At 46.9% G+C, this 125,000-nt stretch overlaps 3 protein-coding genes across 6 annotated transcripts in view; all 3 read left to right on the top strand.

The window, feature by feature from the left end:
• The first annotated feature begins 15,188 nt into the window (after window positions 1–15,188).
• smg6 (SMG6 nonsense mediated mRNA decay factor) lies at window positions 15,189–73,362 on the top strand. 2 transcript variants are annotated; one of them, XM_071339792.1, is made up of 20 exons: window positions 15,189–15,312; window positions 15,642–15,743; window positions 20,272–22,966; window positions 23,610–23,802; window positions 28,317–28,427; window positions 31,925–32,031; window positions 32,202–32,280; window positions 32,518–32,628; window positions 32,900–33,115; window positions 38,258–38,319; window positions 38,658–38,803; window positions 39,361–39,474; window positions 46,190–46,349; window positions 46,523–46,742; window positions 47,161–47,340; window positions 47,579–47,722; window positions 48,614–48,758; window positions 56,361–56,614; window positions 56,802–56,883; window positions 67,651–73,362. In XM_071339792.1, the coding sequence occupies exons 2-20, from the start codon at window positions 15,650–15,652 to the stop codon at window positions 67,779–67,781; spliced, it is 5,244 nt and encodes a 1,747-aa protein (XP_071195893.1). In that variant the 5' UTR covers window positions 15,189–15,312; window positions 15,642–15,649; the 3' UTR covers window positions 67,782–73,362. The 2 variants fall into 2 exon arrangements, with proteins under 2 accessions (XP_071195893.1, XP_071195894.1); XM_071339793.1 differs by having other exon boundaries at window positions 15,213–15,743; window positions 38,267–38,319.
• An 8,446-nt stretch (window positions 73,363–81,808) lies between these two features.
• LOC139537911 (zinc finger protein 271-like) lies at window positions 81,809–94,817 on the top strand. The gene is made up of 2 exons (XM_071339797.1): window positions 81,809–82,136; window positions 91,287–94,817. Exons 1-2 carry the CDS (start codon window positions 81,920–81,922, stop codon window positions 94,052–94,054), a joined length of 2,985 nt encoding a protein of 994 aa, XP_071195898.1. The 5' UTR covers window positions 81,809–81,919; the 3' UTR covers window positions 94,055–94,817.
• Window positions 94,818–114,880: 20,063 nt separating this feature from the next.
• Window positions 114,881–125,000, top strand: part of LOC139537913 (zinc finger protein 11-like) — a 24,452-nt gene continuing 14,332 nt past the window's right edge. For 2 of the 3 annotated variants that reach the window (XR_011667619.1, XM_071339801.1), the window contains exon 1: window positions 114,881–115,268. Coding sequence is in view for 2 of the 3 variants with exons in the window: in XM_071339801.1 (XP_071195902.1) it covers window positions 115,052–115,268 (217 nt within the window). In the remaining variant the exon portion in view is untranslated. The remainder of the gene's footprint in view (window positions 115,269–125,000) is intronic. The other variant, XM_071339802.1, reaches the window with a different exon arrangement.

The following is a 125,000-nucleotide window of genomic DNA, read 5'->3' as shown; positions in this document are numbered from 1 at the left end:
ATAGATAGTGAAGGATACAGTATATACATGTGAGATGAGTAATGTAAGATATGTAAACATTATTGAAGTGACTAGTGATACATTTATTAAAGTGGCCAATGATTTCGAGTCTGTATGTAGGCACCTCTCTGTGCTAGTGGTGGCTGTTTAACAATCTGATGGCCTTACATTTACATTTACATTTAAGTCATTTAGCAGACGCTCTTATCCAGAGCGACTTACAAATTGGAAAGTTCATACATATTCATCCTGGTCCCCCCGTGGGGAATGAACCCACAACCCTGGCGTTGCAAGCGCCATGCTCTACCAACTGAGCCACACGGAAGGCTTCTATCTCAAGGCTTCTATGCCTTGAGATAGAAGCTGCTTTTCAATCTGTCTCAGCTTTGATGCAGCTGTACTGACCTCGCCTTCTGGATGGTAGCGGGGTGAACAGGTAATGGCTCGGGTGGTTGATGTCCTTGATGATCTTTTTGGCCTTCCTGTGACATCGGGTGGTGTAGGTGTCCTGGAGGACAGGTAGTTTGCCCCCGGTGATGCGTTGTGCAGACCGCACCACCCTCTGGAGAGCCCTGCGGTTGTCACCACACTGTCTGTGTGCGTGGACCATTTCAGTTTGTCCGTGATGTGTACACCGAGGAACTTAAAACTTTCCACCTTCTCCACTGCCGTCTGGTCGATGTCGACAGGGGAATGCTCCCTCTGCTGTTTCCTGAAGTCCACGATCATCTCTTTTGTTTTGTTGACGTTGAGTGTGAGGTTATTTTCCTGACACCACGCTCCGAGGGCCCTCACCTCCTCCCTGTAGGCCGTCTCACCATTGTTGGTAATCAGGCCTACCACTGTTGTGTCGTCTACAAACTTGATGATTGAGTTGGAGGCGTGCATGGCCACACAGTCGTGAGTGAACAGGGAGTACAGGAGGGGTCTGAGTGTTGAGGATCAGCGGAGTGGAGATGTTGTTTCCTACCTTCACCATCTGGGGGCGGCCCGTCAGGAAGTCCAGGACCCAGTTGCACAGGGTGGAGTTGAGTTTGGAAGGTACTATGATATTTAATGCTGAGCTGTAGTCAATAAACAGCATTCTTACATAGGTATTCCTCTTGTCCAGATGGGATAGGGCAGTGTGCAGTGTGATGGCGAGTGCATCATCTGTGGACCTATTGGGGCGGCAAGCAAATTGAAGTGGGTCAAGGGTAACAGGTAGGGTGGAGGTGATATGGTCCTTGACTAGTCTCTCAAAGCACTTCATGATGACAGAAGTGAGTGCTACGGGGCGGTAGTCGTTTAGCTCAGTTACCTTAGCTTTCTTGGGAACAGGAACACTGGTGGCCCTCTTGAAGCATGTGGGGACAGCAAACTGGGATAAGGATTGATTGAAAATGTCCGTAAACACACCAGCCAGCTGGTCTGCGCATGCTCTGAGGACGCGGCTGGGGATGCTGTCTGGGCCGGCAGCCTCGCGAGGGTTAACCCGTTTAAATGTTTTACTCACGTAGAAGGAGAGTCCACAGTATTTGGTAGCGGGCCGTGTCAGTGGCACTGTATTGTCCTCAAAGCCGTGCGGAGAGAATAGCTTCACTGTTTGTATTCGGTCATGTTTCCGGTCACCTTGCCCTGATTAAAAGCAGTGGTTTGCGCTTTCAGTTTTGCGTGAAATGCTGCCATCAATCCACGGTTTCTGGTTAGGGAAGGTTTTAATAGTCACAGTGGGTACGACATTTCCGATGCACTTCAGCGTATACGTCAATGTTATTGTCTGAGGCTACCTGGAACATATCCCAGTCCACGTGATCGAAGCAATCTTGAAGCGTGGAATCCGATTGGTCAGACCAGCATTGGATAGACCTAAGCACGGGCACTTCCTGTTTTAGTTTCTGCCTATAGGAGGGGAGCAACAAGATGGAGTCATGGTCAGATTTGCCAAATGGAGGGCGGCGGAGGGCCTTGTACACATCGCGGAAGTTAGAGTAGCAATGGTCGAGGGTGTTACTCGCTCATGTACTGCAATCAATATGCTGATAGAATTTAGGAAGTCTTGTTCTCAGATTAGCTTTGTTAAAATCCCCAGCTACAATAAAGGCAGCCAGTGAAGTTCCTTGATGGCCGTCTTGTTATCCGCTTGCGGGGGGATATACACGACTGTGACGATAACCGAGGACTGTTCCTTTGGGAGATAATACGGTCGGCATTTGATTGTGAGGAATTCTAGGTCATGTGAACAAAAGGACTTGAGTTCCTGTATGTTGTTACAATTACACCATGAGTCGTTAATCATGAAACATACAGCCCTGTCCTTCTTCTTACCAGAGAGATGTTTGTTCCTGTCGGCGCGGTGCACTGAAAATCCCGTTGGCTGTACGGACTCCGACAGCATGTCCCCAGCTAGCCATGTTTCCGTGAAACAGAGTATGTTACAATCCAGGATATCTCTTTGGAAAGCAACTCTTGCCCTGATTTCGTTGACTTTGTTAACTAGGGACTGGACATTAGCGACTAATATACTGGGAAACGGTAGGTGGTGTGTGCTCATCCGAAGCCTCACTAGGAGACCGCTCCGGCACCCTCTCCTCCGGCGGTGTTGTTTAGGGTCGGCCTCTGGAATCAGTTCAAATGCCCTGGGAGGTGCAGACAAAGGATCCACTTTGGGAAAGTCGTATCTTTGTATTGCTGGCTGTGCTGGTAAGTTGACGTCTCTCTGATATCCAATAGTTCTTCCCGGCTGTATGAAATAACACAAAGTTTTCTGGGCTAACAATGTAAGAAATTATACATAAAAAAAACAAATATTGCAGAGTTTCCTAAGGACTTGAAGCGAAGCTGCCATCTCTATTGGCGCCAGAGAGCTGTGGGTAGTAAGCCCACTACATTGCTGCTTGGCATAAAATGAGGGACAGTGTCTGACAGACCAAACAACCTGCACATGTCCTCTACATCATTGTTATTGTTATTGTTCAATGTATGGTTATTTTTACCATTGAGTAATGTTGATAGCGATTGTCCTGTTGACAATTTTAGTTACTATTATTATTTAAATTATGTTAATATTGTAAATTAATAACTTAATACGCTTTGGCAGTATGTACATTGTTACATCATGCCAATAAAGCAATATGAATTTAATTGAAATTTAGAGAGAGGAGAGAGAGAAGGCGAGAAAGAGGGAGTGATGAGGAGAGAGAAAGAGAGAGAAGGAGAGAAAGAGAGATGAGGAGAGAGAGTGAGACAGAGAGTGAGACAGAGAGAGAGAGAGAAGTAGAGAAAGAGAGATGAGGAGAGAGAGTGAGACAGAGAGAGAGAGAGAAGGAGAGAAAGAGAGATGAGGAGAGAGAGTGAGACAGAGAGTGAGACAGAGAGAGAGAGAGGAGAGAAAGAGAGATGAGGAGAGAGAGTGAGACAGAGAGAGAGAGAGAAGGAGAGAAAGAGAGATGAGGAGAGAGAGTGAGACAGAGAGAGAGAGAGAAGGAGAGAAAGAGAGATGAGGAGAGAGAGTGAGACAGAGAGAGCGAGTGAGAGAGATGAGGGGGCAGTGGAAACCACCCTGGTGTTAAGAATTCACCTGCAAAAAAACTCCCTCATCTGTATTCTCTTATCTGTATTCAGTCTCTCCTCTTTCTCTCTCTCCTCATCTCTCTTTCTCTCTCTCCTCATCTCTCTCTCCCTCTCTTGTGCTCTGCCTCCTCCCAATCTCCTCTCATTCTGCATTGCTCTACCTGCACCAAAGCCCTGCACTGACCATCAGAACCCTGCACACACAGACACAGACACACCCTTCACTTCCGGCTCCCTCTCATAGACACGATTCCCCTGCAGAAACGACACATTCTCCACAACAGCACTGAGTCACAGCATATTCATAATCAACACTGTGTTGTACCACAACTAAATCCATGTATAACCCCGATATTAATGCTAAAATGTGTGAATATTTGAATTAAAACGATAATAAAAGCAATGTATTGATATTCTTTGTTATAATAGATAATAAGTTCCGTTAATAAGCATAAAATCAATCGTGAAACCGTCGGTATTATTCTATATATCGGGTCTAACCGCTCCTCTTTTTGTCCTCTGTCTCTCGGTGTGACCGTGCTTCCCAAGAAGAAGAAGAAGGAGGAGGAGAGGGAAAAGGCAAAGAAGAAGAACTTCTTTGATTTTGGTATTTGATTGGCAGTGCTGAAACTAAGAAGAAGAGACCCTGTTAAAAATGCTGTATGCTGATATTTACCAGGTAAAAATACAACGAAACACCTACTGACTACCATCTGATAGACAACCAGGTCCTTCTTCCAAGTAGGCCCCAGAGAGTAGCCATCTGCACTATTTCTCGGTCAATAAATACCAGGCAAATACCAGCTGGACTTTATAAATAAAGCGTTAAACCTCAATTAAAGTGTCTTCTACTGTGTCTACATGATGTACAGTTCATATGTTAGGTTACAGAGTTAACATGATGTACAGTTCATATGTTAGGTTACAGAGTTAACATGTTGTACAGTTCATACGTTAGGTTACAGAGTTAACTGTTAACATGATGTACAGTAAGCTTTTAGTAAATACAGCTCTCCATGTAAAACATCAAACTCTTCTGGAACCTGTCTGTTATAGACCACCCTCTGTCTCCTGCCTGTGCTCTGATTGGTCCTTACACTTCCTCAGGTCTGTTATAGACCACCCTCTGTCTCCTGCCTGTGCTCTGATTGGTCCTTACACCTCCTCAGGTCTGTTATAGACCACCCCCTGTCTCCTGCCGGTGCTCTGATTGGTCCTTACACTTCCTCAGGTCTGTTATAGACCACCCTCTGTCTCCTGCCGGTGCTCTGATTGGTCCTTACACCTCCTCAGGTCTGTTATAGACCACCCCCTGTTCCTGACTGTGCTCTGATTGGTCCTTACACTTCCTCAGGTCTGTTATAGACCACCCCCTGTCTCCTGCCTGTGCTCTGATTGGTCCTTACACTTCCTCAGGTCTGTTATAGACCACCCTCTGTTCCTGCCTGTGCTCTGATTGGTCCTTACACCTCCTCAGGTCTGTTATAGACCACCCCCTGTCTCCTGCCGGTGCTCTGATTGGTCCTTACACCTCCCCAGGTCTGTTATAGACCACCCTCTGTCTCCTGCCGGTGCTCTGATTGGTCCTTACACCTCGTCAGGTCTGTTATAGACCACCCCCTGTCTCCTGCCGGTGCTCTGATTGGTCCTTACACTTCCTCAGGTCTGTTATAGACCACCCTCTGTCTCCTGCCGGTGCTCTGATTGGTCCTTACACCTCGTCAGGTCTGTTATAGACCACCCTCTGTTCCTGCCTGTGCTCTGACTGCTATAAGGGAACTGATTGGTCCTTACACCTCCTCAGAGATTGATGACCTGCACTGGGACATGCTCAGCCCTCCCATCAGCCGGATGCTTTAATAAACCTCTCCCTGATTGGCTCCATCAGGATGCATTAAACCTCTCCCTGATTGGCTCCATCAGGATGCTTTAAACCTCTCCCTGATTGGCTCCATCAGGATGCTTTAAACCTCTCCCTGATTGGCTCCATCAGGATGCTTTAAACCTCTCCCTGATTGGCTCCCACCAGATACAACCAAGTCTATGGTTATTTTCACTCATATGCCTGCTGAGTACACCTCTGCCGTTTTCTGCCAAGGCCTTAAAGACCGCTGTTGTATTACCTGTGTCAGCAACAGAACCACTGTTTAATGTCTCCCTTTGACTATTAATAACATCTATTAAAGCACTTCAATGGGCAGGCCTTCCTACACAACCTGGGGAAAGGGGGGGATACCTGGTCAGTCGTACAACTGAATGCATTCAACCTAAATGTGTCTTCCGCGTTTAACCCAATGTGAGGGGTGCCTTAATCAATGTCATTCGTTAACTGCCTTGCTGAAGGGCAGAACAGCAGATTTCTTCCCACCTTGCCTGAATCGGGGATTCGAACCAGCAACCTTTTGGTTACTGGCCTAACGCTCTTAACCGCTACACTACCTGCCATCTGTACACTGGCCCAGAATCGACTGATCCCCCTCGGTTGAGGACGCTTGATCCTATTCCTCACAGTCCTTAATGCCCTGCTTCAAAAAAGTTACAGCCTCTGGTTTAGCACAGAACTGTCAAGGAGATGATTGTGGACTACAGGAAAAGGAGGACCGAGCACGCTCCCATTCTCACCGACGGGGCTGCAGTGGAGCAGGTTGAGAGCTTCAAGTTCATTGATGTACACATCACCAACAAACTAACATGGTCCAAACACACCAAGACAGTCGTGAAGAGGACACAACAAAGCCTATTCCCCCTCAGGAAAATAAAAAGATTTGGCATGAGTCCTCAGATCCTCAAAAGGTTCCACAGCTGCAACATCGAGAGCATCCTGACTGGTTGCATCACTGCCTGGTACGGCAATTGCTCGGCCTCCGACCGCAAGGCACTACAGAGGGTAGTGCGTACGGCCCAGTACATCACTGGGGCCAAGCTTCCTGCCATCCAGGACCTCTACACCAGGCGGTGTCAGAGGAAGGCCCAAAAATTGTCAAAGACCCCAGCCATCCCAGTCATTGACTGTTCTCTCTACTACCACACGGCAAGCGGTACCGGAGCGCCAAGTCTAGGACAAAAAGGCTTCTCAACAGTTTTTACCCCCAAGCCATAAGACTCCTGAACAGGTAACCAAATTGCTACCCAGACTATTTGCATTGTGTGCCCCCCCCAACCCCTCTTTTTACGCTGCTGCTACTCTCTGTTTATCATATATGCATAGTCACTTTAACTCTACATTCATGTCCATACTACCTCAATTGGCCCGACCAACCAGTGCTCCCGCACATTGGCTAACCCGGGCTATCTGCATTGTGTCCCGCCACCCGCCACCCACCACCCGCCAACCCCTCTTTTACGCTTCTGCTACTCTCTGTTCATCATATATGCATAGTCACTTTAACCATATCTACATGTACATACTACCTCAATCAGACAGACTAACCGGTGTCTGTATGTAGCCTGGCTACTTTTATAGACTCGCTACTTTTATAGACTCGCTACTGTATATTTCTTTACTTACCTATTGTTCACCTAATACCTTTTTTGCACTGTTGGTTAGAGCCTGTAAGTAAGCATTTCACTGTAAGGTCTACTACACCTGTTGTATTCAGCATTTCACTGTAAGGTCTACCTACACCTGTTGTATTCGTCGCACGTGACAAATAAACTTTGATTTGATCTTCCACGAACCCCTCTGATTGGCTACTCTTTAGAGAAGCAAGGAACAAGTGCACTCAGTCCCTCCCTGAACACTGTGCTGACCACCCTACAACCTAGCTGACCACCCTACAACCTAGCTGACCACCCTACAACCTAGCTGACCACCCTACAACCTAGCTGACCACCCTACAACCTAGCTGACCACCCTACAACCTAGCTGACCACCCTACAACCTAGCTGACCACCCTACAACCTAGCTGACCACCCTACAACATAGCTGACCACCCTACAACATAGCTGACCACCCTACAACATAGCTGTAACAACATCCAGCCTGCCTTCAACAGGAACCTGCCTTCAACAGGAACCTGCCTTCAACAGGAACCTGCCTTCAACAGGAACCTGCCTCAACCTGCCTGCCCCCCCCCCCCCCCATACTCTTTCCTTGAACGACTCAGGGCTGGAGTATGTCGACACCTATAAATATCTTGGTATATGGCTGCTCACTCTCATTCCATAACCACATCACCCACCTTGAGTCTAAAGTCACAAACCAGAAACGGTTTATTGTACCACAACAAAGCTTCCTTCACCCAGTCTGCCAAGCACACCCTCCTGCCAAGCCTCCTGCTCATCCTGGACTATGGAGAGGTAGTTTACAGGCTCGCCTAACCTCAATAAACTAGATGTCATTTACCACACTGCCATCCACTTTGTTACCACTGCCCCTTTCAACACTCATCACTGTGACCTTTACACCCTGGTTAACTGGCCCTCGTTACATACACAACGCCAGATTTACTGGTGTCCCCTCCTCTACCTCAGTTAACTCCTCATCATCTCCTCTACCAATAGGCAAGTCCCTTCTCTACCTCAGTTGACTCCTCATCATCTCCTCTACCAATAGGCAAGTCCCTTCTCTACCTCAGTTGACTCCTCATCATCTCCTCTACCAATAGGCAAGTCCCTTCTCTACCTCAGTTAACTCCTCATCATCTCCTCAACCAATAGGCAAGTCCCTTCTCTACCTCAGTTAACTCCTCATCATCTCCTCTACCAATAGGCAAGTCCCTCCTCTACCTCAGTTAACTCCTCATCATCTCCTCTACCAATAGGCAAGTCCCTTCTCTACCTCAGTTAACTCCTCATCATCTCCTCTACCAATAGGCAAGTCCCTCCTCTACCTCAGTTGACTCCTCATCATCTCCTCTACCAATAGGCAAGTCCCTCCTCTACCTCAGTTAACTCCTCATCATCTCCTCTACCAATAGGCAAGTCCCTCCTCTACCTCAGTTAACTCCTCATCATCTCCTCTACCAATAGGCAAGTCCCTCCTCTACCTCAGTTAACTCCTCATCATCTCCTCTACCAATAGGCAAGTCCCTCCTCTACCTCAGTTAACTCCTCATCATCTCCTCTACCAATAGGCAAGTCCCTCCTCTACCTCAGTTGACTCCTCATCATCTCCTCTACCAATAGGCAAGTCCCTCCTCTACCTCAGTTAACTCCTCATCATCTCCTCTACCAATAGGCAAGTCCCTCCTCTACCTCAGTTAACTCCTCATCATCTCCTCTACCAATAGGCAAGTCCCTCCTCTACCTCAGTTAACTCCTCATCATCTCCTCTACCAATAGGCAAGTCCCTCCTCTACCTCAGTTAACTCCTCATCATCTCCTCTACCAATAGGCAAGTCCCTCCTCTACCTCAGTTGACTCCTCATCATCTCCTCTACCAATAGGCAAGTCCCTCCTCTACCTCAGTTAACTCCTCATCATCTCCTCTACCAATAGGCAAGTCCCTCCTCTACCTCAGTTAACTCCTCATCATCTCCTCTACCAATAGGCAAGTCCCTCCTCTACCTCAGTTAACTCCTCATCATCTCCTCTACCAATAGGCAAGTCCCTCCTCTACCTCAGTTAACTCCTCATCATCTCCTCTACCAATAGGCAAGTCCCTCCTCTACCTCAGTTAACTCCTCATCATCTCCTCTACCAATAGGCAAGTCCCTCCTCTACCTCAGTTAACTCCTCATCATCTCCTCTACCAATAGGCAAGTCCCTCCTCTACCTCAGTTAACTCCTCATCATCTCCTCTACCAATAGGCAAGTCCCTCCTCTACCTCAGTTGACTCCTCATCATCTCCTCTACCAATAGGCAAGTCCCTCCTCTACCTCAGTTAACTCCTCATCATCTCCTCTACCAATAGGCAAGTCCCTCCTCTACCTCAGTTAACTCCTCATCATCTCCTCTACCAATAGGCAAGTCCCTCCTCTACCTCAGTTAACTCCTCATCATCTCCTCTACCAATAGGCTAGTCCCTCCTCTACCTCAGTTAACTCCTCATCATCTCCTCTACCAATAGGCAAGTCCCTCCTCTACCTCAGTTAACTCCTCATCATCTCCTCTACCAATAGGCAAGTCCCTCCTCTACCTCAGCTCTCTCCTCATCATCTCCTCTACCAATAGGCAAGTCCCTCCTCTACCTCAGTTAACTCCTCATCATCTCCTCTACCAATAGGCAAGTCCCTCCTCTACCTCAGTTAACTCCTCATCATCTCCTCTACCAATAGGCAAGTCCCTCCTCTACCTCAGTTAACTCCTCATCATCTCCTCTACCAATAGGCAAGTCCCTCCTCTACATCAGTTAACTCCTCATCATCTCCTCTACCAATAGGCAAGTCCCTCCTCTACCTCAGTTGACTCCTCATCATCTCCTCTACCAATAGGCAAGTCCCTCCTCTACCTCAGTTAACTCCTCATCATCTCCTCTACCAATAGGCAAGTCCCTCCTCTACCTCAGTTAACTCCTCATCATCTCCTCTACCAATAGGCAAGTCCCTCCTCTACCTCAGTTAACTCCTCATCATCTCCTCTACCAATAGGCAAGTCCCTCCTCTACCTCAGTTAACTCCTCATCATCTCCTCTACCAATAGGCAAGTCCCTCCTCTACCTCAGTTAACTCCTCATCATCTCCTCTACCAATAGGCAAGTCCCTCCTCTACCTCAGTTAACTCCTCATCATCTCCTCTACCAATAGGCAAGTCCCTCCTCTACCTCAGTTAACTCCTCATCATCTCCTCTACCAATAGGCAAGTCCCTCCTCTACCTCAGTTGACTCCTCATCATCTCCTCTACCAATAGGCAAGTCCCTCCTCTACCTCAGTTAACTCCTCATCATCTCCTCTACCAATAGGCAAGTCCCTCCTCTACCTCAGTTAACTCCTCATCATCTCCTCTACCAATAGGCAAGTCCCTCCTCTACCTCAGTTAACTCCTCATCATCTCCTCTACCAATAGGCAAGTCCCTCCTCTACCTCAGTTAACTCCTCATCATCTCCTCTACCAATAGGCAAGTCCCTCCTCTACCTCAGCTCTCTACTCATCATCTCCTCTGGTAGATGTATCACACGGGTCATTCCAAAGCCATTTATTTGTGTGTGTGTGTGTGTGTGTGTGTGTGTGTGTGTGTGTGTGTGTGTGTGTGTGTGTGTGTGTGTGTGTGTGTGTGTGTGTGTGTGTGTGTGTGTGTGTGTAAGGCACTGGTCTTTAATTCCGTAGTGAATCGGTGTTGCTAGGGAAATGAGGATGTTTACTCTACTGTCAAGTAGAGCAGACTGCTGCTATGGTTACAACGCCTCATCTCTCTGCACTGTTGCTGCTACTGTGTCCCCCCCATGTGCTCTCTCTCCTATCTGTCCCTCTCTATATATATCTCCCTCTCTTTCTCTCTCCCTCCCTCTCTCTCTCTATACCTCCCTCCCTCTGTATACCGCTCTCTCTCTCTCTCTCTCTCTATACTTCCCACCCTCCCTCCCTCTTTCTATACCTCCCACTCTCTCTCTATACCTCTTTCTCTCTATACCTCTCTCCCTCTCTATACCTCCCTCTCTCTCCTCCCTATCTATACCTCTCTCTCTCTAAACCTCCCTCTCTCCTCCCTATCTATACTTCCCTCTCTATACCTCTCTCTCTCTATGCCTCCCTCCCTCCCTCTATACCTCCCTCCCTCCCTCTCTCTCTCTATACCTCCCTCTCTATACCTCCCTCCACTTCTCTATACCTCCCTCCCTCCCTCTCTCTCTCTATACCTCCCTCTCTATACCTCCCTCCACTTCTCTCTCCCTCTCTCTCTCTATGCCTCCCTCCCTCTCTATACCTCCCTCCCTCCCTCTCTCTCTCTATACCTCCCTCCACTTCTCTATACCTCTCTCTCTCTATACCTCCCTCTCTCTCTATACTTCCCTCTCTCTCTCTATACCTCCCTCTCTCTCTATACCTCCCTCCACTTCTCTATACCTCCCTCTCTCTATCTTGCCATCATGCTCTCTTCGCTGTATGTTTCCCTCTCTATCACTCCTATTCGGTCTGTTTCAGATAGGAAATACAAAGGGAGTGTTCAACAGAAAGAAAGACATAATGATAGAGAGATGGAGGGTGACAAACAACCAAAGGGGGCTGGTGGGAGGAACTATAGGAGAACAGGCTCATTTGTGATTGGCTGGAATGGAATAAATGGAATGGTATCCAACATATAGAAACCACATGATTGACTCCGCTCCATTCCAGACATTACATTGAGCCCGTCATCCTATAGCTCCTCCCACCAGCCCCCTCTGCAAACAACACACACACTGCTAGCTATCAATTTGGTTGGACACATTCTAAATATTCCTATTTAAGTTCCTGTAGTTGTGTGATTGTCTTTCGTCCAGAGATCGCAATGGGAGAAGAGGATGCTGGAAGCTGCAGTGTGTTTGAGCATTGCCAGCCAGGACTTAATCATATCCAATCGATACTGACACCTGCTGGTCAATGTCTGTAATTGCATATTAAAGATGAAAAAGGGCCATAAGCAAAATATGCCATTCTGCGCACGCACTCGCTCACTCTAGCATTGCCAACAAAGCCATTACAGAAGTGTGTGTGTTTTGTTTGTTATTGTTGTATGCCCATATTTAATCCCTGTCTTTTCCTGTGTCATCCTTAACACACCGCATGACTCATTGGATGACTCACAGGCCCCCTTCCCTCTCCGTTCACACATCTTTGTAATATCTCCCTGGGCAGACAGAGAGAGAGAGAGAGAGAAAGAGAAAGAGGAGAGAGAGAGAGAGGCAGAGAGAGAGAGAGAGAGAGAGAGAGAGAGAGAGAGAGAGAGAGAGAGAGAGAGAGAGAGAGAGAGAGAGAGAGAGAGAGAGAGAGAGAGGCAGAGAGACAGAGAGAGAGAGAGGCAGAGAGACAGAGAGAGAGAGAGGCAGAAAGAGAGAGAGGGAGGCAGAAAGAGAGAGAGAGAGAGAGAGAGAGAGAGAGAGGGAGGCAGAGACAGAGAGAGAGAGAGGCAGAAAGAGAGAGAGGGAGGCAGAGACAGAGAGAGAAAGAAAGAGGCAGAAAGAGAGAGAGAGAAAGAAAGAGGCAGAAAGAGAGAGAGAGAGAGAGAGAGAGAGAGACAGAGACAGAGAGAGACAGAGAGAGACAGAGAACCAAATAAGGGTGAGTAACAGAGAGGAGTAACAAGAGAAGGAGGTTAAAGAGATGGAGATGGCCTCTCGAGTAGTGCAGTGGTCTAAGGCACTGCATCACAGTGCTAGCTGTGCCACTACAGATCCTGGTTCAAATCCAGGCTGTGTCGCAGCCAGCCGCGACCGGGAGACCCATGGGGAAGCGCACAATTGACCCAGCGTCGTCCGGGTTAGGGGAGGGTTTGGCCGGCAGGGATGTTGTTGTCCCATCACGCTCTAGCGACTCCTGCGGCGGGCCAGGGTGCAGTGCACGCTGACACGGTCGCCAGGTGTACGGTGTTTCCTCCGACACATTGGTGCGGCTGTCTTCCGGGTTAAGCGAGCATTGTGTCAAGAAGCAGTGTGGCCTGGCTGGGTTGTGTCTCGGAGGATGCACGTCTCTCCGGTGTCCGTATGGGAGTTGCAGCGATGGGACAAGACTAACTACAAATTGGATACCACAAAATTGGGGAGAAAAGGGGTAGAAAAATGTAAGAGATGGAGAGAAATCAAGGAAGAGAGCGCTGAGAGAAAAAGATGAGAAGAGAACAATGAAAAATATATACAATGGGAGGAAAATAAAACAGAAGAACGACAGTGTGTGGGAGAGATAAAATGCATGATGTAAAAAGAGGTATAGAGAATGAGAAAATATGACTTATAATTTGTACTAAAACAGAGCTTATTTTACATATAAAAACAAATACTCGCATTTCAGTATCTAAAATGGCTCCTGTAGACAAAGTCAACCTCACTTCACTTACCACCCTTGTCGGCAAGAAGCCGAACAAGAAGCCAACAAGTTTCACACTTGACTTCACCAAAGCCATCAGGTTCTATCTATAGGGGTAATGGTTAGCACTCTGGTCTCTACATTTTCTCTGTTAGCATTTTGGCATCTGAGAGTAAATAGAGATGAATATATTGATAAAAGTCACTTTGTCGGAGAGATTTACACGGTTATCAAAACGTCACGCCAGGTTAAGCCTACATGAAACACAGCCCTTATTTGAACTGTTTCTAAAATCCCATATGGGGAAAATGAGTGGTGGGAAAAAACGATTGGAACCATTTCCCTGTTTGACCGCAAGGTTTTATGGGTATTATCACACCTCCACTGTGGGGCTCTATATGGCCCAGTGGTTCCTTTGAAGCCTCTCATCGGCAAATACACTATATATACAGCAATATGTGGACGGCTATTTCAGCCACACCTGTTTCTGACAGGTGTATAAAAATCGAGCACACAGCCATGCAATCTCCATAGACAAACATTGGCAGTAGAATAGCCTTACTGGCAAGCTCAGTGACTTTCAATGTGGCACCGTCATAGGATGCCACCTTTCCAACAAGTCAGTTCGTCAAAGTTCTGCCCTGCTAGAGCAGCCCCGGTGCTGTTATGGTGAAGTGGAAATGTCTAGGAGCAACAACAGTTTAGTCGCAAAGTGGCAGGCACACAAGCTAACAGAACAGGAGCGCCGAGTGCTGATGGTGTAAAAATCGCCTGTCCTCGTTAAAAACTGCCTCTGGAAGCAACGTCGGCACAATAACTATTCGTTGGGAGCTTCATGAAATGGGTTTCCATGGCCGAGCAGCCGCACACAAGCCTAAGATTATAAATGCAAACGTTATGACATTATTAACAGTATTACTTATCAGTTGCTACAGACCTGCCTAATTATTGCCAAAGATGATGGTTACACATTCTTCCACTGCAAATCTACCATTCCAGTGTTTTACTTGCTATATTGTATTTACTTCCCCACCATGGCCTTTTTTTTTGCCTTTTACCTCCCTTATCTCACCTCATTTGCTCACATTGTATATAGACTTATTTTTTTCTACTGTACGTTTGTTTACCTCCATGTGTAACTCTGTGTTGTGTTATGTGTCGAACTGCTTTGCTTTATCTTGGCCAGGTCGCAATTGTAAATGAGAACTTGTTCTCAACTTGCCTACCTGGTTAAATCAAGGTGAAATAAAAAATAAAAATACTGACAAGATACATGTCTCTTCGCCCTAACAATGGGAGTCATTGTACACAAAGCGGCACGTGGGGCTGTCTAGCTCCCACCGATCTTTCTTTGGATTGGTGGATACATATTATTATTGTAATCAAAAAATATATATATTCGATGAGTGTTGTTGACGTCGACGTCTTCTCGAGAAAACTTCAGATATAAAGTGTTTTTTCCTCAAAGTTGCCGGGATGTCACCTGTACTGCTTATATCAGTACACTCGTAAGAACTTAAGCATTACGAAACTTCAATTCGATCAAATAAACCTTACGTAGCAAAACAGCCATTACATTTTTGGGGTTGACCAAATTCGACACTTATTGACCATATAAAAACTCCTTGCTTGGTGCGCGAAACAACGCCAACTGCTGGAGGGAGTTGGGCCTCTCGCTTCGCTCTCCGGTGCGTTCGTAAATGCGCTCTGGCGGCCGACTCCGATTTCAGAGGACTCTCGTCTGAGTGTACCAGAGCGCTGAATAATTGGTGAATTTACGAACGCACCCTCTGTTATTGCTTCGTCTGACTAGCTGTTTGGCCACTGCTAACTATAGTAGGCTAAATAGCCTATTGATCTCACAAGAAGTAGAACTAAAGTAAACGTTTATTTTATTTTTGAAATAGGGGGATTATATAATCTCAACATTTTCCAAAATCGTTTAAAAAGGATTGCAAGTCAGATCACTTTGGGCAATGGCCTGATTTGTTTAGTAGGCTAGTACAAGTTGTAGTTTATTTTGTAGGCCTACCTATGCCGTGTTTCGGCATCTTAACTAAACATTTCAATTAATATTTAGCCAAATTCACTTCATTTGTTAAAACAAACGCTATGTGACAGTTCCAGCTTGGCTACTGGCACTGTAGGCGACCCAGAAAAGGACACAGGTGTTTTTCTAAACGCGTTACTCTTGTGTGTGTTGGATAGAGACGAAGATGGCGGACGAACTAGACCGAGTACGGATTTCAGCTGCGGAGCTACGAGCTGAAGCGTCGAGTTTTACCAACCACCACGACGATTGTCACAGAGGTGAGAGCGATCACCGAAAGTTATCGTTATAAACCATGAAAGAGAACTCACAACAACAAAAAAACGGGAGTAATACAACGTATAAACGGAAACTAAGTAGTTAGCTTGCTAGCTAACGTTAGCTATCTGATGTAACGGCAGCTAGAAACATCATGTGGTGTTTTGTTTTCAAACACCCCCCTCCCCGGAACAATATTACTCACCCCGGTCTCTCACAACCGAAGTCTAGGTTGGAAATGCACATGTCACCGTCAACCTAGACTGAGGTTCCCCCCCGGCTGCACTCCTTCGTGGTTGGGGCTATTGTCTGCTTGCTAGCTAGGTTAGTATTATAGCAGCAGACTAGCTAGCTTCTAGTTTTTCCCCAAAAACAATAGTATGTGGCTTTTCTTTTACAGACCACAGTTAACGTTGTTAGCTGGATACAAGTTGAAGAAGGCGGCAAAAGTGTATAGTTGAACTATTTAGCTAACGGACACAAGTTGAGTAACGGTAACGTTGGGAATAACGTTTTGTTTAGCGTTATTTTATTTTTTTAAGCTAACTATATCACTATGGCAACCGCACTTGTGTAGCTTTCGCCACGCTAACTAGCTACACACACATAACTAGCTAACTCGTCTTTCCTAAATTATCATTGATGAGGCCACTCCGGCAGTCCTGGAGAACTGCTAGATGTTCGTTTTTTTTATAATTCTAGGCCATCACTAACATACCTGTTTATAAATAAAAGAAATCTGACAATCATGATCTTCAGTCTCAGAGTCTGGGCCATAATTAGCTGAACAGGTGTGTTTGAGTAGGGCTGGAACTAAAGCCTGCTCACCTACCCAGTAGCTTTCCAGGACCGACAATTGGAGACTCCCCTGTTGGACTGACTGGTCAGATGAACCCAACACACCTATCCTTCTTACCCACTTATGCTGGACATACACTACACCACTTATAAAATCGTAATAACTTGAACACGCTCACACTTCCAGATTTCCTTGTCCCAAGTCTTTCTTTTTGTCCAACCTCAACCCCGGGATGTGCTCACGGTACACGATGATTCCCTAGTTGATCCTGCCTTGCGTTTCTCAGTTGTTGTAGGAAAGAAATACTGACGCAAACAGTGAGCTGCTTTTTAGTGTGCCAAGTATTATGTGCAGAAAGACCAAAAGAGACAGAGGCCCAGAATATGGACTTAATATACAAAATAATAATGATATAATTATCTTTTTGATTTCTGTCATGGTAGGAGTTTGTTTTGCATGGCCCGGTGCCCCAGGTGTGCGGAGATTTGACTTAAGGACCAATGGATTGGCCTTTTAGTGAACTCTGTCTCCCATCACCTCGGTCCTCACAGTGTTGTTGTTGCTTTCCTCTTCACTATAGTTGTTTTGGTCTCGCATGCTGAGTGCTCATTAGCTATTGGCAGCAGTCTTTGCCCAATCGTGTCACAGTCCTTGCCCAATCGTGTCACAGTCCTTGCCCAATCGGGTCACAGTCCTTGCCCAATCGGGTCACAGTCCTTGCCCAATCGGGTCACAGTCCTTGCCCAATCGGGTCACAGTCCTTGCCCAATCGGGTCACAGTCCTTGCCCAATCGGGTCACAGTCCTTGCCCAATCGGGTCACAGTCCTTGCCCAATCGGGTCACAGTCCTTGCCCAATCGGGTCACAGTCCTTGCCCAATCGGGTCACAGTCCTTGCCCAATCGGGTCACAGTCCTTGCCCAATCGGGTCACAGTCCTTGCCCAATCGTGTCACAGTCTTTGCCCAATCGTGTCACAGTCTTTGCCCAATCGTGTCACAGTCTTTGCCCAATCGTGTCACAGTCCTTGCCCAATCGCGTCACAGTCCTTGCCCAATCGCGTCACAGTCCTTGCCCAATCGCGTCACAGTCCTTGCCCAATCGCGTCACAGTCCTTGCGCAATCGCGTCACAGTCCTTGCCCAATCGCGTCACAGTCCTTGCCCAATCGCGTCACAGTCCTTGCCCAATCGCGTCACAGTCCTTGCCCAATCGCGTCACAGTCCTTGCCCAATCGCGTCACAGTCCTTGCCCAATCGCGTCACAGTCCTTGCCCAATCGCGTCACAGTCCTTGCCCAATCGCGTCACAGTCCTTGCCCAATCGCGTCACAGTCCTTGCCCAATCGCGTCACAGTCCTTGCCCAATCGCGTCACAGTCCTTGCCCAATCGCGTCACAGTCCTTGCCCAATCGCGTCACAGTCCTTGCCCAATCGCGTCACAGTCCTTGCCCAATCGCGTCACAGTCCTTGCCCAATCGCGTCACAGTCCTTGCCCAATCGCGTCACAGTCCTTGCCCAATCGCGTCACAGTCCTTGCCCAATCGCGCCACAGTCCTTGCCCAATCGCGTCACAGTCCTTTCCCAATTGTGCTCATACTACAACATGCACAACCAACATTTCAGACACGTCAGAAAATGATCTGGACATCCGGACAGGGGTCTGGATAACAAAACAACTGTCGTCGGTGCCCCCTTGACCCTCTCAAACTACGCCAGTCCCGACGTATTGATCCTAGCCCAAGTTCAGAGGATTTCACCCCGATCATGAACATTTTTCTGGGACTGCAAAAAACGTGGGGAATTTGTGTGAAAATCGCATAGTGTATGTCTGGTATTAGCTATCATTCAGGCCCTGGGGCAGCTGTGTCATTGTTCATTGTCTTTGTTGAAGTACGGGGTAAAGGTGCACTACATTATCAGGCAGACTGTTCTTCCTGCTATCGCTTTCTCTCTTACCTCCTGCTCTCACCTTCTTGCACTTTCTCCTGCTGTGTGTTAGTCAGAGGAGACTGAGAACGAACTAAACTTACACGACTGAGCAAGAGGGAGTGGAAATGAGGATAGCGGGAGTGGAAACAAGAGAAAGCGGGAGTGGAAACGAGAGAAAGCGGGAGTGGAAACGAGAGAAAGCGGGAGTGGAAACGAGAGAAAGCGGGAGTGGAAACGATAGGGAGTGAGAACGAGAGAAAGCGGGAGTAGGAACGAGAGAAAGCGGGAGTAGGAACGAGAGAAAGCGGGAGTGGGAACGAGAGAAAGCGGGAGTGGGAACGAGAGAAAGCGGGAGTGGGAACGAGAGAAAGCGGGAGTGGAAACGAGAGAAAGCGGGAGTGGAAACGAGAGAAAGCGGGAGTGGAAACGAGAGAAAGCGGGAGTGGAAACGAGAGAAAGCGGGAGTGGGAACGTGAGAAAGCGGGAGTGGAAACGATAGGGAGTGAGAACGAGAGAAAGCGGGAGTAGGAACGAGAGAAAGCGGGAGTGGGAACGAGAGAAAGCGGGAGTGGGAACGAGAGAAAGCGGGAGTGGGAACGAGAGAAAGCGGGAGTGGGAACGAGAGAAAGCGGGAGTGGGAACGAGAGAAAGCGGGAGTGGGAACGAGAGAAAGCGGGAGTGGGAACGAGAGAAAGCGGGAGTGGAAACGAGAGAAAGCGGGAGTGGAAACGAGAGAAAGCGGGAGTGGGAACATGAGAAAGCGGGAGTGGAAACGATAGGGAGTGGGAACGAGAGAAAGCGGGAGTGGGAACGAGAGAAAGCGGGAGTGGGAACGAGAGAAAGCGGGAGTGGAAACGAGAGAAAGCGGGAGTGGAAACGAGAGAAAGCGGGAGTGGGAACGTGAGAAAGCGTGAGTGGAAACGATAGGGAGTGAGAACGAGAGAAAGCGGGAGTGGGAACGAGAGAAAGCGGGAGTGGGAACGAGAGAAAGCGGGAGTGGGAACGAGAGAAAGCGGGAATGGGAACGAGAGAAAGCGGGAGTGGGAACGAGAGAAAGCGGGAGTGGGAACGAGAGAAATCGGGAGTGGGAACGAGAGAAAGCGGGAGTGGGAACGAGAGGGAGTGGGAACGAGAGAAAGCGGGAGTGGGAACGAGAGGGAGTGGGAACGAGAGAAAGCGGGAGTGGAAACGAGAGGGAGTGGAAACGAGAGGGAGTGGAAACGAGAGGGAGTGGAAACGAGAGGGAGTGGAAACGAGAGGGAGTGGGAACGAGAGGGAGTGGGAACGAGAGGGAGTGGGAACGAGAGGGAGTGGGAACGAGAGAAAGCGGGAGTGGGAACGAGAGGGAGTGGGAACGAGAGAAAGCGGGAGTGGGAACGAGAGAGAGTGGGAACGAGAGAAAGCGGGAGTGGGAACGAGAGAAAGCGGGAGTGGGAACGAGAGAAAGCGGGAGTGGGAACGAGAGGGAGTGGGAACGAGAGGGAGTGGGAACGAGAGAAAGCGGGAGTGGGAACGAGAGGGAGTGGGAACGAGAGAAAGCGGGAGTGGGAACGAGAGAAAGCGGGAGTGGGAACGAGAGGGAGTGGGGAGTGGGAACGAGAGAAAGCGGGAGTGGAAACGAGAGAAAGCGGGAGTGGGAAGGGTGAAAGAGAGGAGGAGAAGGGGCGCTGACCTTCAGAACGGATTGTGTCTCTCTGTTGAAAAGTCAGTCATCACAACTAATATCTCCCATTCTCCTCTCTCTCCCATCTCTATTTCTTTCCCAACTCTTTCTCTCCCTTTCGTACCCCCCTCTCTGTCACAGAGGAGCGAGGAGAGGAGGGACGTGGCCAACGACAGCAGCGTCACCACGGCAACGACCCGTCAAAACGCCCTGACCTGCAGCTCTACACGCCCGGGGCTGGCCACGGCAACCGTCGCCACGACAGCGAAGACGGCGGCGTAGTCACCTCTCCTGGAGATCCGTTAGCCATGACCTCTGACCCTGAGGTGGAGTTGGTGATGTCACTGCCACAGGAGGAGGAAGAAGGACACAAGATGTCCGCCACTGAGACGGTTTCAACTGAACTTGGATGTATAGATGGAGGGATGGGGAAAGGAGGAGGAGAGAAATGTGGAGGAGGTTTTACTCCAAACCGGGGTGGAGGCTCTCAAGCACCTGCACAACAGAGGACTCAAAGAGGTGACCACCACACCACCAGAGCAGACAACAACAACAACAGTAGTAGTAGCAGTAGTGCAAAGGGACCGTCAGGCTCAGCTAACCGACCACAGAACTCCAGACAGAGGGATGAAGTGAGAGGGAAAAACCAGAGGGGTGGAGGGAGAGAGAAGGACCAGAGGGGTGGAGGGAGAGAGAAGGACCAGAGGGGTGGAGGGAGAGAGAAGGACCAGAGGGGTGGAGGTAGAGAGAAGGACCAGAGGGGTGAAGGTAGAGAGAAGGACCAGAGGGGTGGAGAGCCAGCAGGGGGTTCCCCTGGCTCTCCCAAGGCCACCAGAAAGACCCGTAAACCGGACCGGGAGATCTACCAGCCTGGGGGTCGGAGGAGCACCACCACCACCCAGGGGGAAGAGGGAAGAGAGACAGAGAAACCTGCCCCTAACCCTGGTCCCCCTGTCAGAGAGGAAACCCAAGCCAGGAGGGAACCAGTCGTATGGAGAGAGACCGGAGAGGAGAAAGGGAAAGGTGGCAGAGGGGGTGAAGAGACAGGCAGAAGGCAGGAGATGAGAGAAACAGGGAAAGCAGCCGTCTCAGACCATGGACTAGAGAACCTGACTGGGAAGATACAGAAACTCTGTGTGACTGCCCCACCTGAGAGAGAAGAGGAGGGGAAGAGAGGAGAGGGTGAGGAAGGAGTAGGCAGGAGGAGGAAGGCTAGCGGTGAGGGCAGGAGGAGCAGAGCTGGAGGTGGAGGCAGGGGACGAGTAGGAGGAGGAAATGAAGGATGCGAGAAGACTGAGGAGGAGAAGAAGAGAGAGAGGGGAAACCGCAGGAACAGAGGAGGAGGGGAGAAAGGGGAGAATCAGGACTCCAGGAGAAGAGGAGGAGGAGGAGGAGAGGGTGAGCGAGGGATGACCGAGAAAGATAGAGACAGGAGAGCATCGGAAGAAGACGGAGAGAGGGAAGCGAACCGTCCTGCAGATACACAGCCAGCAAAGGGAAGAGAAAAACGGAGGGATAGAGAGACTGAGGGAGACAACCAGAGAGGGAACAACAGACCCCAACCTCTACCCCCAGATATAGACCGAGAGAGGAATGGAGAGAAAGACGGGGATGGAGAGATGCAGAGAAACAGAGAGAGGAGTGAGAGATGCAGGGCTAACCCTAACAACAACCACCACCCATCATCGTCCTCTAAGCGCTACTCCAAGTCAAACATCAGAAGACCCAGGAACCGCACCTACAGCACCAGTTCTGCCAGCAGTGGCACCAGCCTGGACGGACTGGGACAGGGAGGGGATCAGAGGGAGGACAGAGTCCGACGAGACCGCCTGGGGCACAGGGAGAGAGAGGGAGGAGGAGGTCAGCTACCGAACAGGAGGAGAAACACGAGAGACTCCTCAACAGACTCACTGGAGGAGAGGAGGAGAGATGGAGGAGAGGAGTACTTGAGCCCCGCGTGGAGGAGAGGGGAGGAGGAGAGCAGAGGGAGAGGGGGAAGAGGACACAGAGGAGGAGGAGGAGGGAGAGGAGGGCTCCTGAAAGTGTCTCAGAGCGACAGACAGTCAGGCACCTCCCACGCCACCCCAGGCCCCAGCGATGACCCCCAGGGGCGCCGCAGGCAGGGCACTGTGCCTCGTGGTAAGGAGAGGGGCATTCTCATCCTCCCCGCCCACACTGACCTCTCCAATTCGCCGACGGAGCCCGGGCCAAGGCTCCTGTTTGGTGGGATTCGAGGAGGAAAAGAGGCGGGACTAGGGAGAGGAGGAGGAAGGGGCGGAGGAACAAGGCGACTCTGGGATCCCAACAACCCCGACCAGAAACCCGCTCTCCGGCTCTCCCAGCATGCCTCTCTCCTGCAGCAGCAGCCCATGTACCTGCAGACGGGCGGCGGTTACGGAGCGATGCACTTCCTGGATACAGACGACGAGGCTGTAGGGAGTCCCCCGATCCGCCAGGGGGAGCACTTCTACCCCCAGCAGGAGGCCGCAGCCATGGCCCAGGCCTTCTACAAGTACCAGAACTCTGACAACCCTTACCCTTACAATGCCAACCCCAATGCACGTTACCCATACCCCTACCACACTATGCCTACCACCCCCTACCAGATGCCCTCCTCCAACGGCATTTACCCAGCCCAGTTTTACGGGGAGTACAGGGGCCAGGGGTACCAGACCGGGGCTGGAGCAGGTCTGACACCAGAGGAGGTGGAGCAGCAGGCCAGGGGAGAGCTGGGGAGACAGCTGAGGGCTGCAGAGAGTCAGGAGTTACAACTCAGCAACCTCCTATCTAGAGACAGACTCAGTGCTGATGGACTGGACCGCATGGCTCAACTCAGGTAAGATGGTGGGGAGAGGGACAGGGTAGGATGGAGGGAGGGTAGGAGGGAGGAGAGGGACAGGGTAGGATGGAGGGAGGAGAGGGACAGGGTAGGATGGAGGGAGGGTAGGAGGGAGGAGAGGGACAGGGTAGGATGGAGGGAAGAGGGGGAGGGTAGGATGGAGGGACAGGGTAGGATGTAGGGAAGAGGAACAGGGTAGGATGGAGGGAAGAGGGACATGGTAGGATGGAGGGAGGGACAGGGTAGGATGGAGGGAAGGAGAGGGACATGGTAGGATGGAGGGAGGGACAAGGTAGGATGAGGGAGGAAGGAGAGGGACCGGGTAGGATGGAGGAAGGAGAGGGACAGGGTAGGATGGAGGGAGGGAGGAGAGGGACAGGGTAGATTGGAGGGAGGGAGGAGACGGACAGGGTAGGATGGAGGGAGGGAGGAGAGGGACAGGGTAAGATGGAGGGAGGAAGGAGAGGGACAGGGTAGGATGGAGGGAGAATATTGACACGGTAGAATGGAGGGACAGGGTAGGATGGATTGAGGGTAGAAGCTCCAACTTGGTAATATGCTGATGCTGGGGGCTGCAACTTGTCTGAAAACTGACTAAACTCCTTTCTGTCTTTCACCCCCCCCCACAAACCCCCTCCAGAGCGGACCTGTTGACCCTATATGAGCGGGTGATCCTAACAGACATAGAGTTCAGTGACAGTCAGAACCTGGACCAGGCTCTATGGAAGAACGTGTTCTACCAGGTTATAGAGCACTTCAGACAGCTCCTCAAAGACCCCAGCGGAGACTCAGCCCTGCGTATCACCCCCATGCTGCTCACTCTGCTGGACGAGGTAGACGCACTGAACATATGCCACGTAGCGTACGCACCAGCTATGGAATTTGGCCTTCAAGATGAGCCCAATCTGCCAGGGCGTCAAGGCCATTAACCAAAATAGACCATTTTAAATTGATTAGAAAAACGAAAAAACACTTGACATTTTTAAATTTAAAAAAAAAGTGGATGTAACTGTCCATAAATAATTAGCCTGCATGTGGACGTTTAGGTGATAGGCTTGGGCCTTAAACCGGGGTATTTGGAAAAAGCCACGTGATGGTTTTTCAATACCGTTGAAACTATTTCTTTGACTTTTTAAAAATAGATGTCTATATTTGAAGCTACTTAAATACCTGCTGTCAACTTGTGCAATACGTTAGGAGATAAGAAGCTGATTTTATTCATGTCACATGTTTCATTATGAAGCTTCCTGGTAGTCCCCAGTCACATGGTGTTTGTTTACACACAACGACCAGAGACCGGAGCCTTGTGAGTCTCTCTCTATTGTCCAGTATGCTCCAGGTGATCTAGTAACAGTAGGGAATTCAAAATGTTTTGATGTTTTGTAAACACTTCCTCATATGCCATTGAAACCAACCTTTATCTCATGTTCTAACAACTTTCTTTCGTTGTCCGTTAGCCAAAAGCACAATAGTCATATTAGCAACCCGTGCTAGTTGTTACATCAGTAGTCATATTAGCAACCCATGCTAGTTGTTGTATCAGTAGTCATATTAGCAACCCGTGCTAGTTGTTGTATCAGTAGTCATATTAGCAACCCGTGCTAGTTGTTACATCAGTAGTCATATTAGCAACCCATGCTAGTTGTTGTATCAGTAGTCATATTAGCAACCCGTGCTAGTTGTTACATCAGTAGTCATATTAGCAACCCATGCTAGTTGTTGTATCAGTAGTCATATTAGCAACCCATGCTAGTTGTTGCATCAGTAGTCATATTAGCAACCCATGCTAGTTGTTGTATCAGTAGTCATATTAGCAACCCGTGCTAGTTGTTACATCAGTAGTCATATTAGCAACCCATGCTAGTTGTTGTATCAGTAGTCATATTAGCAACCCATGCTAGTTGATACATCAGTAGTCATATTAGCAACCCATGCTAGTTGTTGTATCAGTAGTCATATTAGCAACCCGTGCTAGTTGTTACATCAGTAGTCATATTAGCAACCCATGCTAGTTGTTGCATCAGTAGTCATATTAGCAACCCATGCTAGTTGATACATCAGTAGTCATATTAGCAACCCATGCTAGTTGTTGTATCAGTAGTCATATTAGCAACCCGTGCTAGTTGTTACATCAGTAGTCATATTAGCAACCCATGCTAGTTGTTGCATCAGTAGTCATATTAGCAACCCGTGCTAGTTGTTGTATCAGTAGTCATATTAGCAACCCGTGCTAGTTGTTGCATCAGTAGTCATATTAGCAACCCATGCTAGTTGTTGTATCAGTAGTCATATTAGCAACCCATGCTAGTTGTTACATCAGTAGTCATATTAGCAACCCGTGCTAGTTGTTGCATCAGTAGTCATATTAGCAACCCGTGCTAGTTGTTACATCAGTAGTCATATTAGCAACCCGTGCTAGTTGTTACATCAGTAGTCATATTAGCAACCCATGCTAGTTGTTGCATCAGTAGTCATATTAGCAACCCGTGCTAGTTGTTGTATCAGTAGTCATATTAGCAACCCGTGCTAGTTGTTGCATCAGTAGTCATATTAGCAACCCATGCTAGTTGTTGTATCAGTAGTCATATTAGCAACCCATGCTAGTTGATACATCAGTAGTCATATTAGCAACCCGTGCTAGTTGTTACATCAGTAGTCATATTAGCAACCCGTGCTAGTTGTTGTATCAGTAGTCATATTAGCAACCCATGCTAGTTGATACATCAGTAGTCATATTAGCAACCCGTGCTAGTTGTTACATCAGTAGTCATATTAGCAACCCGTGCTAGTTGTTGCATCAGTAGTCATATTAGCAACCCGTGCTAGTTGTTGCATCAGTAGTCATATTAGCAACCCATGCTAGTTGTTGCATCAGTAGTCATATTAGCAACCCGTGCTAGTTGTTGTATCAGTAGTCATATTAGCAACCCGTGCTAGTTGTTACATCAATAGTCATATTAGCAACCCATGCTAGTTGTTGCATCAGTAGTCATATGAGCAACCCATGCTAGTTGTTGTATCAGTAGTCATATTAGCAACCCGTGCTAGTTGTTGCATCAGTAGTCATATTAGCAACCCGTGCTAGTTGTTGCATCAGTAGTCATATTAGCAACCCGTGCTAGTTGTTGCATCAGTAGTCATATTAGCAACCCGTGCTAGTTGTTGCATCAGTAGTCATATTAGCAACCCGTGCTAATTGTTGCATCAGTAGTCATATTAGCAACCCGTGCTAGTTGTTGCATCAGTAGTCATATTAGCAACCCGTGCTAGTTGTTGCATCAGTAGTCATATTAGCAACCCGTGCTAGTTGTTGTATCAGTAGTCATATTAGCAACCCGTGCTAGTTGTTGCATCAATAGTCATATTAGCAACCCGTGCTAGTTGTTGCATCAGTAGTCATATTAGCAACCCGTGCTAGTTGTTGTATCAGTAGTCATATTAGCAACCCGTGCTAGTTGTTGCATCAGTAGTCATATTAGCAACCCGTGCTAGTTGTTGCATCAGTAGTCATATTAGCAACCCGTGCTAGTTGTTGTATCAGTAGTCATATTAGCAACCCGTGCTAGTTGTTGCATCAGTAGTCATATTAGCAACCCGTGCTAGTTGTTGCATCAGTAGTCATATTAGCAACCCGTGCTAGTTGTTGCATCAGTAGTCATATTAGCAACCCGTGCTAGTTGTTGCATCAGTAGTCATATTAGCAACCCGTGCTAGTTGTTGCATCAGTAGTCATATTAGCAACCCGTGCTAGTTGTTGCATCAGTAGTCATATTAGCAACCCGTGCTAGTTGTTGCATCAGTAGTCGTATTAGCAACCCGTGCTAGTTGTTGCATCAGTAGTCATATTAGCAACCCGTGCTAGTTGTTGCATCAGTAGTCATATTAGCAACCCGTGCTAGTTGTTGCATCAGTAGTCATATTAGTAACCCATGCTAGTTGTTGCATCTTTAGATCTCCACTCGTTCAAAACTGATATTTTCATATCTGTCACATGTGAGCTTTTGAGAATGGTGTTTTCCTGCTAATTGCATTTTGTAACATGTGCGCGTGTAGCCTGAGGCCGTGTGTGTGTTTCCTGCTGTTATAATGTGAATAAATAATAGCTGAACAACATTTTAAGCTAAACGTTCTGATCGGTTGCATCAGCCTCATTGCTTTAAAAATGAATGATGTACAATGGTCCTGGTCCCACATCTGTCCAAGAGTCTGTTTAGAATATTTATTTATCGTACAGAACAACAAGTTGACCAATAGACGAGGTCAATGTTTCTACTATGGGGGAGAGTAGATTGACAGAGGCTGGGGATTTATGCTGTTTGTTACTTTTCTCGTTGGCTGAGGACAAGTAAATGTGGACAATTATTCAATCCTCTTCAGAGTGCACCTCGGAATTCAGATTTTTTTTGTGGGTGGGGCTGGCTGGCTGGCTGGCTGACTGGCTGGCTGACTGGCTGACTGGCTGGCTGGCTGGCTGACTGGCTGGCTGACTGGCTGGCTGGCTGGCTGGCTGACTGGCTGGCTGGCTGACTGGCTGGCTGGCTGGCTGGCTGACTGGCTGGCTGGCTGGCTGGCTGACTGGCTGACTGGCTGGCTGGCTGGCTGACTGGCTGACTGGCTGGCTGGCTGGCTGGCTTACTGCCATACAAGGGAGCGTGGCCGTCGATTCCGCTGGGAAATTCATGGCCTGGTACACACACACACACACACACCGCGTACACACACACACGCACGGCGTACACTGAACACGCACCGCGTACACACACACACACACACCGCGTACACTGAACTCGCACCGCGTACACACACACACACCGCGTACACACACACACACCGCGTACACACACACACACACACCGCGTACACTGAACTCGCACCGCGTACACACACACACACCGCGTACACACACACACACCGCGTACACACACACACACCGCGTACACACACACACACACCGCGTACACACACACACACCGCGTACACTGAACTCGCACCGCGTACACACACACACACCGCGTACACACACACACACACCGCGTACACTGAACTCGCACCGCGTACACACACACACACCGCGTACACACACACACACCGCGTACACACACACACACCGCGTACACTGAACTCGCACCGCGTACACTGAACTCGCACCGCGTACACACACACACACCGCGTACACACACACACACCGCGTACACTGAACTCGCACCGCGTACACACACACACCGCGTACACACACACACACCGCGTACACACACACACCATATTCAACTTCATGCAACTGTTTTGAAACAGCCTTAGTGTTTCTTCATGGAACTAATCATTCTGGTGCACTGTGTTTGTTTCCCAGGGGACGGTATTCTTTGATGCACTGCTGCAGAAGCTTCAGACGGTGTTTCAATTTAAACTGGAGGATTACATGGACGGCATGGCCATCCGAGCACGTCCACTACGCAAGACGGTAACAACACCACTACTGTGTGTGTGTGTGTGTGTGTGTGTGTGTGTGTGTGTGTGTGTGTACACGTGATGTGTGTTCAGACTAGAGGTCGACCGAATATGATTTTTCAACGCTGATACCGATTATTGGCGGACAAAAGAAGCCGATACCGAATAATCGGTCGATTAAAAAAAAATAATAATAATATTTTTATTTATTTATATATATATTTATCATACACACACACACACATTTTTGTAATAATAAAATCAATTTAGTCTCAAATAACATGAGAACATATGTTAAAACGAACCACCAGCTTTCATGGGTCTTCAATATTCCCTGTTAAGAAGTTTTAGGTTGTAGTGCAGAAAGCAGAGCTTGTCTGCATGGTCCCCTGTCAGTCTGCTCCTCCGCGAAACACAGACCTTATTTGAAGTAGATCAAGACATTCTCTATGGAAGACACGAACGGTAAAATAACGAAGGAACCCCTTTCAAGTTCAGCCGCTAGTTATTACAGGAATTATAACGCGTCGACTATTTCTCTCTAAACCATATACCTTTGACTAATCCGGAAACTATCACCTCGAAAACAAAACGTTTATTCCGTTCCGTATTTTATCTAACGGGTGGCATCCATGAGTCTAAATATTCCTGTTACATTGCACAAACTTCAATGTTATCTCATAAATACGTAAAATTCTGGCAAATTAGTTCGCAAAGAGCCAGGCGGCCCAAACTGTTGCATATACCCTGACTCTGCATGCAATGAACGCAAGAGAAATGACACAATTTCACCTGGTTAATATTGCCTGCTAACCTGGATTTCTTTTAGCTAAATATGCAGGTTTAAAAAATATATACTTGTGTATTGATTTTAAGAAAGGCATTGATGTTTATGGTTAAGTACACATTGGAGCAATGACAGTCATTGATTGATTGTTTTTTATAAGATAAGTTTAATGCTAGCTAGCAACTTACCTTAGCTTACTGCATTCGCGTAACAGGCAGGCTCCTCGTGGAGTGCAATATAATCAGGTGTTAGAGCATTGGACAAGTTAACTGAAAGATTGCAAGATTGGATCCCCCGAGCTGACAAGGTTCAAAATCTGTCGAGGCAGAACCTTCCTAGGCCGTCATTGAAAATAAGAATGTGTTCTTAACTGACTTGCCTAGTTAAATAAAGGTATAAAAATAATAATAATAATCGGCAAATTGGCACCCCAAAATACTGATTTCCGATTGTTATGAAAACTTGAAATCGACCCTAATTAATCGGCCGACCTCTAGTTCAGACTGTGTGTGTATAGGGCCCTATAAAATCAGTTCAGTATTTTCCCAAATTCCGTTTTCTCAGTTTTGTTTACAATCACCGTTAAAAAAGTAATAATAAATAGAAACAACGGAATGGGATGTTCTAAGTCCACAGCGATGCTTAAACAACATCAGGAGACCACTGAGGTCTGGGAAAAATCTAATACATTTTTATTTTTGAGTGTAGTTACCCTTTAATTTGAGTGTTTAGCAGTGTGTTTTTTGTAGCACACATGTGATGGTAGAGTTTGGATTGATGAAAATCATCACCATATCATTCTGCCAGGTAAACATAAGCTACTTCCTAGTTCACAACGTTTAATTTATGTTTTTGGGAAAAGCCTTTCAGTCTACTTAGCATCATCGCTAACGGCTACAGGAAGTAGTACCGCACCGCACACACAGCAGACAGGGACGTTCTGGTTGTCTCATCAGAGAGTTGCAGGAAAAGTCGAATTACTGATGCATTCTGTTCATTGTTTTATGATAAACTCGGGCAAATTGTATAAATAGTTTTATACATTTTAGTTACATTTATACAGTTTTATACATTTTAGTTACATTTATACATTTTAGTTTTTTCCCTACAGGCTCGACACCACAATATACATTTCTGTTATCCAAATGGACAAGTTAAAAAATAAAAAATAAATCCCTGTCAAACTATCACTGTGATCAGAATTGTATCAGGCAGCACACAGCAGGGCCGTGCATGATTGACATTCTGACTAAATTGCCTATATTCCTATTTGCTATAGCCTATTCCAATAAGTATGTTATATTTACATAAAACGAGAGAACAATGTAGACAGAATTAAGAGTCTCAACAAAGCAGCGCAAAATATCAGGTCATACATTTATTTAAAATTAAAATTAATTCCTCTCTTTCTCTCTTTCTCTCTCTCGTCTGATGATCTGGGTCAATAGCCAAAGTGTATTTTGATAGAGGACCGGTGTGTACGTGTTATAGAAGCCCACATGTTATTTTTCTCTCTTCAGTTGATATGAAAATGACTTGGCGTAATAACACACTGCTACATTTCTCGGGAGCATTCTCAGAAAAGTTTACAGTTGTTTTTGAATAACCAAACCACCCCCAAAACACATGAGGCCTAAGGTAAAAATGAGAGATGTAGAACAAACAGTAGCAAGATATAAAACAAATCGGATAAATTCAAAAACAAACCTTTACAGCATTATAAGATCAGAAATTATGCATGAGAGGTCGGATAAAAAAAGAGTCCCTTTGCTGTTGCGAACCAAATAACCAAAATCCTACTAAAATTACTACAATAAAGTGAATGATGAAAGTCGGAGTCTATGCTATTCTTAATCACAGACTTATTTTGAATGACAAATATTTTAGGCCACAAGAAGTGAAATTGAGAAAACAATACTTATTCTCAACTAGCCTACCTGGTTAAATAAAAAAACACCAAGATGGAACAATCTAATGAGGAGTCACAACAACAACAACAAAAAAACAGGAAAGTTTATGAAGGAAATGATGCGTAGTTGGACTAGATCTATTTCCTGATGAGAGAGGAAGTGGGAGAGGAAGTGGGAGAGGAAAGATCATTCATAGTGATTCCGGGTTTGACCACAGCAGCTCTGAAGCCCATGATGATGTACAACCCATCACGAGAGCAACGCGAGGCTCGTTGTGACACACAGATCGCCAGATAGGCCTCGGCTACTACACGCCACCAGAGTGGAACGGCCTATTTGAAAAGATTTGTCTCCCTAAATATATTTAGTCAATGTCACGATTCCTCTCGTCCCTCCTGTAGCAGATACATTTACTTTGCCCGCGCTACAGACTGCCGTATCATTCCGCCAATACAGGATTAGTAAATGCCTAGTGTCCCAAAACAAGGCCCCAATTTTGTTAACATTTTTCAGAGAGTGCTGCAGCACCCTCATCATCACTACTTCCTGCAGCTATTCCCTTTTGTCCATGGTGTTACAGACCTTTTTTTGTGGGGGGGGACAAGTATCTTCAGCTTTCAGACAAGTAAAAAAAATAAACTGTCCTACTTGTCCAAAGGCCACGTGGTTAAAAAAGTGATTGTCAAGCCCTGCCCTACAATAACTATTTGAATGTTGTTGAATTCCATTATAATGTCTGGATTCCGTCCTCGTTCTCCGCGTTGCGGATTTTCTAGGGGTGTGTTTAACGGTATATAATGTGTGTTGGTCCAGGTGAAGTATGCTCTGATCAGTGCCCAGCGGTGTTTGATCTGTCAGGGGGACATCGCCCGTTACCGAGAGCAAGCCAGCGACTCGGCTAACTACGGCAAGGCCCGCAGGTACTGTACCTTGGCCACCAGGGAAAGCATCTTTTCCGTGTTCCTGTCCGTTGACAAATCGTCATGGGGGAAACTGGTGTTGTAAATATGAAATAAGACTCCTTTAGGTCTCTCTTGCGAAGGAGACTCAGACACAGAGTAAATGTGCTCCTCTTTCTCCTCCCGTCTAGCTGGTACCTAAAGGCCCAGCAGATTGCTCCTAAGAACGGACGACCTTACAACCAGCTGGCCCTGCTGGCTGTTTACACGGTGAGAGTTGGGAGGGAGATATAAAGGGAGAGGGAGGGAACTGTACTTTTTTGTGTGGCCAGTATAGCCAAGATTTTGAGAGAAATATCACATTTTTCTCAATCTCTCTCAACCCCACGCTCTCTTTCTCTCTCCCCCCTTCTATAACCTTCCTCCCCTCTCTCGCTCTCCCTCTCCTTTCCTCCCTCTCCTTTCCCCCTCTCTCCTTCTCTCTCTCTCCCCCCTCTCTCGCTCTAGAAGAGGAAGTTGGATGCGGTGTATTATTACATGCGTAGCCTGGCTGCCTCCAACCCCATCCTCACTGCCAAGGAGAGTCTCATGAGTCTGTTTGAAGAGGCCAAACGCAAGGTCAGACACACACACACACACACACACACACACACACACACACACACACACACACACACACACACACACACACACACACACACACACACACACACACACAAAAGACACAAGCACACACCTCCAGTGATAACCAAGCTAATGTATTCATTGACCAAACACAGCCTAACACCAGGCCTTTATAAGATGACTGTCTTGTGATGTTGTGAAGCAGGGATTCTCACCTGCCCCTTTTATCCCTGACCCCTTGACCTTTCTCACCCCCACCCCCCAGGCGGACCAGATGGAGCGAAGGAGGAAGCAGGAGTTGGAAGGGGGGTCCAGGGGCCCGGGGGTCCGAGGAGGAGGACGGGGGGAGGAGGGGGCTAGGGTGGAGATCTGGGTCGGCCCTATTGGCCAGGCAGGGGTTCCATCATCACACCGTGGGGGCAGCGAGTCCAGCAGAGACTCTGAACAGGAAGGAGAGCTGGGCAACCTCAGCCCTAGTGATGTGAGTAGAACACTTTACACTGACACACACACCATGCACACACACACACCATGCACACACACACGCACGCGCCATGCATATACACACGCGCCATGCATATACACACACACCATGCATGCACACACACACACACCATGCACGCACGCACGCATGCACACACACACACCATGCACACACACACGCACCATGCATACACACACACACACCATGCACACACACACACACCATGCACACACACACGCACCATGCACACACACACACCATGCACACACACACACACACCCCATGCACACACACACACACCATGCACACACACACACACCATGCACACACACACGCACGCGCCATGCATATACACACGCGCCATGCATATACACACACACCATGCATGCACACACACACACACACCATGCACGCACGCACGCATGCACACACACACACACCATGCACACACACACGCACCATGCATACACACACACACACCATGCACACACACACACACCATGCACACACACACACGCACCATGCACACACACACACCATGCACACACACACGCACCATGCACACACACACACACCATGCACACACACACACCATGCACACACACTTATGGATTATCTGCAGCTTCTCTTCCAGTTCTTTTATACTGGATGTTGTCTTTACTCCTCTGTGTCTCTCTCTCTCTGTGTCTCTGTGTGTCTCTGTGTCTCTCTCTCTGTGTGTGTCTGTGTCTCTCTCTCTCTCTGTGTGTCTCTCTCTCTGTGTCTCTCTCTCTCTGTGTCTCTCTCTGTGTGTCTCTGTGTTTCTCTCTGTGTGTCTCTGTGTGTCTCTGTGTCTCTCTCTCTCTCTGTGTGTCTCTCTCTCTGTGTCTCTCTCTCTCTCTGTGTCTCTCTCTCTGTGTCTCTGTGTGTCTCTGTGTCTCTCTCTGTGTGTCTCTCTGTGTCTCTCTCTCTCTGTGTGTGTCTCTGTGTCTCTCTCTGTGTGTCTCTTTGTGTCTCTCTCTCTGTGTGTCTCTTTGTGTCTCTCTCTCTGTGTGTCTCTTTGTGTCTCTCTCTCTGTGTGTGTCTCTGTGTGTCTCTCTCTCTGTGTGTCTCTTTGTGTCTCTCTCTCTCTGTGTGTGTCTCTCTCCCTCTGTGTGTCTCTCTCCCTCTGTGTGTCTCTCTCCCTCTGTGTGTCTCTCTCCCTCTGTGTGTCTCTCTCCCTCTGTGTGTCTCTCCCTCTGTGTGTCTCTGTCTCTCTGTGTCTTTTTCTCTGTGTCTCTCTCTATTTAGACTTAGGGATGCCACCCGTTTGATAAAATACGGAGCGGTTTCGTATTTCACTGAAAGAATAAACGTTTTGTTTTCGAAATTATAGTTTCCGGATTTGACCATATTAATGACCAAAGGTTCGTATTTCTGTGTGTTATTATATTATAATTAAGTCTATGATTTGATGTTTGAAAGAGCAGTCTGTCTGAGCGGTGGTAGGTAGCAGCAGGCTCGTAAGCATTCAATCAAACAGCACTTTACTGTGTTTGCCAGCAGCTCTTTGCAATGCTTGAAGCACAGCTCTGTTTATGACTTCAAGCCTGTCAACTCCTGAGATTAGGCTGGCAATACTAAAGTACCTATAAGAACATCCAATAGTCAAAGGTATATGAAATACAAATGGTAGAGAGAGAAATAGTCCTATAATTCCTATAATAACTACAACCTAAAACTTCTTACCTGGGAATATTGAAGACTCATGTTAAAAGGAACCACCAGCTTTCATATGTTCTCATGTTCTGAGCAAGGAACTTAAACGTTAGCTTTCTTACATGGCACATATCGCACTTTTACTTTCTTATCCAACAATGTTTTTGCATTATTTAAACCAAATTGAACATGTTTCATTATTTATTTGAGACTAAATAGATTTTATTTATGTATTATATTAAGTTAAAATAAGTGTTCATTGTTCATTCAGTTTTGTTGTAATTGTCATTATTACAAATATATATATATATAAATCGTCAGATTAATTGGTATCGGCTTTTTTCGGTCCTCCAATAATCGGTATCGGCATTGAAAAATCATAATCGGTCGACCTCTAGTGTGGATGTGGCTTGTGTCTGCCTCTCTCTCTGTCTGCCTCTCTCTCTCTCTTTCTCTGTCCTCTCTGACTCTCTCACTCTGTCTCTGTCTACCTCTCTCTCTCTTTCTCTCTCTGTCTCTCTGTTTGTTGATTATACCAGATTCTGTATCATATTTCTCTCTTTCCACAAACATACTAGATGTTTTCTCTCCCAGGAAGTGGTGGCTCTGACACACCCTCTGTAGCAGACAGATGGTGCATCATGGGCCACGGCGCTCTTGTTATTGCCATCTCCACGGCGATACTACCTCGTAAACACACGCACGTGCACACACACACACACACACACACACACACACACATGCAGTCACACACTCACATCCTCTCTCACCATGCAGACACACACAGGGTGTTTCTTAAGACGTCTCCATTGATAAATCAATAGCTACTGAGAAATATCTCTCTTTGTTTCCAAGACTCATTAACTCTTCCTCTGTTTCTCTCCTTTCTTTCTTTTTTTCCTGATGTAAGTTGGCCTGTTGTCATAGTCTCTCATTCCCTCTCCTTTCTGCTCAGTCCCCTTCACCTAGCTGTTGTAACCTGTTATAACCGGTCCCCTTCACCTAGCTGTTGTAACCCGTGTATTAGCCGGTCCCCTTCACCTAGCTGTTATAACCTGTCCCCTTCACCTAGCTGTTATAACCAGTCCCCTTCACCTAGCTGTTATAACCAGTGTATTAACCAGTCCCCTTCACCTAGCTGTTATAACCAGTGTATTAACCTGTCCCCTTCACCTAGCTGTTATAACCAGTCCCCTTCACCTAGCTGTTATAACCAGTGTATTAACCTGTCCCCTTCACCTAGCTGTTATAACCAGTCCCCTTCACCTAGCTGTTATAACCAGTGTATTAACCTGTCCCCTTCACCTAGCTGTTATAACGAGTCCCCTTCACCTAGCTGTTATAACCAGTGTATTAACCTGTTCCCTTCACCTAGCTGTTATAACCTGTCCCCTTCACCTAGCTGTTATAACCAGTCCCATTCACCTAGCTGTTATAACCAGTTTTATAACCAGTCCCCTTCACCTAACTGTTATAACCAGTCCCCTTCACCTAGCTGTTATAGCCTGTCCCCTTCACCTAGCTGTTATAACCTGTCCCCTTCACCTAGCTGTTATAACCTGTCCCCTTCACCTAGCTGTTATAACCTGTCCCCTTCACCTAGCTGTTATAACCTGTCCCCTTCACCTAGCTGTTATAACCTGTCCCCTTCACCTAGCTGTTATAACCAGTCCCCTTCACGTAGCTGTTATAACCTGTCCCCTTCACCTAGCTGTTATAACCTGTCCCCTTCACCTAGCTGTTATAACCTGTCCCCTTCACCTAGCTGTTATAACCTGTCCCCTTCACCTAGCTGTTATAACCTGTCCCCTTCACCTAGCTGTTATAACCAGTCCCATTCACCTAGCTGTTATAACCAGTTTTATAACCAGTCCCCTTCACCCAGCTGTTATAACCAGTCCCCTTCACCTAGCTGTTATAACCAGTCCCATTCACCTAGCTGTTATAACCAGTTTTATAACCAGTCCCCTTCACCTAACTGTTATAACCAGTCCCCTTCACCTAGCTGTTATAGCCTGTCCCCTTCACCTAGCTGTTATAACCTGTCCCCTTCACCTAGCTGTTATAACCTGTCCCCTTCACCCAGCTGTTATAACCAGTCCCCTTCACCTAGCTGTTATAACCTGTCCCCTTCACCTAGCTGTTATAACCTGTCCCTTTCACCTAGCTGTTATAACCTGTCCCCTTCACCTAGCTGTTATAACCTGTCCCCTTCACCCAGCTGTTATAACCAGTTTTATAACCTGTCCCCTTCACCTAGCTGTTATAACCTGTCCCATTCACCTAGCTGTTATAACCTGTCCCCTTCACCTAGCTGTTATAACCTGTCCCCTTCACCTAGCTGTTATAACCTGTCCCCTTCACCCAGCTGTTATAACCAGTTTTATAACCTGTCCCTTTCACCTAGCTGTTATAGCCTGTCCCTTTCACCTAGCTGTTATAACCTGTCCCCTTCACCTAGCTGTTATAACCTGTCCCCTTCACCTAGCTGTTATAACCAGTCCCCTTCACCCAGCTGTTATAACCAGTTTTATAACCAGTCCCCTTCACCTAACTGTTATAACCTGTCCCTTTCACCTAGCTGTTATAACCTGTCCCTTTCACCTAGCTGTTATAACCAGTCCCCTTCACCTAGCTGTTATAGCCTGTCCCCTTCACCTAGCTGTTATAACCTGTCCCCTTCACCTAACTTATAACCTATCCCCTTCACCTAGCTGTTATAACCTGTCCCCTTCACCTAGCTGTTATAACCTGTCCCCTTCACCTAGCTGTTATAACCTGTCCCCTTCACCCAGCTGTTATAACCTGTCCCCTTCACCCAGCTGTTATAACCTGTCCCCTTCACCCAGCTGTTATAACCTGTCCCCTTCACCCAGCTGTTATAACCAGTTTTATAACCAGTCCCCTTCACCTAGCTGTTATTACCAGCCCCCTTCACCTAGCTGTTATTGCCTGTCCCCTTCACCTAGCTGTTATAACCTGTCCCCTTCAACTAGCTGTTATAACCTGTCCCCTTCACCTAGCTGTTATAACCTGTCCCCTTCACCCAGCTGTTATAACCTGTCCCCTTCACCCAACTGTTATAACCAGTTTTATAACCAGTCCCCTTCACCTAGCTGTTATAACCAGTCCCCTTCACCTAGCTGTTATTACCAGCCCCCTTCACCTAGCTGTTATTGCCTGTCCCCTTCACCTAGCTGTTATAACCTGTCCCCTTCAACTAGCTGTTATAACCAGTCCCCTTCACCTAGCTGTTATAACCTGTCCCCTTCACCTAGCTGTTATAACCAGTGTTGTACTTCTGTTGTTTATGTCAACCGTAGCACTCATACCAAGGCCGATGATGTCACAGAGAAATAGCATTTAACAATGAAAGATGACAGGATAGACATGTCTAATCAACGACGGACTGTGTGACTCATCAGGGCTCTGTTGCTCCTGTCTCTCTGCTTCTGTCTGCAGCTCAATAAGAGGTTTATACTCAGCTTCCTCCACTCTCACGGAAAACTCTTCACTAAAGTGGGGTGAGTACTCTGCCCTGTGTGTGTGTGTGTGTGTGTGTGTGTGTGTGTGTGTGTGTGTGTGTGTGTGTGTGTGTGTGTGTGTGTGTGTGTGTGTGTGTGTGTGTGTGTGCAAGCTTGTTTTTTTATGTCGTGAATAAACTATGTAGACTTCATTTTCCGTAGTCTTGTCGCAGACAGCTTTTCCTAACTCGCACTGATTAGGAGAGTAGCTGCCGTTTCATAAGAAAGATTTATCTTCCGATCACTGTGATGTGTGGGTTGTCTTTCTGTGACGTCTTTGAATTTCTCTGGCTAAGGAGTGTCTGCTGCTAAATGAGCAACGTTACATTGTGTTGCAGCATGGAGTCTTTCCCTGCGGTGGCCAGTCATGTTCTCCAGGAGTTCAGGGCTCTGCTCCAACACAGCCCCTCCCCTCTGGGAAGCACACGCATCTTACAGATCATCACCATTAACATGTTCACCATACACAACGCTCAGAGCAGAGGTAACATACACACAGAGGTGTGACCGTGTGCGCCAAACACTCACGCCTGTGACTAAATGTTTCTCTCTCTCTCCTCTCTTCTCTCCCTCTCTTCTCTCCCTCTCTTCCTCGCTCTCCCTCTCTCCTCTCTCTCCCTTTCTTCCTCTCTCCCTCTCTTCCTTTCTTCTCTCCCTCTCTCCCTCTCTCTCCTCTCTCCCTCTCTTCCTTTCTTCTCTCCCTCTCTTCCTCTCTTCTCTCCTCTCTCTCTCTCCTCTCCCTCTCTCTTCCTCTCTTCCTTTCTTCTCTCCCTCTCTTCCTCTCTCCCTCTCTCCCTCTCTTCCTTTCTTCTCTCCCTCTCTCCCTCTCTCTCCTCTCTCCCTCTCTCTCCCTCTCTTCCTTTCTTCTCTCCCTCTCTTCCTCTCTCCTCTCTCTCCTCTCTCTCCTATCCCTCTCTCTTCTCTCTCTTCCTCTCTCCCTCTCTTCCTTTCTTCTCTCCCTCTCTTCCTTTCTTCTCTCCCTCTCTTCCTCTCTTCTCTCCTCTCTCTCTCTCCCTCTCTTCTCTCCTCTCTTCTCTCTAGGAGGAGATGGTGAGGTGAGATCTGTGTTACAGGAACAGACTACAGCTCTGGGTCTGGCCATGTTCTCTCTGCTGGTCCAACGCTGCACAGAGCTGCTGAGAGACACACCCGCAGGTACACACACACACACTGAGAGAAGTACGCCTAATACGCCTAATATGTAAGGGCATACGATAACGTACAGTTATGACAATAACTACTGTTCTCTGAAGGAGGGAACAAGGTATAACATACTACGGAGAGTCAACAACAAATCACATTCACCTGAAGAAATCTTAAATCACGCCCCCCCCCCCCCCCAAACGGACCAATGGATATCGAGCTCGCCCTCGGCAGACCCGTCTTCCTGGCTATAATACCTGGGCTCGCATCCATTTCCTGAATTCAGTACCCGCTCTTCAGCGAGTCCAAACCCACTGACGGCGCAGGTGCTAAAATATTTTCTACTTTTACAGGAGTTATATTCAGAACTGTACATTCCCTTTTCAGTAGGTCACTCTATATAACATACCATGGAGACACGCCCCCAAGCCGGATCAGAACCGAACTAGGATGCCCACGGCTCCCCGAGCCCACACAGGTTCCACCGCTTCCTAAAAGGGGCTTACAGAAGCCCCCTTTTTCCCCTAAGACTTACCTGAGAAGCCTTAACTGTCCCATATAGGGAACCAGAACCTGCTGCAACTTGGCTGTGCGCACTGACACGCTGCCACTGCAGCCCAAGTCCCTAGACCCCGACGGTTCCAAGTCCAGAACAACAGAACACCTGTCGTGACTTGGTAAAGCCACACGCGTGCTGCATAGCATCAACCAGAGTTGATGAACCCACGGCATCCCACGGCTAGGAAACCTGCAGTAACCTGGAAACTGTAAACTCGCGCGCTGCCACGGCAACCCAAGGCTTAAACCCACAGGAAACCTGCAGTAACCTGGAAACTGTGAACTCGCGCGCTGCCACGGCAACCCAAGGCTTAAACCCACAGGAAACCTGCAGTAACCTGGAAACTGTGGACTCGCGCGCTGCCACGGCAACCCAAGGCTTAAACCCACAGGAAACCTGCAGTAACCTGGAAACTGTGAACTCGCGCGCTGCCACGGCAACCCAAGGCTTAAACCCACAGGAAACCTGCAGTAACCTGGAAACTGTGGACTCGCGAGCTGCCACGGCAACCCAAGGCTTAAACCCACAGGAAACCTGCAGTAACCTGGAAACTGTGGACTCGCGCGCTGCCACGGCAACCCAAGGCACACGGAAACAATTTGTCACCCACGACACCAGATATGGGATCTGTGGGTTTTAGCCCCATAAAGTTTGAGTTTAACGGCTATGGGTTTCCAGTCGACGAGTGCACCCCTCTACGAGAGGGCTGTGTAAGTAAGTGGCGTGTGTTTTTTAGGGTTAAAGGAGTTTCTCATTTTTCAGAGCTCTTTGGTGGACGTTTGGATATGATTTCCATAGCTTTTTGAGAAGGGCCTTTTTCCACATTGAAGGTTTATATGGCAACCATCCCGACAACATGGGACTGTTTATTATCTCTGCATAGTCACTTCACCTACATGTACAAATTACTTTGACTAACGTGTACCCCCTGTTTACACCCCGCACACTGACTTGGTACCGGTTCCCCCTGTTTACACCCCGCACACTGACTTGGTACCGGTATCCCCTGTTTACACCCCGCACACTGACTTGGTACCGGTATCCCCTGTTTACACCCCGCACACTGACTTGGTACCGGTACCCCCTGTTTACACCCCGCACACTGACTTGGTACCGGTACCCCCTGTTTACACCCCGCACACTGACTTGGTACCGGTACCCCCTGTTTACACCCCGCACACTGACTTGGTACCGGTATCCCCTGTTTACACCCCGCACACTGACTTGGTACCGGTACCCCCTGTTTACACCCCGCACACTGACTTGGTACCGGTACCCCCTGTTTACACCCCGCACACTGACTTGGTACCGGTACCCCCTGTTTACACCCCGCACACTGACTTGGTACCGGTACCCCCTGTTTACACCCCGCACACTGACTTGGTACCGGTACCCCCTGTTTACACCCCGCACACTGACTTGGTACCGGTACCCCCTGTTTACACCCCGCACACTGACTTGGTACCGGTTCCCCCTGTTTACACCCCGCACACTGACTTGGTACCGGTACCCCCTGTTTACACCCCGCACACTGACTTGGTACCGGTACCCCCTGTTTACACCCCGCACACTGACTTGGTACCGGTACCCCCTGTTTACACCCCGCACACTGACTTGGTACCGGTACCCCCTGTTTACACCCCGCACACTGACTTGGTACCGGTACCCCCTGTTTACACCCCGCACACTGACTTGGTACCGGTTCCCCCTGTTTACACCCCGCACACTGACTTGGTACCGGTACTCCCTGTTTACACCCCGCACACTGACTTGGTACCGGTATCCCCTGTTTACACCCCGCACACTGACTTGGTACCGGTACCCCCTGTTTACACCCCGCACACTGACTTGGTACCGGTTCCCCCTGTTTACACCCCGCACACTGACTTGGTACCGGTACCCCCTGTTTACACCCCGCACACTGACTTGGTACCGGTACCCCCTGTTTACACCCCGCACACTGACTTGGTACCGGTACCCCCTGTTTACACCCCGCACACTGACTTGGTACCGGTACCCCCTGTTTACACCCCGCACACTGACTTGGTACCGGTACCCCCTGTTTACACCCCGCACACTGACTTGGTACCGGTACCCCCTGTTTACACCCCGCACACTGACTTGGTACCGGTTCCCCCTGTTTACACCCCGCACACTGACTTGGTACCGGTACTCCCTGTTTACACCCCGCACACTGACTTGGTACCGGTATCCCCTGTTTACACCCCGCACACTGACTTGGTACCGGTACCCCCTGTTTACACCCCGCACACTGACTTGGTACCGGTTCCCCCTGTTTACACCCCGCACACTGACTTGGTACCGGTACCCCCTGTTTACACCCCGCACACTGACTTGGTACCGGTACCCCCTGTTTACACCCCGCACACTGACTTGGTACCGGTACCCCCTGTTTACACCCCGCACACTGACTTGGTACCGGTACCCCCTGTTTACACCCCGCACACTGACTTGGTACCGGTACCCCCTGTTTACACCCCGCACACTGACTTGGTACCGGTACCCCCTGTTTACACCCCGCACACTGACTTGGTACCGGTACCCCCTGTTTACACCCCGCACACTGACTTGGTACCGGTACCCCCTGTTTACACCCCGCACACTGACTTGGTACCGGTACCCCCTGTTTACACCCCGCACACTGACTTGGTACCGGTTCCCCCTGTTTACACCCCGCACACTGACTTGGTACCGGTACTCCCTGTTTACACCCCGCACACTGACTTGGTACCGGTACCCCCTGTTTACACCCCGCACACTGACTTGGTACCGGTATCCCCTGTTTACACCCCGCACACTGACTTGGTACCGGTTCCCCCTGTTTACACCCCGCACACTGACTTGGTACCGGTACCCCCTGTTTACACCCCGCACACTGACTTGGTACCGGTACCCCCTGTTTACACCCCGCACACTGACTTGGTACCGGTACCCCCTGTTTACACCCCGCACACTGACTTGGTACCGGTACCCCCTGTTTACACCCCGCACACTGACTTGGTACCGGTACCCCCTGTTTACACCCCGCACACTGACTTGGTACCGGTTCCCCCTGTTTACACCCTCATTATTGTTATTTTATTGTTACTTATTTATTTTATTTTTTTACTTTAGTTTATTCAGGAATTTTGTTAACTCTATTTTCTTAACTGCGTTGTCGGTTAGTGGCTTGTAAGTAAGCATTTCACGGTAAGGTCTACACGGTTGTGTTGGGCGAGTCTTAACAAATAATACAATTTGATTTGATTATGGGGTCCACGCCCCAAAAGGCGGATAATCTCTAGGAACCAGAGTTGTCTGGCCCAACGGGGACTAAAATCGACAACGAACCCTCTCCACGGTGGCGTGAATCAGGTCCATCGGTGGAACGTGTAGAGCAGGGTCCGAGGACACCGATATGCCAAAGCATCCGTTCCCAACCGGAGCGCTCGGGTCCCGTTGTCTTGAGAAGGGCAGACTGCAATGCAGGTCTTTCTTGCGATGCGTTAAATGTACAGTACCAGTCAAACGTTTGGACACCCAACTCATTACAGAGTGTTTCTTTATTAGGAACAATTTTCTACATTGTAGAATAATAGTGAAGACATCAACACTATGAAATAACACATATGGAATCATGTAGTAAACCCAAAATGTTTTAACCAAATCAAAATATATTTGAGATTCTTCAATGTAGCCACCCTTTGCCTTGATGACAGCTTTTCACACTCGTGGCATTCTCTCAACCAGCTTCAAGAGGTAGTCACCTGGAATGCATTTCAATTAACAGGTGTGCCTTGTTAAAAGTTAATTTGTGGAATTTCTTTCCATCTTAATGCGTTTGAGACAATCAGTTGTGTTGTGACAAGGTAGGGTTGGTATACAGAAGATAGCCCTATTTGGTAAAAGACCAAGTCCATATTATGGCAAGAACAGCTCAAATAAGCAAAGAGAAATGACAGTCCATCATTACTTTAAGACATGAAGGCCAGTCAATCAGGAACATTTCAAGAACTTTGAAAGTTTCTTCAAATGCAGTCGCAAAAACCATCAAGCGCTATGATGAAACTGGTTCTCATGAGGACTGCCACAGGAAAGGAAGACCCAGAGTTACCTCTGCTGCAGAGGATAAGTTCATTAGAGCTACCAGCCTCAGAAATTGCAGCCCAAATAAATGCTTCACAGAGGTCAAGTAACAGACACACCTCAACATCAACTGTTCAGAGGCGACTGCGTGAATCAGGCCTTCATGGTCAAATCGCTGCAAAGAAACCACTACTAAAGGACACCAATAAGAAGAAGAGACTTGCTTGGGCCAAGAAACACGAGCAATGGACATTAGCCCGGTGGAAGTCTGTTCTTTGGTCGAATGAGTCCAAATGTGAGGTTTTGGTTCCAACCGCCGTGTCTTTGTGAGACGCAGAGTAGGTGAACGGATGATCTCTGCATGTGTGGTTCCCATCGTGAAGCATGGAGGAGGAGATGTGATGGTGTGGGGGTGCTTTGCTGGTGAAACTGTCTGTGATTTATTTAGAATTCAAGGCACACTTAACCAGCATGGCTACCACAGCATTCTGCAGCGATACGCCATCCCATCTGGTTTGGGCTTAGTGAGACAATCATTTGTTTTTCAACAGGACAATGACCCAACACACCTCCGGGCTGTGTAAGGGCTATTTGACCAAGAAGGAGAGTGATGGAGTGCTGCATCAGATGACCTGGCCTCCACAATCACCTGACCTCAACCCAATTGAGATGGTTTGGGATGAGTTGGACAGCAGAGTGAAGGAAAAGCAGCCCAAAAGTGCTCAGCATATGTGGGAACTCCTTCAAGACTGTTGGAAAAGCATTCCAGGTGAAGCTGGCTGAGAGAATGCCAAGAGTGTGCAAAGCTGTCATCAAGGCGGTGGCTACTTTGAAGAATCTCAAATACAAAATATATTTTGATTTGTTCAACCTCTTTTTTGGGGTTACTACATGATTCCATATGTGTGTTTTAATAGTTTTGATGTCTTCACTATTGTTGTACTATTATTGTACTATCTTTTGACTGTTAGTGTACATTGGCCACAACCGAGGGGTGCAGTCTCCACTCCGTAGAGATAGGACCGCCCCCCCCCCCCCACGGAAAGTAGATCCGCACCCACGTTGTGAGATCTGGGAAGATGCGTCACCGTCCTCATCACCCATGGTGAAACTCTGCAATGTCCTCATCACCCATGGTGAAACTCTGCAATGTCCTCATCACCCATGGTGAAACTCTGCAATGTCCTCATCACCCATGGTGAAACTCTGCATGTCCTCATCACCCATGGTGAAACTCTGCAATGTCCTCATCACCCATGGTGAAACTCTGCAATGTCCTCATCACCCATGGTGAAACTCTACAATGTCCTCATCACCCATGGTGAAACTCTGCATGTCCTCATCACCCATGGTGAACATGTCCTCATCACCCATGGTGAAACGCTGCATGTCCTCATCGCCCATAGTGAAACGCTGCATGTCCTCATCACCCATGGTGAAACTCTGCAATGTCCTCATCACCCATGGTGAAACTGCAATGTCCTCATCACCCATGGTGAAACTCTGCAATGTCCTCATCACCCATGGTGAAACTCTGCAATGTCCTCATCACCCATGGTGAAACTCTGCAATGTCCTCATCACCCATGGTGAAACTCTGCTTGTCCTCATCGCCCATAGTGAAACGCTGCATGTCTGCCACTGGACGAAACATGCTGCCAGTCTCTCATATATTATCTCATGAGGTGCCCAGTGCCACCCTGAGGCCTGGGATGTTTTCATATTCAACACTCTTGACAACCGTGTGTCTGAACGTGGTGAAGGAAAGGGTGTGGCCCACACCAGGTTCGGGGACCTTGACAACCGTTAACTTGCCCCCACCATTGACCGAGCCACTTGAGAGCACTGTTGCCACAGTAAATATTTGGGGATGGAGAGCCCTGAGCCAAACAACCAAGTTGGCGAAACTGGCTCATCCAAACGTATCCGCCTGTCCCTCTCAGGAATCCTGAGAAGAGGCACTGTTTATTCGGATGCACCGTGCTAGGAGTAGCCTCCTTGTTAGCCTCTGGATCGAAGTAGATCGCCACTCACTTGCTAATTCTTTAAACAGTCACTCATTCGCTAAATCTCACTCACTCAGAGCCCATCCCGGAGGAGGAGAGAGAAGAGGGGGAGGAAGGGATGGTGAGAGTTTCTGCCTTCCCATTGGACCTGAGGGAGCTGCTGCCCAGCATCAAGGTCTGGTCTGATTGGATGCTTGGACACCCCAACCAATGGAATCCTCCACCTTGCCGTATAGAGTAAGTACACACACACACACACACACACACACACACAATGAGCTCTTTTTTTCCCTGTTTGTTGCCTGGGTGGGTGGAATTGGCACTCAATTTCAAACGTAATAGACTTTTAATTTAAAAGATTCTAAGGGACACACTGACACACACACACTCTCCTCTCTCTCCCCCTGTAGCTGTAGTCTTGATGTGTGGCGTAGCCTGGCAGACCTGTGTAATGCGTTGGCGCGTGTCGACCACGGCGAGGCGCCGCTGTACAAGGCAGACGGGGACGGAGGGGAGGGGGATGAGGAGCTCCGTCTGCTGCTATTGGAGGAGGACAGGCTACTGGCCGGCTTCGTCCCGCTGCTCGCCGCCCCGCAGGAACCCTGCTACGTAGACTGCACCGGGGATACAGTGAGTTTATACACCCCACACACACACACACACACACACACACACACACACTAACACACACTAACACACACAATCACAAAACCATATAAGTAGACAAATATTATCTTTCTCTCCCTCTCCCCCCTTCTCTCTCCCTCTCCCACCTTCTCTCTCCCTCCCCCCCTTCTCTCCCTCTCCCCCCTTCTCTCTCCCCCTCTCTCCCTCTCCCCCCTTCTCTCTCCCTCTCCCCCCTTCTCTCTCCCTCCCCCCCTTCTCTCCCCCCTTCTCTCCCTCTCCCCCCTTCTCTCTCCCCCTCTCTCCCTCTCCCCCCTTCTCTCTCCCCCTCTCTCCCTCTCCCCCCTTCTCTCCCTCTCCCCACTTCTCTCCCTCTTTCTCCCCCCTTCTCTCTCCCTCTCCCCCCTTCTCTCCCCCTCTCTAGGCGATAGCAGCAGACTGTAAAAGGGTAACAGTATTGAAGTATTTCCTGGAGGCTCTATGTGGACAGGAAGAACCTCTCCTGGCTTTTAAAGGAGGGAAGTACGTCTCCATGGCAACCTCTCCCCAACCCGGGCGCCCCGGCGACGCGCGCAGCAGACAGGACTCGCAGACGGAGAGAGAGGTGTGTCCGTCTCCGTCCCCTGTGTGTCACTGACTTTTATCCAAACAACAACATAGCTGATTTAACGGTGTTTTAATGCTGAACCTCACAACATTGACTTCCATGTAAATGGTCAGTTATCATCTAGCAACTAGTCACCTTCGTGAAGACCTCGGTTAGCGGAGTCGTGTGTGTGTGTGTGTGTGTGTGTGTCTCTCAGTTTTGTAACATGTCCTTGTCTTCTGTTGCTGTGTCGCAGAGTGATGACGTCATCGTGGAGGCGGAGTCGTCTGTGTCGGACGGTGATGATGGCAGCGAGGATGACATCCGAGAGCTCCGGGCCAGACGCAGCGCCCTCACCAACAAACTGGCTGAGCAGCAGAGACGCAGGGACAAGATACAGGTAACACACACTATACACACACACTACAGTATATACACACTATATACACACACTACAGTATAAACACACACTACAGTATAAACACACACCATACACACACTATATACACACACTACAGTATAAACACACACTATACACACACACTACAGTATAAACACACACTATACACACACACTATATACACACACTACAGTATAAACATACACTATACACACACACACACTATATACACACCCTACAGTATATACACACACTACAGTATATACACACACTATATACACACACTACAGTGTATACACACACTACAGTATATACACACACTATACACACACACTACAGTATAAACTGGCTGAGCAGCATAGACGCAGGGACAAGATACAGGTAACACACACTATACACACACTATACACACACTACAGTATAAACACACACTATACACACACACTACAGTATAAATTGGCTGAGCAGCAGAGATGCAGGGACAAGATACAGGTAACACACACTATACACACACTATATACACACACTACAGTATAAACACACACTATACACACACTATACACACACACTACAGTATAAATTGGCTGAGCAGCAGAGATGCAGGGACAAGATACAGGTAACACACACTATACACACACTATATACACACACTACAGTAAACACACACTATATATATACACACACACAGACTATACATAGGTACACACACACATCTGGGGATTCTGCAGACGTGTTGTCCTGATTTGATGTGGGTCTTAACCTGTGTGTGTGTGTGTGTGTGTGTGTGTGTGTGTGTGTGTGTGTGTGTGTGTGTGTGTGTGTGTGTGTGTGTGTGTGTGTGTGTGTGTGTGTGTGTGTGTGTGTGTGTGTGTGTGTGTTCCCTCTGTCCAGGCGGTGTTACAGACGTGTGGTCAGTTGGAGTTAGAGGTGCGGCCTCTTTTCCTGGTCCCCGACACCAACGGTTTCATCGACCACCTCACCGGCCTCAAGACACTGCTGCAGTCTGGGACGTACATTGTGGTGGTGCCCCTCATAGGTAACTACCACACACGAACAAACATACAGTGAATTCATCGACCGCCTCACCAAAACACTTCAATCTGGGACGTACATTGACTTTTCCCACATTTTGTTGTGTTAAATACAGCCCGAATTTTAAATTGATTAAATGTAGATTTTGTGTCGCTGACCTATACACAATACCCAATAATGTCACAGTGGAATTATGTTTGTAGAAATGTTTACAAATTAATTGGAGTCAATAAGTATTCAACCCCTTTGTTATGGCAAGCCTAAATAAGTTTAACAAGTCACATAATAATTATAAGTCACTATTATTGCACACTCACTGTGTCCAAAAATAGTTTTTTTTACATGATTTTAGAACGACTACCCCAACACATATAATTATCTGTAATGTCCCTTAGTCGAGCAGTGAATTTCAAACACCGATTCAACCACAAAGACCAGGGAGGTTTTCCAAAGCCTCACGGAGGGAGGGCACCAAATCCAAAGCCTCGCAAAGAAGGGCACCTAGTGCTGAATAGGTAAACGTTTGGAATAGCAGACATTGAACATCCCTTTGAGCATAGTGAAGATATTAATTACACTTTGGATGATGTATCAATACACCCAGTCACTACAAAGACACAGGCGTCCTTCCTAACTTAGTTGACGGAGAGGAAGGAAACCGCTCAGGAATTTCACCATGAGGCCAATGATGACTTTCAAACAGTTACAGAGTTTAATGGCTGTGACATGTGACATGAGGATGGATCAAGAACAGTGTTGTTACTCCACAATACGAACCTAAATGACAGAGTGAAAAGAAGGCCTTTACTGAATTCAAATATACCCAAACATGCATCCTGTTTTCAATAAGGCACTAAAGTAAAACTGCAAAAAATCTGGCAAAGAAATTAACTTTATGTTCTGAATATAAAGGGTTATGTTTGGGGCAAATCCAACACGACACATCACTGAGTACCACTCTTCATATTTTCAAACATGGTGGTGGCTGCATCATGTTATGGGTATGCTTGTCATCGGCAAAGACTAGGGAGTTCTTTTAGGATAAAAATAAACGGAATAGATCTAAGCACAGGCAAAATCCTGGTTGTCTGCTTTCCAACAGACACTGGGAGACATTCACCTTACATCAGGACAATAACCTCAAACACAAGGCCAAATATACACTGGGAGGTAGGTAGCCTAGTGGTTAGAGTATAGGGGCGGCAGGTAGCCTAGTGGTTAGAGTGTAGGGGCGGCAGGTAGCCTAGTGGTTAGAGTGTAGGGGGGCAGGTAGTCTAGTGGTTAGAGTGTAGGGGGGCGGCAGGTAGCCTAGTGGTTAGAGTGTAGGGGGGCGGCAGGTAGCCTAGTGGTTAGAGTGTAGGGGGGCGGCAGGTAGCCTAGTGGTTAGAGTGTAGGGGGGCGGCAGGTAGCCTAGTGGTTAGAGTGTAGGGGCGGTAGGTAGCCTAGTGGTTAGAGTGTAGGGGCGGCAGGTAGCCTAGTGGTTAGAGTGTAGGGGGGCGGCAGGTAGCCTAGTGGTTAGAGTGTAGTGACGGCAGGTAGCCTAGTGGTTAGAGTGTAGGGGCGGCAGGTAGCCTAGTGGTTAGAGTGTAGGGGCGGCAGGTAGCCTAGTGGTTAGAGTGTAGGGGCGGCAGGTAGCCTAGTGGTTAGAGTGTAGGGGCGGCAGGTAGCCTAGTGGTTAGAGTATAGGGGCGGCAGGTAGCCTAGTGGTTAGAGTGTAGGGGCGGCAGGTAGCCTAGTGGTTAGAGTGTAGGGGCGGCAGGTAGCCTAGTGGTTAGAGTGTAGGGGCGGCAGGTAGCCTAGTGGTTAGAGTATAGGGGCGGCAGGTAGCCTAGTGGTTAGAGTGTAGGGGCGGCAGGTAGCCTAGTGGTTAGAGTGTAGGGGGGCAGGTAGTCTAGTGGTTAGAGTGTAGGGGGGCGGCAGGTAGCCTAGTGGTTAGAGTGTAGGGGGGCGGCAGGTAGCCTAGTGGTTAGAGTGTAGGGGGGCGGCAGGTAGCCTAGTGGTTAGAGTGTAGGGGGGCGGCAGGTAGCCTAGTGGTTAGAGTGTAGGGGCGGTAGGTAGCCTAGTGGTTAGAGTGTAGGGGCGGCAGGTAGCCTAGTGGTTAGAGTGTAGGGGGGCGGCAGGTAGCCTAGTGGTTAGAGTGTAGTGACGGCAGGTAGCCTAGTGGTTAGAGTGTAGGGGCGGCAGGTAGCCTAGTGGTTAGAGTGTAGGGGCGGCAGGTAGCCTAGTGGTTAGAGTGTAGGGGCGGCAGGTAGCCTAGTGGTTAGAGTGTAGGGGCGGCAGGTAGCCTAGTGGTTAGAGTGTAGGGGGGCGGCAAGTAGCCTAGTGGTTAGAGTGTAGGGGGGCGGCAAGTAGCCTAGTGGTTAGAGTGTAGGGGGGGCAGGTAGCCTAGTGGTTAGAGTGTAGGGACGGCAGGTAGCCTGGTGGTTAGAGTGTAGGGGGGCGGCAGGTAGCCTAGTGGTTAGAGTGTAGGGACGGCAGGTAGCCTAGTGGTTAGAGTGTAGGGACGGCAGGTAGCCTAGTGGTTAGAGTGTAGGGGAGGCAGGTAGTCTAGTGGTTAGAGTGTAGGGGCGGCAGGTAGCCTAGTGGTTAGAGTGTAGGGGAGGCAGGTAGTCTAGTGGTTAGAGTGTAGGAGAGGGGGGGGGGCGGCAGGTCGCCTAGTGGTTAGAGTGTAGGGACGGCAGGTAGCCTAGTGGTTAGAGTGTAGGGGCGGCAGGTAGCCTAGTGGTTAGAGTGTAGGGGCGGTAGGTAGCCTAGTGGTTAGAGTGTAGGAGGGCAGGTAGTCTAGTGGTTAGAGTGTAGGGGCGGCAGGTAGCCTAGTGGTTAGAGTGTAGGGGCGGTAGGTAGCCTAGTGGTTAGAGTGTAGGGGCGGCAGGTAGCCTAGTGGTTAGAGTGTAGGGGGGCGGCAGGTAGCCTAGTGGTTAGAGTGTAGTGACGGCAGGTAGCCTAGTGGTTAGAGTGTAGGGGCGGCAGGTAGCCTAGTGGTTAGAGTGTAGGGGCGGCAGGTAGCCTAGTGGTTAGAGTGTAGGGGCGGCAGGTAGCCTAGTGGTTAGAGTGTAGGGGCGGCAGGTAGCCTAGTGGTTAGAGTGTAGGGGCGGCAGGTAGCCTAGTGGTTAGAGTGTAGGGGCGGCAGGTAGCCTAGTGGTTAGAGTGTAGGGGCGGCAGGTAGCCTAGTGGTTAGAGTGTAGGGGCGGCAGGTAGCCTAGTGGTTAGAGTATAGGGGCGGCAGGTAGCCTAGTGGTTAGAGTGTAGGGGCGGCAGGTAGCCTAGTGGTTAGAGTGTAGGGGGGCAGGTAGTCTAGTGGTTAGAGTGTAGGGGGGCGGCAGGTAGCCTAGTGGTTAGAGTGTAGGGGGGCGGCAGGTAGCCTAGTGGTTAGAGTGTAGGGGGGCGGCAGGTAGCCTAGTGGTTAGAGTGTAGGGGGGCGGCAGGTAGCCTAGTGGTTAGAGTGTAGGGGCGGTAGGTAGCCTAGTGGTTAGAGTGTAGGGGCGGCAGGTAGCCTAGTGGTTAGAGTGTAGGGGGGCGGCAGGTAGCCTAGTGGTTAGAGTGTAGTGACGGCAGGTAGCCTAGTGGTTAGAGTGTAGGGGCGGCAGGTAGCCTAGTGGTTAGAGTGTAGGGGCGGCAGGTAGCCTAGTGGTTAGAGTGTAGGGGCGGCAGGTAGCCTAGTGGTTAGAGTGTAGGGGCGGCAGGTAGCCTAGTGGTTAGAGTGTAGGGGGGCGGCAAGTAGCCTAGTGGTTAGAGTGTAGGGGGGCGGCAAGTAGCCTAGTGGTTAGAGTGTAGGGGGGGCAGGTAGCCTAGTGGTTAGAGTGTAGGGACGGCAGGTAGCCTAGTGGTTAGAGTGTAGGGGGGCGGCAGGTAGCCTAGTGGTTAGAGTGTAGGGACGGCAGGTAGCCTAGTGGTTAGAGTGTAGGGACGGCAGGTAGCCTAGTGGTTAGAGTGTAGGGGAGGCAGGTAGTCTAGTGGTTAGAGTGTAGGGGCGGCAGGTAGCCTAGTGGTTAGAGTGTAGGGGAGGCAGGTAGTCTAGTGGTTAGAGTGTAGGAGAGGGGGGGGGGGCGGCAGGTAGCCTAGTGGTTAGAGTGTAGGGACGGCAGGTAGCCTAGTGGTTAGAGTGTAGGGACGGCAGGTAGCCTAGTGGTTAGAGTGTAGGGGAGGCAGGTAGTCTAGTGGTTAGAGTGTAGGGGCGGCAGGTAGCCTAGTGGTTAGAGTGTAGGGGAGGCAGGTAGTCTAGTGGTTAGAGTGTAGGAGAGGGGGGGGGGGGCGGCAGGTAGCCTAGTGGTTAGAGTGTAGGGACGGCAGGTAGCCTAGTGGTTAGAGTGTAGGGGCGGCAGGTAGCCTAGTGGTTAGAGTGTAGGGGCGGTAGGTAGCCTAGTGGTTAGAGTGTAGGAGGGCAGGTAGTCTAGTGGTTAGAGTGTAGGGGCGGCAGGTAGCCTAGTGGTTAGAGTGTAGGGGCGGCAGGTAGCCTAGTGGTTAGAGTGTAGGGGCGGCAGGGTAGCCAAGTTTAGAGTGGAGGGACGGCAGGTAGCGTAGTGGTTAGAGTGTAGGGGCGGCAGGTAGCCTAGTGGTTAGAGTGTAGGGGCGGCAGGTAGCCTAGTGGTTAGAGTGTAGGGGCGGCAGGTAGCCTAGTGGTTAGAGTGTAGGGGCGGCAGGTAGCCTAGTGGTTAGAGTGTAGGGGCGGCAGGTAGCCTAGTGGTTAGAGTGTAGGGGCGGCAGGTAGCCTAGTGGTTAGAGTGTAGGGGCGGCAGGTAGCCTAGTGGTTAGAGTGTAGGGGCGGCAGGTAGCCTAGTGGTTAGAGTGTAGGGGCAGGAGGTAGCCTAGTGGTTAGAGTGTAGGGGGGGCAGGTAGCCTAGTGGTTAGAGTGTAGGGGCGGCAGGTAGCCTAGTGGTTAGAGTGTAGGGGCGGCAGGGTAGCCAAGTTTAGAGTGGAGGGACGGCAGGTAGCGTAGTGGTTAGAGTGTAGGGGCGGCAGGTAGCCTAGTGGTTAGAGTGTAGGGGGGCAGGTAGTCTAGTGGTTAGAGCGTTGGACTAGTAACCGAAAGGTTGCAAGATCGAATCCCCGAGCTGACAAGGTAAAATATGTCTTTCTGCCCCTGAACAAGGCAGTTAACTCACTGTTAACTGCCTTGTGTTAACCCACGGTAGGCCGTCATTGTAAATAAGAATTTGTTCTTAACTGACTTTCCTAGTTAAATAAAGGTTCAAATAAAATCAAAACCAAGACGACATAGAATGTTCCTGAGTGGCCTAGTTACAGTTTTGACTTAAAAATCTATGACAAAACTAGAAAATAGCTGTCTAGCAATGATCAACAACCAACTTTTTTTTTTATTTATTTTTATTTAACCTTTATTTAACCAGGTAGGCAAATTGAGAACACGTTCTCATTTACAATTGCGACCTGGCCAAGATAAAGCAAAGCAGTTCGACACAACTTGACAGAGCTTGAAGAATTTAAAAAAGAAAAAGTGCAAATATTGTACAATCCAGGTGTGCAAAGCTCTTAGAGACTTACCCAGAAAGACTCACAGCTGTAATCGCTGCCAAAGGTGATTCTAGCATTCTAGTACTTACAATACCAGTCAAAAGTATGGACACACCAACTAATTTAAGTATTTTTTAACTTTTTTTTAAAACTATTTTTACATTGTAGAATAATAGTTTAGACATCAAATGCATTCCAGGTGACTACCTCATGAAGCTGGTTGAGAGAATGACAAGAGTGTGCAAAGCTGTCAAGGCAAAGGGTGGCTACTTTGAAGAATCTCAAATATAAAATATATTTTCATTTGTTTAACACTTTTTTTGGTTACTACATATGTGTTATTTCATAGTTTTGATGTCTTCAATATTATTCTACAATGGAGAAAATAGTAAAAAATAAAGAAAAACCCTTGAATGAGTAGCTGTGTCAACTTTTGTCCGTATTGATTTCTAAAAACATGGGATATTGTGTGTAGATGGGTGAGATAATTATTATTTTTTATAAATGTTTAATTCAGGCTAGCCGACCCTACCCAAGCCTAGACGACCCTAGCCGACCCTACCTGACCCTAGCCTAGCCGACCCTACCCTAGCCTAGCCGACCCTACCCTAGCCGACCCTACCCTAGCCGACCCTACCCAAGCCTAATCCTACCCTAGCCTAGCCGGCTCTACCCTAGCCGACCCTACCCAAGCCTAGCCGGCCCGACCATACCCAAGCCTAGCCGACCCTACCTAAGCCTACCCTAGCCGACCCTACCCTAGCTAACCCTACCCAAGCCTAGCCGACCCTACCCAAGCCTAAACCTACCCTAGCCGACGCTAGCCTAGCCGACCCTATCCTAGCCGACTCTACCCTAGCCGACCCTACCCTAGCCGACCCTACCCAAGCCTAAACCTAGCCTAGCCGACTCTACCCTAGCCGACGCTAGCCTAGCCGACCCTACCCTAGCCGTCCCTATCCTAGCCGACTCTACCCTAGCCGACTCTACCCTAGCCGACCCTAGCCTAGCCGACCCTAGCCTAGCCTGATTGCTTCTGCCAAATGTAAGGCCCTGCCTCTGTTACCTGCTCATCTCTGTCTGTCCCCTGCTCTGTCCCCAATACAACCTATATTTATGTGTTTGTATTTTCTCTTTCATACTTCAACTACTTGTACATAACCAATAATCTAACATTTGAAATGTCTAGATTATTTTACAACTTTTGTGAGTGTAATGTTGACTATTTATTTCCCTTTGTCTATTCCACTTGCTTTGGCAATGTAAACATATGTTTCCCAAGCAGAGAGCGAGAGTCAGCCATCAATATCAGGTTTTAGGAGTTAGGGGAATGTTTAGTTCTGACTGTAATGTCTTTTGCCTCTTCTCTCCTTCCTCTTCTCTTCTCTCTTTCCTCTTCTCTCTTTCCTCTTCTCTCTTTCCTCTTCTCTCTTTCCTCTTCTCTCCTTCCTCTTCTCTCCTTCCTCTTCTCTCCTTCCTCTTCTCTCTTTCCTCTTCTCTCTTTCCTCTTCTCTCCTTCCTCTTCTCTCCTTCCTCTTCTCTCCTTCATCTCTCCTTCCTCTTCTCTCTTTCCTCTTCTCTCTTTCCTCTTCTCTCCTTCCTCTTCTCTCCTTCCTCTTCTCTCCTTCCTCTTCTCTCTTTCCTCTTCTCTCTTTCCCCTTCTCTCTTTCCTCTTCTCTCTTTCCTCTTCTCTCTTTCCTCTTCTCTCTTTCCTCTTCTCTCCTTCATCTCTCCTTCCTCTTCTCTCTTTCCTCTTCTCTCTTTCCACTTCTCTCTTTCCTCTTCTCTCTTTCCTCTTCTCTCTTTCCTCTTCTCTCTTTCCTCTTCTCTCTCCCTCCTCTTTTCTCTCCCTCCTCTTCTCTCTCCCTCCTTTCTCTCTCCCTCCTCTTCTCTCTCCCTCCTCTTCTCTCTCCCTCCTTTTCTCTCTCCCTCCTCTTCTCTCTCCCTCCTCTTCTCACCCTCCTCTTCTCACCCTCCTCTTCTCCCCCTCCTCTTCTCTCTCCCCCTCCTCTTCTCCCTCTCCTCTCTTCTCTCCCTCTCTTCTCTCCCTCCCCTCTTCTCTCTCTTCTCTCCTTCCTCTTCTCCCTCCTCTTCTCTCTCCCTCCTCTTCTCTTCTCTCCCTCCCCTCCTCCAGTGATAACAGAGTTGGATGGTCTGGCAAAGGGGCAGGAGAGCTGCGATGGCTCTGGCAGTGGGCGTGGTTGTCGTGGAAACACCGGTGGTGGTGGACCGACCCACGCCCGGTCGGTCCAGGAGAAGGCTAAGGTTGCCGTGGCGTTTCTGGAGCGAGGGTTCGAGGCCAGGGAGCCCTGTCTCAGAGCGCTGACCAGCAGAGGAAGTCAACTGGAGTCTATCGCCTTCCGCAGCGAAGACACCTCCGGACAACAGGTGTGTGTGACGTGTATATTAAACGTGTGTCCGAGTGCCCCAGATCCTCTGTCAAGTATTTTACCATCTCTTGTATGTGAATTAGAGTTTGGAGCAGTCTTTGACTGCAAGTCAATGCTATTTCATCCAATTCCGGACTGTCATTGAAATTCAGCTTTAGATTTACCGGTCTCTCCCCCCCCTCCAGGGAAACAATGATGATGTCATCTTGTCCTGCTGTCTCCACTACTGCAAAGATGAGGCTAAAAGCTTGATGCCTGCACAGACAGGTAGCTGTCTCCTTCCACCAACACACTCATGCCTGTGTTGCACAATCTGTCTATACTATATTTATTCTACCATTACTCCTCCCTCCCCACCGTCTCTCATACCTCCCCTCCTCCCACCGTCTCTCATACCTCCCCTCCTCCCTCCGTCTCTCATACCTCCCCCCTCCCTCCGTCTCTCATACCTCCCCTCCTCCCTCCGTCTCGCATACCTCCTCTCCTCCTTCCGTCTCTCATACCCCCCCTCCTCCCTCCGTCTCTCATACCTCCGCTCCTCCCTCCGTCTCTCATACCTCCCCTCCTCCTTCCGTCTGTCATACCTCCCCTCCTCCCTCCGTCTCTCATACCTCCCCTCCTCCCTCCGTCTCTCATACCTCCCCTCCTCCCTCCGTCTCTCATACCTCCCCTCCTCCCTCCGTCTCTCATACCTCCCCTCCTCCCTCCGTCTCTCATACCTCCCCTCCCTCCGTCTCTCATACCTCCCCTCCTCCCTCCGTCTCTCATACCTCCCCTCCTCCCTCCGTCTCTCATACCTCCCCTCCTCCCTCCGTCTCTCATACCTCCCCTCCTCCCTCCGTCTGTCATACCTCCCCTCCTCCCTCCGTCTCTCATACCTCCCCTCCTCCCTCCGTCTCTCATACCTCCCCTCCTCCCTCCGTCTCTCATACCTCCCCTCCTCCCTCCTGTCTCTCATACCTCCCCTCCTCCCTCCGTCTCTCATACCTCCCCTCCTCCCTCCGTCTTTCATACCTCCCCTCCTCCTTCCGTCTCTCATACCTCCTCTCCTCCCTCCGTCTCTCATACCTCCTCTCCTCCCTCGTCTCTCATACCTCCCCTCCTCCCTCCCCTCCTCCCGTCTCTCATACCTCCCCTCCTCCCTCCGTCTCTCATACCTCCCCTCCTCCCTCCCCTCCTCCTTCCGTCTCTCATACCTCCCCTCCTCCCTCCGTCTCTCATACCTCCCCTCCTCCCTCCGTCTCTCATACCTCCCCTCCTCCCTCCGTCTCTCATACCTCCCCTCCTCCCTCCGTCTCTCATACCTCCCCTCCTCCCTCCGTCTCTCATACCTCCTCCCTCCGTCTCTCATACCTCCCCTCCTCTTTCCGTCTCTCATACCTCCCCTCCTCCCTCCGTCTCTCATACCTCCCCTCCTCCCTCCCCTCCTCCTTCCGTCTCTCATACCTCCCCTCCTCCCTCCGTCTCTCATACCTCCTCCCTCCGTCTCTCATACCTCCCTCTGTCTCTCATACCTCCCCTCCTCCCTCCGTCTCTCATATCTCCCCTCCTCCCTCCATCTCTCATACCTCCCCTCCTCCTTCCGTCTCTCATACCTCCCCTCCTCCTTCCGTCTCTCATACCTCCCCTCCTCCTTCCGTCTCTCATACCTCCCCTCCTCCCTCCGTCTCTCATACCTCCCCTCCTCCCTCCGTCTCTCATACCTCCCCTCCTCCCTCCGTCTCTCATACCTTCCCTCCGTCTCTCATACCTCCCCTCCTCCCTCCGTCTCTCATACCTCCCCTCCTCCCTCCGTCTCTCATACCTCCCCTCCTCCCTCCGTCTCTCATACCTCCCCTCCTCCCTCCGTCTCTCATACCTCCCCTCCTCCCTCCGTCTCGCATACCTCCTCTCCTCCCTCCGTCTCTCATACCTCCCCTCCTCCCTCCGTCTCTCATACCTCCCCTCCTCCCTCCGTCTCTCATACCTCCCCTCCTCCCTCCGTCTCTCATACCTCCCCTCCTCCCTCCGTCTCTCATACCTCCCCTCCTCCCTCCGTCTCTCATACCTCCCCTCCTCCCTCCGTCTCTCATACCTCCCCTCCTCCCTCCGTCTCTCATACCTCCCCTCCTCCCTCCGTCTCTCATACCTCCTCTCCTCCCTCCGTCTCTCATACCTCCCCTCCTCCCTCCCCTCCTCCCGTCTCTCATACCTCCCCTCCTCCCTCCGTCTCTCATACCTCCCCTCCTCCCTCCCCTCCTCCTTCCGTCTCTCATACCTCCCCTCCTCCCTCCGTCTCTCATACCTCCCCTCCTCCCTCCGTCTCTCATACCTCCCCTCCTCCCTCCGTCTCTCATACCTCTCCTCCTCCCTCCGTCTCTCATACCTCCCCTCCTCCCTCCGTTTCTCATACCTCCCCCCCTCCCTCCGTCTCTCATACCTCCTCCCTCCGTCTCTCATACCTCCCCTCCTCCTTCCGTCTCTCATACCTCCCCCCTCCGTCTCTCATACCTCCCCTCCTCCCTCCCCTCCTCCTTCCGTCTCTCATACCTCCCCTCCTCCCTCCGTCTCTCATACCTCCCCTCCTCCTTCCGTCTCTCATACCTCCTCCCTCCGTCTCTCATACCTCCCCTCCTCCCTCCGTCTCTCATACCTCCCCTCCTCCCTCCGTCTCTCATACCTCCCCTCCTCCTTCCGTCTCTCATACCTCCTCTCCTCCCTCCGTCTCTCATACCTCCTCTCCTCCCTCGTCTCTCATACCTCCCCTCCTCCCTCCCCTCCTCCCGTCTCTCATACCTCCCCTCCTCCCTCCGTCTCTCATACCTCCCCTCCTCCCTCCCCTCCTCCCGTCTCTCATACCTCCCCTCCTCCCTCCGTCTCTCATACCTCCCCTCCTCCCTCCCCTCCTCCTTCCGTCTCTCATACCTCCCCTCCTCCCTCCGTCTCTCATACCTCCCCTCCTCCCTCCGTCTCTCATACCTCCCCTCCTCCCTCCGTCTCTCATACCTCCCCTCCTCCCTCCGTCTCTCATACCTCCCCTCCTCCCTCCGTCTCTCATACCTCCTCCCTCCGTCTCTCATACCTCCCCTCCTCTTTCCGTCTCTCATACCTCCCCTCCTCCCTCCGTCTCTCATACCTCCCCTCCTCCCTCCCCTCCTCCTTCCGTCTCTCATACCTCCCCTCCTCCCTCCGTCTCTCATACCTCCTCCCTCCGTCTCTCATACCTCCCTCTGTCTCTCATACCTCCCCTCCTCCCTCCGTCTCTCATATCTCCCCTCCTCCCTCCATCTCTCATACCTCCCCTCCTCCTTCCGTCTCTCATACCTCCCCTCCTCCTTCCGTCTCTCATACCTCCCCTCCTCCCTCCCTTCCTCCTTCCGTCTCTCATACCTCCCCTCCTCCTTCCGTCTCTCATACCTCCCCTCCTCCCTCCGTCTCTCATACCTCCCCTCCTCCCTCCGTCTCTCATACCTCCCCTCCTCCCTCCGTCTCTCATACCTCCCCTCCTCCCTCCGTCTCTCATACCTCCCCTCCTCCCTCCGTCTCTCATACCTCCCCTCCTCCCTCCGTCTCTCATACCTCCCCTCCTCCCTCCGTCTCTCATACCTCCCCTCCTCCCTCCGTCTCGCATACCTCCTCTCCTCCCTCCGTCTCTCATACCTCCCCTCCTCCCTCCGTCTCTCATACCTCCCCTCCTCCCTCCGTCTCTCATACCTCCCCTCCTCCCTCCGTCTCTCATACCTCCCCTCCTCCCTCCGTCTCTCATACCTCCCCTCCTCCCTCCGTCTCTCATACCTCCCCTCCTCCCTCCGTCTCTCATACCTCCCCTCCTCCCTCCGTCTCTCATACCTCCTCTCCTCCCTCCGTCTCTCATACCTCCCCTCCTCCCGTCTCTCATACCTCCCCTCCTCCCTCCCCTCCTCCCGTCTCTCATACCTCCCCTCCTCCCTCCGTCTCTCATACCTCCCCTCCTCCCTCCCCTCCTCCTTCCGTCTCTCATACCTCCCCTCCTCCCTCCGTCTCTCATACCTCCCCTCCTCCCTCCGTCTCTCATACCTCCCCTCCTCCCTCCGTCTCTCATACCTCTCCTCCTCCCTCCGTCTCTCATACCTCCCCTCCTCCCTCCGTTTCTCATACCTCCCCCCCTCCTTCCGTCTCTCATACCTCCTCCCTCCGTCTCTCATACCTCCCCTCCTCCCTCCGTCTCTCATACCTCCCCTCCTCCCTCCGTCTCTCATACCTCCCCTCCTCCTTCCGTCTCTCATACCTCCTCTCCTCCCTCCGTCTCTCATACCTCCTCTCCTCCCTCGTCTCTCATACCTCCCCTCCTCCCTCCCCTCCTCCCGTCTCTCATACCTCCCCTCCTCCCTCCGTCTCTCATACCTCCCCTCCTCCCTCCCCTCCTCCTTCCGTCTCTCATACCTCCCCTCCTCCCTCCGTCTCTCATACCTCCCCTCCTCCCTCCGTCTCTCATACCTCCCCTCCTCCCTCCGTCTCTCATACCTCCCCTCCTCCCTCCGTCTCTCATACCTCCCCTCCTCCCTCCGTCTCTCATACCTCCCCTCCTCCCTCCGTCTCTCATACCTCCTCCCTCCGTCTCTCATACCTCCCCTCCTCTTTCCGTCTCTCATACCTCCCCTCCTCCCTCCGTCTCTCATACCTCCCCTCCTCCCTCCCCTCCTCCTTCCGTCTCTCATACCTCCCCTCCTCCCTCCGTCTCTCATACCCTCCTCCCTCCGTCTCTCATACCTCCCTCTGTCTCTCATACCTCCCTCTGTCTCTCATACCTCCCCTCCTCCCTCCGTCTCTCATACCTCCCCTCCTCCCTCCATCTCTCATACCTCCCCTCCTCCTTCCGTCTCTCATACCTCCCCTCCTCCTTCCGTCTCTCATACCTCCCCTCCTCCCTCCCTTCCTCCTTCCGTCTCTCATACCTCCCCTCCTCCTTCCGTCTCTCATACCTCCCCTCCTCCCTCCGTCTCTCATACCTCCCCTCCTCCCTCCGTCTCTCATACCTCCCCTCCTCCCTCCGTCTCTCATACCTCCCCTCCTCCCTCCGTCTCTCATACCTCCCCTCCTCCCTCCGTCTCTCATACCTCCCCTCCTCCCTCCGTCTCTCATACCTCCCCTCCTCCCTCCGTCTCTCATACCTCCCCTCCTCCCTCCGTCTCTCATACCTCCCCTCCTCCCTCCGTCTCGCATACCTCCTCTCCTCCCTCCGTCTCTCATACCTCCCCTCCTCCCTCCGTCTCTCATACCTCCCCTCCTCCCTCCGTCTCTCATACCTCCCCTCCTCCCTCCGTCTCTCATACCTCCCCTCCTCCCTCCGTCTCTCATACCTCCCCTCCTCCCTCCGTCTCTCATACCTCCCCTCCTCCCTCCGTCTCTCATACCTCCCCTCCTCCCTCCGTCTCTCATACCTCCTCTCCTCCCTCCGTCTCTCATACCTCCCCTCCTCCCGTCTCTCATACCTCCCCTCCTCCCTCCCCTCCTCCCGTCTCTCATACCTCCTCTCCTCCCTCCGTCTCTCATACCTCCCCTCCTCCCGTCTCTCATACCTCCCCTCCTCCCTCCCCTCCTCCCGTCTCTCATACCTCCCCTCCTCCCTCCGTCTCTCATACCTCCCCTCCTCCCTCCCCTCCTCCTTCCGTCTCTCATACCTCCCCTCCTCCCTCCGTCTCTCATACCTCCCCTCCTCCCTCCGTCTCTCATACCTCCCCTCCTCCCTCCGTCTCTCATACCTCTCCTCCTCCCTCCGTCTCTCATACCTCCCCTCCTCCCTCCGTTTCTCATACCTCCCCCCCTCCCTCCGTCTCTCATACCTCCTCCCTCCGTCTCTCATACCTCCCCTCCTCCTTCCGTCTCTCATACCTCCCCCCTCCATCTCTCATACCTCCCCTCCTCCCTCCCCTCCTCCTTCCGTCTCTCATACCTCCCCTCCTCCCTCCGTCTCTCATACCTCCCCTCCTCCTTCCGTCTCTCATACCTCCTCCCTCCGTCTCTCATACCTCCCCTCCTCCCTCCGTCTCTCATACCTCCCCTCCTCCCTCCGTCTCTCATACCTCCCCTCCTCCTTCCGTCTCTCATACCTCCCCTCCTCCTTCCCTTCCTCCTTCCGTCTCTCATACCTCCCCTCCTCCCTCCCCTCCTCCTTCCGTCTCTCATACCTCCCCTCCTCCCTCCGTCTCTCATACCTCCCCTCCTCCTTCCGTCTCTCATACCTCCCTTCCTCCTTCCGTCTCTCATACCTCCCCTCCTCCTTCCGTCTCTCATACCTCCCCTCCTCCCTCCCTTCCTCCTTCCGTCTCTCATACCTCCCCTCCTCCCTCCGTCTCTCATACCTCCCCTCCTCCCTCCGTCTCTCATACTTCCCCTCCTCCCTCCGTCTCTCATACCCCACCTCCTCCCTCCGTCTCTCATACCTCCCCTCCTCCCTCCGTCTCTCATACCCCCCTCCTCCCTCCGTCTCTCATACCTCCCCTCCTCCCTCCGTCTCTCATACCTCCCCTCCTCCCTCCGTCTCTCATTCCTCCCCTCCTCCTTCCGTCTCTCATACCTCCCCTCCTCCCTCCCCTCCTCCTTCCGTCTCTCATACCTCCCCTCCTCCCTCCCCTCCTCCTTCCGTCTCTCATACCTCCCCTCCTCCTTCCGTCTCTCATACCTCCCCTCCTCCTTCCGTCTCTCATACCTCCCCTCCTCCCTCCACTCCTCCCTCCGTCTCTCCTCCCTCCCCTCCTCCCTCCGTCTCTCATACCTCCCCTCCTCCCTCCCCTCCTCCCTCCGTCTCTCATACCTCCCCTCCTCCTTCCGTCTCTCATACCTCCCCTCCTCCCTCCTGTCTCTCATACCTCCCCTCCCCTCCTCCCTCCCCTCCTCCTTCTGTCTCTCATACCTCCCCTCCTCCCTCCTGTCTCTCATACCTCCCCTCCTCCTTCCGTCTCTCATACCTCCCCTCCTCCCTCCTGTCTCTCATACCTCCCCTCCTCCTTCCCCTCCTCCTTCCGTCTCTCATACCTCCCCTCCTCCCTCCCCTCCTCCTTCCGTCTCTCATACCTCCCCTCCTCCTTCCGTCTCTCATACCTCCCCTCCTCCCTCCGTCTCTCATACCTCCCCTCCTCCCTCCGTCTCTCATACCTCCCCTCCTCCCTCCGTCTCTCATACCTCCCCTCCTCCCTCCGTCTCTCATACCTCCCCTCCTCCCTCCGTCTCTCATACCTCCCCTCCTCCCTCTGTCTCTCATACCTCCCCTCCTCCCTCCGTCTCTCATACCTCCCCTCCTCCTTCCGTCTCTCATACCTCCCCTCCTCCTTCCGTCTCTCATACCTCCCCTCTTCCCTCCGTCTCTCACCTACCTCCCCCCCTCCCTCCGTCTCTCATACCTCCCCTCCTCCTTCCGTCTCTCATACCTCCCCTCCTCCCTCCTGTCTCTCATACCTCCCCTCCCCTCCTCCCTCCCCTCCTCCTTCTGTCTCTCATACCTCCCCTCCTCCCTCCTGTCTCTCATACCTCCCCTCCTCCTTCCGTCTCTCATACCTCCCCTCCTCCCTCCTGTCTCTCATACCTCCCCTCCTCCTTCCCCTCCTCCTTCCGTCTCTCATACCTCCCCTCCTCCCTCCCCTCCTCCTTCCGTCTCTCATACCTCCCCTCCTCCTTCCGTCTCTCATACCTCCCCTCCTCCCTCCGTCTCTCATACCTCCCCTCCTCCCTCCGTCTCTCATACCTCCCCTCCTCCCTCCGTCTCTCATACCTCCCCTCCTCCCTCCGTCTCTCATACCTCCCCTCCTCCCTCCGTCTCTCATACCTCCCCTCCTCCCTCTGTCTCTCATACCTCCCCTCCTCCCTCCGTCTCTCATACCTCCCCTCCTCCTTCCGTCTCTCATACCTCCCCTCCTCCTTCCGTCTCTCATACCTCCCCTCTTCCCTCCGTCTCTCATACCTCCCCTCCTCCCTCCGTCTCTCATACCTCCCCTCCTCCTTCCGTCTCTCATACCTCCCCTCCTCCTTCCGTCTCTCATACCTCCCCTCCTCCCTCCGTCTCTCATACCCCCCCTCCTCCCTCCGTCTCTCATACCTCCCCTCCTCCCTCCCCTCCTCCCTCCGTCTCTCATACCTCCCCTCCTCCCTCCGTCTCTCATACCTCCCCTCCTCCCTCCGTCTCTCATACCTCCCCTCCTCCTTCCGTCTCTCATACCTCCCCTCCTCCCTCCTGTCTCTCATACCTCCCCTCCTCCCTCCCCTCCTCCTTCCGTCTCTCATACCTCCCCTCCTCCCTCCCCTCCTCCCTCCGTCTCTCATACCTCCCCTCCTCCTTCCGTCTCTCATACCTCCCCTCCTCCCTCCTGTCTCTCATACCTCCCCTCCCCTCCTCCCTCCCCTCCTCCTTCTGTCTCTCATACCTCCCCTCCTCCCTCCTGTCTCTCATACCTCCCCTCCTCCTTCCGTCTCTCATACCTCCCCTCCTCCCTCCTGTCTCTCATACCTCCCCTCCTCCTTCCCCTCCTCCTTCCGTCTCTCATACCTCCCCTCCTCCCTCCCCTCCTCCTTCCGTCTCTCATACCTCCCCTCCTCCTTCCGTCTCTCATACCTCCCCTCCTCCCTCCGTCTCTCATACCTCCCCTCCTCCCTCCGTCTCTCATACCTCCCCTCCTCCCTCCGTCTCTCATACCTCCCCTCCTCCCTCCGTCTCTCATACCTCCCCTCCTCCCTCCGTCTCTCATACCTCCCCTCCTCCCTCTGTCTCTCATACCTCCCCTCCTCCCTCCGTCTCTCATACCTCCCCTCCTCCTTCCGTCTCTCATACCTCCCCTCCTCCTTCCGTCTCTCATACCTCCCCTCTTCCCTCCGTCTCTCATACCTCCCCTCCTCCCTCCGTCTCTCATACCTCCCCTCCTCCTTCCGTCTCTCATACCTCCCCTCCTCCTTCCGTCTCTCATACCTCCCCTCCTCCCTCCGTCTCTCATACCCCCCCTCCTCCCTCCGTCTCTCATACCTCCCCTCCTCCCTCCCCTCCTCCCTCCGTCTCTCATACCTCCCCTCCTCCCTCCGTCTCTCATACCTCCCCTCCTCCCTCCGTCTCTCATACCTCCCCTCCTCCCTCCGTCTCTCATACCTCCCCTCCTCCCTCCCTCTCTCATACCTCCCCTCCTCCCTCCGTCTCTCATACCTCCCCTCCTCCCTCCGTCTCTCCTCCCTCCCCTCCTCCCTCCGTCTCTCATACCTCCCCTCCTCCCTCCGTCTCTCATACCTCCCCTCCTCCCTCCGTCTCTCATACCTCCCCTCCTCCCTCCGTCTCTCATACCTCCCCTCCTCCCTCCGTCTCTCATACTTCCCCTCCTCCCTCCGTCTCTCATACCTCCCCTCCTCCCTCCGTCTCTCATACCTCCCCTCCTCCCTCCTGTCTCTCATACCTCCTCCCTCCGTCTCTCATACTTCCCCTCCTCCCTCCGTCTCTCATACCTCCCCTCCTCCCTCCGTCTCTCATACTTCCCCTCCTCCCTCCTGTCTCTCATACCTCCTCCCTCCGTCTCTCATACCTCCTCCCTCCTGTCTCTCATACCTCCCCTCCTCCTTCCGTCTCTCATACCTCCCCTCCTCCTTCCGTCTCTCATACCTCCCCTCCTCCTTCCGTCTCTCATACCTCCCCTCCTCCCTCCTGTCTCTCATACCTCCCTCCTGTCTCTCATACCTCCCCTCCTTCTTCCGTCTCTCATACCTCCCCTCCTCCCTCCTGTCTCTCATACCTCCCCTCCTCCTTCCGTCTCTCATACCTCCCCTCCTCCCTCCCCTCCTCCTTCCGTCTCTCATACCTCCCCTCCTCCTTCCGTCTCTCATACCTCCCCTCCTCCCTCCGTCTCTCATACCTCCCCTCCTCCCTCCGTCTCTCATACCTCCCCTCCTCCCTCCGTCTCTCATACCTCCCCTCCTCCCTCCGTCTCTCATACCTCCCCTCCTCCCTCCGTCTCTCCTCCCTCCCCTCCTCCCTCCGTCTCTCATACCTCCCCTCCTCCCTCCGTCTCTCATACTTCCCCTCCTCCCTCCGTCTCTCATACCTCCCCTCCTCCCTCCGTCTCTCATACTTCCCCTCCTCCCTCCGTCTCTCATACCTCCCCTCCTCCCTCCGTCTCTCATACCTCCCCTCCTCCCTCCTGTCTCTCATACCTCCTCCCTCCGTCTCTCATACTTCCCCTCCTCCCTCCGTCTCTCATACCTCCCCTCCTCCCTCCGTCTCTCATACTTCCCCTCCTCCCTCCTGTCTCTCATACCTCCTCCCTCCGTCTCTCATACCTCCTCCCTCCTGTCTCTCATACCTCCCCTCCTCCTTCCGTCTCTCATACCTCCCCTCCTCCTTCCGTCTCTCATACCTCCCCTCCTCCTTCCGTCTCTCATACCTCCCCTCCTCCTTCCGTCTCTCATACCTCCCCTCCTCCTTCCGTCTCTCATACCTCCCCTCCTCCCTCCTGTCTCTCATACCTCCCTCCTGTCTCTCATACCTCCCTCCTGTCTCTCATACCTCCCCTCCTTCTTCCGTCTCTCATACCTCCCCTCCTCCCTCCTGTCTCTCATACCTCCCCTCCTCCTTCCGTCTCTCATACCTCCCCTCCTCCCTCCCCTCCTCCTTCCGTCTCTCATACCTCCCCTCCTCCTTCCGTCTCTCATACCTCCCCTCCTCCCTCCGTCTCTCATACCTCCCCTCCTCCCTCCGTCTCTCATACCTCCCCTCCTCCCTCCGTCTCTCATACTTCCCCTCCTCCCTCCGTCTCTCATACCCCCCCTCCTCCCTCCTGTCTCTCATACCTCCCCTCCTCCCTCCCCTCCTCCTTCCGTCTCTCATACCTCCCCTCCTCCTTCCGTCTCTCATACCTCCCCTCCTCCCTCCGTCTCTCATACCTCCCCTCCTCCCTCCGTCTCTCATACCTCCCCTCCTCCCTCCGTCTCTCATACCTCCCCTCCTCCCTCCGTCTCTCATACCCCCCCTCCTCCCTCCGTCTCTCATACCTCCCCTCCTCCTTCCGTCTCTCATACCTCCCCTCCTCTCTCTTCTATCCTCTCTCCCAGACGGTCCGGTGCGCTTGTGTCGGGAGGTGGTTCTCCTGACAGATGACCGTAACCTGCGGGTCAAAGCCCTGACCAGGAATGTGCCGGTCAGAGACATTCCTGCCTTCCTCACCTGGGCCAAAGTGGGCTGAACCGGGTCACACACAGACCACGCCCAAAGCATTCAGACAACCAATCAACTGCTGAGAACCGCTGGCCACCTCCCACACCACCTTCGAGTGGAGAAGGAGAATATACGCTAAAGCAGAAGAGAAGACTGTTGGAGAGAAGACTGTTGGAGAGAGAGAAGAAGGAGAAACTCATTTTTTGGGGGTGGAAAAGCTCAAATGAAAACTAAAAAAGCTTTTTTTTTTGGAGGGGTGGAATGAGTTGAATTGTCTGAGAGCTTTTTCTCCTCTCGTTGTGGTGAGGTGTGTGTTTAATAACTGCTTCTCTCAGAGGAAGGAGGACAGGAGCAGAGTTTTAAGAGATGCAGGAAGGCTGGACCAGGAGGAGCGGTAGAGGAGAGGAGGTGTGTGAGTGTGTGTTTATTATCTGGTTTCTCCATTCCAGCCGTGCGCCCTTCATAACTTCTGCAGTGTGTTCTCAAGGCCAGCAGCAGTATTTACCTCTGTGGAAACGACAGAGCAGAGAAGGAATAGAGAGAGAGAGGGATATAGGTTAGGGCTGAGGAGGAAGGCCCTAGCCTGACTGAAGACTTATCTCTGGCTGTGTGAGTGTCTGTTTAACTGACATCTGTCTGTAACCCCAGAGCAGCACAGAGAGGGGCCCTGTAGTGGCAAGGAGGGAGGCTGTGGTTGATGGGTTACCAGGTTCTGGTGTATTAGATGGTCGATTGGCACCCCACCCTAATCTCCTTGACGCGGAGCCACACGCTCAGCCTCGGGTGGCCAGGATGTGGTTTGCATCCCAGTTGCCCAGCAACAGTGTTGGTGATGTTGGTACCCCCAGCAGCTTGATGGTGACAGAGTCATTTCCAAGTTGGAGTTTCTATAAAGGAACAGCTTTAAAAAAAAAAAAAAAAAAAAGACGAAGAAAATAGACTTTTTCTGATTTAGCATCGTGGATGTGGCGGTGTGTTTTAGTTGGTATCCATTGTGTGTGTGTGTGTACGTACGTACGTGTTTGTGTGAGATGTTTATGCTCGACAGAAGAGCTCGTCTTTCTGCTTACGTTTTCACCCACAAACCGTTCTGGTTTATTTAAGCTTTTTAACAAGTCAAATAAGATTTGAATGTTTTATTTCGTCATATATTTAGTTTGTTTCTCTTAGGTTTTTACCACCACCTGTTTTGGGGTAACTCATCAGCTTGTTCAGCTTCTATTCATTATCTATCTATTTTCTTCACATTGAGTACAGAACTCTGCTGATCTGAGTCAACATATCTAGGCTGGCTAGATATGTTCAGTAACGTGTGTGTGTGTGTGTGTGTGTGCGCAACAGGATTTCTAGAAACTGGTAATTGGCGGCTTTTGCCCAACTCCCCAAAAAAAAAAAAAGTAAGCCGATAAATAAAATTTGCCTCAGCCAAATTGTCCGGAAGAATCCTATTTGCAAAAAATTGCTTCTTTTTTCCCCCCATTGATGGAAATACATTTGCCCGGTCATGCTTATCGGCCTTCTAGGTAAATGTGCATAATTAAGTGGAATTAAATTGGCGTTTTTGTATTTTCGTTAGTCGTCTTTTATCACACGCCACAGCATACAGAGACTTTGACCTGAACATCACCTGTCAGACAGAGCTGCTGCTGAGAACCTGGTTCAGCTCGTTGCTGGACTGAAAAGTGTTTTTATACGCCCAGTTATTACGCAACAATTCTAAATGCAATCGCGTGTTAATTAACAGTTTTGATGGCCACGATAAAATAAAATAAAGAATAAAAAAATACCTATTTTTATTTCTCAACTGGTATGCCTTAATTGAAGTGCGCCTCCAATTTGAGTGCATATGCAACGGTAGGCAGTCTATCAGCGCCTCACCCACCGCTTGGCAATGTGAGCTGGAGGCAATAAGCAATTTGAAAACAGTGCTTTCAGAAAGTATTCCCACCACTTGACTTTTTCCACATTTTGTTCTCACAGCCTGAATTTAAAATGGATTTGATTTTGTGTCAGTGATCTACACACAATACCCCATAATGACATCACAATACCCCATAATGACATCACAATACCCCATAATGACATCACAATACCCCATAATGACATCTCAATACCCCATAATGACATCACAATACCCCATAATGTCAAAGTGGAATTATGTTTTTAGACATTAACTAAAAATGAAAGGCTAAAATGTCTTGAGTCAATAAGTATTCAACCCTTTTGTTATGGTAAGGAGCCTAAATAAGTTCAGGTATAAAAATGTGCTTAACAAGTCACATATCAAGTCGCATGGGACTCTGTGTGTGCAATAATAGTGTTCAACATGATTTTTAAATTAGTCATTTCAAGCACAGATTCAACCAGGGAGGTTTTCCAACAGTTCTCAAAGAAAGGCACCTATTGGTAAAAATAAAATAAAAAAGCAGACATTGAATATCCCTTTGAGCATGGTGAAGTTATTAATTACACTTTGGATGGTGTATCAATAAACCCAGTCACAACAAAGATATATGCGTCCTTACAAACTCAGTTGCCGGAGAGGAAAGAAACCGCTCAAGGATTTCACCATGAGGCCAATGGTGATTTTTAAAATGGTTACAAGTTTTAATGGCTGTGATAGTAGATAACTGAGGATGGGTCAACAACATTGTAGTTACTCCACAATACTAACCTAATTGACAGAGTGAAAACTATTCCATAACATCCCATTCTGTTATTAATAAGGCACTACAGTAATACTGTAAAAAAAAAAAATGGCGAAACATTTAACTTTTTGTCCTTAATACAAAGTGTTATATTTGGGTCAAATACAACTTATTACTGAGTACCACTCTTCATATTTTCAAGCCTAGTGGTGGCTTTTTTGGGGGGGGGTGTAAAAGACAGAGTATAGATGAGCACAGGAAAATCCTTGAGGAAAACTTCCTTCAGTCTGCTTTCCACCAGACACTGGGAGATGAATTCACCTTTCAGCAGTACAATAACCTAAAACATACACACTGGAATTGCTTACCTAGACAACAGTAGATGTTCCTGACTGGCCGAGTTACCGTTTTTACTTAAATTTGCTTTAAATCTATGGCAAGACTTGAAAATGGCTGTCTAGCAATGATCAACAAACAACTTGACAGAGTTTGAACAATTTTTGTAAGAATAATGGGCAAATATTGTACAATCCAGGTGTGCAAAGCTCTTAGACTTACAGCTGTAATCGTTGCCAAAGGTGATTCTAGCATGTATTGACTCAGGGGGTTGAATACTTATCTAATCAATATATATTTGTGTTTTGAATTTTTCTTTGACAGAGTATTTTGTGTGAAATTAAAAATCCATTTTAATCCCACTTTGTAACATAAGAAAATGTGGAAATAGTTCAAAGGGGTGTGAATACTTTCTCTGAAGGCACCCGAAAGTTTTACTTCATATTAAGAGGCATGTCTTACAAAGTCCGACCATAAACGTGGAGGCAATTATTTTATCAAGACTTCCTCATTAAGCCATTTCTCTCCTATTCCATTGGTTTTTCATATCAACAAAAGTCATGTTAGCAAACCGTACTTTGCATCAGTAGATCCTCGTTCTAAATTTCTAACACAGAGATGATGATCTGAGATGCACTGTGTTTACAAAAGTATGTGGACACCACTTCAAATTAGTGGATTTCGGCTATTTCAGCCACCCGTTGCTGACAGGTGTATTAAAATCGAGCACACAGCCATGCAATCTCCATAGACAAACATTGGCAGTAGAATGGCCTTATCGAAGAGCTCGGTGACTTTCAACGTGACACCGTCATAGGATGCCACCTTTCCAACAAGTCAGTTTGTCAAATTTCTGCCCTGCTAGAGCTGTCCCGGTCAACTGTAAGTGCTGTTATTGTGAAGTGGAAACGTCTAGGAGCAACAACGGCTCAGCTGCGAAGTGGTAGGCCACACAAGCCCACAGAACGGGACCGCCAAGTGCTGTAGCGTGTAAAAATCGTCTGTCCTCGGGTGCAACACTCACTACAGAGTTCCAAACTGCCTCTGGAAGCAGCGTCAACACAATAACTGTTTGTCAGGAGCTTCATGAAATGGGTTTCCACGGCCGAGCAGCTGCACACAAGCCTAAGATCACCATGCGCAATGCCAAGCGTCGGCTGGAGTGGTGTAAAGGGCAATAAAGGGCAATAATAGTGTTCAGTGGAAACGCGTTCTCTGAAGAGATGAATCACGCTTCACCATCTGGCAGTCCGATGGATGAATCTGGGTTTGGCGGATGACAGGAGAACGCTACCTGCCTGAATGCATAGTGCCAACTGTCAAATTTGATGTATTAATAATGGTCTGGTGCTGTTTTTCATGGTTCGGGCCCCCTAATTCCAGTGAAGGGAAATCTTAACGCTACAGCATACAATGACATTCTAGATGATTCTGTGCTTCCAACTTTGTGGCAACAGTTTGGGGAAGGTCCTTTCCTGTTTCAGAATGAAAATGCCCCCGTGCACAAAGCGAGGTCCATACAGAAATGGTTTGTCTAGATTGGTGTGGAAGAACTTGACTGGCCTGCACATTGCCCTGACCTCAACCCATCAAACACCTTTAGGAAGAATTGGAACGCCAACTGCGAGCCAGGGCTAATTGCCCAACATCAGTGCCCGACCTCACTAATGCTCTTGTGGCTGAATGGAAGCAAGTCCCCCTGCAGCAATGTTCCAACATCTAGCGGAAAGCCTTCCCAGAAGAGTGGAAGCTGTTATAGCAGCAAAGAGGGGAACCAACTCCATATTAATGGCCATGATTTTTGGAAGGAGATTTTCGATGAGCAGGTGTCCACATACTTTTGGTCATGTAGTGTGTGTGTATATATAGAACCACAAGCATCAGGTGCACAGTTTAGAATGGTGTTCTCAAGAATTGCATTTATTTATTTTTTACAAATGTTTTTTTATTTGGCAGCTTCATTACAGGAGTTGCATGTTTTGGTTAAGATGAATAACCATAATCTAAATGTGATTTCTGTCATTCTGAGCACCGTGGGTGAATGGACTAAATGGGTTGATGCAGCCAATGCATAATGGGTCCGGTAAATTTTTCAGATGTTGTCTGATGTGATCAATTAAAACGTGTCCGGTCACTTTGTCCGGCCCCTACATTTTGCTAACGGAAACCCCTGGTTACGCAAACAACTCTTCGTGCATATGAACCCGCGTATTTTCACAACCATACAACGTCTCACACGCTGTAAACAAATATAACATCTGTGAATGACATGACGTAAAATGTTTAGTCGGTATGCTGTGATCGTTTTATTATGCTCACGTTGTGTTATCAGTTCTCCAGACCCGTCCAGAGTTAGTTAGGCCTCTGTTTATTACCAGTCTATATAACAGGAACACACACGTCTGTAACAGTCTGTTAGCCAAGTCTATGAACAACTATAGATAACATTAGTTGATACTCTCGATCATTTGGTCTTTACCTTGTGTGTGTGTGTGTGTGTACACTTAATTTATTCAAGAATATTTGGTGAAACTAGCTAGCTAACTGAAATCACAGGCCTGCATGTCCTAACCTCTCAATGCTTTTCCATTTTCTGTTTGAATAAAGTATTTGTTTTGATTTAAATCAGTTGTCTGTTTATTTGTGTTTTACGTGTGTTTGTGGTGCGCAATGATGTGTTTACATATATACTGATGTGGCAAATCTTTTAGATGCAAGTACTACTAAAACAAACATGAGGACTAGTCACCCAGTTGCAACGACATAAAGCCTTTACTGTGTGCAGTAAAGGCTTTAAGAAACCAAGCCTTAAAAAAAAACACAAGATAAGTCACACAGAGGAGAAACCACACAAGTGTCCTGTGTGCAGTAAACACATTAACTAAATATGAAATACATCAGACATATCACGAGTGCAAGGAATGTGACAAATGCTTCTACTGCAAGGGACATCTGGTCAGGCATGTGATGACTCACACAGGGGAGAAACTCAACAAGTGTTCTGCATGTGGAAAAGGCTTCACATCAGCCTCTTGTCAAAAACTCCACCATTGACTTCACACTGGATAGAAATCGCATCAGTGCAAAGAATGTGGCAAATTCTTCAGAGTCAAGCCAGACTTCAACAAGCATATAGGTACTAGTGTTGGGGTACCAACCAGGTTGTAGTGGGGGGGTACCAGTCAGGTTGTAGTGTGGGGGTACCAGCCAGGTTGTAGTGTGGGGGTACCAGCCAGGTTGTAGTGTTGGGGTACCAGCCAGGTTGTAGTGTGGAGGTACCAACCAGGTTGTAGTGTGGGGGTACCAGCCAGGTTGTAGTGGGGGGGTACCAACCAGGTTGTAGTGTGGGGGTACCAACCAGGTTGTAGTGTTGGGGTACCAACCAGGTTGTAGTGTGGGGGTACCAACCAGGTTGTGGTGTGGGGGTACCAACCAGGTTGTAGTGTTGGGGTACCAGCCAGGTTGTAGTGTGGGGGTACCAGCCAGGTTGTAGTGTGGGGGTACCAACCAGGTTGTAGTGTGGGGGTACCAACCAGGTTGTAGTGTTGGGGTACCAGCCAGGTTGTAGTGTGGGGGTACCAGCCAGGTTGTAGTGTGGGGGTACCAGCCAGGTTGTAGTGTGGGGGTACCAACCAGGTTGTAGTGTTGGGGTACCAGCCAGGTTGTAGTGTGGGGGTACCAGCCAGGTTGTAGTGTGGGGGTACCAACCAGGTTGTAGTGTGGGGGTACCAACCAGGTTGTAGTGTGGGGGTACCAACCAGGTTGTAGTGTGGGGGTACCAACCAGGTTGTAGTGTGGGGGTACCAACCAGGTTGTGGTGTGGGGGGGGTACCAACCAGGTTGTAGTGTGGGGGTACCAACCAGGTTGTAGTGTGGGGGTACCAACCAGGTTGTAGTGGGGGGGTACCAACCAGGTTGTAGTGTGGGGGTACCAACCAGGTTGTAGTGGGGGGGTACCAACCAGGTTGTAGTGTGGGGGTACCAACCAGGTTGTGGTGTGGGGGTACCAACCAGGTTGTGGTGTGGGGGTACCAACCAGGTTGTAGTGTGGGTACCCTACCTTCATTTACCCACCCTCCTCCAGGCCCCTGTGACCCGGAGCGACACACTGGGTCGTCACTAGTTACCGCAGACAAAGTCGAAAAGCCTGCCTGATTTCTATCATTTCTCTTCATAAAATGTGAATTTCACTCTTAACCACACTGCTAACCCTATGCCTCACCTAAAATCAAGATCATTTTAGTTTTTCATACATGTTAACAACATAGCCAATTAACTTTGTGGCTGTGCTATCTAGTGGAAACCTACAATCTTATCTGATGACCAAGAAGTGGTTCGCATCCCAGTTGCCGAGCAACAGCGTCGCCACTAGTTACCACAACCACAAAGTCAAACCCCGCCTATATCTACTATTTCATGTCTTAAAATCTGATTTTAAACGTTACCTTAACCACACTGCTAACCCTAGCCTTAGATTAAGACCAAACAGCTCATTGTTTTCATTAATTTGTACGATATAACCAATTTTAAAATTGTTGCTGTCGTAACTAGTGGAAACCCAGCAACAGTGTTGGTGATGCCGTTACCCCCAGCAGCTTGATGTTGACAGTAATTTCCAAGTTGGGGTTTCTATAAAGGAACAGCTTTAAAGAGCGACTGAACACGCCAATTGGCACGTGTGTTTTTATGTTCATGAGGAAAACGAGAAACGAGATTTCAGTCTTGGAGGTGTGTTTCCTGACGGATTCCGCATTTGGTTAAGGATGTTTGTCCACCTATGAGAAACTAGATTGGGAAACCTATTTCACTTCCTCAAAATCGTCAGAGTGAATTTAGGATGCGCAACGTGTTGTCTTGTTTAAACAAAGTTGGAGCTGCTGGGCAGGTCTGTCTCACTGTCTATACTATTGGACAGAGAGCAATCACAGCAGCTGTTCAGTTCACGTTAGTGGTCAAATGGACATCATGAAATCAAAACCCAACCTTCGTTTACCCGTTGTGACCACGGATGTTCCAAACTCTGTTTTAGTCGATTCTGACTTTAAGACCAATTATCCTATTTACACTTTGTAGTCGATTTAGCTTTTTAAAGGCACTCGCACTTTAAAAACAAAAAGACAAAGAAAATACACTTTTTCTGATTATTCCCCACGATTAAATCTGTGAGGAGGCTGTGGATGTGTCTCCATATGTTTGTCAGTGGCGACCCGTCATTCAGGGCAGGTTGCCTGTTTTGCATGTTATTTTGGCGTTAATATGTATCACTAAACAGTTTGCAAACAATGTTAAAACATGTTTTTTTTAGTTAATAAAGCCGCATACAAATATGGTCTTTTGTTTGCTTTCATGAGTAAGGCAGCTCCAAAATGCTGGTGTTTCAGCCTACCTCAGTGCTTTCGGTGGTGGTGAGGCAGCCAGCGGAAATACGGAGGGTTGATAATGTTCTCTATTTGCGCCGTGATTGGCTCAGCGTTCTGTCACTCATGGGGAAACCACGTCGCCCCAACATCTACGGGGAGAGCTGGAACATTCAAGTCTCTTGGATGCTGCAATGGACTTACATTAGAAGTGCCCATCCAAGAAGGCTCAAGGTCATTGGCCACAGATAAAATGACGTCAAACACGTTATATCTACCGTAGCTTTGATTGGACTGATCATGTCAACATCGTACTTTCAAATTCTTAGCTAGCAAGCTAGACAAGCAGTCATCATCATAAATCACGTTGACAATCTACTGGAAAATCATTTTTTTAATCCTTGTCATATGAAGAGAAATTAGATATAAAACGTATCGATTCTCATCAGCCATTGGACATAAACATTACACAACAAGTTGGAAATCTCAAATTCAACAATGAGTGGTTTGGAAGGAATCAGTGGCCAACTGCAAGCATTGCAAAGCAATCACTAGCAATACTATGCATGCCAGTCTCTCTTGGCTAAGAGTTAAAGTGAGATTGACTACCTCACTTCTTTTTATAAGAAACACTAATGTGTTGAATCCAAAATTGTTTGCATAGTCAACTTACACACAGCACTGACACACACACACACCCCACCAGGGGTCTTTTCACAGTCCCCAAATCCAGAACAGATTCAAGAAAGGGTACAGTATTATATCGAGCCATTATTGCATGGAACTCCGTTGAACAGAAAACCTGTTTTTTAAAAACAGATAAAGCAACACCTCACGGCACAACGCCTCTCCCCTATTTGACCTGGATAGTTTGTGTGTATGTATTGATATGTAGGCTAAGTGTTCCTTTTTTAATGTAGTTCTGTCCTTGAGCTGTTCTTGTCTATTCATTTTCTGTATTACGTCATGTTTCATGTTTTGTGTTCTGTGTTCTGTATTACGTCATGTTTCATGTTCTGTGTTCTGTATTACGTCATGTTTCATGTGGACCCCAGGAAGAGTAGCTGCTGCTTTCGCAACAACTAATGGGGATCCTAATAAAATACCAGTGGAGAGGGTGTGTGGTCCAAGTCTGGGTTTAAGGGTCTCTTTTACAAGCTTAAAAGGATAAACATTCATATGCCATGGGTCAGAAAAGGTTGACTACGTTGGCCAATGCTTTTAATCCAGCATAACTTCTGCCGCATTCAAAACGACTGGGAACTCGGGAACTGGGAAATCTCAGACTTCAGTGAGTTCAAGACAACTGGGAACTCGGGGGGAAAAACGAGCTCTGATTGGGAACGGTCCAACGTTTTGAACGGTCATCCAACTTGGGCCTCGTTCTAGAGCTCCGACCTGAAGATCACTGACGTCGTGACTCAATCTTGTTTTTTTTTCAGAGTTTCCAGTTGTCTTGAAAGCACCATAAATTCAGAGAAGGCTGGACTTTGATGACAAAGTTTGATTACAAAATTTGCCATGAAGGACTGCTGTGCCACCTTCCTGTTCAAGTGAGCACAGCAGAACAAGATAAGTCCAACCATGTATACTGAAGCTAAGAAAGTAATACTAAAAGTGTTGTGTAGTAAGCTGTTAGTAGCCTCTCATATACTGGCTATCAAACAAACATGGTTTCTACTGACTATTGAGATGTACAAACTATGGCATGTGGGGACGACGAGCAGATAAGAGACAATCTGTCATTTCAATTAAGACATTAATGAGCGAGCTAGGTTTTGACTTGGTGGCGTCTGCTTATATGCCCCGCTTTATTTATCCTATGGTTCTGACTTGGTGTACAGGGAGAACACTGTAAGAACGGACAGGTTCTGAATTCTGTCGCTGTACATTTCAAAAGTGCTAAACAAATAGTTATATTGACTACGTCCGTCCTAGCTCGCTCATTAATATCTTAATCGAAATGACAGATTGTCTCTTATCTGCTCGTCGTCCCCTTATGCCATAGTTTGTACTATGTGTCAATTGTCAGTAGAAACTACATTTGTTTAAGCAAGTCAGCCATATCAGCTATGTTTTTTTTAAAGGCAGTAAATGAGGCTGAATGAACTGTTTCTCTGCCAGACAAGGCTCCACTGATAACCAGGTGTAGCAGTGGTAAGGATTCACTTCATTGTTCTGAATAGAAAACTCTGCTGTTGTGACAGCTTTATGTAGGCCCCTAACAGTTTCTAGACACCGTTTGTCACCGTTATAGTGCAATTCATGTATTGTTTAGTGTTGTGTAGTGGCTTTGCTGGCATGAATTTAAAACATTGTTGGGGATTTTGCCCCACCAGCATTTACATGCTAAAATCGCCACTGATATTTGTTCATTAGTTTGTACGTCACACGCAATATCTCAGACACCACTAACCCGATCATTTTGTTACGTTACTGCCTTATTCTAAAATGTATTAAATCGTTTTTTCCCCTCATCAATCTACACACAATACCCCATAATGACAAATCAAAAACATATTTTTATAAATGTTTGCAAATGTATAACAAATAAAAAACTGAAACATCTCATTTACATAAGTATTCAGACCCTTTACTCAGTACTTTGTTGAAGCACCTTTGGCAGCGATTACAGCCTCGAGTCTTGGTTTTGACGCTACAAGTCTGTCACACCTGTATTTGGGGAGTTTCTCCCATTCTTCTCTGCAGATCCTCTCAAGCTCTGTCAGGTTGGATGAGGAGCGTCGCTGCACAACTATTTTCAGGTCTCTCCAGATATGTTCAGTCGGGTTCAAGACTTCTAGTGGTCTTGTCCACATGGCCAGACTTCTAGTGGTCTTCTCCACATGGCCAGACTTCTAGTGGTCTTCTCCACATGGCCAGACTTCTAGTGATCTTGTCCACATGGCCAGACTTCTAGTGGTCTTCTCCACATGGCCAGACTTCTAGTGGTCTTCTCCACATGGCCAGACTTCTAGTGGTCTTGTCCACATGGCCAGACTTCTAGTGGTCTTCTCCACATGGCCAGACTTCTAGTGATCTTGTCCACATGGCCAGACTTCTAGTGGTCTCCTCCACATGGCCAGACTTCTAGTGGTCTTCTCCACATGGCCAGACTTCTAGTGGTCTTCTCCACATGGCCAGACTTCTAGTGGTCTTCTCCACATGGCCAGACTTCTAGTGGTCTTCTCCACATGGCCAGACTTCTAGTGGTCTCCTCCACATGGCCAGACTTCTAGTGACTTCTAGTGGTCTTGTCCACATGGCCAGACTTCTAGTGGTCTCCTCCACATGGCCAGACTTCTAGTGATCTTGTCCACATGGCCAGACTTCTAGTGGTCTCCTCCACATGGCCAGACTTCTAGTGGTCTCCTCCACATGGCCAGACTTCTAGTGACTTCTAGTGGTCTTGTCCACATGGCCAGACTTCTAGTGATCTTGTCCACATGGCCAGACTTCTAGTGGTCTCGTCCACATGGCCAGACTTCTAGTGATCTTGTCCACATGGCCAGACTTCTAGTGGTCTCCTCCACATGGCCAGACTTCTAGTGGTCTCCTCCACATGGCCAGACTTCTAGTGGTCTTCTCCACATGTCCAGACTTCTAGTGGTCTCCTCCACATGGCCAGACTTCTAGTGACTTCTAGTGGTCTTGTCCACATGGCCAGACTTCTAGTGGTCTTCTCCACATGGCCAGACTTCTAGTGGTCTTCTCCACATGGCCAGACTTCTAGTGGTCTTCTCCACATGGCCAGACTTCTAGTGGTCTCCTCCACATGGCCAGACTTCTAGTGGTCTCCTCCACATGGCCAGACTTCTAGTGGTCTTCTCCACATGGCCAGACTTCTAGTGGTCTCCTCCACATGGCCAGACTTCTAGTGACTTCTAGTGGTCTTGTCCACATGGCCAGACTTCTAGTGGTCTTCTCCACATGGCCAGACTTCTAGTGGTCTTCTCCACATGGCCAGACTTCTAGTGGTCTTCTCCACATGGCCAGACTTCTAGTGGTCTCCTCCACATGGCCAGACTTCTAGTGACTTCTAGTGGTCTTCTCCACATGGCCAGACTTCTAGTGGTCTTGTCCACATGGCCAGACTTCTAGTGGTCTTCTCCACATGGCCAGACTTCTAGTGGTCTCCTCCACATGGCCAGACTTCTAGTGGTCTTCTCCATCTGGCCAGACTTCTAGTGGTCTTCTCCACCTGGCCAGACTTCTAGTGGTCTTCTCCACATGGCCAGACTTCTAGTGGTCTTCTCCACATGGCCAGACTTCTAGTGGTCTTCTCCACATGGCCAGACTTCTAGTGGTCTTCTCCACATGGCCAGACTTCTAGTGGTCTTCTCCACATGGCCAGACTTCTAGTGGTCTTGTCCACATGGCCAGACTTCTAGTGGTCTTGTCCACATGGCCAGACTTTTAGTGGTCTTCTCCACATGGCCAGACTTCTAGTGGTCTTCTCTACATGGCCAGACTTCTAGTGGTCTCCTCCACATGGCCAGACTTCTAGTGGTCTTCTCCACATGGCCAGACTTCTAGTGGTCTTCTCCACATGGCCAGACTTCTAGTGGTCTTCTCCATCTGGCCAGACTTCTAGTGGTCTTCTCCACATGGCCAGACTTCTCGTGGTCTTCTCCACGTGGCCAGACTTCTAGTGGTCTTCTCCACATGGCCAGACTTCTAGTGGTCTTCTCCATCTGGCCAGACTTCTAGTGGTCTTCTCCATCTGGCCAGACTTCTAGTGGTCTTCTCCATCTGGCCAGACTTCTAGTGGTCTTCTCCACATGGCCAGACTTCTAGTGGTCTTCTCCACATGGCCAGACATCTAGTGGTCTTCTCCCCTTTTAATGCTCTGATGCTCATCCTTGAAAAATGACTGAAATAGACACAATTCGACATACTGTACAAACAATTATCAAGGCTTTTTTTTTTTTTTTACCCCCTTTTTCTCTACAATTTCACTAACTAGCTAACTAAAGTGTAGTCAGTGGCTCGCTAACACGGAGAAAGGGGACTAAATAAGTTAATGGATTGGACACGGGTCTCAGATTCCGTTAGAGATGACATGCAGGATCTTCCTGCAGGGAGTTGTAGTCTTGCTGTGGTGTTCTATGTTGCTAATTAGCGTTTCACAATTCGAGAGTAAATTGAGGCTAATATATTGATAAAACTCAACCTTGTCTGCAAGAAAATTACAAGTTTATCAAAACGTCACGCCAGGATAAGCCTACACGAAACACAGACCTTTTTTGAAGTAGTTCTAAAATTATACTAAAAAAAATGAATGGTTTTGTTACTGGTTTTTACCGCTCGGTTTTGTGGGTATTATGACACGTCCACTGTGCCTGACTGCAGCGCTGCCCATGCTAATACCGCCTTTGGCCACTAGAGGCCTCTATCGTTCTCTATGAGCAAGACCTAGCAAGAATAAGGCCGTGACCTCGGCGATTTCTCTTCAAAATAACAGTCCCTAAATGAATTTTGTTTAACAAAATATATATATATATATATATGACCCCCCACCCACACACAAATCACATATCTCATATAAATACTTTAAATTATTATTTGTATGATAAGTGGTATAAAAATATATCGATAATTGTCCACATGTTCCATCATTTTCGCCCTAATTAATAATTTGCAAAGTATACAGGATAGGACTCTTATTCTGAAGGATTCCAAAAATTCATGACCCAGAAGTACTATCAATTTTCAGACCGTACTTTACTGTCTTTGGTTGCATGTTTTGAACAAGAGTTGTGGGTTTTATCTATGTTTTTTTATGGGAATAAAAAAAGGGTCTGAAGTTTTAATCTGTCCCCAAAATGTGTAAACTACAGCTGTTGAATGTGTTTATCACCGAGCGTTTAACAACAGCAGCAGTGGAGATATTTGTTTCGGCAGAAAAGACGTTAGCAGAGTACCAGGAGCGGCTAACAACAGCGGCATTTGAGATATTTGTTGTGGTGGAAAAGACGATCGCAGAGGTTCAGGGGGAGAACGACCGTCTACGGGGACTTCTTCTAGATCATTTAGGAGCAGGTTCGTAGTGATCCAAAAATACTATGTAACTGCTGTTCAAAACGTGTTTTCTGAATCACACTTGTTAGTGGCTAGCCCGACCTGTACCACTGCCATCATGTGCCCACTAGGGTCGCGTTCTTTATGACCTAACGTTTCGAAACGTTCAGATAGAAATATACAACGTGAAACAAACATGCCTCTGTGAGATGAAGAATAGGGAATCACGTCGGCTCTATTCCTGACATTTTTATCTGCACTGTTCAGTAACGTTTGGCAAATGAACGTTGCCCAGTTGTCGTATTAAATTGTGTTGTCATGTGAGTTAATTAAGGGACAAGGGTGTGGTATATGGCCAATATACCACGGCTGTTCTTATGCGCAACGCGGCGTGCCTGGACACAGCCCTTAGCCGTGGTATATTTGCCATATACCACACCCTTGTTGCTTAATTAACTCACAATATCACAAACCCCCGAGGTGCCTTATTGCTATTAGAAACTGTTCACCAACCTCATTAGAGCAGCAAAAATAACTGTATTGTCATACCCGTGGTATATGGTCTGATATACCACAGCTGTCAGCCAATCAGCATTCAGGGCGCGAACCACCCAGTTTATAATAGCCAAGGTTTGTTGATACAAGTCCATAATGATATCAAAGAGCTTATGATGATGCTAATGATAATGTAAGATGTCACTCTAATAAATATCCCCCTTTTTAAACGAATACCTATCAGGCAAAATGTAATTATTGGCCTAATTTGTATGAATATTTGAATTCAATCACTTTTTGATTTGAACAAAACCTTCCATACATATTTGCCCATTGTAGAAGTGATACATATTTGCCCATTGTAGAAGTGACACATATTTGCCCATTGTAGAAGTGATACATATTTGCCCATTGTAGAAGTGATACATATTTGCCCATTGTAGAAGTGATACATATTTGCCCATTGTAGAAGTGATACATATTTGCCCATTGTAGAAGTGATACATATTTGCCCATTGTAGAAGTGATACATATTTGCCCATTGTAGAAGTGATACATATTTGCCCATTGTAGAAGTGGTCAGAAAGTGACTGGACCTGAATGCAAAAACATTCAAGAGATAAAAGGTCAAAAGTTGACCCGTTTTGCATACCCCACCATGTCTTCATCGCTGGAAAATATCTTTGGTTGAGATTTATATAATTTAAAAGCTGACAAACAATTACATTTTTAAAAATGTTATGTTAATTATCTAAAAAGGCGTATACTCTTGTTTTTTCCCCATATTTGCTCTTGAAATGGTTTAAAAATGACAATCTTTATTAAAAATAAATAAATTCTTACAAAGACTAGGGAGGTTTTCCAATGCCTCGATTTTTTTTCCCATGTCTGACTATATGTGTTAATATAGATTGTCATTTTTAAACCATTTCAAGAGCAAATATGGAAAAAAAAAACAAGAGTATACGTTTTCCAATGGCTCCTATTGGTAGATGGGTAAAAAAAACAAAAGACATTGAATATCCCTTTGAGCATGGTGAAGTTATTAACTAGGCTTTAGATGGTGTATTAATACAAAGATACAGGCGTCCTTCCTAACTCAGCTGCCAGAGAGGAAGGAAACCACTCAGTGGCCCAGCTGACTTTAAAACAGTTAAGAGTTTAATGGCTGTGATAGGAGTAAACTGAGGATAGATCAACAACATTGTAGTTACTCCACAATACTAACCTAAATGACAGATTGAAAAGAAGGAAGCCTGTACAGAATAAAACAAGGCACTAAAGTAATACATACTGCAAAAAAAATGTGGCAAAGCAATTTACTTTTTATCCAATATACAAAGTGTTATGTTTGTGGCAAATCCCATACAAAACATTACTGAGTACCACTCTCCATTATTTTCAAGCCTAGTGGTGGCTGCATCATGTTATGGATATGCTTGTAATCGTTAAGGACTGGGGAGTTTTTCAGGATAAAAAAAGAAAGAAATAGAGCTAAGCACAGGTAAAAACCTTGAGGAAAACCTGCTTTCCACCAGACACTGGGAGATTCATTCACCTTTCAGCAGGACAATAACCTAAAACGTAAGGCCAAATCTACACTGGAGAAGACAGTGAATGTTCTACAGTGCAGTGCTAGTTTAGACTTAAATCTACTTAAATCTGCTTGAAAGTCTATGGCAAGACCTGAAAATAGTTGTCTAGCAATGATCAACAACCAAATTTGACAGAGCTTGAAGAATTTAGAAAGTAATAATGAGCAAATGTTGCACAATCCAGGTGTGGAAAGCTCTTAGAGAATTACCCAGAAAGACTCACAGCTGTAATCACTGCCAAAGGTGCTTCTTCAAAGTATTGAGTCAGGGGTGTGAATATGTTAATGAGATATTTCTGTATTTAATTTTCAATAAATCAGCAAACATTTCTAAAAATATTTTTGCACTTTGTCACTATGGGGGTATTGTGTGTAGATGGATGAGAGAAAAATATAAATTGAATTCAGGCTGTAACTTTAAAACGTGAAATAAGTCCAGGGGTATGAACACACTCTGAAGGTGCTGTAGATATTGTCTGTGTGGTCAGTTCACTGTACATGTTTTGTAGGTTGTTCCAAATGAACTAAACCCATGCAAAACACATATAGTCAGATATCAATCTACGTCATTTTATCATGAAACTCATGGCATAGACATGGGGGGGGAAATCAGAGGTTTAACTTCGGATTTCCCTGTTCAAGCCCGAATATATCACACTTTGACTAAAACGATGACTTACTGACTTAAATCGTTGTGCAACATCACCGGTAAACTCTTGGCATTGTCTTTCAGCTGAAAAAGGTGGATTTTCTCTGGTGTGGCCGTTTTAATCCACTAAATGACCGCGGTACTCCACTAAATGACCGCGGTACTCCACTAAATGACCGCGGTACTCCACTAAATGACCGCGGTACTCCACTAAATGACCGCGGTACTCCACTAAATGACCGCGGTACTCCACTAAATGACCGCGGTACTCCACTAAATGACCGCGGTACTCCACTAAATGACCTCGGTACTCCACTAAATGACCACGGTGCTCCACTAAATGACCACGGTGCTCCACTAAATGACCGCGGTACTCCACTAAATGACCTCGGTACTCCACTAAATGACCACGATGCTCCACTAAATGACCACGATGCTCCACTAAATGACCGCGGTACTCCACTAAATGACCACGATGCTCCACTAAATGACCACGGTGCTCCACTAAATGACCGCGGTGCTCCACTAAATGACCTCGGTACTCCACTAAATGACCACGATGCTCCACTAAATGACCTCGGTACTCCACTAAATGACCACGATGCTCCACTAAATGACCACGGTGCTCCACTAAATGACCACGGTGCTCCACTAAATGACCGCGGTGCTCCACTAAATGACCGCGGTGCTCCACTAAATGACCGCGGTGCTCCACTAAATGACCGCGGTACTCCACTAAATGGCCGCGGTACTCCACTAAATGGCCGCGGTACTCCACTAAATGACCGCGGTACTCCACTAAATGACCGCGGTACTCCACTAAATGACCGCGGTACTCCACTAAATGACCGCGGTGCTCCACTAAATGACCGCGGTACTCCACTAAATGACCGAGGTGCTCCACTAAATGACCGCGGTGCTCCACTAAATGACCGCGGTACTCCACTAAATGACCGCGGTGCTCCACTAAATGACCGCGGTACTCCACTAAATGACCGCGGTGCTCCACTAAATGACCTCGGTACTCCACTAAATGACCACGATGCTCCACTAAATGACCTCGGTACTCCACTAAATGACCACGATGCTCCACTAAATGACCACGGTGCTCCACTAAATGACCACGGTGCTCCACTAAATGACCGCGGTGCTCCACTAAATGACCGCGGTGCTCCACTAAATGACCGCGGTGCTCCACTAAATGACCGCGGTGCTCCACTAAATGACCGCGGTACTCCACTAAATGGCCGCGGTACTCCACTAAATGGCCGCGGTACTCCACTAAATGACCGCGGTACTCCACTAAATGACCGCGGTACTCCACTAAATGACCGCGGTACTCCACTAAATGACCGCGGTACTCCACTAAATGACCGCGGTACTCCACTAAATGACCGCGGTACTCCACTAAATGACCGCGGTACTCCACTAAATGACCACGGTGCTCCACTAAATGACCACGGTGCTCCACTAAATGACCGCGGTGCTCCACTAAATGACCACGATGCTCCACTAAATGACCGCGGTGCTCCACTAAATGACCGCGGTGCTCCACTAAATGACCGCGGTGCTCCACTAAATGGCCGCGGTACTCCACTAAATGGCCGCGGTACTCCACTAAATGACCGCGGTGCTCCACTAAATGACCGCGGTACTCCACTAAATGACCGCGGTGCTCCACTAAATGACCGCGGTACTCCACTAAATGACCGCGGTGCTCCACTAAATGACCGCGGTGCTCCACTAAATGACCGCGGTACTCCACTAAATGACCGCGGTGCTCCACTAAATGACCGCGGTACTCCACTAAATGACCGCGGTGCTCCACTAAATGACCGAGGTACTCCACTAAATGACTGCGGTACTTGCCTACGGAGCAGCAAGAGGCACTGCCCCTCCCTTCCTTCAGGCTCTAACCCTACACCCCAACCTGAGGTCTAACCCTACACCCCAACCTGAGGTCTAACCCTACACCCCAACTCAAGCACTCCGTTCTACCACCTCTGGTCTCAAGCACTCTGCATGGGTTTAGTATTGTGGAGTAACTACAATGTTGTTGATCCATCCTCAGTTTACTCCTATCACAGCCATTAAACTCTGTAACTGTTTTAAAGTCAGCTGGGCCACTGAGTGGTTTCCTTCCTCTCTGGCAACTGAGTTAGGAAGGACGCCTGTATCTTTGTAGTGACTGGGTGTATTGATACACCATCTAAAGCCTAATTAATAACTTCATCATGCTCAAAGGGATATTCAATGTCTAAAGTAATCCCACAGCACCGGTCTAAAGTAATCCCACAGCCAAGCACAGAGTTGTGGGGTTGGAAGTCTGAGTTCACAGCGAGAGTGTGATGTCACTATAGCAACAACCCTTCTAGTCATAACCAGCCGGTAGCTACTCCCTTCTAGCCATAACCAGCTGGTAGATACATCCCTTCTAGCCATAACCAGCCAGTAGCTACATCTCTTCTAGCCATAACCAGCTGGTAGCTACTCCCTTCTAGCCATAACCAGCCGGTAGCTACTCCCTTCTAGCCATAACCAGCTGGTAGCTACTCCCTTCTAGCCATAACCAGCCGGTAGCTACATCCCTTCTAGCCGTAACCAGTTGGTAGTGTCGTGTCTTTGGTACCGTTAAATTGAAGACTTATAGTTTTTATCATAGATTCCTATAATTAGGGATTACGCGATCACTTGAGTAATAACGTATTAATTAACTATGAATTCGAGGGCACCAGGGAAAGTTATTCGATTACAAAGTTATAATTTCCCAATATAACCTTTCAGATATTTTCATATCTGATCAATGGTCTTCTAATTAATGATTTATTTACTCTACCTTACGTCAGTCTCATTCCAAACGTCGTAAATCGCTGATCTGCACGAACCCAGTCTTCACTATGAGTCATCCATACATCAATTGTCTTAAATCATTTATTTATTACTAACTAATTAATTCACAGAAATGCATAAACAAACAAACTTAAAATAGTTACATGAAATGATGGGAGAAAATATGCCCTAGTGGGCTAAACCGGCATGGCGGCTGTTAGACAAAGGGAAAGTTGCGTTCGACTAAGAATTCACTACAGAGTCCATAATTATAACAATTGACATGCTAATCCTTACACATGAACGCTCACTCATTCGGGAACAATTGCAATCAATATATATAGTTACGTTCAGTGTGTGTGTCGCCTTGGTCGTTGAAGTGAAGTTCTGTCTCGGTTGTGGATTGTTCAGAGTGTCATTCGTTATAGAATGTATGTTTCGGCGGTTGTCTTTCTTCGCGTTCAATGATACCGAATTCCTAGCTGCAGACTAGTAATTAATATCAAAGACTTGTTCTTATTCTGTCGGTATCGATAGTCTAAGAGTTTAACCACGTGGGATGGTTAAAAGATTCAGCAGTCTGGTCTCAAACCTTTGTCCTCTCGTGATTGAGAGAACCATGGTCTAAATGGTCATTTCCTAAAGTTGGCTTTTATTCAGATAGCAGAGAGGGGTGGTCCCATGGTCTCTGACCCATACTGGGATCAGGGCGGTCCTTGGATTTAGTTCAAATCAAGAAGGTATTTGTACTTTTCTTAATTAAACAGTCCAAAATCATACTACACAATTATACAAACAGTATCATACTCACTCATTCATTTTATACAACACACAGATGTAAACCTCATATCTGAGGTTATTATATAAACAGCGGTATGGTAATGTGGTCCCACAGTCTCACGTGAGTTTCCCACGTGGTGACAAATGGACCGGTTCATAGCTGGACTGTCCACCGATCTTTCATGCTTTTGCAGGAATATGAAATATGTTCGTACCCCAAGTTCTGTGAGGTGGAAGAGAATTCCTTTGTCCTGAAAGTTTACCCTCTGTCTAATACTGTTTGTGGTGGGGAGATTCTCAGGAATTTAAGACATCTCTCTGTGATCACCGCATGGGTTGTGGTGGAAAGGGAGAGGCAGGGAGAGGGGGATGGGGTTTGCAGTACCCAAGCAGGCGACGTCATGACAGTAGCTACTCCCTTCTAGCCGTAACCAGCCGGTAGCTACTCCCTTCTAGCCTTAACCAGCTGGTAGCTACTCCCTTCTAGCCATAACCAGCGGGTAGCTACATCCCTTCTAGCCATAACCAGCTGGTAGCTACTCCCTTCTAGCCATAACCAGCGGGTAGCTACATCCCTTCTAGCCATAACCAGCTGGTAGATACATCCTTTCTAGCCATAACCAGCTGGTAGCTACTCCCTTCTAGCCATAACCAGCTAGTAGCTACTCCCTTCTAGCCATAACCAGCTGGTAGCTACATCCCTTCTAGTCATAACCAGCCTGTAGCTACGTCCCTTCTAGCCATAACCAGCTAGTAGCTACTCCCTTCTAGCCATAACCAGCAGGTAGCTACATCCCTTCTAGCCATAACCAGCTGGTAGCTACATCCCTTCTAGCCATAACCAGCCGGTAGCTACATCCCTTCTAGCCATAACCAGCTGGTAGCTACTCCCTTCTAGTCATAACCAGCTGGTAGCTACATCCCTTCTAGCCATCACCAGCTAGTAGCTACTCCCTTCTAGCCATAACCAGCTGGTAGCTACTCCCTTCTAGCCATAACCAGCTGGTAGATACATCCCTTCTAGCCATAACCAGCTGGTAGCTACTCCCTTCTAGTCATAACCAGCTGGTAGCTACTCCCTTCTAGTCATAACCAGCTGGTAGCTACTCCCTTCTAGTCATAACCAGCTGGTAGCTACTCCCTTCTAGTCATAACCAGCTGGTAGCTACTCCCTTCTAGTCATAACCAGCTGGTAGCTACTCCCTTCTAGTCATAACCAGCTGGTAGCTACATCCCTTCTAGCCATCACCAGCTAGTAGCTACTCCCTTCTAGCCATAACCAGCTGGTAGCTACATCCCTTCTAGCCATAACCAGCTGGTAGCTACTCCCTTCTAGCCATAACAGCTGGTAGATACATCCCTTCTAGTCATAACCAGCCGGTAGCTACATCCCTTCTAGCCATAACCAGCTGGTAGCTACATCCCTTCTAGCCATAACCAGCAGGTAGCTACATCCCTTCTAGCCATAACCAGCCGGTAGCTACATCCCTTCTAGCCATAACCAGCAGGTAGCTACATCCCTTCTAGCCATAACCAGCTGGTAGCTACATCCCTTCTAGCCATAACCAGCCGGTAGCTACATCCCTTCTAGCCATAACCAGCTGGTAGCTACTCCCTTCTAGTCATAACCAGCTGGTAGCTACATCCCTTCTAGCCATCACCAGCTAGTAGCTACTCCCTTCTAGCCATAACCAGCTGGTAGCTACTCCCTTCTAGACATAACCAGCTGGTAGATACATCCCTTCTAGTCATAACCAGCCGGTAGCTACATCCCTTCTAGCCATAACCAGCTGGTAGCTACATCCCTTCTAGCCATAACCAGCAGGTAGCTACATCCCTTCTAGCCATAACCAGCCGGTAGCTACATCCCTTCTAGCCATAACCAGCTGGTAGCTACATCCCTTCTAGCCATAACCAGCAGGTAGCTACATCCCTTCTAGCCATAACCAGCTGGTAGATACATCCCTTCTAGCCATAACCAGCTGGTAGATACATCCCTTCTAGCCATAACCAGCTGGTAGCTACTCCCTTCTAGCCATAACCAGCCGGTAGCTACATCCCTTCTAGCCATAACCAGCTGGTAGCTACTCCCTTCTAGCCATAACCAGCTGGTAGATACATCCCTTCTAGCCATAACCAGCTGGTAGATACATCCCTTCTAGCCATAACCAGCTGGTAGCTACTCCCTTCTAGCCATAACCAGCTAGTAGCTACTCCCTTCTAGCCATAACCAGCTGGTAGATACATCCCTTCTAGCCATAACCAGCTGGTAGATACATCCCTTCTAGCCATAACCAGCTGGTAGATACATCCCTTCTAGCCATAACCAGATGGTAGATACATCCCTTCTAGCCCTAACCAGTTGGTAGCTACAATGTTTAAATCTCCTGTTCCTCCCAACCTTGCTCAATGCACTCACCATCTCCCAAGATGGCCGCTTAATTATAAATCTCAACCTAGGTTGAAGATAACTGGAAAGGACAACCTCGAATTCCAATGCCGAAGCTTTCGAAAAGAAAGAGATTCATGGAACTAGCGCTGGTCTCTTTAGAATTCTTCCTCATTTATGCAAAGAGTTCTGGGATATTAGAATCCTCTACTTGTCCCAACCTGGATATATTCAACCTACACCTGAATGCAGGTGGTTAAGAACTTCCTCTTATGTAAATATGAAATAGGAAGTAGTAAAATGGAGCTACTAAATCACCTGCTGCAGTTATGTTGCATTAGTTCAGCATAGAGAATTCTGAATCCACTTCAATGTGAATATTTGTTATTGTTTCTTGAGTGCTAGCTACTTATTTCTTCTCCTCTCTCTCTCCAGATCCCCAGCAGCTAACTCTCCCTGAAGAGGAGGTTTCCCCTAAGCAGCAGCAGCATTGTGAGCAGGAGTGGAGCCCCAGTCCGGGGCAGGAGGACCCAGAGCCCACACAGATTACAGAGGAACAGGAGGAACTCAGGACCAGTCAGGAGGAAGAGCAGCTTCAAAGACTTAGGTCTGCTACCACAGAGGTTGTACAGTTGATATTTATTCCTCCCTGTGTGGAAAGTGACTGTGACCAGGACAGCAAGACAGACTCTCTACCCAGCAACACAACTGAACAGACCCAAACAGCATTGGATGACGAGGATTACAGAGCATCACAACTAACCAGTCACTCTCATCCCCTCTCTACAGTAAATCCACACTGTTCTTCAGCTCTGAGTGAAATCATTGTCAGTATTGATGAAGACGAGAGTGAAGAACTACCGTCAAGGTCAAAGAGAACACGGGAAAAGAAAAAACAAAGCTCTCAAGTCTGCACTAAGACCAAGACAACCAGTGAGCTGAAAGCACCTTTAAAGTCTCACACAAGCAGGAGACCATACAAGTGTCATGTGTGCAGTAAAAGCTTTAAGACACCAGGCCCTTTAAAAGTACATTGGAGAATTCACAAAGGGGAGAAATCACACAGCTGTCCTTTTTGTCATCAAAGCTTTAAGTCAATAAACGGTCTACAACTACACCAGAAAGTTCACACAAGGGAGAAAGAGAGACCACAGCAATGTCCTGTGTGCAATGAATCCTTTCTTGGCATAGCTTCTTTAAAAGAGCATCAGCGAATTCACACAGGTATCCCATATCAGTGTACAGAATGTGGCAATTCCTTCCGAGTCAAGAAAGACTTCAACAAGCATATAAGGACTACTCACCCAGAGAGAGAACCAGTGACTCACCCAGAGAGAGAACCAGTGACTCACCCAGAGAGAGAACCAGTGACTCACCCAGAGAGAGAACCAGTGACTCACCCAGAGAGAGAACCAGTGACTCACCCAGAGAGAGAACCAGTGACTCACCCAGAGAGAGAACCAGTGACTCACCCAGAGAGAGAACCAGTGACTCACCCAGAGAGAGAACCAGTGAATCACCCAGAGAGAGAACCAGTGACTCACCCAGAGAGAGAACCAGTGACTCACCCAGAGAGAGAACCACATCAGTGTTTTGTTTGTAGAAAAAGCTTCACAACATTGAGTTATCTAGTAATCCACCAGCGAATTCACACCGGAGAGAAACCGTATCAGTGCCATGTTTGCAGAAAAAGCTTCATTAGGAAGGAATACCTCATTAAGCATATGGTAAATCACACGGGAGAAAAGCCATATCTGTGCAATGTTTGCGGCAAAACCTTCTTAAGGAAGGCGTACCTGAGAGTACATATGGTAACTCACACAGGGGAGAAATCGTTTAAATGCCCTGTATGTGAAAAAGGCTTCATATCATCGACTTGTCTCAAACTCCACCAGAGAATCCATACAGGGGAGAAACCCCATAAGTGTAACCTATGCAGCAAAAGCTTCATTAGGAAGGCGTGCCTGAGAGTACATGTGGTAACTCACACAGGGGAGAAACCTCATCCTTGTAACGTTTGTAGCAAAAGCTTCACTCAGAAGAAAGGCCTGAGCGTGCATATGAGGACTCACACAGGGGAGAAACCTTTCAAGTGCCTTGTATGTGAAAAATGCTTCACCTATTCAAATAAGCTAAAATGCCACCAGCAAATCCACACAGGGGAGAAACCATATAAGTGCCACATCTGCAGCAAAACCTTCACTCAGAGTGGAGGCCTGTCACGTCATATGAAGACTCACACTGGAGAGAAACCATATAAGTGTTCTGTATGTGAAAAACGTTTCACATCACCGACTAATCTTAAACTCCACCAGCGAATCCATACAAGAGTGAAATCATTTATGTGCCCCGCGTGTGAGGAAGGCTTTACATCGTCAAGTCTTCTAAAACGTCACCAGCAGAATCACTGTGGAGAGAAGACAGAAAAAAAATTACCAGAAGAAACATTTCTCTGCAGTGATTGTGGCAAAAGCTTCGGTACCATGAGTTACCTGAGAGTGCATATGACGACTCACACAGGGGAGAAAGCTCATAAGTGTCCTGCGTGTGATAATTGCTTTACAACAGCCTCTGATCTAAAAGTCCACCAGAAAATTCACAATGGAGGGAAACCATATCAGTGCAAGGAATGTGACAAATGCTTCACTCAAAGGTCAACATTAAAAAAACACATAGGGTCTCACACAGAACTGCATATGTGTCACGTGTGCAGCAAGAACTTCACCCAAAAGGGAAACCTGACACAACATATGAGGACTCACACAGGGGAGAAACCGTTCAAGTGCTCTGTATGTGAAGGAGGCTTCACGTCAGCCCCTTCTCTAAAACTCCATCAGCAAATTCACACTGGCGAGAAACCACATCAGTGTGAAGTTTGTGGCAAACGCTTCATTCAGAAGGGAAACCTGACAGGACATATGAAGACTCACACAGGGGAGAAACCCTTTAAGTGTGAAGTTTGTGGCAAAAGCTTCCTTCAGAGGGGAAACCTGACAATACATATGAAGATTCACACAGGGGAGAAATCTTTTAAGTGTTCTATATGTGAAAAGCGCTTCGCAACACTGCGTGATATGACACGCCACAAGAGAATTCACACGGGAGAGAAACCATATCGCTGCAACGATTGTGACAAATGTTTTAATCAGAGTAGTTCCCTTAAATCACACACGAAGAATATTCACAAGAGAGAGAGAACATAAGTGTCCATTGTGTAAAACATGTCAATATGAAAATGGAAAAGGTCCATTCTAACTGACAGCGGTAAGAGAACAACATATCATGTTTGAAAGGAATGATTGAATGACTGAACTTGTAGAACATGGTCTATAACGCTGAATTTGTAGGCAGCAGGAATCCTTACTGATTAATTATCAAATGAAACATAGAAACCCATATTTATTATTTTGTAAACCCATGTTTTTTTTGTTTTTTTTTAGAGAGCAGTCTGAATTTGTAGGCAGCAGGAGTCCTTACTGGTTAATGATAAAAGACAGAATGAAACAGGATATTTGAACAACTGTTTTCACACGAAGGAAGCTTTAGGTATTGTTAAAGGACAATGCTCAATTGATCATAAAATGGCTGATTTCAAAATTATTGAATGATTACCATGTTGAAGCAATTGTATTTTAATTATGTTTAACATGGCTATCGGAGTAAGACAGTAGGGCCCGGTATTCATAAAGCCAGTCATGATGAATTTCCACCTGAGACTTACTCCACACCAGTGTGTAGCCAAATGTTAGTGTTAATGTAAGCTCTATTGCTGTTTTGGTTCTGCAACCTTGGACAACAAAAGTAGTCACACTGTCCCGCCCCCGTCGGTGTGGTTCTAGAATGCTGTTCGGTGTAGGTTTAGAATGCTGTTCGGTGTGGGTTTAGAATGCTGTTCGGTGTGGTTTTAGAATGCTGTTCGGTGTGGTTTTAGAATGCTGTTCGGTGTGGTTTTAGAATGCTGTTCGGTGTGGGTTTAGAATGCTGTTCGGTGTGGGTTTAGAATGCTGTTCGGTGTGGGTTTAGAATGCTGTTCGGTGTGGGTTTAGAATGCTGTTCGGTGTGGGTTTAGAATGCTGTTCGGTGTGGGTTTAGAATGCTGTTCGGTGTGGGTTTAGAATGCTGTTCGGTGTGGGTTTAGAATGCTGTTCGGTGTGGGTTTAGAATGCTGTTCGGTGTGGGTTTAGAATGCTGTTCGGTGTGGGTTTAGAATGCTGTTCGGTGTGGTTTTAGAATGCTGCTCGGTGTGGTTTTAGAATGCTGTTCGGTGTGGTTTTAGAATGCTGTTCGGTGTGGTTTTAGAATGCTGTTCGGTGTGGTTTTAGAATGCTGTTCGTTGGGGTTTTAAGATGCTGTTCGGTGTGGGTTTAGAATGCTGTTCGGTGTGGTTTTAGAATGCTGTTCGGTGTGGTTTTAGAATGTGGTTTTAGAATGCTGTTCGGTGTGGTTTTAGAATGTGGTTTTAGAATGCTGTTCGGTGTGGTTTTAGAATGCTGTTCGGTGTGGTTTTAGAATGTGGTTTTAGAATGCTGTTCGGTGTGGTTCTAGAATGCTGTTCGGTGTGGGTTTAGAATGCTGTTCGGTGTGGTTTTAGAATGCTGTTCGGTGTGGGTTTAGAATGCTGTTCGGTGTGGTTTTAGAATGCTGTTCGGTGTGGGTTTAGAATGCTGTTCGGTGTGGTTTTAGAATGCTGTTCGGTGTGGTTTTAGAATGCTGTTCGGTGTGGGTTTAGAATGCTGTTCGGTGTGGGTTTAGAATGCTGTTCGGTGTGGTTTTAGAATGCTGTTCGGTGTGGTTTTAGAATGCTGTTCGGTGTGGTTTTAGAATGCTGTTCGGTGTGGTTTTAGAATGCTGTTCGGTGTGGTTTTAGAATGCTGTTCGGTGTGGTTTTAGAATGCTGTTCGGTGTGGTTTTAGAATGCTGTTCGGTGTGGTTCTAGAATGCTGTTCGGTGTGGTTTTAGAATGCTGTTCGGTCTGGGTTTAGAATGCTGTTCGGTGTGGTTCTAGAATGCTGTTCGGTGTAGGTTTAGAATGCTGTTCGGTGTGGTTTTAGAATGCTGTTCGGTGTGGTTCTAGAATGCTGTTCGGTGTGGTTTTAGAATGCTGTTCGGTGTGGTTTTAAGATGCTGTTCGGTGTTGTTTTAGAATGCTGTTCGTTGGGGTTTTAAGATGCTGTTCGGTGTGGGTTTAGAATGCTGTTTGGTGTGGTTTTAGAATGCTGTTCGGTGTGGTTTTAGAATGTGGTTTTAGAATGCTGTTCGGTGTGGTTTTAGAATGCTGTTCGGTGTGGTTTTAGAATGTGGTTTTAGAATGCTGTTCGGTGTGGTTTTAGAATGTGGTTTTAGAATGCTGTTCGGTGTGGTTTTAGAATGCTGTCCGGTGTGGTTTTAGAATGCTGTCCGGTGTGGTTTTAGAATGCTGTTCGGTGAGTGTATTCTAGAACAGATGCTGGTAACAAACTGTAGCATACCACACAGTATGTGGTGGGAGTGTGGTTGTGATGGAAGATGGGGTGGGTGCTTTTGTGATTAGAAAAGTGTGGTGTGAAAAATTTTAATGGTTTCAAATGCCAGAGCCCATGTGTGTCTGAGACCAGGAGTTGTGACAGAGAGAGTTTGCAATGTTGTGTAGATATGATAGATATTTAAAATAAATGACAAATATTTTGTAATCTACTCCTCCATTAGGATGATGGATGTAATCTACTCCTCCATTAGGATGATAGATGTAATCTACTCCTCCGTTAGGATGATAGATGTAATCTACTCCTCCATTAGGATGATAGATGTAATCTACACCTCCGTTAGGATGATAGATGTAATCTACTCCTCCATTAGGATGATAGATGTAATCTACTCCTCCATTAGGATGATATATGTAATCTACTCCTCCGTTAGGATGATAGATGTAATCTACTCCTCCATTAGGATGATATATGTAATCTACTCCTCCGTTAGGATGATAGATGTAATCTACTCCACCATTAGAATGATAGATGTAATCTACTCCTCCATTAGGATGATAGATGTAATCTACACCTCCATTAGGATGATAGATGTAATCTACTCCTCCATTAGAATGATAGATGTAATCTACTCCTCCATTAGGATGATAGATGTAATCTACTCCTCCATTAGGATGACAGATGTAATCTACTCCTCCATTAGGATGATAGATGTAATCTACTCCTCCATTAGGATGATAGATGATAGATGTAATCTACTCCTCCATTAGGATGATAGATGTAATCTACTCCTCCATTAGGATGATAGATGTAATCTACTCCTCCATTAGGATGATAGATGATAGATGTAATCTACTCCTCCATTAGGATGATAGATGTAATCTACTCCTCCATTAGGATGATAGATGTAATCTACTCCTCCGTTAGGATGATAGATGTAATCTACACCTCCATTAGGATGATAGATGATAGATGTAATCTACTCCTCCATTAGGATGATAGATGATAGATGTAATCTACTCCTCCATTAGGATGATAGATGATAGATGTAATCTACTCCTCCATTAGGATGACAGATGTAATCTACTCCTCCATTAGGATGATAGATGTAATCTACTCCTCCATTAGGATGATAGATGTAATCTACTCCTCCATTAGGATGATAGATGATAGATGTAATCTACTCCTCCATTAGGATGATAGATGTAATCTACTCCTCCATTAGGATGATAGATGTAATCTACTCCTCCATTAGGATGATAGATGTAATCTACTCCTCCATTAGGATGATAGATGTAATCTACTCCTCCATTAGGATGATAGATGTAATCTACTCCTCCATTAGGATGATAGATGTAATCTACTCCTCCATTAGGATGATAGATGTAATCTACACCTCCATTAGGATGATAGATGTAATCTACTCCTCCATCAGGATGACAGATGTAATCTACTCCTCCATTAGGATGATAGATGTAATCTACTCCTCCATTAGGATGATATATGTAATCTACTCCTCCATTAGGATGATAGATGATAGATGTAATCTACTCCTCCATCAGGATGACAGATGTAATCTACTCCTCCATTAGGATGATAGATGTAATCTACTCCTCCATTAGGATGATATATGTAATCTACTCCTCCATTAGGATGATAGATGATAGATGTAATCTACTCCTCCATTAGGATGATAGATGTAATCTACTCCTCCATTAGGATGATAGATGTAATCTACTCCTCCATTAGGATGACAGATGTAATCTACTCCTCCATTAGGATGACAGATGTAATCTACACCTCCATTAGGATGATAAATGTAATATACACCTCCATTAGGATGATAGATGTAATCTACTCCTCCATTAGGATGATAGATGTAATCTACACCTCCATTAGGATGATAGATGTAATCTACTCCTCCATTAGGATGATAGATGTAATCTACTCCTCCGTTAGGATGATAGATGTAATCTACACCTCCATTAGGATGATAGATGTAATCTACACCTCCATTAGGATGATAGATGTAATCTACTCCTCCGTTAGGATGATAGATGTAATCTACTCCTCCATTAGGATGATAGATGTAATCTACTCCTCCATTAGGATGATAGATGTAATCTACACCTCCATTAGGATGATAGATGTAATCTATACCTCCATTAGGATGATAGATGTAATCTACTCCTCCATTAGGATGATAGATGTAATCTACACCTCCATTAGGATGATAGATGTAATCTACTCCTCCATTAGGATGATAGATGATAGATGTAATCTACTCCTCCGTTAGGATGATAGATGTAATCTACTCCTCCATTAGGATGATAGATGTAATCTACACCTCCATTAGGATGATAGATGTAATCTACTCCTCCATTAGGATGATAGATGTAATCTACTCCTCCATTAGGATGATAGATGTAATCTAATCCTCCATTAGGATGATAGATGTAATCTACTCCTCCATTAGGATGATAGATGTAATCTACTCCTCCATTAGGATGATAGATGATAGATGTAATCTACTCCTCCGTTAGGATGATAGATGTAATCTACTCCTCCATTAGGATGATAGATGTAATCTAATCCTCCATTAGGATGATAGATGTAATCTAATCCTCCATTAGGATGATAGATGTAATCTACTCCTCCATTAGGATGATAGATGTAATCTACTCCTCCGTTAGGATGATAGATGTAATCTACTCCTCCATTAGGATGATAGATGATAGATGTAATCTACTCCTCCGTTAGGATGATAGATGTAATCTACTCCTCCGTTAGGATGATAGATGTAATCTACTCCTCCATTAGGATGATAGATGTAATCTAATCCTCCATTAGGATGATAGATGTAATCTACACCTCCATTAGGATGATAGATGTAATCTACTCCTCCATTAGGATGATAGATGTAATCTAATCCTCCATTAGGATGATAGATGTAATCTACTCCTCCGTTAGGATGATAGATGTAATCTACTCCTCCGTTAGGATGATAGATGTAATCTACTCCTCCATTAGGATGACAGATGTAATCTACACCTCCGTTAGGATGATAGATGTAATCTACTCCTCCATTAGGATGATATATGTAATCTACTCCTCCATTAGGATGACAGATGTAATCTACACCTCCGTTAGGATGATAGATGTAATCTACTCCTCCGTTAGGATGATAGATGTAATCTACTCCTCCATTAGGATGACAGATGTAATCTACACCTCCGTTAGGATGATAGATGTAATCTACTCCTCCATTAGGATGACAGATGTAATCTACTCCTCCATTAGGATGACAGATGTAATCTACTCCTCCATTAGGATGATAGATGTAATCTACACCTCCGTTAGGATGATAGATGTAATCTACTCCTCCGTTAGGATGATAGATGTAATCTACTCCTCCATTAGGATGACAGATGTAATCTACACCTCCGTTAGGATGATAGATGTAATCTACTCCTCCATTAGGATGACAGATGTAATCTACTCCTCCATTAGGATGACAGATGTAATCTACTCCTCCATTAGGATGACAGATGTAATCTACTCCTCCATTAGGATGATAGATGATAGATGTAATCTACTCCTCCATTAGGATGATAGATGTAATCTACTCCTCCATTAGGATGATAGATGTAATCTACTCCTCCGTTAGGATGACAGATGTAATCTACTCCTCCATTAGGATGACAGATGTAATCTACTCCTCCGTTAGGATGATAGATGATAGATGTAATCTACTCCTCCATTAGGATGATAGATGTAATCTACTCCTCCATTAGGATGATAGATGTAATCTACTCCTCCATTAGGATGATAGATGTAATCTACACCTCCGTTAGGATGATAGATGTAATCTACTCCTCCATTAGGATGATAGATGTAATCTACTCCTCCATTAGGATGATAGATGTAATCTACTCCTCCATCAGGATGATAGATGTAATCTACTCCTCCATTAGGATGATAGATGTAATCTACACCTCCATTAGGATGATAGATGTAATCTACTCCTCCATTAGGATGATAGATGTAATCTACTCCTCCATTAGGATGATAGATGTAATCTACTCCTCCGTTAGGATGATAGATGATAGATGTAATCTACTCCTCCATTAGGATGATAGATGTAATCTACACCTCCATTAGGATGATAGATGTAATCTACTCCTCCATTAGGATGATAGGTGTAATCTACACCTCCATTAGGATGATAGATGTAATCTACTCCTCCGTTAGGATGATAGATGTAATCTACTCCTCCATTAGGATGACAGATGTAATCTACACCTCCATTAGGATGATAGATGTAATCTACTCCTCCGTTAGGATGATAGATGTAATCTACTCCTCCATTAGGATGATAGATGTAATCTACACCTCCATTAGGATGATAGATGTAATCTACTCCTCCATTAGGATGATAGATGTAATCTACTCCTCCATTAGGATGATAGATGTAATCTACTCCTCCATTAGGATGATAGATGTAATCTACTCCTCCATTAGGATGATAGATGATAGATGTAATCTACTCCTCCATTAGGATGACAGATGTAATCTACTCCTCCATTAGGATGATAGATGTAATCTACTCCTCCATTAGGATGATAGATGTAATCTACTCCTCCATTAGGATGATAGATGATAGATGTAATCTACACCTCCATTAGGATGATAGATGTAATCTACTCCTCCATTAGGATGATAGATGATAGATGTAATCTACTCCTCCATTAGGATGATAGATGATAGATGTAATCTACTCCTCCATTAGGATGACAGATGTAATCTACTCCTCCATTAGGATGATAGATGTAATCTACTCCTCCATTAGGATGATAGATGTAATCTACACCTCCGTTAGGATGATAGATGTAATCTACTCCTCCATTAGGATGACAGATGTAATCTACTCCTCCATTAGGATGATAGATGACAGATGTAATCTACTCCTCCATTAGGATGATAGATGACAGATGTAATCTACTCCTCCATTAGGATGACAGATGTAATCTACTCCTCCATTAGGATGATAGATGACAGATGTAATCTACTCCTCCATTAGGATGATAGATGATAGATGTAATCTACACCTCCATTAGGATGATAGATGTAATCTACTCCTCCATTAGGATGATAGATGTAATCTACACCTCCATTAGGATGATAGATGTAATCTACTCCTCCATTAGGATGATAGATGATAGATGTAATCTACTCCTCCATTAGGATGATAGATGATAGATGTAATCTACTCCTCCATTAGGATGATAGATGTAATCTACACCTCCATTAGGATGATAGATGTAATCTACTCCTCCATTAGGATGATAGATGATAGATGTAATCTACTCCTCCATTAGGATGATAGATGTAATCTACTCCTCCGTTAGGATGATAGATGTAATCTACACCTCCATTAGGATGATAGATGTAATCTACTCCTCCGTTAGGATGATAGATGTAATCTACACCTCCATTAGGATGATAGATGTAATCTACTCCTCCATTAGGATGATAGATGTAATCTACACCTCCATTAGGATGATAGATGTAATCTACTCCTCCATTAGGATGATAGATGTAATCTACACCTCCATTAGGATGATAGATGTAATCTACTCCTCCGTTAGGATGATAGATGTAATCTACTCCTCCATTAGGATGATAGATGTAATCTACACCTCCATTAGGATGACAGATGTAATCTACTCCTCCATTAGGATGATAGATGTAATCTACTCCTCCATTAGGATGATAGATGTAATCTACTCCTCCATTAGGATGATAGATGTAATCTACTCCTCCATTAGGATGATAGATGACAGATGTAATCTACACCTCCATTAGGATGATAGATGTAATCTACTCCTCCATTAGGATGATAGATGTAATCTACTCCTCCGTTAGGATGATAGATGTAATCTACTCCTCCATTAGGATGATAGATGTAATCTACTCCTCCGTTAGGATGATAGATGTAATCTACACCTCCATTAGGATGATAGATGTAATCTACACCTCCATTAGGATGATAGATGTAATCTACTCCTCCATTAGGATGATAGATGATAGATGTAATCTACTCCTCCATTAGGATGATAGATGTAATCTACTCCTCCATTAGGATGATAGATGTAATCTACACCTCCGTTAGGATGATAGATGTAATCTACTCCTCCATTAGGATGATAGATGTAATCTACTCCTCCATTAGGATGATAGATGTAATCTACACCTCCATTAGGATGATAGATGTAATCTACTCCTCCATTAGGATGATAGATGTAATCAACACCTCCATTAGGATGATAGATGTAATCTACTCCTCCATTAGGATGATAGATGTAATCTACTCCTCCATTAGGATGATAGATGTAATCTACTCCTCCATTAGGATGATAGATGATAGATGTAATCTACTCCTCCATTAGGATGATAGATGATAGATGTAATCTACTCCTCCATTAGGATGATAGATGTAATCTACTCCTCCATTAGGATGATAGATGTAATCTACTCCTCCATTAGGATGACAGATGTAATCTACTCCTCCATTAGGATGATAGATGTAATCTACACCTCCATTAGGATGATAGATGTAATCTACTCCTCCATTAGGATGATAGATGTAATCTACTCCTCCGTTAGGATGATAGATGTAATCTACTCCTCCATTAGGATGATAGATGTAATCTAATCCTCCATTAGGATGATAGATGTAATCTACTCCTCCATTAGGATGATAGATGTAATCTACTCCTCCATTAGGATGATAGATGTAATCTACTCCTCCATTAGGATGATAGATGTAATCTACTCCTCCGTTAGGATGATAGATGTAATCTACTCCTCCGTTAGGATGATAGATGTAATCTAATCCTCCATTAGGATGATAGATGTAATCTACTCCTCCATTAGGATGATAGATGTAATCTACTCCTCCGTTAGGATGATAGATGTAATCTACTCCTCCATTAGGATGATAGATGTAATCTACTCCTCCGTTAGGATGATAGATGTAATCTACTCCTCCATTAGGATGATAGATGTAATCTACTCCTCCATTAGGATGATAGATGTAATCTACACCTCCATTAGGATGATAGATGTAATCTACTCCTCCATTAGGATGATAGATGTAATCTACTCCTCCATTAGGATGATAGATGATAGATGTAATCTACACCTCCATTAGGATGATAGATGTAATCTAATCCTCCATTAGGATGATAGATGTAATCTACTCCTCCGTTAGGATGATAGATGTAATCTACTCCTCCATTAGGATGATAGATGTAATCTAATCCTCCATTAGGATGATAGATGTAATCTAATCCTCCATTAGGATGATAGATGTAATCTACTCCTCCATTAGGATGATAGATGATAGATGTAATCTACTCCTCCGTTAGGATGATAGATGTAATCTACTCCTCCGTTAGGATGATAGATGTAATCTACACCTCCGTTAGGATGATAGATGTAATCTACACCTCCATTAGGATGATAGATGTAATCTACTCCTCCATTAGGATGATAGATGTAATCTACTCCTCCGTTAGGATGATAGATGTAATCTACACCTCCATTAGGATGATAGATGTAATCTACTCCTCCATTAGGATGATAGATGTAATCTACTCCTCCATTAGGATGATATATGTAATCTACTCCTCCATTAGGATGATAGATGTAATCTACACCTCCATTAGGATGATAGATGTAATCTACTCCTCCATTAGGATGATAGATGTAATCTACACCTCCATTAGGATGATAGATGTAATCTACTCCTCCATTAGGATGATAGATGTAATCTACTCCTCCATTAGGATGATAGATGTAATCTACTCCTCCATTAGGATGATAGATGTAATCTACTCCTCCATTAGGATGATAGATGTAATCTACTCCTCCGTTAGGATGACAGATGTAATCTTCACCTCCGTTAGGTTAACAAGACTGGCTTGTGGCCAGCAAATCAAACATTAGTGTTGTGAACTAAAAACAACAGACAATCATAACATTCTAGTACACAGTCAAATACTGAAGACCGGGATTTGTGCATAAACGCATTGAACAAACATTATTTTGTAAACTTCAAGGAGTTGGTTGGTCAGGTTGAAGTTCTGGCCTTAGGCCTTGATGTTTTTTTCAGTGTTGGAGTTGATCTCTGAGGTAACCCAAAGTGTCAGGAAACCTGTATATCCTCAACACGGTTGATAAGGATTTTGTGCAAAGCTTATTTATCTGTTTACCCATACAGTATCCCAGTGAAACTTAAGTCCTACACAGTGCTGTGTGTGTGTGTGTGTGTGTGTGTGTGTGTGTGTGTGTGTGTGTGTGTGTGTGTGTGTGTGTGTGTGTGTGTGTGTGTGTGGTAGTGTGTGTGTGTGTGTGTGTGTGTGGTAGTGTGTGTGTGTGTGTGTGTGTGTGTTTGTATGAGTTTGTGCCTGTGAAGAACTGTGTGTGATGATTGTCAGTTTAGATAGTTGAGTAGGACTACCCCGTGACATGAGCTACATTTTAGTGGTTGATTTTGCATGTATGTAAATCTATTGCCACAGCAAATCTTACGAACCGATACAAACGTGTACTTGTCTAGAATGTTACTAGCTCTGTAGGTATGAAAACATTATTTTTTTTTAAACGAGGGCTAGATTAAAATCCGGAAGATCAGCTTTGTACCGTGTTTGACATGTAAAGGTCATTTCTGATTGACCTGACATATGCAGCGTTTACTGTGAATGATGTCTCCACGAATGCAGGAACATTGCCTTTAAAACGTCAATCCCTCTATAAACGTGGACCTTCCAGCACTCCCGGATTGAATCTAGGCGGTAGCCTTAAAAATCTATGTCATGTCAAGACCATCCATATCCATTCAGAGTTTATATGACCCTTCGAATGCCCCAAGAGCATAGATTCACAAAAGGTTTTTCCCTGGCAGGGACTATAGCGGGGATTTGTGAGGGGCTGGGAAGGGTATCCCGAGGGGCGGGGAAGAGCAGGCAGACATGGAAGGGCCAGAGTTGTTTTTGGGATGGATTGGCTGGGGTTGCTTGGGGGGGGGGGGAGCTGGGGTGTGGGGGCTGGGGGCTGGTTTCTGAGGGGTTGAGGTGGGTGCTGGCAGGGTTCTGTATGCCTAGGATAACAAAGAGGTAAACATAAAGTAGGTAAATCACATTACTAGTTTTAAAGATATACAGTGCCAGTCAAAGGTTTGTACATATCTACTCATTCAAGGATTTTTCCTTATTTTTCCTATTTTATATACATTGTATAATAATAGTGAAATAACACATATAGTGTAGTAACCAAAAAAGTGTCAAACAAATCAAAATATATTTTATATTTGAGATTCTTCAAAGTAGCCACCCTTTGCCTTGATGACAGCTTTGCACACTCTTGGCATTCTCTCAACCAGCTTCATGAGGTAGTCACCTGGAATGCATTTCAATGAACAGGTGTGCCTTGTTAAAAGTTCAATTATGGAACTGTTTTCCTTTTATTATACACCAGCCCAAGAGGCTCCTATTTACATTGAGAAGCATACGAGGAACCTTTAATTATGCACCAGCCTATGATTGTGTTAATAAGATGAAAATATAGTTATTTATCTATCAGCCAGCTAAGATACAGCTTGCTATATTAGCTCATTGCTCCAGAAAAAAACAGCTAGCTAAGCAGTTAGTAAAAGTAGTAGCTGTACTTGCTGTATTATGTAGTTAGATAAAAAAGCATTAGTTAAATAGCCAGCCAATCTACAGCTAGCTAGCAAGCAAGCTAAGTTAGCTCTTTTGAAAAGATAACTAACCAGCAAAGTAGTTAAACTCATTTATAGAGTGCCTTTAGAAAGTAATCCCGAGTGGCGCAGCGGTTTAAGGCACTGCATCTCAGAGGCGTCACTGGAGACCCTGGTTCGATTCCAGGCTGTATCACAACCGGCCGTGATCGGGAGTCCCATAGGGTGGCTCACAATTGGCCCAGTGTTGTCCGGGTTTGGCCGGGGTAGGCAGTCATTGTAAATCAAATATAAAAAATTATTCATACCCCTTGACTTATTCCACCATTTTTTGTGTTACAGCCTTAATTCAAAATGGATCAAATAGATTCTAGAACACTTTTGAAAAATGAAATACAGAAATATCTAATTTACATAAGTATTCACACCCTTGAGTCAATACTTTGTAGAAGCACCTTTCACAACGATAATAGCTGTGAGTCTTTTGGGATAAGTCTCTAAGAGCTTTCCACACCTGGATTGTGCAACATTTGCCCATTTTATTATTTTCAAAATTATTCAAGTTGGTTGTTGATCATTGCCAGACAAACATATATTTCAAGTAGATTTAAGTCAAAACTGTAACTCAGCCACTCAGGAAATGTCACTCTTCTTGGTAAGCAACGCCAGTTTAGATTTGTCTTTGTGTTTAGGTTATTGTCCTGCTGAAGGGTGAATTAATCTCCCAGTGTCTGGTGGAAAGCGGACTGAACCAGGTTTTCCTCTAGGATTTTGCCTGTGCTTTGCGCCATTCCATACATTTTTTATCCTGAAAAACTCCCCAGTCCTTAATGACTTCAAGCATACCCAAAACATAATGCAGCCACCACTATGCTTAAAAAATGGAGAGTGGTACTCAGTAATGTGTTGTATTGGATTTGACCCAAACATAACACTTTGTATTCAAGACAAAAAGTGAATTGCATTGCCACAGTATTACTTTAGTGCCTTGTTGCAAACAGGATGCATGTTTTGGAATATTTTTATTCTGTACAGGCTTCCTTCTTTTCACTCTGTCATTTAGGTTAGTATTGTGGAGTAATTACAATGTTGTTGATCCATCCTCAGTTTTCTCCTATCACAGCCGTTAAACTCTGTAACTGTTTTAATGTCACCATTGGTGTCATGGTGGAATTCCTGAGTGGTTTCTTTCCTCTCTGGCAACTGAGTTAGGAAGGACGCATACATCTTTTATAGTGACTGGCTGTATTGATACACCATCCAAAGTGTAATTAATAACTTCCCCATGCTCAAAGGGATGTTCAATGTCTGCTTTTTTTTATTTATACCCATCTACCAATAGGTGCCCTTCTTTGCGAGGCATTGGAAAACCTCCCTGGTCTTTGTGGTTGAATATGTGTTTGAAGTTCACTGCTCGACTGAGGGAATTTACAGATAATTGTATGTGTGGGGTACAGAGATGAGGTAATCATTAAACATTCATGTTTAACACTATTTTTGCACACAGTGAGTCCATGCAACTTATTATTTGACTTGTTAACCACATTTGTTCTCCTGAAATTATTTAGGCTTGCCTTAAAACCTCTTAAGGATACGCCCCTTTTTTCAATTTTCGCCTAAAATGACCTACCCAAATCTAACTGCCTGTAGCTCAGGCCCTGAAGCAAGGACATGCATATTCTTGGTACCATTTGAAAGGAAGCACTTTGAAGTTTGTGGAAATGTGAAAGGAATGTAGGAGAATATAACACAATAGATCTGGTAAAAGATCAATCAAAGAAAAAAACAACCGTTCTTTTGTATTTTTTTTGTACCATCATCTTTGAAATGCAAGAGAAAGGCCATAATGTATTATTCCAGCCCAGGTGCAATTTATGTTTTGGCCACTAGATGGCATCAGTGTATGTGTAGCGTTTTAGACTGATCCAATGAATCATTGCATTTATGTTCAACATTTTGTATCAAGACTGCCCAAATGTGCCTAATTTGTTTATTAATACCTTTTCATGTTCAAAATTGTGCACTCTCCTTAAACAATAGCATGGTATTCTTTCACTGTAAATTGGACAGTGCAGTTAGATTAACAAGAATTTAAGCTTTCTGCCAATATCAGATATGTCTATGTCCTGGAAATTATTCTTGTTACTTACAACCTCATGCTAATCGCATTAGCCTACGTTAGCTCAACCGTCTTGTGGACGGGATACCGATCCCGAATAAGTTTTTAACAAAGGGGTCGAATACTTAACTTATAAAAACATAATTCCACTTCGACATTATGGGTTATTGTGTGTAGCCCTGTGACACAATCTCAATTTAATCTATTCTAAATTCAGGCTGTAACTCAACAAAATGTGGGAAAAGTCAAGGGGTCTGAATACTTTCTGAAGGCCATGTATGTCAGACAGTATAATTTGGAAATAGTCTTTCCATTTTAGTGTTTTATATATTAGCCAGTATAATAAAGACATTTTATTGCCATTTTGTGTCGTTTTTTTGTTGTTGCTTACCTTTGTGATGTGCTAACGTTAGCTAGCTCTGATGGTCACTACCAAAGATTTGTATAACTAACCCAAGATAGACCACATCCTGTCATTTCCAATGGTAGCAAATGAACCATAGTGGGCAGAACAAGCAAGGAGGTGGGGAGAGCCAAGCACGAGCTAGCAAGATTATATTGGCGCGTTCTAGCATTTATTTGAATATTCACATTATGGAACGTCTACTCTGTTAAGTGCTCGCGTGCAAAAACCTAATTCGCCCTTACACTCCTAAACAACACAATTTAAAAAAAAAAATGTTTTGGCAAAGGGTAAAGTCTACAACACTCTATTCCGAACAGATTCTAGTTTTGGGAAGAGTACTGTATTGAGAACAAATGTTTCATAGATGAGAAAATTAGCAAAATGTCGGCCAAAATCCACCGCTCCATCTTCTCCCACTGCCGGCCACTGGGCTTCCTCTCATCACCATATTTGGTAGTGAGTGGAAACGCCAACCGGATGATTCAGATTTATACACCTGGTGAAACATCTGACTCATTGTTCTATCTGTGTCACTACTGTGGAAATGAGTTATTCTTGCTCAAGCGCACGTTTGCTATTTGAATTTGATTGGCTGATGAGGAAGAATGAACGGAGTTGCTTAAACAGGCATTAGCTCCTCCCAGGAGCTCCCTACAAGTCACTTGTGCAACTCAATGGGTTCTTATTGGACAATTTTGCTTAACCATACCTGTATGAAATATAGTTATAGTAGTCCCCAAAATGTCTTCAAATGTTCATAGTTAACAAAAATATAATCTCAACATGCATCAATTTCAAAGATTTTATTGAGTTACAGTTCATATAAGAAAATTAGTCAATTGAAATCAATTCATTAGGCCCTAATCTATGGATTTCACATGACTAGGCAGGGGCGCTGCCTTGGGTGGGCCTGGGAGGGCATATGCCCACACACTGGGGAGCCAGGCCCAGCCAATCAGAATGAGTTTTTCCCCACAAAAGGGATTTAGCAGGCCTGTTTCGTGGCCTTAGTGAATTTGTGTGTGATTATTTTGGTGGGGGACCAGTTGCTGCCAGACGTAGTCATTAAATGTTCCCAGGGAGTCGTTCTGTAACCAACGATCCTCATACCAAATAACTGACATTCTTTCACTACTGACTTCTCCCTTTCATACACCCTGTATCAGGACAGGAATTCATTATGAAGAAGTATGACATTTTGATCATTAGAGGCCCGCCTGCTCTAGATCAACATACAATGGACACATTGTAGGTTGGAGAGATGTGGCTTTGGGAAGAGAGGGAGCCTTACAAATGGTCTCTGGTGACACTGTGAAATGTTATTTTTACTGAACTGACCAAAAACACTGTTGCATCACTGATGTTCACATGGTAAGCACTGCTAGACTGGCAGTGACATTCTCTCTCTCTCCTCTCTCTCTCCTCTCTCTCTCTCCTCTCTCTCTCCCCTCTCTCTCTCTCTCCCCTCTCTCTCTCTCTCCCTCTGTGCTGACAAACACTCCACATGTTCTGGAATGAATCTTCAACCCTGTGGTTGGTGGAAACATATAATGTAGGTCTTTTTAACTACTGTATTGGACTGTGTCTCCTTTATTGTATTGCACTATACTGTATTCACACTGCCGCACCTACGTACCAACGTCTGTAACTACTGTATTTCCTCTGTTTATTGTGTTTTCACGAGGCTTGTCTAAAACTGTTTTTACCAGTCAGGAAAATAACAACTTTTTTTTATTTATTCACTTTTCTTTTTTTTTTGTACTGCTTTGTATTAAAATGTTCTCTCAATCTTAACAGTCTGCTTTTATCAGTGCTGATTGATATACAGTGTATTGGGAGAGTATTCAGACCGCTTGACTTTTTCCACCATTTGTTGCGTTGGAGCCTTGTTCTAAAGTGGATTAAATTGTTTTTTTCACTTGTCAACCTACACACAATACCTCATAATGACAAATAAAAATAAAAAATTGATACCTTTTTGCAAATTTATCAAATAAAAAAAAACGGAAATATGAGATTTACATAAGTATTCAGACCCTTTACTCAGTACTTTGTTGAAGCACCTTTGGCAGCAATTACAGCCTTGAGTCTTGGGTATGACGGTATAAGCTTGGCACACCTGTATTGCAGATCTATGCAGATCCTCTCAAGCTCTGTCAGGTTGGATGGGGAGCGTTGCTGCACAGCTATTACCAGGTTCTCTCGGGTTCAAATCCGGGCTCTGGCTGGGCCACTCAAGTACATTGAGACTTGTCCCGAAGCCACCCTTGCGTTGTCCTGTTGGAAGGTGAACCCTCACCCCAGTCTGAGGTCCTGAGTGCTCTGAAGCAAGTTTTCATCAAGGATCTCTCTCTGTACTTTGCTCCGTTCATCTTTCCCTCGATCCTGACTAGTCTCCCAGTCCCTGCCGCTGAAAAACATCCCCATAGCATGATGCTGGCACCACCATGCTTCACCGTAGGGATGGTGCCAGGTTTCCTCCAGATGTGGCGCTTGATATTCAGGCTAAAGAGTAAAATCTTGGTTTCATCAAACCAGAGCATCTTGTTTCTCATGGTCTGAGAGTCTTTAGGTGCCTTTTGGCAAACTCCAAGCGGGCTGTCATGTGCCTTTTACTGAGGAGTGGCTTCCGTCTGGCCACTCTACCACAGGCCTGATTAGTGGAGTGCTGCAGAGATGGTTGTCCTTCTGGAAGGTTCCCCCATCTCCACAGAGGAACTCTGGAGCTCTGTCAGAGTGACCATCGGATTCTTGGTCACCTCCCTGACCAAACCCTTCTCCCCCGATTGCTCAGTTTTGCACTGTCAACTGTGGGACCTTATATAGACAGGGGTGTGCCTTTCCAAATCATGTCCAATCAATTGCATTTACCACAGGTGGACTCCAATCAAGTTGTAGAAGCATCTCAAGGATGATCAATGGAAACAGAATGCACCTGAGCTCATAGCGGGGGGTCTGAATATTAATGTAAATAAGGTATTTGTTTTTTATTTTAAATACATTTCTAAACCTGTTTCCACTTTGTCATTATGGGGTAGTGTGTGTATCTCCCGGGTGGCGCAGTGGTCTAGGGCACTGCATCGCAGTGCTAGCTGCGCCACCAGAGTCTCTGGGTTCGCGCCCAGGCTCTGTCGCAGCCGGCCGCAACCGGGAGATCCGTGGGGCGACGCACAATTGGCATAGCGTCGTCCGGGTTAGGGAGGGTTTGGCCGGTAGGGATGGTTCGGCCGGTAGGGATATCATTGTCTCAGTATGTAAAAAAATAAAGAAAAATAATAATATGTAATAAAATGTATGCACTCTACTGTAAGTCGCTCTGGATAAGAGCGTCTGCTCTTGGCCGGTAGGGATATCCTTGTCTCAGTATGTAAAAATGTAATAAAATGTATGCACTCTACTGTAAGTCGCTCTGGATAAGAGCGTCTGCTAAATGACTAAAATGTAAAAATGTAAAATGATTTATTACAGACTGAAATACTCAGTTCCATCAGCTGTCCGGGTGGCAGGTCTCAGACGATCCCGCAGGTGAAGAAGCCAGATGTGGAGGTCCTTGGCTGGAGTGGTTACATGTGGTGTGCGGTTGTGAGGCCGGTTGAACGTACTGCCATATTCTCTAAAATGATGTTGGGGGTGGCTTATGGTAGAGAAATTAACATTAAATTCTCTGGCAACAGCTCTGGTGGATATTACAGCAGTCAGCATGCCAATTGCACACTCCCTCAAAACTTGACACATCTGTGGCATTGTCTTGTCTGACAAAACTGCACATTTTACAGTGGCCTTTTATTGGCCCCAGCACAAGGTGCACCTGTGTAATGATCATGCTGTTTAATCAGCTTCTTGATGTGCCACACCTGTCAGGTGGATGGATTATCTTGGCAAAGGAGAAATGCTCACTAACAGGGATGTAAATAAATTTGTTCACAAAATTGGAGAGAAAGAAGCTTTTTTGTGCGTATGGAACATTTCTGGGATCTTTTTATTTCAGCTCATGAAACATGGGACCAACACTTTACATGTTCCGTTTATATTTTTGTTCAGTATAGAATACATAACCTCATGAGCCAGGTGTACCAGATAGTATGGAGATGTTAAATGATTCACAGAATTGTGGTATAAGATTGTGCCCAAAAAGCTGTCAGAATCGTTGACTTTCTGAAGATGTTATGATCAATAATTGCAATATGTCACCTTTTTAAAACTTGTAAAATGGATATGTACATGTGAATAGTCGTGGATGTGAGCTGATTAAAATGATGGTCCTTCATCTAGACTTTTCTAGTGGCAAAATTTCCAAACTCTGTTATGCACATCATTTGTATTTATGCCTTAAAACTGTCCATTTCCACAGTCTGTTTCTCTCGTAAGAAGAAGCTAGTGTTTTTCCCTCGTGTTGTTTTGAGTAACTTGGTTACGCGGCCAAAGATAAAAGAGCCGTCTGAGAGTGACCTTTTTTTCTCTTTTTTTGGGGCTCCATCCTGTTCTTTTCCGTATCTTTCAAGGGCACAGCTGTGTGTAGATATGAAGAGAACAGAGGCTAGCTTGAGCAGCAGCGACAATTCTATCAGCAGAAAGGAGTAACACAACTGGCGTTATCACCAAGCTCTCTCACACGCCTGCTGAACTGCCACATACACTAAAGTGGTTGTATTTTCCTATAGAGGCTGAGACCCGACTCTTGTTTGTCTTGATTATTGCACCTGTTGTGCGATTGTTAACCAGCTTGTTTTGGCCAATCAATTGAATTTCCCACAGGTGGACTCCAATCAAGTTGTAGAAACATCTCAAGGATGATCAATGGAAACAGGATGCACCTGAGCTCAATTTCGAGTCTCATAGCAAAAGGTCTGAATACTTATGTAAATAGGGTATTTCTGTTTTTTATTTTTTTTATACATTTGCAAAAATGTCTAAAAACCTTGTTTACGCTTTGTCTTTATTGGGTATTGTGTGTTTTTTCATCAATTTTAGGATAAGGCTGTAACATAAGAAAATGTGGGAAAAGTCAAGGGGTTTGAATACTTTCCGAAGGCAGTGTATGTATAAATCTGGCACGCCTGGATCATTTGATGGTGTTTTCTACATCACTATGAAAATTTTAAAGATATTTTTGGCCATACTACAATTATATTTCATACAGGTATGGTCATGTCAAATTGTCTAATAAGACCCCATTAAGCAGTTTGGCAGGGAAAAGGGAAATTGGGAAAATACTTCTGTGGGGTTAATGGTGTGAATTCTATGATGGCCCTGTATCTACAAATACTTTTTAAACTGTTTTTTCTAGTTGTGTGGGTGCAATCTGATGCCTCTATCAGCAAAGTTACAATCCAAAATCATAGCTGCCCCCATTATATGGTATTCTATGGCTAAGCTTTCAACAATGACACAATATTGGTGATTTTTAAAGGGGCAATGTTACTTTTTGGGCTTACCTGAAATTCACACGTGAGTTGTAGCTCTGTCATTCTTATTAAACAGCCATTCTAAGAAGCGGTAGATCTGTTCTATGTGTGCTATTTCTATGCGGGCAGAGAGCCATTTAGCATTTTAATAACACATTTCATACAATTCTACTCATTCTGCCATGGGGCAGAGAAACATTTTTGCAGTTTAAAGAAGATTTTCTGCAATTCTACCTATTTTGCCATTGGGTGAAGAGAGATCTTTGTGGGTTTTAAAGCTAATTTACTGCAATTCTATACATTTTTCCATAACTTATGCCATGTTAATGATATCTGAGAGAGAATGACTAACACAATCAATGTGGGCCCCCTGGAGATCAGGGCCCTGCATGTCCAGTCAGTATTCGGCCATGTTTACAACTAGTTTAGACAACTGGCTAGACTAACTACCAATTTAAAAATTGTTCACTGACATGGCTAATTGAGTGATTGTCAATGATGACAAAACAAGAAAAAAAACTGATGCACAACCACATTTCGAATTTACACCTTGTGTAATATCACTACTCTAACAAACAATAAATTGAGACCCCGACTAAATTTCGATTATGCTGATTCGCGGGGCACTGGGCAAAGGACCGTTACGTCTTCGGCCGAAAGCGGGGAGGGAGGAGCAGGAGTGCCCCTTCACAACTCAAAAAGTAATCTGTGCCTCTTGGTCATTTTGTCAACAAGGCGGCAGGGCCGGCTCCAGGCATAAACGGTCGCCTGTCGCCCTGCTGCCTTGTTGACAAAATGACCAAGAGGCACAGATTACTTTTTGAGTTGTGAAGGGGCACTCCTGCTCCTCCCTCCCCGCTTTCGCCCGATGATGTAACGGGCCTTTGCCCCACGACTCAGCGTAATCGAATTCGCCAACCCGGAAGTGAATTTACCTTGGTCCTCGGAAGAAGACATTTGAGCGAGAAATAAGTAACGTAGAAACGTGATGGTTTGAAGCCGAAGGGCGTCAAAATTGTAGTATTATTCATTGTGTTTTATCAAAATGTCCAAACTACAGCTGTTGAATGTGTTTATCACCGAGCGGCTAATATCAGCGGCTGTTGATATATTTGGTTCGTCGGAAAAGACGTTAGCAGAGTACCAGGAGCGGCTAACAACAGCGGCATTTGAGATATTTGTTGTGGTGGAAAAGACGATCGCAGAGGTTCAGGGAGAGAACGACCGTCTACGGGAACTTCTTCTGGGTCATTTAGGTGCAGGTTTGTTGCGATCAAAAATCATGTTACTGATTTAACGTAAGGTTATTCAACATTTGATTGCTGAATCACACTTGTTAGTGGCTAGCCCAGTCTGTACCACTACCATCATGTGCCCACTAGGGTCGGGTTCTTTATGACCTAACGTTTTGGAACAAACATGCCTCTGAGATGAAGAATAAGGAATCACGTCTTGTCTTTTTTTTTTTATACCATTTATCAATTTTCGAGCAAAAGGAATGAACAGCAGTTACGTTAGTGGAATTCCCGCGAGAGAATAACGGTTAATGTGATTGGATGTTAATTATTTGACTAGGCTACCTGTATTTGACATTGTGTTGCTATTTCGCTGAACACTAGATGGTTACATTTTTGGCAGTGAAACAAGGCTACTCAGGCGAGAAAATAACCTCACCCAAATGTATAGCCCCGTTGGAAAATATAAATGGACTGTTGGAAAATGTGAATTAAAAAATAAACATTTGGCGTACCCCAGGGGAATACCTGTTCTAGCGGTTTCCTAATGAAAACATTGGTAAAGTTCCCCATTCTGATGAGAAAGCGGCCCAATTCTGAAAAGCTTAGACTAGGGACGAGGCAAGTTTATCATTTATCTTCATGTTTAAACTGCCATTTTTTTTTAAGGTGTTTAAAATTAAAATAAACACAAAATGAGGAGAATTTACAATTCAGATGTGGTTCTGCGTATGACCACTAGGGGGCAATGCAGTTCAATCTACCTCAGTCCTGGTTAACTACCTACCGGTTGTCAGTGGTTACAGCCACAAAGTCAAAAAGCCTGCATATTTCTAAAATGTATCTTCTTAAAATGTGAATTTAAACCTAATCACACTGATAACATTATGCCTAAATTAAGGCCAAAAATATCATTTTTGTTTTCATGAAATAGCCATTTTGACTGTGGCTGTGGTAACTAGTGGAAACCCTACCAAATGGCGCCCACTTAATTACTGTCCCCCACCCACTCAGCAACGATGGTAATAATGCTGTTTTAGGTTCTCTGTTATGTGCCTCTCCTCCATGTTGTCAGTACATACTTCATGTCCCACTTCTTATCAATGTGATGGCTCGTTGTGTGACAGGTTAAAGGAAATACTAATAGCCTGTTATACATTAAAAAGTATTAGTAAATTCATAGTATGTGAGGATCTTAAAACATCTAAGGTTAAGAAGATCATGCAGTCAGTATTAGTTGATAGATTGATAACATTTATATAATTCTGTTAAAATCCGTCAAGCATACAAAGGGTACGAATTGTGAGAGGAATGTGTAAACGTTATGTTGATTCCTTTATGTTGTCGTGGATAAAAGTGCTAATCTGTGATCTACTAAATGCTCTTAATCTATGAGCCTGAGATCGATTGCTCTGGTCTCCACTCAAGTTCACGGAGAATTCGCGGTCTTTTTCTCATTGCACTAAACGTTCAATGAGTAAACATTCCGTATCACTATCGTGATTCTTTCTACCCTTTTTCAGGTACATTATTGATGATTAAAAAGAGTAATTTAAATGTAATAACTTGATAACATGTCAAGAGTGTTTAAGGTTTGTTTAGTAACATGTTGAGGAAGTTGGTTGGGTTTGCAGAGAGTAAGGTGAGCCGTGCTCGGTTGCAGCTAGCTTCGTACTGCTAGGTACTGCTACGTAGCTGCCATTTTATGTCGATTGTGAATGAACGTGTGCGCTGTTGGTAAGATGTTTTGCGGCGTTATTTGTGTGGTTGTTTTTCAAACACTTTGTTGCCTGTTGATGAATTGTGTTATGGTTTACTGAGTTAAAGCTTTGCTTGACAGTTATATTGAAAACAGTATTTGTTTCAGTGATGTACAGTGTATACTGTTATGATTTGAATAAGCCTTGTACCCTACAAAACCTATCGTTCCTGTAGATCTGTTGTTCTGTAAAATGTGTTATTTATGTACAATGATTGCACTAAACGTTCAATGAGTAAACATTCCGTATCACTATCGTGATTCTTTCTACCCTTTTTCAGGGGTGTAACATTTTTGGAGGCTCCGCTGAGATAGCTGCTCAGATGTCCAGTTTCCACATCCTGGTCGCTGAATTCCGAGCCAGCTAAATCCCCACATAATAACTCAGGCAGGCTGCAGTGAGGAAAGTGTTGCTGTTCGAGGAGAGCTGGAAGTTGGTGGTTAAGTACGTGTCACCTGAGGCCATTGATCGACCATCAGAGACAGTAAGGACCATCTAATTCAGAGTCAACTCCTGCACAGTAAAAGTTCCTCCTGTTCTGTCAAGATGACAACCGCCTTGGAAGAACTACAGGAAGAGGTAGTAGGAGAATTGCACACCCTGACTAAAGATAAGTTACTAGAGATATGTGATTTCCTTGACATATCAGGCGAACAGAGAAGAGATGTTCAAGACAAATCCCGCATATCATTGATGACTCACATTATGAGGTTCCTTGAAAGAGAGGAAGTTGCGGAGTTAGAAGATGGCGGCATGTCGGAATTGTTGCTACTTAAAGAGACAATGACAGAGATAAGTGGCAAAGATAACAAAACATGGCAAACTGACCATGATATTGAAACAGACGGAATACATCACAGAATAGAGGAACTGAGAACTGTAACCCCACAACAAAGGGTGGGAACTGAGCAGATTACTGCAGCCAAAGCCAGTGATTCTCTGCGTCAGCCCCAACCCCATGCCAATCTTCAGGGGAGCGTGCCGCTCTCACCCAATGCACAGCCCAGCTCATACTGGCGCAAAGAGTTTAACATTTCTGGTCAGATAGGTGAACCGGGCCAGAAAGATAAACTGATTTTTTCCAGCCTTGCCCATCAGATCGAGAATGGACTTAACAGAGGCTATCCTGAGGTAGAAATAGTAGATGCAGTAGTCAGGGCTATTTCTCCAGGCTCACAGCTACGCAGTTACTTGGAAGGTAAACCCCAGCTAACTCTTACCACACTTAGATGTATCCTGCGTTCCCACTTCCAAGAGAAGAGTGCAACAGAGCTTTACAAACAGCTAGCTTCAGAAGCACAGCATAGCAAGGAGACCCCTCAAAGCTTCCTGATGCGCGTCTTAGATTTGAGGCAAAAAGTACTGTTTGCATCCCAGGAGTCAGAATCAGGGCTTAAGTATGACCCTGCTCTAGTCCAGCGCATGTGTTTACACACAGTCCTTACAGGTCTCCAGAGTGACAGTATCAGGATAGACATGCAGCCTCTCCTGCTAGATAGCGAAACATCAGATGAGGGTTTTGCTAGAGAAGCTTAACATTGCTTGTGCTAATGAGATAGAAAGACGAAACAAAAAGCGGTTTCATGCCCCACAGCCTGCTACAACTGTAAGTGTAGTCCAGTTTGAAGATACGCCATCCACAAAGTGTCCTGTGAAGGAAGCCGACGTTAAGATACCCGCAGAACTGTTAACAGAGTTAGCTGAATTTAAGACAGGTGTAGCTTCTCTAAAAGGTCTCAGTGCAGAGATTGCTCAGATTAAGGAGACATTACAGCAGCCTATGTTTCGGTCACCGCCTTGTGCCTATGCCCCACCTCCAGTTAGGAGGCCAGATAGGGACCCCCAGCCACCTGTGTCCCAGCAGCAGTATTACAGCAACTACAGTCAGTCCCAAGCACCTGACCCTGTGCAGCATCAATATGCACCTAACCGGTATGCCAACCGCTCTGCTCAAGCTCCAAGGAGGTGTTTTGTCTGCCAGCAGGCCAGAGCAGATGCACGCTGCACACACTGCTTCCGATGTGGGAGTGGAGAACATTTTCAAGCTGGATGTAAAATCCGGGGAGTCAGACCATCAAGGGAGGCCCATTTAAACGGGGAAAGGTTACCGCTGAGGGACGAGTGTTAACCGTAGCTACCAAAAAGTCCCAGAAATGTGCAAATTGTGCCAGAGAAGATTCATTTGAGAACCTGAAACAATGTTCATCATGTAAAGAGACACTGTACTGTTCCAAAGTATGTCAAAACCAACATTGGATTAAACATAAGGAAAAATGCACTCACCTGAAAATTAACTCTACCAGTGAAAGGTTTTCCTGCACAGAGGAAAATGCCCACTCCTTACCATCCCTAGCTCAAGGTCGCTACCCCCGTAAGGTCACCTCGCTAGTCGGCAGACAGTGCCTTATTGAGTGTCACCTGAATCGCCACCACCTCCAAGCTCTATGGGACACAGGCTCTCAGGTATCGGTCATTGATGAACGATGGAAAGAGGAATCTCTCCCAAACGCAAGGCTGAGAGATGTTTCAGAAATCCTGGACTCACCTGCTGATCTAAGGTTGACTGCAGCAAATGGGACTGAAATGCCGTACCTGGGATGGATTGAAACAACTTTTCGGCTAGCCTCTGAAACTGACGAAACAAAGGAACTGATCATCCCAGTGCTGGTAATGAAAGGCTGTCACCTATCTCATCCCATCATAGGTTTCAATGTTATCGAGCACATCCTGACAATGACCGAAAAGACTAAACGATACAGTACAATAAAAACAGCTTTCCCAAGCCTCAAAAGAAACAAGGTGAGTGCTTTTATACAGGCTGTTAGCGCAGAACAGACGGATGAATACGCAGTGAAAACCAAGAAAGAGAAGGTTGCTGTACCAAAACACAGTAGCATTCAGATTGAGTGCCGTGTAGCTTCCCAGCCTTTCAAAGAGGACATGACAATGCTTTTCCAGCCAGACCTGAACCCGCAGTGGCCAGACGACCTTGAGTTCTTTGACACACTAGTCAGAGTCAGGAAAGGTGCTTTTCCAGTTATCAGGCTTGATGTCTCTAACCCTACTGACCACGACATTGCCCTGCTAGGACGCACAATAATCGGTACAGTACAAACCATTATGACTGTGTTACCTGCCCAAGTCTTTGAAAAAACAGTCACCCCAGCCACAGTGAATCACACCAGCGTTCGAACCCCATGTACTGCTACTGAACAGTGGGATCCACCAGTAGGCTTAACTCACCTAACCGAAGAGCAGAGAGAGGTTGTTAGGCAAATGCTTAGAGAAGAGTGTCACTCCTTCTCCAGATCAGACAATGACATTGGCTGCATTGAACGATTGAAAATGACTATTTCTCTAAAGGACTCTGAACCAGTCAAGCGCACATACATGTCAGTGCCCAGGCCACTGTATCAGGAGATGAAGGGTTACCTTTATGACCTCATAGCCCAGGGCTGGGTTAGGAAGTCAAACTCTTCATATTCTTCACCTGTCGTGTGTGTTCGTAAGAAGGATGGGACCCTCCGATTGTGTATAGATTACAGAGACCTGAACAGAAAGACACATCCCGACCGCCAGCCCATCCCTCGGGTCCAAGACATCATGGACAGTTTAGGTGGTAATTCCTGGTTCTCCCTCTTAGATCAGGGAAAAGCTTATCACCAGGGGTTCATCTCTGAAGAAAGCAGACCACTGACAGCATTTGTGACCCCGTGGGGACTCTATGAGTGGATACGGATGCCATTCGGCCTCATGAACGCTCCTGCAGCTTTTCAGCAGTGTATGGAGGAGTGTTTGGAAGGGCTCCGGGATGACATCTGCATTCCTTATCTGGACGACACGCTTGTTTTCAGTAAAACTTTCGACAGCCATGTGAATGATGTGCGAAAAGTTTTGCAGCGTCTCAGAGAGTATGGCATTAAACTCAAACCAAGCAAGTGTGATCTCTTTAAACCCCAGGTCCGTTATTTGGGCAGAGTAGTGTCTGCAGAGGGCAGCCGAGTTGACCCAGCCGATTTTGAAGCAGTAAGAGCATTGAAAGAAATCAGACCAGGGACTGTGGGCCAGCTCAGACAAATGCTTGGTTTACTCACTTACTACAGACAGTACATCAAAGACTTTTCTAGGAGGGCCAGCTGCCTGTATGACCTCCTGAAAGCAGATTCAAAGAAATTACCTGACCACCCACGGAAAACAAAAACAAAGAAACTAAGTCACGTGGTGCCCTCAAACAAGCCAATCCTGTGGACTGACCAGCATCAACAGGCTCTTGAACAGCTGATTGAGTGTTTGCTTCACCCACCAGTCTTAGGTTTCCCTGATTTCACTCAGCCATTTGTTGTACACACTGATGCGTCACACCAAGGCTTGGGAGCAGTTCTTTACCAAAAGCAAGATGGGAAGCTTAGGGTCATTGCTTATGGCTCTCGAACCTTAACAGCAGCTGAGAAGAACTATCACTACCACTCGGGCAAGCTAGAATTTCTAGCTCTAAAATGGGCAATCACTGATAAGTTCCATGATTATTTGTACTATGCTCCGTCCTTCACTGTATACAGCGATAACAACCCGCTCAGCTACATTTTGTCTACTGCGAAACTGAACGCAACCACTTCCAGGTGGGTTTCAGAATTGGCTGATTTCCACTTTACAATAAAGTACAGGCCAGGCAGAGAGAACGGTGATGCAGATGCGTTGTCAAGGATGCCACTGGATGTAGAGTCACTGATGAGAGAATGTTCTGAGGAGCTTCCACCAGACACCATTGCCGCCACGATACAAGCAGTTGAGGTACAGAAAGAGGCTGTTGTACCTTGGTCACTTTCAGCTGCAGCTATGTCAGTGTCAGCTGAAGGTGAGACAACCACTGCAACAACCAGCTCGATCCCAAAAGATGGGATAAGAGAAGCACAAGAATCTGATCCGGTCATCCGTCCTGTGCTCAATTTCAAATTGTCTGGTTCCAAACCACCAGTTAAAGAGCAAAAGGAATTCAGTCCAAAGACAAAATGCCTATTCAGAGAATGGGACAAATTGACAATAGACAGTGATGGCATTCTGTACAGAATCACTACAGCCCGCAAGCAGTTAGTTCTACCAGAGCAGTACAAAGGTAAAGTGATGGAAGAGTTGCACAATAACATGGGACACCAAGGTACTGACCGAACTGTATCACTAGTACGTGACCGCTTCTTCTGGCCATATATGCAATCTGACATCGAGCACTATGTGACTAAAACTTGTAGCTGTGTCAAGCAGAAAAAGCCAGCCCATGAAGCAAGAGCTCCTCTGACAAACATTGTGACAACACAGCCATTTGAACTGGTATGTATAGACTTCCTTCATCTCGACAGATGCAAAGGGGGATATGAGTACATCCTCGTGATTGTTGATCATTTTACACGTTTCACTCAAGCCTACGCCACCACATCAAAGTCAGGTAAAACTGCTGCAAATCTCATCTTCAATGACTTTGCCCTGAAGTTTGGGTTCCCGTCCCGCATCCACCATGACCAAGGGGGAGAATTTGAAAATCAGTTGTTCCATCAGTTAAAGAAACTCAGTGGCATGGCGGGGTCCAGAACAACACCCTACCACCCAATGGGGAACGGTCAAGTGGAACGCATGAACAGAACATTGTTGCAAATGTTAAAGACACTAACTGAGACACAAAAGTCAAATTGGAAGGAGTCTCTGAACAAACTGGTTTATGCCTATAACTGCACCCGTTGCGAAGTGACTGGCTATTCACCATTTTATCTTCTGTTTGGGAGATCACCCAGGCTTCCAGTTGATATGCTCTTTGGATTGTGCACAGAGGCAGGTTCCAGTAACCATCGAGACTACGTGGAGAACTGGAAACGAGGGATGGAAGAAGCATACGCCATTGCAAATGAAAATGCTCAGAAAGCCGCTGAAAGAAGTAAGAAGTACTATGACACTAAAGTTAGGAGTTCAGTGCTACAGCCTGGCGAGCGAGTTCTGATTAAAAACCTGACACCAAGAGGAGGACCAGGCAAACTCCGTAACTATTGGGAAGATACAATTCACACAGTAGTGAGACAAATGGGTTCAGACCTGCCGATTTATGAATTGAGACCAGAAAAGGGTAGGGGACGCTCCAGGGTCCTGCACAGAAACCTGCTCATGTCCTGTGACCACTTACCTTTTGAGACGCAACCAGAAATGACCAAAGATGACAAAAGTCAGAAAAAAAGGAGACATCAGCCTGCATCACAGCCTCTAGATTCTGATGAAGACAGCGGGGATGAATATGACCTTCATCATGAGCCGCTACAGGTTCCCACATCTCCTACAGTACCTGAGGAGAGGAATGCTGAACCAGCGAGAGAGTGGGAACACAGGCCCCCACCAGTGAAACAGACAGTTGCGGTGCCAGTCCCTGATACGCTACCAGCACAGCCTCTTGTTGAAAAGCGGCTGGAGGAGACAACAACAGTTCAAGACTTGCCTGCTGAAAATTTGCCTGATGATCGTCCACCAAGTGCCCTTCCTTCATTAACTGATGCTGCTGAACCTGAGGAACCAGCCTACCAGCTGCCACAAAGAGAGAGACACCCTCCAAGTCGTATCACCTATGATCAGCTTGGTATCCCTTCCTGCTACAGTATCCAGCCACAGCCACAGTTGTTCCCTGTCTACTCTGCACCAGGACTGGTTCCATGGCTGCCATTACTACAGCAATGTTACTTTCAGCCACCTTACATGTATGGGCTTCAGCAAACATGAGGCTACAGAGTTGACATGTGTGACCATGGACTACTGACTGATTTCACAGACTGTCACAAGAGACAATTTGCAGACTATGCATTTAGATCATTAAATTTGATGGACTGTTGATCAATAGTATGAGAAAGGACTGTTTATGTTATACAGCTGGTCAACAGATATGGACTGTGAATAACTTGTTAGTTATATTTGAACTGTGACCCTTGACCTCTGCTCAAGTACTACCTTACAGAAGAGGATTTTCTAGGTCCAGTGCATACAGACTGTTGAAGAAGACAATGTTGGTAATGTTGGGACAACATTTATTTTGTCGGGGAGAGTGTGACAGGTTAAAGGAAATACTAATAGCCTGTTATACATTAAAAAGTATTAGTAAATTCATAGGATGTGAGGATCTTAAAACATCTAAGGTTAAGAAGATCATGCAGTCAGTATTAGTTGATAGATTGATAACATTTATATAATTCTGTTAAAATCCGTCAAGCATACAAAGGGTACGAATTGTGAGAGGAATGTGTAAACGTTATGTTGATTCCTTTATGTTGTCGTGGATAAAAGTGCTAATCTGTGATCTACTAAATGCTCTTAATCTATGAGCCTGAGATCGATTGCTCTGGTCTCCACTCAAGTTCACGGAGAATTCGCGGTCTTTTTCTCATTGCACTAAACGTTCAATGAGTAAACATTCCGTATCACTATCGTGATTCTTTCTACCCTTTTTCAGGTACATTATTGATGATTAAAAAGAGTAATTTAAATGTAATAACTTGATAACATGTCAAGAGTGTTTAAGGTTTGTTTAGTAACATGTTGAGGAAGTTGGTTGGGTTTGCAGAGAGTAAGGTGAGCCGTGCTCGGTTGCAGCTAGCTTCGTACTGCTAGGTACTGCTACGTAGCTGCCATTTTATGTCGATTGTGAATGAACGTGTGCGCTGTTGGTAAGATGTTTTGCGGCGTTATTTGTGTGGTTGTTTTTCAAACACTTTGTTGCCTGTTGATGAATTGTGTTATGGTTTACTGAGTTAAAGCTTTGCTTGACAGTTATATTGAAAACAGTATTTGTTTCAGTGATGTACAGTGTATACTGTTATGATTTGAATAAGCCTTGTACCCTACAAAACCTATCGTTCCTGTAGATCTGTTGTTCTGTAAAATGTGTTATTTATGTACAATGATTGCACTAAACGTTCAATGAGTAAACATTCCGTATCACTATCGTGATTCTTTCTACCCTTTTTCAGGGGTGTAA

This window comes from Salvelinus alpinus, chromosome 13 (genome assembly GCF_045679555.1).
Source record: "Salvelinus alpinus chromosome 13, SLU_Salpinus.1, whole genome shotgun sequence".
NCBI classification, from domain to species: domain Eukaryota; kingdom Metazoa; phylum Chordata; class Actinopteri; order Salmoniformes; family Salmonidae; genus Salvelinus; species Salvelinus alpinus.
This window is presented reverse-complemented; position numbering and strand designations above follow the sequence as displayed.

What these genes read in the sequence shown, in the direction of transcription:
- LOC139537911 (XM_071339797.1), top strand. Translation starts at nt 81,920, where the DNA reads ATGTGTAAACTACAGCTGTTGAATGTGTTTATCACCGAGCGTTTAACA. An exon ending in TCTAGATCATTTAGGAGCAG is followed by an intron (nt 82,137 to 91,286) that starts GTTCGTAGTGAT and finishes CTCTCTCTCCAG; the next exon opens with ATCCCCAGCAGCTAACTCTC.
- smg6 (XM_071339792.1), top strand. Translation starts at nt 15,650, where the DNA reads ATGGCGGACGAACTAGACCGAGTACGGATTTCAGCTGCGGAGCTACGA. An exon ending in AACTACGGCAAGGCCCGCAG is followed by an intron (nt 32,032 to 32,201) that starts GTACTGTACCTT and finishes CCTCCCGTCTAG; the next exon opens with CTGGTACCTAAAGGCCCAGC. An exon ending in TTGAAGAGGCCAAACGCAAG is followed by an intron (nt 32,629 to 32,899) that starts GTCAGACACACA and finishes CCCACCCCCCAG; the next exon opens with GCGGACCAGATGGAGCGAAG.